The sequence below is a fragment of the Giraffa tippelskirchi genome, chromosome 4 (genome assembly GCF_054371585.1).
Source record: "Giraffa tippelskirchi isolate mGirTip1 chromosome 4, T2T-mGirTip1v1.2.pri, whole genome shotgun sequence".
NCBI classification, from domain to species: Eukaryota; Metazoa; Chordata; class Mammalia; order Artiodactyla; family Giraffidae; genus Giraffa; species Giraffa tippelskirchi.
The window spans coordinates 44166179-44281256 of NC_137278.1; the positions used below are offsets into that span (position 1 = coordinate 44166179).

Here is a 115078-nt window from a genome sequence, read left to right on the forward strand (position 1 = left end):
TTAAAAATGTCACGGTTTGGAGGCTAAAAGTTTCAGTCACCCTAGAGATGAAGCACAGTCATATGAAGAGGACTTAGAAATCCAGAGTGGAAATACCATCAAGTGTTGGGTAAAGAGTTGTCATAGTTTCTCAGAAGGGAAACTGAGGCTCCGGGTGTTTAAGTGGCTCCCCAGGACCATGAGGCCTTTGGGCATCACTAGAACCATTATCTGAGGTTCCTTCCCTTACCAGCCCCATCACACATCTCTCCCCATGGGGAAAATGAGGCTTCCAGAGAGGGAGAGAGATACCCAGCAGTAGACACAGCACATCCCAAGAAAGTCTGCTTTCATTGCTCATAAAGACAAACAAAAGGTTCAAAAACATTTTAAGGGGGCACTAGGGAGAGTTATGGATTTTAGACTTGTGAAAACTACTTGGCATTTACACACACCACAGTTTCTGAATGCTGAATGGAAAAGAGTTCAGGGTCTGTGCGTGTGTGCTGCACAGGTGGAGGGGGCAAGAATGTGTCTAGCTGACTGCACTTTAGAGGCCCAAGTATATCATTAGAGGTTTTGTCTGGGGCCCTGGCTCTGCACTGGCCCTGCATTTCACACACAGGCTCATTCCCAGGCTTGCCAAGCTCCTCCTGTACCCACATTCCTGATTCTCCTTGTCGAGGAGGAAAAAGTGAAGGCTCTCTTATCATCAATGTCTTTTGCCTTTGTCTGAAGAAAGGAGCTAATTGAGGGACATCTGGCTTGGGTGCCCATGTTTGGTTTAATTTTTTACCCTTTGTGTAGTTAACCCCACCACCCACACCTGGAAATGTCCCAAAGCACCCTGCTGACTGGGGAGTTTTCTTCTGTTGAGTTTAAGTGCAGCCTGCAAGGGAGGGCAAAGTAGTGAGGCAAGCAGAACAGAGACCACTCTGAAACCCCAAGTCTTCCCCCAGGCTTGACAGAGGGGGCAGAGAGGGAATCCCCAAGACCTGGGGGAATTGACAAAGACAAGTCAGCAACATCCCAGTCACTGACATCTTTCTGCATCTTGTCAAAGAATAATTTTCAAAACATCAAAAACATGGTTCAACACAGATGACCCTTGACGACATTATGCTAAGTGAAATAAGTGAAGTCGTTCAGTCGTGTCCGACTCTTTGTGACCCAATGGACTGTAGCCTACCAGGATCCTCAGTCCATGGTATTTTCCAGGCAAGAATACTGGAGTGGGTTGCCATTTCCTTCTCCAGGGGATCTTCCCGACCCAGGGATCAAACCTGGGTCTCCTGCATTGTAGGCAGACGCTTTACCGTCTGAGCAAGGACAAACACTGCAATGATTCCATTTAAGTGATGTGTCTGAAATAGTCAGATTCACAGATCTAGAAAGTAGAATGATGGTTGCCAGAGGCTGCTGGCAGATGGCAGAGAGAAGTTGTTGTTTAAGGGGCTGCTGGGAGGGAGCAGAGAGAAGTCACTGTTTAAGGGGTATAAACTTTCAGTTCTGCAAGATGAAGGGGTTCCAGAGATCTGTTTTACAATGTAGATATCCTTAACGCTACTGAACTGTACACTTAAAAATGCTTGAATTTGATGATTTTTTTTTTCCTTTTTAACGATCAACACAAACACACACAAAGTCAAAAACATGACTGTAGGGATGGCACAGAGAATGTCTCAGGGAGGATGAAACTGTTCTGTATCCTGATTGTGGTAGTGGTTTCACTCTTTAAATGGGTTAAAGTACATAGAACTGCATATGAAAAAATTACCATATACCATTTTCCTATATGGTAATTTTTTCATTAAAAATTTTAAAACATAGCTTTTATACAAATGTAGCATGAACCTATAACAAAAATGTATTTCATTAATTAATGAGAGAACCAGAAGGTGGGTTCAAAATATGACAGGAGATACTGAAATATTTATAATAACTGAAAGGAAGAGTATTGAAATGATTGCTAAATTATGGTATATAAGATAAAACCTTGGTCATTTGATTAAAATGTTATCTGCATCACTGTATAACAGTCCTGCATTGCTATTAGTTTTCTACACTTTCCTTATAAAGTTGTAAAATACCCTAATCAATAGTAAACACAAATTAGACAAAGGTCCGTGGTGGTGATTTAGTCACTAAAATCGTGTCCTCTTTGCAACCCCATAGACTGTAGCCCACCAGGCTCCTCTGCCCATGGGATTTTGCAGGCAAGAATAAAGGTCTACTCCTGCAGACAACCTTGTAACTCAGATGGTAAAGTATCTGACTGCAATGTAGAAGACCCATGTTTGACCCCTGAGTAGAGGAGATCCCCTGGAGTAGGAAATGGCAACCCACTCCAGTATTTTTGCCTGGGAAGTCCCATGGACAGAGGAGTCTGGTGGGCTACTGTCCATTGGGTCGCAAAGAGTCGGACATGACTGAGCGACTGATACTCTCACTTTGTTTCCCGTAGACAACCAGATAACCCGCCTAGGGCAGCCCTGCTGGGTGACTCCCACATCCAGCGTGACTCCAGGGCTTCCAGGAACCCCTCTGGTCCCATCCGCTAGTCTTGAACAATTTTTCCTAACTGTCTATATGAAGGGAAGCAGGGGGCTATCAGGCCCAGAGCTGAGCCAGGGAGGAAAGAGTGAATGGTGCTATCAGAGAAGTGAGGGCCAGAGATATCCTGCCGCCCCAGCTGTCCCCGTCTTAGTAGAATATCAGTTTTCAGGAATATGGGCATTGAGAGGAAGGACTATAGGAAAGAAAATCAGGAAGTGGTTGTTGGCTCCCAGAACCACCAGATCACCCTCAGGCCCACTAGACACATTCTTGCCCAGGATTCTAGACCCAAGACAGAGTGGCTTCTGATCGGGCCCAGCCTCTCTCCCTCCAGGTTTCACAGGCACCATCTGATCTTGACTTCGGGTGGATCCCTCTGCCTCCTTCCCCAGGCACTGGAAGTGGGACTGTTATGGGGCTTCCGTAACCCTAGCTGCTCAGAGGGCAATGCCAGAGTAAGCCCATAGCAGACCTGGGAGGATCTGGCCTCCCTGCTACACCTCCGGCCGAATGAGGGTCAAGATGGGAGGGGTGATCTTGCCAGTCAGCCCCAAGCTGACACCCGAGTGCAGGTGGACCCGGGAGACTCCATGGCCCCCCGGTGGCTGCAGGGCCTTCCTTTGAAGGGAAGGGCAACGTGGAAAATGCGTGTGGCAGAGGTGAACTGGAGCCCGTAAACAAAAGGCTTCGAGAAACCTGGGGCCTGGTGACAGGAACCACCTGGGCCAGGGTCCCTCCAAGGCCAGCCAAGTGCCCTTTTACAACTCTGGTCACAGCGGGGCAGCCGGCCCTGCAAGCAGCTGAATTCTTCACCTCCCAGCGACAGTGAATAGAGGTGATAAGTTCCCCTCAGCACTAGTGCCAGCAGCCTTTCTCCCAGGGCTTAATAATTCAGGCCTCTCAACCTAGCGGGCCCCGCCCACACCAAGGCTGTGAGCTGAGGCCGTGGTGTCCATTTCTCCGGATCTTCCTGCACAAGATCCCAAAGCCGGCTTCCCTCACCTGTGAGGGTATGGGGGCAGGGGGAGGGGGCGGGGAGGTCTTAGGCCAACTCTGTCACTGATAAGACCCTCCTTAGCCCCATCCGCCAGCCCTAGTCATCCTGACCGACCTTCAGCCTTGGTCTCAGCTGCTGCCCGCCGGGCCCTGAGGTCTGGTTACTGTTCTCAGGCAGCCACTCAACCCCTCCCCTGGGAGGCTGGAATCACACCTCACTGGACACAGTTCAAAGAAGGGACATTCTCAATACTCTCCTTCCCTGCCCTTCTCCTCGGCTCCCCACCCTGTCCTACTCCATCCCCCACCCCCCCCACAAACCCCACGCCCCCATCCCACCCCCACCTCATCCCAGTCCCTCCCTCAATCCCAGCCCCTCTGTTATTTCCAGACCTGAGCTCACTGCTGTGGAGGAGGGCCTGCATAACCGCAGGTCTCCGGCCCTCCCCTCACTTGAGCCCCCAGACTCTGTTCTGCAGCTGTGAAGAAAACCCCAGACCACGGAGAGAGAGTGGGGGTGGGGTGACAGCTCTGTGGCCTGAATGTGGGCGAGCAGGGAGGGATCCTGTGGACGTCAATCCCTCGGGGTGGATAGAGGGAAGGGGTAGGTTCCTGGCATTCCTGTCAGGGGCCTGAGGCAGGAAAAGTGGTCACTGAAAGAGCGTCCACCCCAGATACAGGCTGGTGGGGGGGAGGGTCCATCACTGATCTGGGTGCTGGGTCTCCCCCCCCACCCCACCCCCAAGCAGGGGTGTGAACAGATCAGAGGGAGAGGATTCCTGAGGGGTGGAACTTTTCACAGGGAGCTGAAGGAGGTGTTGCTGTAGCAGGAACAAAAAACAGTCAGCTCACTCACGTGGACCAGGTAAGAAGCCTTCTGCCTTGGCACGTGCAGCTGCCAGTAGAGGTCCTGGCAGGGTCAGTTCAGGGCTTGTAGAGAGATTGGGAGGGACCTGGGTGGCAGCCAGGAGAAATCTGGGAATGCAGAGAGGGGACGGGGTCCTTAGAGGACCCCCAGGGAGCCTCCTCTCTCTGGGAGAGCAGGAGCCGTCTGGGCGGGGCGGGGCTGAAAGTTGCTGTGCCTCTTCGGTGAGAAAGAGCAGAGCGCTGCTTTGCTGAGTTTGGCACCCAGACAGGGCCTGCTGGATGAGAGGCAGAGGAAACACCTCTTACACAACCTTAGTTCACAGTTGAACTTTGGGAATGCCACAGCATGCCACCAATTCATAATAAGATCACTTTGATCTGAGGCTGCTCCACAGTTGATCTTATCACTAAGCCTCCTTTTCACTACAGAGAGCCCCCACCCCTGACCAGCGGGGGTGCCAGGCCTGGCTGGCCCTTCACATTCTCACCGCTGCCTTGTGATGGGGAATTAGCACCCTGAGACAAGGGAGGCCCCAAGGTCAAGTTACAATTCATATAATCTGTGCCCATCTTGAGTTTCTGCCAAGCATGTTTTGGACCCAGATATAGGTTGTCACATTTCCATTCCATTCATATGAAATGTCCAGAATAGGCAAATCTATAGAGACAGGAAGCAGATTAGTGGTTGCCTGGGGCTAAGGGAGGAATGAAAGGATGGGGCCCTAAAAGGCCCAGGATTTCTTTTTCGGATGAAAATGGTGTAAAGTAGATTGTGAAAATGGTTGCACAACTCTGTGACTATCATAAAAGCCATGAATTGTATAGTTTAGATGGGTGAGTTGGATGGTATGTGAATGATATCTCAATAAGCTAGTTAGAAAAACAAATAATCTTGGCAGATTTTGACTCAAAAGATGATCTGCCATTTGGCAATGGTACAAAGGGCTATTGTCACTCACCCTCACCCTCCTCCCTGTATTCATGACCCTCACAGGAGCCAAGCCTTGGCTGCAGCAGGGCCCCACGGAGCCCCATCTATGCTGCCATGTTTACTCAGGTGGAGAAGGTTACAAAGGCCCAACGGGCTTCCAACCTGCCTGCACTGCCTGTGAGTGTGGAAGAAAAGTGAGCTGTTTGGGTTAAGAACGTGATAGGAAGAGAGGATGAGAGGCTCCAGTTGGAGGGAGGACAAAACTATGGAAGATGCCCTTGTACCACCCCAGACTCGGCACTCAGAGCTCTGGGCTTGCACTAGGCTGGTGGTAAACAAGGCCTTCCTTCATTTCCAAAGAGAAGTCAACAGAGGATCAGAGTTGTAGGTGCTTCTGTCTCAGGGTGGGTGCAAGGCCTTTGCAGGGTCTCCTTAGAGGATAATGAGCCTTAAGATACTGATTCCCTGGATTTCCTTGGTGGTACAGTGGGTAAGAATTCACCTGCCAATAAAGAGGACACGGGTTTGATTTCTAGTCTCAGAAGATTCCACATTCCTCAGGGCAACTAAACCGGTGCGCCACAACTCTTGAAGCCTGCAAGCTGCAACTACTGAAGCCCTTGCACCCTAGAGCCCATGCTCTGCAACAAGAAGCCACCACACTGAGAAGCCTTCATTCATGGCCACTAGAGAAAGCTTGCATGCAGCAAGGAAAACCCAGCTCAACCAAAAATAAAAAATTAAATTAAGAAAATTTTTTTTAAAGATTGGCTGTGGCCTGGGATGGCCACAGCTCCTGGGCAGGTAACCTCAGGCTCTCAACACCCTGGGCCAGGGCTTCAAATTTCCTGCAGTTCACCCGAGTGACTGAACCAGGTTGTGCCAAGAGGTAAAAATGGTTGGGTGAAATGGTTGCCTGGCCCAGGGGTTCTCATAGGGTTATTCCAGGACCAGCAGCATCAGCATCACCTGGGGACTGAGGAATGCAAATTCTCAGGCCATCCCAGACCTATCAAATTGGAAACTCCAGGGACAGGGCCTGGCGATCTGTGTTCTAACAAGCCATCTGGGGGAAGTCTGATGTGCATTAAAGTTTGAGAACCGTGACATAGGTTCCAAGGTCCATGAGGCAAAGCGACATGTGCCTTGTTCTGGTGTGTATCCTCAGCTCCTCACTAGGTCTGTTAGGGGAAGCACACTGATTGAAACCGCCCACTCTGGCCAGGCACCATAGTAACTATTTGCATGAGTTGTTTTACAACAGGAGGTCCTATACAACAGCAGGTTCCTCCTAAGGAACACGGAACTAATAAGCCACCACCAACCAGAAGAGTTTGGGAAAGGTCAAAAGGAGACACCACATGTCTGACCACCTCCCAGAACCCTTCTCTCTGGCATCCATCTTGGCTGAACAAGGCGTGCACCACCAGGAAGGACTCTGAGTCAGAATGATTGGCTAAAGACAATCCGGAAACTAATCCCATCACCATAAAATCTGAGACTGCAAGCCATGTGGCAGAGCTGTTCTCCTGGGTTCCCTTACCCTACTGCTCTCCACTCGGGTGCCCTTTCCCAATAAAATCTCTTGCTTTGTCAGCACATGTATCTCCTCTGACAATTCATTTCCGAGTGTTAGACAAGAGACCAATTTCAAGCCCTGGAAGGGGTCCCCCTTCCTGAAACAAGTCTGCTGGCATAGAGTTAACAGTCATGGATATTTTTACTGAATGAATGAATGGTTTTAGCTCCACTTGTCACTAACTGCTTCTCTCCAACCATGTGCCAACCAGGACATTTGCAAGCTGATAAAAAGAGAAGGGTGTGGGTATATCTGATAATTCACTCTACCTTCTTGTTATTTCAGTTTGGTCTTTGAATTATTAAGGAGGACTCAAAGCCCATTTCACATTTTCTTTTTACAGATGAGGCCTTGGCTCTTTGACAGGTTTTTTTTTTCCCCCCTAATATCCAGAAACAAAAGCACTTTCCATTTGATTTCAGAACCAAGCTCTCCCCCTACATTATCCTGACTCTGAAGGAAAAGGAGGATATAGCCGGAAGGATGTTTTTACCTTTTCAAGTTAAAATGTACCCACATTATTATACATCTGGTCCCAGGAGAACCAAGAAATAGAAACCAAGTATTTCTTAGAAATCCTGGCGTGGGCAGGTTGCACACAAGGAACCTATCTGCTTCTCTTAAGTGCTCAGTAGGTGGTCAGAGGCTGGGTGGGGTTCTGTGCCTTCTTTCATCTGATTCTGAATCACCAGCCAACTTCCAAATTCTCTGCTACTGCAGAGAACCTCTTTCTATGGCCTCAAGGCCCGGATTTCTCTGGGCTCAGACCTCCTGAAACCACCTACTTTGTCACCCAACCCAGTTCCCTTTCACCTGTAACCACACATATTTCAACTAAGCAAGACGCTGACCTCAGACCGGGCAGGCACAGTGCCAGGACGCTGAGATGCTGTCTGTTTCCAGAGCTATGGCTATCTGCCACTGGCCCTCCCCTTACCAGGTTACACCACACTTAACTGACATGCCCTGACCACTGTCTGGGCCATCCACTGGACATCCAGCACCTTCTCTGTTTTGTAAACAAGACCTCTGCAGCAGTGTGTAACAGCCGACCATGTTGAGAAACTAACTGGCCCTTGTTTTTGGCCTGCTCTAGGCTCTCAAGAAAAAAAATCAAGTACCCCCCCTTCCTCCTAATGGATAACCCGTGCTTAAGTCCTGGGCTCTGAGTTTCCCTTGCCCAGAGAGGTGAGTCTTTGCTCTTATCAAGTGGCTAACGAGCTGGTGGGAGGACTTGCAAGGTAGCTGGGGAGGAGAACGGCCCATAGAGCAGAAGGGAAGAGGGGCCTGAGTCATCATCAGGTGCTCCTGACACGTAGGCAGCAGCACCCCAGGAGAGGTGGTGCCTTGAGGATGAGAGAGGGTGGCGCCAGGGGCAGTGGCCAGAGATCCCCCAACAAGCTGCGTCCTCACTTAGTCCAAAAGAGGGGAAGCCAAGAGCCCAGAGATCGTGAGGGCTGTGGAAAGAGGGCACTAGGAGAAGCTGCCAATGTCAGCCTGAGACAGGGACTCTTCTCAGGCCTGTGCAAGCCTGTGGGTCCTCTGCACTCCCACAGGCTGGGTGGAGAGTTGAGGGTAGGGAGATGGGGTGGGAGAGAAAGGAGGGAACCCCAACAAAAGACAGAGACTGTCTTTCCTACCAAGCCTAGTGGGTGGGGCCAGGTGAGATATTTATCATTTCTCATTCTGGAGTGGGGGGATCTTGAAGAAAATTTCACCTCTCCAATAGACGATGAGCTCCTAGAGACAGGGGTCACTTAACACCACCCCAGTACTTAACAGTGACAGGAACCCATATTATCCAGCAATCCCACTCCTGGGCATATACCCTGACAAAACTATAATTCAAAAAGATATGCGTACCCTTATGTTCACAGCAGCACTATTTACAATAGCCAAGACATGGAAGCAACCTAAATGTCCACTGAATATGAATGGATAAAGAAGATATAGTGTGTGTGTACACACACACACACACACACACACACACACACATATAGATACAATGAAATATTACTCAGCCATCAAAAAGAATGAAATAATATCATTTGCAGCAACATGGATGAACCTAGAGATTATCATACTAAGTGAAGTAAGTCAGAAAAAGAAAAACAAATATTATATATATTACTTATATGTGGACTCTAAAATACAACACAAAAAGAATCTTTTTTTAAAAAGTGGATATATGTATATGTATAATTGATACTTTGCTGTACACCTGAGACTAACACAACATTGTAAATCAACTATACTCCAAAAAAAATTTTTTTTAAATGCACATATCTATAAAACAGAAACAAACTCATGGACATAGAGAGCAGACTTATGGTTCCCAAGGGGGTGGGATATAGGGGAGGGAAGGAATGGGAGTTTGAGATTAGCAGAGGCAAAGCCTTATATATAGAATGGATAAACAACAAGGTCCTACTGTATAGCACAGGGAACTATATTCAATATCCTGTGACAAACCATAATGGAAAAGAGTATGAAACAGAATATATATATATATATATATATATAATATGTATAACTGAGTTACTGTGCTGTACAGAAGACATTAACACAACATTGTAAATTAACTATACTTCAAAAAAAAAAAAAACAGTGACAGGCACAAGGTAGGGGATGAGAGAGCTGGGAGTATGATCATGTCCATGTGCTAGTTTTCTTCCTCCTCCCTCCTCCTCCTCCTTTCCTCCCTCCCCCTCCTCCCCTTCTTTCCTTCCTCCTCTTCTTCATTCTCCCTCTCTTCCTTTTGGTCCTCCTTTTTTCCTTTTCCTTCTTTTTGCTATTCCAAAGATCTCTCCTTTTCTTCCACTTCTCTTCAAAGCGACTTGTTAGGTATATAACTTACACACATGGAAATGTACCCTTTTTAGTGTACTATTCTATTGGGGTTTTTGGCTTATAACTATTTATTAAAATTGAAAGCTGAATTCCCTGGCAGTCCAGTGGTTAGAGCTCTGCGCTTCCACTGCTGGGGGATTCGATCCCTGGTTGTGGAACTAAGATCCTATATGGTGCATGCTGTGGCCAAAAAATAAAATAGACCTCTATTGATTTTTATAGACCCATCACAATCAAGTTACAGAACATTCCCATCATCCCCAAAGGTTCCCTTATGCCCCTTCCCAAACATGCAGTATCACTGTTTTTCTGACAGTTTATTGGAAAACATGTGGGTATGTGGTGGACTTTGGTTTCAGACCTGTTTCCAGCATTGGTGTAAACTATGAAGGATCCCAAAGTAACCAAAAGAACCTGAGACTTGCTGAATGGTCACATCAGTTTCTGTACATCCCCACAGGAAGGAAAAGAAAGGAACCATTCCAGGCAAACTATACAGAATTATTGTGTGGATGTCTCCAAATGAGAATTCTAACTGAAGGAAAGATGCCTTCTCTGTTTTGGAGGGCACGACCCACATCAGGCCCCAGGGTAGGCTTGAGCTCTGAGTAGACTCAGGGATGAGGACCATTAGTCTCAGAACTTCTACTCCATGGCAGCACCTGGCCCCACTGCTGAGACTCTCCCAGACCTGCCTCTGTTCTACCTGTCACCAGGAACCCTACCTTAGACTTGAATTTTCCCTCTATAATCAGGACCCACCTCTGATTCTTTTCCTTCTGATAATGTGCCCCTTAGCCAGGGCCAGAGGGATCTCTGCCACTCCAGGAGAGTCACACCTGGCCAAGCGGGTGAATCCTGCCAAGGATTCACCTGCCAAGGAGCCAACACCCACGATAATGGCTCTGCCTTCAAAGGGCTCAAAAGAGGCCTCTGTGCAGCCACATCCAGCCTTTATCCTGATTCTTTCATTCATTATTGCGCAAGCAACCCTTGTCATTAAAAATAAATCGGAAATGTGGAAAAACAAAAAGAAAGCAAACAAAATCCCATCAAGTGGCAAAGGACATGAACAGACATTTCTCCAAAGAAGATACATAAATGAACAAGTACATGAAAAGATTGTTCAACATCATTAGTCATTCAGGAAATGAAATTCAAAGCCACAATGAGGCATCGTTTCACACCCATTAGTATGGTTATTACCAAAAAACAGAAATTAACAAGTGTTGGGACTTTCCTGGTGGTCCAGTGGTTAAGACTCCATGCTTCCACTGCAGGGGGCATGGGTTTGATCCCTGGTTGGGGAAGATCCCCCATACCTCATGGAGTGGCCAAAAAAAACAAGAAAGGAAGAAAAAGAAAGAAAGAAATTACAAGTATTAGTGAGGATGTGGAGAAATGGAAACCTCATATATTGCTGGTGTAAATGTAAAATGGCACAACTGCTGTATAAAATAGTTTGATAGTTATTCCAAAAGTTAAATATAGAATTACCATTAAAAAAAGTGAAAGTGTTAGCCGCTCAGTCGTGTCTGACTCTTTGTGACCCCATGGACTGTAGCCCGCCAGGGTCCTCTGTCCATGGAATTCTCCAGGCAAGAATACTTGTGGGTTGCCATGCCCTCCTCCAAGGGATCTTCCTGACCCAGGGATTAAACCCACGTCTCCTGCAGCTTTTGCATCGCAGGTGGATTCTTTACCACTGAGCCACTGGGGAAGCCCCAAGGAAGCCCAGCAATTCCACTCCTTAGTACATAACCAAAAAAATTGAAAATAAGTGTACACAGAATAATTTCACTGAAATAGTCATAGCAACATTATTCATGATGGTCAAAAGGTAAAAACAACCCAAATTTCCATCAATTGTCCAATAAACAAAATTTGGCATATCTGCGCAACATAATCTTATTTGACAATAGAAAGGAATGAAGTATTGACACACACTACATCATGGCCAAACCTTGAAGATATTATGCTAAGAAGTCAGACACAAAAGGTCACCTATTGTTTGATTTCCATTTATAGAAAATGTCCAGAATAGGCAAATCCATAGAAATGGATAAGATTATTTGTTGCCAAGGGCTGGGGAGAGGAGTAACTACTAATGGCTATAGGATTTCTTTTTCAGGTAATGAAAATGTTTTGGGATTAGACACTGGTGATGCACAACTCTGTGAATATACTAAAAACTACTGACACTTTAAAATGGTGAAGTTTTAAAGTGAATATTGAAGTTTATAGTATGTGAATTATATATCAATCAAAAGCACATCCTATCAAGTAACCATAAGCATTAAATACTTAGATAGCTTTCCAGGTCTATATTACATACATATGTACTTTTCACAAAGAGGTTATAATATTTACATTATTTGTTACCTTGCTTTTATCACATAACATTTTTGGAATATCTGTCAATAAACTGTCTACTTTTATGGCAACATATATACTGTCATACGATTAAAACAATTATTTAGCCAATATCTTATTGTGAGATATTTAGGCTGTTTCCAGTTTTTAACTATGTATCAACAGCATCCTTGAATATACCTCTTGATTTATATTTCTAATTATTTTCTTAAGATAAATTTCCAGAGGGAGGACCACTGGAATTTCAAGATGTTGAGAGAGTAACTTGCCACCCAGAATTTTGTGTGATTTGTGGGCCGATTCAGAAAGCCTTCAGGTCTTCTTCAATGCTAGGTACTTTTATTCACTCATCTTTGCTTATTCGTAGGTGGGAAAGTGGTACCACATTCCTATTGGATTTCTAACCACTTTTGCTGCCTGCCCTTTTCTTTTGCACCAAGACAATTTGATGCTAAGTTGTCACATTTCATTTTCTAGACCCCCAGCCCTCCTAAGCCATCTTCTCTTTGGTGGGATATCTGTATTTATCAAATATCTATATATTTATTGAATACCTTTTTTATTGGATTTGTATTCACTTTATTTTCTTATTTACTGGATATCTTTATACTCACTTCATTTTTTTAATATTTATATTTATTTATTTGGCTGCTGAGCATGCACATATTTGCCAAGTCTTGGTCACAACAGGCTGGATCTATTTTATTTTTTTTTAGTTACTTCATGCAAACTCTTAGTTATGGCATGTGGGATCTAGTTCCCAGATCAGGAATCAAACCTGGTCCTCCTGCATTGGGAGCCTGGAGTTTTAGCCATGGGACCACCAAGGAAGTCTCTGTTCACTTTGTTGTTGTTCAGTCAACAAGTCATGTCCGACTATTTGTGACCCCTTGAACTGCAAGATGCCAGGCTCCCCTGTCCTTCACTATCTCCCTGAGTTTGCTTAAACTCATGTCCATTGAGTCAGTGATGCCATCCAACCATCTCATCCTCTGTTGCCCCCTTCTCCTCCTGCTCTCCATCTTTCCCAGCATCAGGGTCAGCTCTTCACATCAGGTGGCCAAAGTATTGGAGCTTCAGCTTCAGCATCAGTCCTTCCAATGAATATTCAGGGTTGATTTCCTTTAGAATTGACTGGTTTGATCTCCTTGCTGTCCAACGGACTCTTCTCCAGCACCACAATTTGAAAGCATCAATTCTTCAATGCTCAGCCTTCCTTATTCACTTTAATATTGATCAAGGGTCTCTTTTGTTGTGTCCTACTTTACTCTTTAGAACACCCTCGGATGTAGGTAGTACATCTCCTTCACAGACGACTGAGGCTCAGAAATCATTGACCCTACAAGTGACAGAGCCAAGATTCAAACCCACCACTGTCTCATTCATCCATGACTGTCTCATCCGCAACTCAGGACATGGGATCATGCCCACCCTTCTCTGAACTTCTTTGAAATCTCTCTTCTTAAGACTTCGAGTGCATTGACTGTACACATGTCACATGCTCTTCCTGAGGTTTCAAACATTCCCAGCAACAATTCCCTTGGTGTCCCCACATCTGAGAGGACAGGAGACCCCACCCTCAGATGCCCAGGCCCTGAAACAAGGCCTTATACCCTAAGTCCACCTGGATGATCATCATTGGAAGTCAACTTCCTCAAAGTATACAGCTCAGAGTTCAAAGCCCCACAGAAACTGAGCCCCAGGATACCCACAAAAACAAGGAGCGTTTTTGTAAGAATGAGGTTTCATCTAAACTGTGCCCAAAATGTTGATACTTCTGGTACAGTGGGCAGTTTTCCACAGTAACTCAATTCAAGACCAGTGTGTATTTTATAAAAACTTGGCTCCTAAGACACAGAGTTCCTGTAAGTGAAACAGGAGTCACTGTAGTCAGTTTGCAAAGCTCTACAGAGCAGGTAGATGAGGAATCCATCTCAGGGTGAGGAGCAAACCATATGCCTAATTAGATCTGATCTTCTGACAACATGCTAAGTCAACTGGGGTCAGTCACTGCAGTCCCACTGTATAGACTAAGAAATCAAGGCTCCCAAATTAAATGTGACTTGGGATATCAAGTAGAGCCTGGACAGTGGCAGGGCTTCAGCTCCCAGGTCCCAGACCTTCCCGGGACACCAGGAACTGAAGGATGCTATTAAACTACAGATCACTGATCCCTCGCCCAGTTCCTGGGCCTTGGCTACCATCCCTGGGCTATTATATTCATCAGTTTATTTCTGGGCCCTGACCTTTGGGTTTAGAAACCTCCTCTAGCCCCTTCTTGGCATATTTCAAATCCTTCTGATTACTTTTTGCTGCATAACAAATCACCCCAACCTAGCAACATAAAAACAACTTTTTTATTATGCTTCCAGATTCTGTGGGTTAGCATTCAGGTGTGGTTAGGGCACTGTTCGGCTGTCTTTTCTCTGCACCATAATACCTGGAGTCTTAGCTAGGAAGACTCAAACAGGTAGGGGCAACTCCAAGGGCTGGTTACTGAAATCATTTGGAACTTCAGAGTCCAATAGTAGCCACAAGTGACTACTCAAATGTACATTTACGTTAAAATCCAATAAAACTTAAAATTCAGTTGCTCAGCAGCACTAGCCACATTTTAAGGCTCAAAAGCTGCCTTTGGCTAGCGGCTACCATATTGGATAGTATAGACATAGAACACTTCCATCATCTTAGAAAGTTCTGTTGGAAGCCTGCTCTGGAGGCACCTTCCCTTACATGCTTGGCGCCTGGGCTGGGATCTTTGAGTGGAGCATCTTCCTACATGAGGCTTGGGCTTCTCACAGCATGGCTACTGGCTTCCTTGAGGGGCAGCATCTGTAGAACAAATATTCTAAGAGATCAAGGCAGAGGCTGCAAAGCTTCTTTCAGCCTAGCCTTGGAAGTCACATGCATCTTTCTGTCACATTCTATTGGTCCCATGAGAGGAGAGTTGCCAGATAAAATACAAGTATGCATGGGACATACTTATATTTTTAAAAAATCATTATTTATCTTAAATTCAAATTTAACTGGGCATCTTGCACTTCTATGTGCTAAATCTGACAATCTTACATAGGAGTCACTGGGGTCAGCCAGATTCAAGATGAGGAGAGTGAGATCCACTTCTTGATGAGGGAGTGGTTAGGTCACATTACAGAGGGCATGTGGGTTGGGAGATGTTATCGTGGTCATCTTCAGAAAATTCAGTCTGCCACGTGCTTCCAGGTAGGTCCTCACAGTTCAGTTATGAGATTTTCATGGCTCTCCATCACCTAAAACATGATATTTAAGTTTCGCGGCCTGGGTTGATAGAATTGGGAGAAGGGATCCTCTTTCACCTGTTTTCCCTTTCACTCTGAGCTTTGAGGACAGCTATCCTCAGATAGTAGCTCCAAGTCTATTGACAACAGGCATTGGTCTCTGCTGACATCATGATCAAAGTTACAAATAATGCTAACAGATACTCCACAGCACCACTGTAGACAATGTTTTTGCTAAAGCAAGGCCCCCTGAGGTGACAAAGTGCTGTGGACACACTGAGTAATCAGGCAACTTTGTTAGGGACAAATGGATTTTCATTTGGAGCTCACAAAGGTTCAGCTCAGCAGAAGACAGTTTTCTGCCCTCACTTGCCTGTGGTCAACATAATGACACATTTGGTGAAGGTATGAGCAAAGCTCTGTGGAGATGGAGATTACCCCTCTCACCAACACCAGCTCTGCCTGTTCCCTGCACAACCGTTGGTGCTATCGGGTCATACAGAAATACAGGTGTCCTGTGGAGGCCTGCAAGGATGAGGCCAGGACTTTCTAAAACAGGAAGGGCACTCCCAGTGTTGAGCCCAAGTTTGTCTGAAGACTGTGCTCTTGCTCTTTTTTTTCCCCTCTCTCTCTCTTTTTCTTTCTCTCTCCATAAGTGTCCTGATGTCCTGGGAGTCTGAGTGGGACCCCCATGTGGAGAACAGTTAGGAGCTAGGAAGGCAGGACCTTCCCAAATTAAAGGTGACTTTTATCTCATTAATCACTTTATGGAGACTCAATATGTATCCTGTGCCTCTTTGCCTTTTACTTGGACTTGTGTGGAGAGAGGCTGGGACCAAGAGAGGAACAGCAAGTTCATCATAAAAATATTAAGTATTAAAAAACTGGAAATAGAACTGTCATACAACCCAGCAATCCCACTGCTGAGCATACACACTGAGGAAAACAGAATTGGAAGAGACACATGTATCCCAATGGTCATCACAGCACTAAGGAGGTAGATGAAACTGGAGCCTATTTACAGAGTGAAGTGAGTCAGACAGAAAAACACCAATACAGTATATTAACGCATATATATGAAATTGAGAAAGATGGTAACGATGACCCTATATGCGAGATAGCAAAAGAGACATAGAGATAAAGAACAGACTTTTGGACTCTGTGGGAGAAGGCGAAGTTAGGATGATTTGAGAGAATAGCATTGAAACATGTATATTACCATATGTGAAATAGATGACCAGTCCAAGTTCAATGCATGAAACAGGGCACTCAAAGCCAGTGCACTGGGACAACCCAGAGGGATGGGATGGGGAGGGAGGTGGGAGGAGGGTTCAGAATGGGGGACACATGTACACCAAGGCTGATTCATGTCAATGTATGGCAAAAACCACCACAATACTGTAAAGTAATTAGCCTCCAATTAAAATTAATTAATTAATTAAAAAATGCTAAGTGTAAATAGGTAGGATTGTAAACTAAATTATATACAATACAGTCTCAATTTTGTGTTTATATATATATATATATACTCATACATATATACATTTATTGATTTTTATTTTCTTCTACGTATTCTATATTTTCCTCAATGTGCAATCAGCATATAGTATTTTTATAATAAGAAACACACAGACGTTATTTTTAAAAAAGAAGAACAGACTGTTGGCAGAATTCCAATTTTAAAAAAACACTAACAAAAGAGCTATGAGTGGCAGTCAGAGATGATTGCTTACTCAGCTGCCCTTTCCTCTCCTTTCCTATTAACAAAAACCTCTTTTGATTCAGGGTAGGTATGCTCAATTGAAGAATATTAATTATAATTGGTCCAAAACTCTTCCTCTTTGTTAGTAATTGGCCTAAGGGTGACTGGTACATAACCCAGTTCTGGTCAACCAAACATAAGTGGAAGTCTGTTGGTAGCTGTTAAGGAAGATTTTACTCTTTGGTTAAAAATAATAGAATCACAGGAGGGAAAAAAAACTCTATTTCTCCTTCTTAACCTTCCTGTTAAGATGCTGTCATACGAAGACAATAGTTGGTGCTGTGGCAGCTATGCTGTGACCAAGAGGGGAGACACTGACCACATGTTGAGATGGCAGAAAGAAAAGAGAAGACTCTAGGTCTTAGATGACATCATTGAACCACCAAATTCACCCTGAAACTACTGACTATCAGACTCATTATGTAAAATCACTGTCTGTATTGTTGAAGCAATTTTATTTTTTTATTTTATTTATTATTGTTATTTTTAATTTATTTATTTTAGTTGGAGGCGAATTACTTTACAATATTGTAGTGGTTTTTGCCATACATTGATATGAATCAGTCATGGGTGTACATGTGTTCCCCATTCTGAACCCCCTTCCCACCTCCCTCCCCATCCTATCCCTCTGGGTCATCCCAGTGCACCAGCCCTGAGCACTTGTCTCATGCATCAAACCTGGACTGGTGATCTGTTTCACATATGATAATATACATGTTTCAATGCTATTCTCTCCGATCATCCCACACTCGCCTTCTCCCACAGAGTCCATAAGACTGTTCTATGCATCTGTGTCTCTTTTTCTGTCTCGCATATAGGGTTATCGTTACCATCTTTCTAAATTCCATATATACGTGTTAGTATACTGTATTGGTGTTTTTCTTTCTGGCTTACTTTACTCTGTAGAATGGGCTCTAGTTTTATCCACCTCATTAGAACTGATTCAAATGTATTCTTTTTGATGGCTGAGTAATATTCCATTGTGTATATGTACCATAGCTTTCTTATCCATTCATCTGCTGATGGACATCTAAGTTGTGTTGAAGCAATTTTAGTTGATATTCTACTATCTGCTACCAAATAAATCCTAAAAAATATTTACTATCAGGAGATAAACTTAGAAACCAGGAGTTAAGGGTATATTCAGATGGTTAAAACTACTAGAAGACCTAGGGAAAGGCCATGTTGAGTGGGACAGGTCAGAGATGATATTCAAAATATTTAATTAAAATAATTAAATATTAATATTTAATAAATATTTAATTATTTAATAATAATTAAATAAAAGTATTTAATAACAGTTAATAACTGTTTTGTTTATGGACACAAAACAATCTGAAAGAAACTGGCCCAATCAGAATGGACACCAGCCATGAACAATAGATACAGACAGGCCAACGTGTCCCAGGTGAATATCAGTCCCAGGATAGTTACAAAAGGCAAATCAGGGGACTCAATCGGATCTATGTGTAGTGATGAATTTGCTTGGACCAGACTCTGTCCACAATGTGCCTCTTTTGAAGCTCCTGGCTCTACCTTCCGAAGCTAAGCCCTCAATCAGCTCAAAATGAATCAATGGCTAGTTCAGGTCCAAAGACAGTGCCCAGAAGTTGTCAACTCATACACTGAAGTGCTATTAATGTTGCTGTGGTGATGGTGGTTTTGAACTCTTGGCTTTTTGGTAGTTGTTTGTTTTTAGTTGAAAAAGTAACACATGATCTTGGTATAAAAGAATACAAACTCATAATAATAATAAAAAGTGAGTTTCCTTTCTATCCTGGCACCTTCAGAGAGACATTATTAACAAATTGCGGCATACGTTTGTATAAATCATACAAATATATATGTATGTATATGTTTATGTCCATTTTTTTTTAGCCCAGACTACACTTGCACTGTTATTCCCATTTCTCTTAGAGCTCGTTCCATATCTGCATATAAATCTATTTCCTTTTCACAACTGTGTAGAATCCATTGTATGGATGTTTCATAACTTATTTAATGAATGCTCAATTGATTAACATTTAGGGTGCTTGCCATTACAAACAGTACTGCAATAAACACTGTGTCAGCGTGGTTCAGGATGAAAGGAACAGAATACAGAACTAAAAGTAGCTTAAACCATAAGGATTTATTATTTTACATCACAAGAGATCTAGAGCTAAGTGGTCCCAGTATGGGTTAAGTCAGTGGCCCAACAATGCCATTAAGACACCAAGTACCTTCCCTATTTCTCTTGCCATGCTTAGGGTGTGGCCTTTTGCCCCCCAGGTTTGGGAATAAGAAGGCTGCCACTGGCCCAGACAGCCTAGCATCATCCAACTCTGTTCAAAGCGAAGAAGTTAATTTCTCCTTATACATCTCATTTTCTCCAGGAGAAAAACATGTCCCAGAAGCCCTTCTGCAGACTCCCCCTCACACATCATTGGCTAGAACATGCCCGTCCATAAACAGTCACTGGCAGGGACTTCCCTGGCAGTCCATTGCTTAAGACTCTGCACTCCCAATACAGCGGGGCATGAGCTCAATCCCTGGTCAAGGACCTATAATCCCACATACCACAGAGCATGGTCTAAAAAGCACAGCAAAAAACAATCATGGGTCCTTCCCTGGTGGTCCAGGTAAAGAATTCACCTGCTAACATAGGGGATATGGTTCGATCTCTGCTCCAGGAAGATCCCACATGCCCTGGGGCAACTAAACCCATGTACCACAACTACTGAGCTAGCATTCTAGAGCCAGAGATCTGCAGCTACTGAAGCCTGTGTGCCCTACAGCCTGTGCTTTGCAACAACAGAAGTCACCCGGGAGCAACAGTGAAGACCCAGTACAGCCATAAATAAATAAATAAATACAAAAATAAAATATTAATAAAAATAATTGCTGGAAAAGGGGAATAGAATTATTGGCTCATATCAATTGAGATTTATCCCCCAGTGCCACAGAAGGACATGCTTTCCCTGAGCACAATGTGGCCTGGAATCTGAACCAACTCAAGGTCCTACTAGCAAGAAAAAAGGCTGAAATATTTACTGTGTGGCAAGCCAGAGGGTCCTCCACTAACACTCTGGTATATCCATCTATGTGTATATATGCAAGTATATTCATGGGTCAAAGTATTTGCACTAAACTTGTTGGATCAAAAAAGTTTGTTCATTGAAAATGTGGGTAGACATTCATAGATAAGTAGATAGACAAAATGCGGCATATATACAAAATGGAGTATTATTCAGCCTTGAAAGGGAGTGAAATTCTGAAACATACTATGACACAAACAGACCTTAAAGACATTATGTGACATGAAATAGACCAGATACAAAAAGACAACTATTGTAGTCCCCTTCATGAGGTACCTAAAATAGCCAAATTTACAGAGAAAGAAGGGCTTCCCAGGTGGCACTAGCAGTAAAGAACCTGCCTGCCAATGCAGGAAAAGTGAAAGATAAGGGTTCAATCCCTAAGTTGGGAAGATCCCCTGGAGGAGGGCATGGCAACCCACTCTAGTATTCTTGTCTGAAGAACCCCACGGACAGAGGAGCCTGGTGGGCTACAGTCCATACGGTTGCAAAGAATCAGACACAACTGAAGCGACTTAACACACACACAGAGACAGAAAGGAGAATGCTGGACTTGCCCAATGGTCTAGTGGTTAAGAATCCTCCTGTCAGTGTAAGAGACACAGGTTGGATCCCTGGTCCAGGAAGACCTCACATGCCACTGAGCAACTAAGACCCTGTGCCACAACTACTGAAGCCCTAGCGCCTGGAGCCCATGCTCAGCAACAAGAAAAACCACCACAATAAAAAGCCCGCATAGCAATGTAAGAGTAGACCCTGCTCGTCCCGCCAGAAAAAGCCCGTGGGCAGCAATGAAGATCTAGCACAGCCAAAATTAAATATTTTTTAAAAAGAAAGGAGAATGGTGATTACCAGGGTGTGGGGGAAGGGGGAATGGGAAGTTATTGTTGAAATTTCAGTGTTGAAAGAGTAAAAGAATGCTGGAGAAGGATAGTGGTGATGGTTGTACAATCATGTGAATGGACTTAATAGCATTGAACTGTACACTTAAAATGGTTACGATGGTAAATTTTATATTTTATTACAATTTTTAAAAAATGCTAGATACTATCAAATTGTCTTCAAAGTGGCTTTAGCATTTAACTCCCCCACCCCTCATACATAGGGCAGTGCTGGGGTTGCCCATAATGGGTTGAGACCAGTGCTAGGTCAAGGGTTCCCAAGTGGTGGCACAGAAGGTCTTGGTGGGTATATACAGACCGGCAGTACCTTTATAGGATCCGTAACAGAAAGTTCTGGTTTTAGAAATAGCAGAAGAATCCCCAGGAGGGACGGCTAAATAGCCATTTCCTCATCTTCCTGGAGTTTCAGCCACCTTGGGGCTTCCTGTCCTGTGTCAGTCACTTCAACTTCATCATCACGCCTCAGGACCCTGCTGCTCCTCTCCAGTTGTCTGATCTAAGTGAGGACAAAGGTCTAGGGCCCTGCTTCCCCTTAAGATGATCCAAAAGTTGGAAATTTAGCAGAAAGTTTACTGTATGACCTTTCAAAACCACATGATTCTGTGTAACCACCTGCTTGTGAGTCATCTGATTTTTCTAAGGGATGTAACTTGTTTGACCTTCAATTTACAACTGATTAGGCCAGGCTCTGTGAAGTTATACTTAGTGTGTAAAAGAGTGATATGTTTTGCAAATAACCCTTTCCAGTAAAGATGTAAATGACGTCTGTGTGGTAGAAAAGATAGGCCCAAAGCTTACAGTTTGACTACACTATAGGACATTAACCTGCTTTGCATCTAACTCAGCCATCTTATTTTAGCATTCTTCTTTTCACTGGCTGTATATACTTCAGTTTATCCTCCTTTGAACTAGCTTTGCCATCACGCTGGTTTCCTCCTTCATGAGTTAGATAAATATTTGACAAGGGCTCACTGTATGCTTGATGAAGAGCTATGTTTCTAACTTTTTAAAAATCATACTTTGACATTCTTAGCCCAGCTGTAGCAGGCTTCCATGATGACTTTGCCAAACATGAAAGAAAGAAAATAAACAAGAAATTTAAGTATAATATCAAAACAGCCTGGCTTCTGGTCTTACATCTGCTTCATGATTTGCCTTGCCCCCAAAGATAACAAGCGGTTGCTGCAACAGGCCACACTGACCCACCTGGGATTCCATCCCAGTTCCTCACCATCTGTATAGACAGGAACATTCTGACCAGTTGCCAACTTCAGCCCCTTTGGTACCTCCAACATTAGACCACAAAGAGTGTCAAAGTCTACCACTCAGGTTGGGACTCCATTTTGAGATTTGGGGTTCAACTCTTTCTCAGATGATGAGCAGGACTGTGAAGACTGATCCTGGCTGGGTCCTCCCTCCTCTGAACTCTGGCTGGGACTGTCCCAGCACCCAGCAGTAAAACCACATCCTCATACACCTGACTTACACACGGGCTAGGACATCCTCCACCTCAGGGAGTGGCCTCGTCCTTAACCTTTGCATCTCGGTGATTCACCCTGTGCCTTCCCAGAGTTTTATTCCCTCTCCTGGCCTCATTCCAGTTTCCTATTTTCACTGAACACCTTATGTCATGCACCACAGTTGTCTCATTCTCTGGGTTCTACCCCTGGAACCCAGCTCCCTGTTGATTTCGAAGAGGTATCACTTGCCCAAGGCAGCTGTATGCACCCGCATGCATGCTAAGTCACTTCAGTTATGTCTGACTCTTTGTGACCCTATGGATCATAGCCCACCAGGGTCCTCTGTCCATGGGATCCTCCAGGCAAGAATACTGCAACCCAATACATGGGCTGACATGTCCTCCTCCAGGGGATCTTCCCCACTCAAGGAATGAACCCACGTTTCTTACATCTCCTGCATTAGCAGGTGGGTTCTTTACCTCTAGTGCCACCAGGGAAGCTGTATGCACAGACTTTTATAAAGGCTGGGGAGGTGTTACTACGTTCACATCTGCTAGTCGAATTGGCGAGTATTTCTGCACTTTTGAGTGTTTTGCTGACTTCCGCTTCCCAGGCCTCACTCTGTGCTCTCTGGACATTAAGTCCTCCATTCTCCTTTCTCTAAAACTCTCTGCCTTTCCTTCCTTCTCTTCCCTGCCCCTCAGCCCCTCCTCCAAGGCTGCCTCTAGGGATTCAAAGTCCTTCCTACCCCACTGGGGAAGGCGTGGCCCCACGCATTTGGCCTGGACCTGAGTGAATGCCCACCATGAACACCGAGGCCATCCAAGGACTCACCCAGACTGAGAATCAATTCCCCCTCAGACAATAAGAGATGTTTCTCAAGAATAAGAAGGTGGTAGCAGTTGGTTCTTGTTCTAAAAAGCAAAATTTTTGTCTCCCACCAAACAAACAGAAAAATGGAAGAAGGGAAGAAGAAATTTTTTCTGTCACCTGGCTCTCAGGGAAATTACTCTTTAATTTGCCATATTTAGATATGCCGAGGAAATCCTAGGTCATTCGCATCCTACCCCAGGCACATGGACTATAGTCTTTAGCTGAACCAGGGGACCCTTATTCTGAGAAGCTGCTGAAGCAGTCAGTACCCACATAGCAGAGTGAAACCTGCTGAAACAGCAAAATATCCTGCCCTGGGTATGGCCTCATCATCTCCATCTTTTAGCCAGCGAACATATCAAGGAACAATCAAGCAGCATGTTGCAATTTCTTAAAACTAATTCTGCATTTCATCAAGGCTTCATTTGCAATACAGGCATACCTCATTTTATTGTGTTTTACTTTATTGTACTTTGCAGATATTGTGTTGTTTACAAATTGAAGGTTTGTAGCAATCCTACCTTAGGCAAGACTGTCTGATCCATGTTTCCAACAGTATTTTCTCACTTCCGTTCTCTATGTCACATTTTGGTAATTCTCCCAATCTTTCAAACTTTTTCACTGTTATTATGCTTGTTGTAGTGATCTGTGATCAGCGACCTTTGATGTTATTACTGTCACTCCCTGAAGGCTCGGGTCATAGTTAGCATTTATTACTAATTAAGAATCTCTAAAACAACAAAACTCTGTAAAGCAATTATCCTTCAATTAAAAAATAAATAAATAAAAAATAATTTCTAAATTAAGTTATGTACTTTTTAAAACACATAATGCTATAGCACACTTAATAGACTATAGCATATTTAAATATAATTTTATATGTGCTGGGAAATAAGAAAAATTCATGTGACTCTCTTTATTGTGGTGATTTGGAAACCAACCTAGAATATCTCCAAGATATGCCTATATTACACATATATTCTTTACCACTTACATTGTCAGATCTTTCAAAAAGGAGACTTACTTCCCTTGCATGGAGAGGCTGGCCTAAGAAAGCTCCATGTTAACCTTCCTGCTGCTTTTAAATATGGGAGGAACCAGACCATATTACTTTACTTGGGCTCCATAACAGAATACCATAGGCTGGGTGACTTAAACAGAAATTTTTTTTCTCAGTATTCTGGAGGCTGGAAAGCTCAAGACCAAGGTGCTGGCAAGGTAGGGTTCATTCTGAGCTCCTTCTCTTGGCCTGTCACTGGCCAAGATGTTCTCTCTTCTTTTTGAATTTCTACCACTATGTTCTCTCTTCTTTTTGTGCACATAGGGGGAAAGAGTTCTCTGGTTTCTCTTACAAGGGCACTAATCCCATCATGAGGGCCCCACGCTCATGACATCATCTAACCACAACCACCTCCTGAGGGCCCCATCTCTAAATATCATCAGGCTAGGGGAAAGGGCTTTACCCTATGAATTTGGTGGGGGCACAATTCAGTCTATAGTAGGGTCTCAGCCTTTAAGGCAGTCTCTTCAATTCTCAGTCACATGATATGAAATGACAACCAAGACCATGGGTTGCATTTTAAATTACATGACTAGAAATGGTACAGCATCTTAAATATTATTACCCTACTTTCCAAAGGTTTTTTTTTTTATAGTCCTCTTAAGGTACTTCATTAGAATAATAGGTAGTAGTATTCCTTTGAATTTCAAAAGGTCTGCCAAACGGCCTTCTTCTGAGAAAAAGAAATTTATGCTAGCAACAGGAAGATGACAGTAAGTTCCTCTCTATGATGATCTAAAAATATCACATAATGCTACATGTTAACATGCACTAAAAAAGTGCAATGACTTTCTTTTCACTGTTTTATATCTCCATTTATAGAGTGTGATTCATAAGAATGCTCTGTCACTAGAAAAGTGTAAAAATCAAATTTCAGTGTGACATTTTTTATGATCTTTACCAGGAAACTAGGTAAAGGTAAGACAGTGGGTGATTCTTTATCTTTGGTCTGTTTTTTCTTTGGTTTGTGGTTACATTGTTGACTGTACAAATCATTTATAGAATGAGTGAGTGAGTCGCTCAGTTGTGTCTGACTCTTTGTGACCCCATGGACTATACAGTCCATGGCATTCTCTAGGCCAGAATACTTGAGTGGGTAGGCTTTCCCTTCTTCAGGAGATCTTCCCAACCCAGGGACTGAACCCAGGTCTCCCACACTGCAAGCAGATTCTTTACCAGCTGAGCCACAAGGGAAGCCCAAGAATACTGGAGTGGGTAGCCTCCAGTGGATAGCCTCCTTCTCCAGTGGATCTTCCCGACCTAGGAATCAAACCGGGGTCTCCTGCATTGCATTGCAAGTGGATTCTTTACCAATTGAGCTATCAGGGAAGCCCATTTATAATAAGAGTAAATAATGATAGCTGACATTGATTGAATTATTAATAGCAACTTACCAAGTGTTTACATTCCCTATCTCTTCTAATCCTCACAAAGCCTCCTGAGGAAGAGGGTATTATTACCTATTAAACCACACAAAAAAATTAAGTGTTAAGTATTCATAATTGCCTCCTTGCTCCTCGCCTTCTAAGAAGGTACATTATTTGGGTGCTGTTTGGGACAGGAAATAGAGAAGCCAAGAGAGAGGGCTAAATTGGAATAAAAATATGGAGACTCTGAGAGGCTGTAGAGAGCTGAAGATTAAGGGGGGAAGGAGAAATTGAGAGCAGCGATTAGGGGCTAGAAGAAGCCTGGCAGGGGCTGGTAGGCGGGAGAGATGGCTAGAGATAAAAGAAGAAAATGTCAGGTCACTACCTACCAAGGGGAGGAGAATTTGGGGAAAGAATGGGATATTTGGATTTCTCGAAGTTCTAGTACATGAAGTATAACCTAGTCCTTTTTCTATAGCTCCAGGAAAATCTCAGAACACAGAATCTGCCAGATTTCATCTAATCTAAGACACCACTGACTATCATATGTAATCAATGACAAGATATATCACTCATGTGCTAGGAAGGAAGGAAGGAGAGCTATCAATTACAAGTTCCCATGTGTTGAAAACATGTCCCAATTTCTAAGAAACAGGGTAAATTATTCTCTAATCCTTTTACAGTCAGATTTACGTGGTTTTTTCCCTTCTTATTCTAATGTGCCATTATTTGATGAGGCCAGATCTGAGCTTCCTGGGAAGGCTTGGTTATATTTTAGTTAGATCCATTTCTCAGATGAGAAAATTGAGCCTCAGAAAAGCTGAATTTACATACCCCCAAGTTCATGACTCACAAATGGAGAGCCAAGATTACAACACAAGTCAGCTTGGCTCTGAAAACTGTGCTCTCTGTTTTTCAAGAAACAGTCAATAGTTGGCCAGTATTTTATTAAGTCTGTAGTTATTGTTCAGTCACTCAGTTGTGTCTAGTTCTTTGCAACCCCATGGACTGCAGCACGCCAGGCTTCCCTGTTCTTCACCATCTCCCAGAGCTTGCTCAAACTCATGTCCGTTGAGTTGGTGATGTTGACTCATATCTGTAGTTAGTAACAAAAATGACTTTTTAATGAAAAAATAACAACTTTATATAACATCTTTTACATGTTGCTGTGATCCATAACCTCCTGCCCCATCTGGAGCAAATTTGAGAAACCATGATTTGGATTTTGTGGCTCAAGTATGCCTTCTCTTCTTTTCAAATTGTTGTTGTTTAGTCATTAAGTCATGTCCAACTTTTTTGTCACCCCATGGACTGTAGCCTGCCAGGCTCCTCTGCCTATGGGATTTTCCCAGGCAAGAATACTGGAGTAGGTTGCCCTGCCCTCTTCCAAGGGATCTTCCTGACCCAGGGATCGAACCCGCGTCTCCTGCACTGGCAGGTGGATTCTTTACCACTGAGTCACCAAGGAAGCCCCTCTTTTCAAATCATCTTGAATCAAATAAGAGTAGGATGGTCAAATGTCCACATAGCCATCAGGAGGTTCTAAAATCAAAGCAGATTCTGTACCTCTACTATGCAAGCATTTTCTTTCCAAGACAATGAAAGGAAAGCCTTTGTGTGATTCACAGAAATGGAAGAACATCAAGCTCTAGGGCTAAGATCTAAGGACGAGTTCTAAGTCTAAGACCAAACATATAAAATGTCAATAGATGAACAGACCATGAATGTGGGGAAAACTGTTCAACCACACCAATAATCACAAAAATCTTGGCCTCTCCACTTCCAAAGCAGGCACCTGACAACATGGTTTTCCAACACTAACTGGTGCTTTTAGTAATCCGTGGATCTTTGCTCACCTTCGTCTTCTATCCAAGCATGCAATACATCCTGCTTATCAAAATCCTTCAAAGAGGAATCAAAAGCTGTCTTTTTTGTGAATGCCTCCCAAATTCTCCAACAAGATTGATGGCTCCTTTTAGAAACTCTTGTTGTGATTCCGATACTCTCTTTTTCTTTGTTTTACAGGGAGTTGATGAAAGACCTATCTCTTAAGTAGATTATTAACTCTCTGAAGGCAGGTCTGAGGCACCATTTGCCTGTTTGTTGGCATGTTTTTAATAATTTCATGTTTATAAAGCTTGAACACAGTGACTAGTGAGTCATAGGGGAGCTGACTGAGGTACAGAGCAAGGGCCAGTGTAAGAGACTACAACATGCCACCCCAAATTATGCCTCTGTGGTTTAAGGATTATTTTGAGAAAAAGCAGACAGAAGAGAAGCACTGAAAACAGAGTAGAAGTTACCCTTTCATAAGAGAAATTAATGTCTATAAAGGAACTCTCTCCATTCGTACAGCTGTCTTCCTCTCCATAAAGAGGGAGAGGGTGCCCTCCATGAAAGAGGGTAGACATAGATCACAGTACACTTATCTGTGAAGAAGGCACAGACTTAAATCTGCATGAAAAACCTTACCCTTATTTACTTACCTTTCCTGGCCTCTTCCCCATAACTTGCTTCCTCTATGGTTTTATTCCTCTGTTTTAGCTCAAGATGGTATTTAAGCTCAAGTTCTAGCCACCTCTTTGAGTTACTCTTTCCTGACTTACTCTTCCTATATATATAAGATGCAGGTTAAGAAACTTGTTTCTCTTGTTAATCTGTCTTTTGTAGCAGAGGCCCAGCTCAAAACCTAGAAGAGTAGAAGAAAAAGGTGTCCTTCCCTCCCACACCACCTAGTTAATGGTAAAATCAGCCAGAGCAGAGAACTGTTACCCCAGTCTCCCATGGAGCACCGACTCCAGATGCTGCCCCCTTGGGTGCTCCAATAACTATTCTTGCTAGCAGTCACGACAACAAATACATAAAACACCCCAAAACTTAGTACGTGAGGAATAAGAGGAAACATTGAGAGGAGGAATACTCTAGTTCCTTTTTATTCAAAAATTTTTATTGAAATTATCAACCTATTGGTTGAAATGGATAATAGAATGAAATCAGTTGCTAACATTTTGGCCCTTTTTTGGAGGGGCCAAACAATTTGAAAATAAATTGCACATCAAAACACTCTACCACTAATTATTTCATCATGCGCCAAATGTCCTAAAAATAAGGACATTTGTCTGTATAACCATAATAATATTATCAATAATAATAGGGAGGGGATACACATATAATTATGACTGATTCCCATTGTTGTATGCCAGAAACCAACACACTATAAAGTAATTATACTCCAATTTAAAAAATTTTAAAGAAAATTTCATAATAATAAAAATAAATAATAATGATTTCCTAACATCATCTAACATCCAGTTCAAATTCAAATTTCCCCCAACTGTCCCTCAACCTCTCTTTCACGGTTAGGTTTTGTTTCATTTTTTTCCAACTAGGATCTAACCAAGGTTTATACCTTGCATTCGGTTCTTTAGCTTCTTTTAATATAGAATGATCTCCATTGTTTTATTATATGTGACACTGACTTTTTGAAAGGTCATATGTCCTACAGAATACCCCCACTGTCTCTGTGTGAATGAGGCAGTTTAACCTGTTCCTTTATCACCTCTGTTTCCTATTAAATACGAGTGACTTGGTTAAGCCATTTTTTGGTAAAATTGTCTCACAGGTGCTGCTTTTGATTTCATAGAATCCATCAGAATGCAAATGTCAGGTGTCCCAATCTTGGTGACTAGTTCGGAATGCAAGGCTGAGTGCTGATCAGCAGATACCTACCTCGCTTTGCAATGAATAAGTATCTCGTGGAGTGACACCTTGTTCTGCCTTGTTCATCTCCTAGTTCCTTGTTCATTTCCAGTGGTTCTCAGTTCCTAGAACAGGCCACACCCAGCAGATGGATGAGTTCTACCTTGGTCCTACAAACTATGGTTGAGCACAAGCACCCAGATCTCATCAAAGGCATCTCCTTAAAGGATTATTCTGGAGTAAAGGAGACCCTGCAGCCCTGAGAGAAGGCAGGAGAGAACTCTGGAGCAGGTGATGAGGGCTAACAAAGTTTCTTCTGCCAAGGCCTCAGGCTGGGTTCCCAGATCCAGCTAAGAGCGTGGGAGGAGCTGCCTTCTTTCAGAGACTGCTGGGGGAGGCCACCCAGAGCTTGGGAGAAGATGGAAAAACAAAGATCTAAAAGCTGTGATTTCAAAGCTGGGAACAGTTTTCTATCCACAACAAGTCAACTTGGAATCTCCCTTTTTTCTTGGAAAACCACCTGCCTCAATCATTATTGTTATGCAAACGTTAAGCAGGAAATGTTGGTGATAAATTGCTTATCATAATGTAAAAGGATGTCTCTGCTTTTGCAGAGTCACATTTCTTCGGAGCTTGTTCCCTTAGGAGAAACACCCTTTTGCTGTTGTTCTGGGGTGTGGATGTGTGTGCCTCTGTGCTGTTGCCTAAGCATGGGCTGAAAATCTTCTGCACCTTAGAGTGAATCTTTCACTGTGGTGAACACATTATCCAAAAGTTTCTTGGTCCCTGGAATTCCTAAATACCTTAAACCTCTTAGCAATAAGGATGGGGAACAGACCACCAGTCTCTACTTATCACAAACAACCATAAGTCCCTCCCCAAGTTCCCAGGGACAAACCATGCATGCTAAGGATTTGCCCTGTGTGGAGTCTGGGGAAGCACTGGGACTGATTCTGCATGGAAAGGTGTGGTTATAACCCAGGACCCTAGACCTCAAAGTTTTGTCTCTCTTGTCATCTTTATTAAATATTTTTGCCTTGAAAGATTATCTATTGAGAACTAAAATATTGCCTGCCATATCAGTAAACAAAGGATGGTGGATTTGTTTACTGCCATATCAGTAAACAATGGTGGTTTGCAGCCATTAAGCCACTACAGTACAGCTGCACTTATGCTGAGCCCTAAAGGAACTCAGGTAGAAACCAGATGCCCACCATCCAGAGTCAACTGCTGCAGCCACCCCCCTATCCCACCTGATGGCGCACCTGAGGAGACTCAGGATGAGAAAGCACAGGATACTGGCCCCAGATAGCTAAGGTGAATATCAAAGGGATGATTTCAGTGAGTCCAGATGCTTGCATCTTTCCATACATAGAAAAGCACTAAATTCCTTGAGATATCTGGTTTTGGGGGTTTTTTCCTTCTTTTTTAGCCTCACTCCAGGGCCTGTGGGATCATAGTTCTCCTGACCGGGGACTGAACCCACACCCTCTGCAGTAGAAACTTGGAGTTCTAACCACTGGACTACTAGGGAAGTCCCTCTGGTTTTCTTTAATTAACAATAATATTTTGATGTTCCAATTATCTGGTCTTCTGTTGCAAAAAATCCAATATATCCTGGCTCTCCCAATCGCCTCTTTGGAGCAATCTCTCTGAATTATCTGAGATGCTGTGTCCTAGACTTAAGTCCTCAATTTTGTCCACCAAATAAAACATAACTCTTAATTTCTAGGTTGTGCATTTTTTTCAGTCAACACTATTAAGATAATCATATAGCTTTTTTGCTTGAATTTGTTAATATGGTGACTTAAATTGACTCATTTTTCAAATGGTGAATCAATCTTGCAATGCTAGGATAAACCCTACCTGGTTGTAATTATCCTTTTCAGATACTGTTGGATTTCAATTTGTTAAAATTTTGTTTAGGATTTTTGTACCAATGATTATGATAAATAGTGGTCTGTGGTTTTCTTGCAGTGTCTGCCCAGTTTTGATATTAGAACAATGCTGATCTTAAAAACTAAAATGGAAAATGCACCTTCCTCTTCAATTTCCTTGAAGAGTTTATGTGGAACCAGTATTATTTCTTCCTTAAATGTTTGGTAGAATTTACCAGTAAAGCCATTCAGCCCTGAATCTTTCTTTGTGGGAAGGGTTTTTAACTACAAGTGCCATTTCTTTAATAGAGAGCTTTTAGGGTCATCTATTTTTTTCTTGAGAGAGCTTTTGTAGTTTGTGTCTTTCAGGGAATTTGTCCTTTTCATCTGAGTTGTCAAACTTGTTGGCATAAACCTGTTCATAATGTTTTCTATGTTCCTGCTAATCTCTGTGGAATCTAGTGATGTTATCTCTTTCATTTCTGATTGGTAATTTATGTTTTCTTTTATTTTCCTTATGGCCTAGTAGGATGTTTATCAATTTTATTGATCTTCTCAAATAACCAGGTTTTGGCTCATTAATTTTCTCCATTATTTTCTGTTTCATTAATTTTTGCATTGATCTTCATCACTTCCTTTCTGTTAGTTATTCTGGCTTAGTCTCCCTTTTCCAGTTTCTTACTGTGGAAGCTGGGGTCATTGACCTGAGATTTTTTTTTCTGAAATGAGCATTTAGTGCTACAGATACTGTCTTCCCAAAGTGCTGCTTTCACAATAGCCCACACGTTCTGACAGGCCACGTTTTCTTTTTCATCCAGTTCAAAGACTTTCTAATGTCCCTTTTGATTTCTTCTATTACCTATGTCTTATTTAGAAGTGTGCTATTAAGTATTGGGGGATTTTCCAGAGGTCTGATATTGATTTCCAATTTAATACTATTATGGCCAGTGAAGATACCTAGTATTTTTAAAAAATATTTATTTGGCTGCACCAGGTCTTAGTTGCTGCATGTGTGATCTTCGATCTTCTTTGTGACATGCAGGATCCTTTTTTAGTTGTGGCACGTGGAATCTTTATTTGCAGCATGTGAACTCTTAGTTGTGACATGTGGGATCTAGTTCCCCGACCAGGGATTGAACCCAGGTCCCCTGCCTTGGGAATTCGGAGTCTTAGTCACTGGACCACCAAGGAAATCTCGCTACCTAGTATGATTTTAATCTTGTAAAATCCGAGACTAGTTTCATGGCCTAGAATATGGTCTATGTTGGTAAATATGACATTATCACTTGAAAATGTATGTTGTGCTGTTGTTGAGCAGAATGTTTTACGTAAAATTTGTTGATAATGTTGTTCAAATCATCTACATCCTTAATAATGTTCTATCTTCATGTGTGTGCTTAGTCGCTCAGTTGTATCTGACTCTTTGTGACCTCATGGACTGTAGCCCACTAGCCTCCTCTGTCCATGGGATTTTTCAGGCAAGAATACTGGAGTGGATTGGATCTTCTTGTCCTATCAATTACTGAAGGGAGAGTACTGAAACTTCCAACCATAATTGTAGATTTGTCTGTCTCTCTTTGCTATTTTACCTGCTTTTGCTTCATGTATTTTAAAGATCTGTTAAGTACATAAATATTTAGAATTTTTATATCTTCTTGATGAATTGACCCCTTTGTCATCATGAAGTGACTTTATTTCTATGAAATCAACTTTGTCTAATGTTAATATAGCCACTCCAGCTTTCTTTTGACTAGTGCATGCATATATATCTTTTTCCATTCATTTTTACTTTTACCTTATTACCTAGATATTTAAGTGTGTTTCATACAAGGCAGCATATGATAAATATGCTGATAATCTGTTAAGATTGAACTGATAAAGTTTAATCTTTGAAAATCAATCTGACATCCTGTATCTTTCAATTGGGTGTGTTTAGACAATTTTCTCCTAAAGGAAATCAGTCCTGCATATTCATTGCAAGGACTGATGTTGAAGCTGAAACTCCAATACTTTGGCCGCCTTATGCAAAGAGCTGACTCATTTGAAAAGACCCTGATGCTGGGAAAGATTGAAGGCGGGAGGAGAAGGGGACGAGAGAGCATGAGATGGTTGGATGGCATCACTGACTCAATGGACATGAGTTTGAGTAAACTCTGGGAGTTGGTGATGGACAGGGAGACCTGGTGTGCTGCAGTCCATGGGGTCGCAGAGAGTTGGACACAACTGAGCGACTGAACTGAACTGAGACCATTTTCATTTAAAGTGATTATTGACTTAATTAGGCTTTAAGTCTGTCATCTTGCTATTTGTTTTCTACTGTTTCCTTTTTCTTCTTTTTCTGCCTACCTGTAAATTAATTGAGCATATTTTATTATTCCATTTTGTCTTCTTTATTGGCTTATTAGCTATAATTCTGTTTCTTTAATGGTTACTTTAGGGTTTATAGTACATGAGTACATGCTCAGTTGCTCAGTCATGTCTAACTCTGTGCAATTCTATGAACTGTAGCCTGCCAGGCTCTTCTAACCATGAAATTCTCAGGCAAGAACATTGGAGTGGGTTGTCATTTCCTTGTTGTTGATCAGTCGCGCAGTCGTGTCTGACTCTTTGCAACCCCATGGACTTCAGCATGCCAGTTTTCCCTGGCCTTTTCTATCTCCTGGAGTTTGCTCAAACTCAAGTCCATTGAGTCGATGATGCCATCCAACCATCTCATCCTCTTTCGCCCTCTTCTCCTCCTGCCCTCCATCTTCCCCAGTATCAGGGTCCTTTCCAATGAGTCCGCTCTTCATATCAAGTGGCCAAAGTATTCCAGGTTCAGCATCAGTCCTTCCAATGAATATTCAGGGTTGATTTCCTTTAGGACAGACTGGTCTGATCTCCTTGCTGTCCAAAGGACTCTCAAGAGTCTTCTCCAGCACCACAATTTGAAAGCATCAATTCTTCGGCACTCAACCTTCTTTATGGTCCAACTCTCACATTCGTATATGATTACTGGAAAAACCATAGCTTTGACTATATGGACCTTTGTCAGCAAAGTAATGTCTCTGCTTTTTAATACACTGTCTTGGTTTATCACAGCTTTTCTTCCAAGGAGCAAGTGTCTTTTAATTTCATAGTTGCCATCTCCTACTCCAGGGGATCTTCCTGACCCAGGGTTTATAGTATATATCTTTAACTTATCACAAGCTACCTTCAAGTGATATTATATCATGTCACATATCATATAAGAACTTAACAATAGTATACTCCTATTTCTCTGTTTCCAGGCTTTATGCAATGTTTTTCATGCATTTTACTCTTACATATGTATAAACCTACAACAGATTGATACTGTTTTTGTTTAGTGGATCATCTTTTGAGATGTTAAGGAATACAGTCCTGCTAAAAGAGACTTTCTCAGCCTGTGATCTGCAATCAATATTGGGACTGACAGTCAGGAAATGACTGAGGCCCCAAGCCTTTCTCAAGAGCTTCCTTTTGATATTCTCAAACAACAGGAAAAGCTTGAATCATCACAAAGATCAGATTAAGGACACTACCTTTCTCTTCAGTCTGTTGTTTCTGATGGTCTCAAGTAGCTGCCTTTATGTTAAGAAAGAGAGAACTGCAGAGAACATCAACTGGTAAATGAGATTTCAGAATTTTTAGCTGTATCTAAATGAAGTGAGATATTTCACTGTGGTTACTTGCTCATATAGCTGACTTGAATTGCCAACAAGACCACAAGTCAGGCCTGTAAGCTGGTCTTGAACCAGGGGATTCCATCCGATTCTCCCAGAGTCTGGCATTTGACCTTGTTTCCTTCAGCACTATCCCCTCCCCAAGGCTGGGCTTCTGATTTGCTTAGAGCCCAACATCCGTCATACCAACCTGCTCAGCCCTCCTCCTCACCAGACTCCTATTCCAAAGCTCCAAATATCCCTCCAGCATTCCTAACAAGGTCTTCTTGACACCATTCATGGGCCCAGAGGTCTACCTGCTGGACTAGACTTACAATAGGATCTATGCCCCAGAGTCCACTCTGCCCCAAGGCCAAGTCCAGTCTCCAGGTACCAGCTTCTCTAGTCAGGCCTGAACTGCCACCCTCAGCATCCAGGTGTTGAAAGAGGAGACTTCAGGTGTCATGGAGTCCATCTTGCCTGCCCAGGTAGGGTCCTCAATATATGGTTGACTAAGCAGAGACATTACTTTGCCAACAAAAGTCTGTCTAGTCAAGGCTATGGTTTTTCCAGTGGTCATGTATGGATGTGAGAGTTGGACGGTGAAGAAAGCTGAGCGCCGCAGAATTGATGCTTTTGAACTGTGGTGTTGGAGAAGATTCTTGAGAGTCCCTTGGACTGCAAGGAGGGCCAATAAATCCATCCTAAAGGAGATCAGTCCTTGGTGTTCATTGGAAGGTCTGATGTTGAAGCTGAAACTCCAATACTTTGGCCACCTCATGCGAAGGGTTGACTCATTGGAAAAGACCCTGATGCTGGGTGGGATTGGGGGCAGGAGGAGAAGGGGACGACAGAGGATGAGATGGTTGGATGGCATCACTGACTCGATGGACATGGGTTTGGGTAGACTCTGGAAGTTGGTGATGGACAGAGAGGCCTGGCGTGCTGCAATTCATGGGGTCTCAAAGAGTTGGACACGACTGAGCGACTGAACTGAACTGAATTAGAAAGGTACTTCTCACAATTAACTGAAGTGTCTCTGAGTACAACTTCCACCTGAGATTCTGATTCTGCCATCTTCTCCGTTTAAAGAGAACTTCCCTATTTCCTGCTCTACCTGACCAATTTACAGACAGAAGATCCCTTTCATCACCCGTTCCTTTTGCCTGCTCTTCTCAAAACCAAAGCACTTTTAGTTGAGTTAAATTTAGAAAAAAAAATATTGCCCTTCTAAGGATATGTAAGATAGAGTTGGACTCAGAGTGGGGAGAGTAGAAAGAAAGAATTCCAATCTTTGCATCAAGAAATTCTCTCTCCTACTTGATGGGAACAGGAATAGATCCAAACTTTCTAAACCCAAACTTTCTAAAATTTCCTAAATAAGAAAATTTCAACAAATTTAAAAATTGTATATAGCTTAGAAATAAAAGGATCATAACATCCCCCCAAATTACATACTTTTATAAACTGCTTGAGACACCTCTATCATACTTTTTCCCTGTATTTTTTGGTCTGTACACTCTGATCATACTTCACAGAATAATAATTTTGTGAAATGATTTTTTATAGAGAGAAAAGAAGGATAACTCAGTCTTTTTTAGCATGTTTGATGAAAACTTGCTTTACACTGATTGTTTACAAAAGTTTCTTTCAGCTTCACAGTTCATTATTTGTAATGCTATGTATATTGTTTGAATTTTTCCCAAATGTGGGGAAAATTATCAAGTTCCTTTTATACAGGAACTAAACTATTTCCAGGGACTTTCAAGTTTTCTTGTTCAGTGACTCATTTTATGCTTGGAATTGACTACATTCATCACCCATTTTGCCATCAATATCCTCATAGATCCAAAATACGAGTTTCATGTTAATGTCAGTTTTTCATAGCAAGACAGCCAAAACTTAGAAGACTATATAGGTGTGTTTGGGAGAGGTCAGTTCAGGCCGAGGGATAAGTCTGAGCACAGGCAGGCCCAGCAGAGAGAAGCTCCATGGATCAAGCAAAGGGTCCAGGGATGATGTCAACCAGTGATAAGACCAGGGTGTTAGACCAGGTTGGAAGGTAGAAAATAGTGTCAAATACAGCAAGTATCTGAAGGCAGATTCTCATGCCATTAAGTTAAGAAGTCAAGTCATTAATGAATCACTGAGAATATGAAAATCAACCTAGTCTAGCATTAAATCCATGAGATGAATCTCCAATTGAATCCGAACTCTGCCAAGCACCAGCCTGTGAATCCTTGCCAGCAACATGATTCGACACAGAAGGGACTGCAAGTCACACGCATGGACATCCCCAAGTCTCATGAGATGTATCTCCAAATCAAATTTCCCTTAGTCAAATCCTCAAAATGTCCTCACTTATAGCCACACAGCCAGACTCAAGAGGAAGGCTGAAGTAGGAAGAAGCCCCAGCCCTTACTGATTGCTGTTAAAATACTTCCTAAACTTTAAAAAAACATGACTGTGTGAACACATGGCTAGCAGCAATCCCGGGGCTGCGCAAGTGAGAGGCCCACAAACTTAAATTTCACTAGCTTCCTAGTAAATTTATCTCTTGGTAGAGAGCATAAAGCAAAACACAAACACAACGTATTATCTCCTGTAGAATAACAAATTACACCAAAACTTAGTGCTTTCACTACACTTATTATCTTACAGTTACTGAGGGAGAGGAATCAAGGCTGCAACCAAAATATGTTGGCCTGGGGTCTGTATTCTTACATGGAGTCTCAACTGGAGAAGGAGCCAGTTCTAAGTCCATGCATGTGGTTGTTGGCAGGATTCACTTCCTTGAGGGTTATTAGACTAATGGCTCCATTTCCCAGTTGGCAGATAGGCCACTCTCAGTTTCTTGGCACACAGGCCTTTCCAACACGACAACTTGTTCCATTAAAACTACCAAAAGGAGGACATTCCTAGTGGTCCAGTGGTTAAGAATCTACCTGCCAATGCAGGGGACATGGGTTTGATCCCTGGTCCTGGAAGATCCTACATGCCAAGGGGCAACTAAGCCTGAGGGCCACAACTACTCAGCCCACTTGCTGCAGCTCCTGAACCCATGTGCCCTAGAGGCCATGCTCTGCAACAAGAGAAACCCACAGACTGCAACTAGACTTGCTGCAACTAGAGAAAGCTTGAGTGTGGCCACAAAAGACCCAGTGCAGCCAAAAATTAATAAATAATTTTAAAATAGATCTTTCCTTAAAAAAAAAAAAAAAAAGCTACTGAAAGGAGGGTTTGCTAACAGGAAATCACTTATAATCTAATCATGAAAGTGACATCTCCATATCTTTGTCTATTAGTTAGAAGCAAGTCACTAAGTTCAGACACTTGGAGGTGCCAAGAAGCTAGCTGGTCTCTAGAATAATTTTCTATCTCCCTCCACTGGCAGGGACACTGGACAGGACACAACATGGCTGGTTGTCCACAGGGTGGGGCAAAAATTAGGAGTGTCTCATCCACTGTGACCATAGGCAGGGTTGGAGACTGAATGCCAGACTCCAGTCAAATGCCTCAGGCTAAGATTCAGGTCTCAAAATGAGTCATTAAATGCAGGACTGGGACAGATATCAAAGCTAAAAGCAGAGGCAAATGGGAGCTGGAGGACTGGACAAGAAATGATCCAGGTAGTCGAGGTAAGTGACTGGCACCTATGGCCAGTTATTTATAATCTTCAGGTTATCCTTGTGCAGGCAGTTTGAGTCCATGTAAGGGACCAGGATGGGCTTCCTTGGTGGCTCAGATGGGATGGTAAAGAATCTGATTGCAATGTAGGAGACCTGGGTTCGATCCTTGGGTCAGGAAGATCCCCTGGAGAAAGGAATGGCAACCCACTCCAGTATTTTTGCTTGGAGAATTCCATGGACAGAGGAGCCTGGTGGGCTAAAGTTCATGCAGTCACAAAGACTCAGACAGGATTGAACAACTAACACTTCACTTTCAAGGGGCCAAGACAGGACAGACAGAAAGGACACAATAAAGAGTTAGCCAGAGGAGAAAGGAGTGGGGGAATGAGTGAAATAGGTGAGACAGATAGACAGATAAGAAGTACAAACTTTGAGTTAAAAAAAAAAGAGTCATGAGGATGAAATGTATAATGTGGGAATATAGGTCATATGATGATGTAATATCTTTATATGGTGAAAGATGGTAACTAGATTTATGTAATGTATAGAAACAGCAAATTACTATGTTGTGCAGGAACAAATATAGTGTTATAGTTCAATTATACTTCAAAAAACAAACACACAAATAAACTCAGAAAAAGGGATCAAATTTGTGGTTACCAGAGGTAGGGGGTGAGGAAAGAGGGAGCTGGATGAGGTGATCAAAAGATATAAACTTCCAGTTATAAGATAAATAAGTATGAGGGGTATAATGTACAACATAATGTTTATAATTAACTGCTGTATGTTATATATGAAAATTTTTAAGAGAGTAAATTCTAAGAGTTTTCGTCACAAGGAAAAATATTTTTTTCTCTTTATTTTTTATATATATGAGGTGATGAATATTCAGTAAACTTACTGTAGTCATCATTTCATGATGTATGTAAATCAAATCATTATGCTGTACACCTTAAATTTATATGGTGCTGTATGTCAGTTATGGGGCTTCCCTGATAGCTCAGTTGGTAAAGAATCTGCCTGCAAGGCAGGAGCTGCTGCTGCTGCTAAGTCACTTCAGTCGGGTCCGACTCTGTGCAACCCCACAGACGGGAGCCCACCAGGCTCCCTCATCCCTGGGATTCTCCAGGCAAGAACACTAAAGTAGGTTGCCATTTCCTTCTCCAATGCATGAAGTGAAAAGTGAAAGTGAAGTCGCTCAGTCGTGTCCGACTCTTAGTGACCCCATGGACTGCAGCCTACCAGGCTCCTCCATCCATGGGATTTTCCAGGCAAGAGTACTGGAGTGGTGCAAGGCAGGAGACTCCGGTTCAATTCCTGGATCAGGAAGACCTACTGGAGAAGGGATAGGCTACCCACTCCAGTATTCTTGGGCTTCCCTTGTGGCTCAGCTGGTAAAGAATCTGCCTGCAATGTGGGAGACCTGGGTTTGATCCCTGCGTTGGGAGGATCTCCTGGAGAAGGGAAAGGTACCCACTCCAGTATTCTGGCCTGGAGAATTCTATGGACTGTATAGACCACGGGGTCACAAAGAGTCAGACACTACTGAGTGACTTTCACTCTGTCAATTATATCTTAACAAAACTGGGGAAAAATCAAGTGCCACCCCCTCCCAAATAAAATAAAAAATGAAGAGTTAGCAACTGTGTGGAAAGAGAAAGGCAAATACCACAAGACAGCACTTATAATGTGGAATTTCAAATTCACTGCAAATAAACTTTTTGGTAAAACAGTAACAGACTCACAGAGACAGAAAACAAATTTATAATTACCAAAGGGGAAAGAGGGTGGGGGTGATAAATTAGGAATTTAGGATTGGCAGATACAAACTCCTATACATTAAATAAACAACAAAGTCCTACTTACAGTACAGGGAACTATATTCAGTATTGTGTAATAATCCATAATGGAAAAGAATATGAAAAAGAATAAAAGTATATATATATGTGTGTATATTATGTATGTATATGTGCTGTGTGTGGTTAGTCACTCAGTTATGTCCACTCCTTGTGACCCCATGGACTGTAGCCTACCAGGTTCCTCCATCCACGGGGATTCTCCAGACAAGAATACTGGAGTGGGTTGTCATGCCCTCCTCCAGGGGATCTTCCCAACCCAGGGATCAAACCCAGGTCTCCCACATTGCAGGCAGATATTTTACTGTCTGAGCCACCAGGGAAGCCCAATATGTGTGTGTGTGTGTGTGTGTGTGTGTGTGTGTGTGTATAACTGAATCATCACTTTGCTGTGGAAAACTAATACAACATTGGAAATCAACTATTTTTCAATTTTAAAAAATTAAAAAAAAAAGTTAGCAACTGTGTGGAATAAACACTTCCATATTCTTTCTTCCTTTCCTCTCTGGAGACTTTGCTTGCCTCACTACCTTTTCCTCCTTCAACAAATATTACCTGTTCATCTGTTCATTCATTCGACAACTCTCTATTAAGCTCCTATTATGGACAAGATACACAGGTAAACACAACAGAGATCTGCCTCATAGAACTTTGTACCTACTTTCCCTTGAAAACTGAGGGGAAGAGAACAAAGATTGAACTCAAATTAAATCAATCTGGTTAGTAAAAAAAAAAAAAAAACTTAGGAAAAACACTTGGGAAATCTGAAACTATTACCTATTCACTCACATACGTCTTCCTTCGACAAATATTACTTCGCCTATTCATTCATTCAACATCCACTTCCTGAACTCCAGCCCTGTGCAGGTTCGGAGGCGATTAGGATGGACACACCTCTATCCTGTGGGTGTGGATGAGAGACAACGTGCAGACAAAGAAACTAGTTCTCTGAAGTCAGTAAAGAGGAGGAACAGGATGGTAGGCACCTGAGACTCAACGACAAACAAGACAGGACCAGCCTCATCCTGGGTGAGCACCTAGTCTAACGGGAGGAAAGATGCGAGGTCAGCAAAGTGACTGAGCCCAGAGGCCAACAGCCTTTGCCCCTACTGCACCCGATTCCAAGCAACCAGCTCATGGAAAGACAGGGATCTCATGGCCTCATGAAATCAGAACTATGGAATTTCAGCATCAGAAAAAGTCTTAGGCCTTTGTCTACAGAATTGGGAAGGAGTGTTTAGACAACTGGGGTGCGTTTACATGCTTAAGGCACTCAGTCATGTATGATTCTTTGAGACCCATTGGACCGTAGCCCACCAGACTCCTCTGTCTATGGCATTTTTCAGGCAAGAATACTGGAGTGGGTTGCCATTTCCTTCTCCCCAGTGGCTCAGTGGTAAAGAACCCGCCTGCAGTTTAGGAGCAGTGGGAAACATGGGTCCAATCCCTGGATCAGGAAGATCCCTTGGAGGAGGAAGTGGCAACCCAGTCCAGTATTCTTGCCTAGAGTCGCGAAGAGTTTAGATGCGACTAAGCAAGCATAGGTGTTAAGAGCCCAGTGGACAAGTGAGAAGGAAGCATTAAAAAGACATGCCTAGAAGGCAGTAACTATCATCGAGTCTAATGTGTCCGATACTGGTATTGGGGGGAACAGTCTGAATCAACTGATTTGTTCTGTTTTTGTGCAAGGTTGGGAACTGAAGCCCTGCCTTACCTTTTTTTCCCCCTTAGATTTGGTGAAATTTAATTTTTTTAGCAGCAACGCTATTTAGATATAACTCACATGTCACACAATTCACCTTTCTGAAGTGCACAATTCAGTGGTTTTAGTATATTCACTGACTTGTGCAACCATCACCACAATGAATTCGACGGTTTTCATCTAAAGAAATTGTATAGTCTTAATATCACTTTCACTTTTCCCTTTCATGCACTGGAGAAGGAAATGGCAACCCACTCCAGTATTCTTGCCTGGAGAATCCTAGGGATGGCGGAGCCTGGTGGGCTGCCGTCTATGGGATCGCACAGAGTCGGACACGACTGAAGCGACTTAGCAGCAGCAGCAGGAGCAGCAGCAGCAGCAATAGTCACTGCCCGGTTCCCCTCTCCATCACCTCTAAGCCCCAGGCAGTCACTAACCTGTGTGACCTTTAACCACCTATTTGAAATGAAAAGGTCACATGCTCTATCAATCTCAGTTTTCTCATCAACTAACACATCTTCATCAACAAACATCGAGGGTCTTCGAGTAGAGCCCCAGTATCTGCACAATGGGACACCAGGGTGGGCTGTGTCAGATCCTCAAATGACAAAACCTGAGCACGGAGGCTGATGGAGGGGAAAAAAAAATCTCTGGACAGAGGTGTTAAAGTTCAAAGGGCAAATAGAAGCTCCTCCAGGCTGGGGACCTAGACAGGGATGTCACAGCGCTGGTCGCATTTGCTGGGGACAGTGATGGTCTTACACATCCTCCTCTGGAAGGCCCAGGGAGACAGTCTCACAGCACAGTAAAGCCCTTACACTTTGAAGTCAGATACCCCAGGTATAAATTCTGGGTCCCGAACTTGGGTTGACATAACTTCTTAAGCCTCTCTTTCCTCATCTGTAAAATGAAGGAGGAAACCAGGACTCAATGGAGGATCAATGGATCCATGGCTCAATGGATTACATCCCACTCAATGGGCTCAATGGATCACATCCCACAGACGCACCAAACTTCCCTCCCTGCAGCCAGAATGCTCCCCACAAAACCAGACTCCTAACACTCCCTCCAGCAAGACCTGGAGGTCTCACTTCCCCACATCTGCCAATACCAAGCACTCTTTCAAGAATGATCACGTCAGTTGGAACAATCTATTATTCCAACCTCAGCAGCTGAGACTCTGCTCACTCGGGTCCCGGAAAGCCCCATGCAGCTTGGAGCACAGAACTTCCTAACGAGCGCCCACCCACCTTCTCCTCCCAGCCGGACCCAGATGCTTGCTAACCCCTATGGAGTTGCCAGGGTTTCCCTCCATTGACTGAGATCCCGACAGGGGACCTGCATCCCACAACCTGGTTGTAGAGGCAGTAAGCACCTTCCCCTCCTCAATCTTCTCCCAGCCCTCCAGCATCTCACAAGGAACTCGATTTTACACATGCAAACACACATGCTTGCTCACACACATCTCTTCCTTTTATTTTTCTGGCTCTTCACATGTCACCAGACCTCTCACTTAAAAACTGAGCTGTTAAACTTGACCCTGAAAGAAAAGTTATAAACTGCCTCATCCAGGGATTTCCAGACTGATGCTGAACACATCCTGGGAGAAAAGAAAGATTACTTCCTATTCCCCACTGCCTGATTCCTAAATTTTTTCACCCGGATTCTTTGGCCTAAGACAAGTACATCAACTCCCACCCCCAGCTGCCTCCTGGGAGCCATCGACTTGCAACTGGGAGGCATGAACTTGCCTTAGAGTAGGCACCTGGAGGCATCCACAGCTGGACTCAACCTAGAACTCTGGGAAGGAACTAGGCTTCATCATTATCAATCTTGACCATGAAACCCAACTCCAGTGAGCTTGAGAGGAAAGGGAACGCCCTGGCTCACAGAGCCAGGGAGGCCAGTGGTGGATGCGCACCCACGGCTCCAAGTCTCCCGTGTGTCACCATCACTCCCTCCACACATCTTCGTGCTTCACACAAGTCACCCTTATCCTTTTCCTCTACTGATGGAAAGATTCCAGGGGAGTCAGGGAGCCAGCCAGGCAACTCCACTAGCCATGAAGAAGAGCACCCTTTTCCCAAGTCCAGGGAGGACGCCCATGGGCCCTGATTGGCCATGTATTCAACACTCCAGTCCTGGGGCTCAGTCTGCCTCCAGAAAGAGGAGAATGGAGGAAAGCGTGCTACAGACAAAAACAGTAGCTATGAGGTCCTCCACATGGCAGCTATTCTCAAACATGGAAACTTCATCTCTGCATCAAAATAGAGTTCAAGTGCTCTAAAGCAGGGGAGGAGTCTGGGAGGTCCAGAAGACTGCCAAGGAAAGCCATTTTGTAAACAAAGCTGTGTGTGCTAGAAGGACAAGGAACTTCTGGGACAGCACTTCGTAGCAGGCGACCTTGAGCGCACTGGCATCTCCTAACCTTGGCCAAGGACTCCCTGCTCTCATCCAGTGGGAACCAGCATTGCTTTACTTGGGCATCCTTGTCTCAAGCAGGAAGGGAGGGTGGTTCAGGGCTCCCTCCACCCTTGACCAGACCGTCTACTCTGGGATGATCCCTGAAGATGGCTCAGTGAAGCAACTCACTGCCTTAGTGGAGTAAACTTCACCAACTTCTATAGAAGGAATTTGCTTCTAGCTCACTCCTACTTCAAGCCTCTGCCAGGTGGGCCCTCCATCATCCTGTCCCTCCAGGTCCATGAGGAGTATGACCGTGGGTCCTTGGGTTCTGGCCCAGACCTCTACCACGAGGGATATGGGCCAGCTGAGCACCCCCCAGCTAAGGCCACTTCTATAAGAACATCTTATAGAATATTCTATAAGCACTTCTGTAAGCACATCCCATAAAGAGAGATACGCCCTCCTGTTAGCAAGGCTTTCCCCTTGTCCTGGAGTAACAAGAGGCTCTTGCATCACCCCAGCCCCATGAGCTGAGAGGCCGCCAGCTCTTCTCTGCCACAGATATTTTGAGAGCCAGCCCCAGTGTGAGGAAGTAACCAGTGCGAGTTGGATCGGCAGGGGATGCAGAGGATAATGAAGGGAACAGTAAAGGTAGCCAAGATCAGAGGAAAAACAGGGATGGACCTGGGACAGAGGCAGCAATAGCAATGATGAGAAAACCAACAGCTATCTTCACTGAGCACTTACTACACACCAGGCTTTAAGTGCTTTACATGCATTAACTCAGATATTTGTTAGTTTTAAATGTACAAACTTTTCAATGTACAAATGTCCTCCAAGGCATTTCTTAACTACAAAGAGAAAGAACCTTACAGAGAAGAAATCCAGTGAACAAGGTTAAAATTGCCAGGAATGGGACATCTTGACACCAGGAGCCCCAACAGGATGCACTGAGGACAAAACATCGCTTCTGTGGTGTTACTGCCAAAAATGCAAAACCTCATGCTAATCGTGAATAAACAATCGTGAGACAAGTCCAAGCTGAAGGTCACTGTACAAATATCAAGTACTCTTCAAAAGTATTTAAGTCAGGAAAGGCAAGGAGAGGTTTAGAAACTAACAGATTGGAGGTCAAAGAAAAATAACAAAATGTAATGTGGGACCCTGAATAGGACCCCAGTGGACATTAGTGGAAACAACTGAACTGGTAAAATTCCCATAAGGTCTGTAGTGTAGGAAATAGAATCAGAGCAGTGTGGATTTCCTGTTGTTGGCTAGCTTGATGTTCATTTTGATCACTCTGATGTGGTCATGTAAGATGCTGGGCTTCCCTGGTGGCTCAGACAGTAAAGAATCTGCCTACAACAGGGGAGATCTGGGTTTGATCCCTGGGTTGGGAAGAACTCCTAGAGAAGGGAATGGCTACCCACTCCAGTATTCTTGCCCGGAGATTCCCCAAGAACAGAGGAGCCTGGCAGGCTGCAGTCTGTGGGGTCCCAAAGAGTCGGACACAACCGAGTAACTAACACACACACACACACACACACACACACACACACACACACACACGTAAGATGTTAACATTATGGAAAGTTGGGTGGAAATATACGAGTACTCTCTGCTCTACATTTCTGAAAATAAAAAATTATTTCAAATTTCAAATTTTAAATTTTAAAATTATTTTTGAATTTCAAGTTTTCTAAGTGCAAGATTCTCCAAACAAATCAATCCCATCTCAGAAGAGTAAATTATGGGGTTGGTCTAGCAGCAATGAAAAATGCCCAGACTTTGAATAAAGCAGACAATATTTTGTTTGCAATACTATTAAAAATCTGCCACAGCTGGGGTTTTTAGTGGCTCTAATAGGCCCTCTTTGTTGAACAGGTACTCAGTTGCATGGACCATGCCAGCTCATTCCCAAGTTTCTGGAGGTGTGACCAGCAAGACAGAATATGAAGTGCCCCTCCCTGACTCACGGGCCAATGGTCTCTCCATGGGGTTGTTCTGCATCTTCTGTTCATCTTGTTCTTCAAATCTAGTAGGACTCAGTGAGAGAGAAGTTTCTCCAGCTTTTCTGACTGTGCATCACACCCCCTTCTTCATTCCTTCCACAGTGACTCACTCTGGGAAGCTTTTGCAATCAAATAAATAAAGGCATTTCCCACCAACTTTAAACGCAACAACTCTACCTCTCAACACTCATGTCTCACATCCCACAAGAGGAAAGACACACGTGAGATCACTGCTATTTAAGAAGTTCGGGTTTGTCCAGGTTTGATCAGTTTCTTGATTCTTTTCTCTTTGTGCCTCTTGGGGGTTCTCCCATCTCACTGGCCAGGAGGATGAGAGCAGATCTGAGGCCGGGGAATCTGGGACTCTGGCTTCTGGCTTCTGGCTGCTCCAGGTATGCTGGGCCTCAAGGTTTCAACAGGCTCTGGACCTCGGTACCTGTCGTCTGACCCTGCGTTTCTGCACGGTGCAGTTTCTGCCAGGCCCCTCCGAGGCTCCCCAAGGTTAACTCTTCCATGTGCCAACAAAGTTCTGTGTTTCCATTCTCTTCTCTACCCACAGACTGGAAATATATCACCCAATGATTAGTTCACATCTCATGACTGTATCCCATTTTGCAATGAGGTAGGACAAGTGGGAAAAGGCATTCTGAACCCAAGACCTTGAACCCTTGAACAAGAGGAAGAGTCCAGAGTGCCACTGATGCAGAGGGGGTGAGGGCCAGGCCTTTGTCCAAGAAGATCTCAATTAGGGCCAGACCAAGGTAGGGAAGGCCTAGCCACTTCTCCCCTACCCAGGAATTTCTGGCAGCTGAGAGGGTGCTGTCCGGGCAGGATCGGGTGTCTGTGAACAAGCCCCCTTTCCCAGGCTACCCCAACCCTCAGCAGCTTTAAGAGACAGCGTGGAGGACAGGGCAGGGGGAGACAGCTCTGTCCCAGGCCCTCTCGGGCCAGTTCCAGTTGTGACCCTCAGGAGAATACAGAAAAACAAGGGAGGGAAGGTGAGGCCTGACATGAAGGCAGTTGGGGGTGCTTTGAAGGGAGCACAGGGCAGATATCGACAAAGACAGGGCAAGGTAGCAAGTGCTCTGACCCCAACAACAAAGGAACTGACCTTCCATACTAATCTTCTTGATCCCAGGGGCATTCACAAGTCCACCACACTTGTGGGCAACTGAAGGTCTCTGCACCCCATCCTACCTGCACCCCATCCTGCTGCCCCTAACAGCATTCAGAGAGACCAGATGCCAAGGCATAGTCCTTTTAAATCTGGGGGATATTCACCTTAGAAAACATAAAATGGAACACTTTCCATTTCATAAGGCCTCTTCCAGACCTGAGAACCCAGAGACCCCTTTCCCTAGCATGGCGGTGGGTGCCAGGAGGACATTTGTGGGTCAACAAGTGTGACCCTGAGAGTCTGTGCCAGGTCTCAAGGCAGATCTATCCCTACAGGGAGAAACAAGCCATGCAGGTTCTGCAGAGGAGGAAGGAGAGAAGGAGAGGAGGATGGGAGAGGAGGGTAGCAGAGGAGAGGTGGGTGAGAAATGAACTTGGAAAGGTTTCCCACTGGTTTCTTCACTAGACTGAAGAGTGGGGCTCGGTGATGGAAATACTGAGGAGGGGAACAGAAGGGAGGAGGCTGTGGGGGCAGTGTGGGAAGCTCAGAACCAGGGAGCTGCAGGACTAAGGGGCAGGAGGATTTCATGATGGCACACATGGGTGAGGAGCGCCTGTCGCACAGGGTGGGCGGGACAGCGTGGAGTGAGATGCTGCAAAGGTCGGGGAGGGGAGGGACAGTCAGGGGACTCTGGTTCAGAATAGCGCACAGGCAGAAGTGTTGGCTTCCTCCCACTACTAAAATCACCTTGAAATGACAATAAGGGAGACAAAAGGGAAGAAAGAAACCCCAGCAGTGAAGAAGAGAAAGTTTTCGTCTCTGAAAAATAGAAAATATACAGAATTGTATTAGTGAGCAAACCAGGAAAGCAGAGTCCAGAACATAAATGACAAAAGGCCACAGGGGATGTGTGGCCGGCCTTCCCAAGGGAGCCCCGCAGAAGCTCTCAGCATGGAGGAGGGAATGGGGGTGATCTGACTGAGGGCCTGGCTATACAACAGCTGGATCAACATCGCCCCACAACCACAACCATAACTACACACACATAAGTGCGGTGAGCATGAGCTCAGCTTACAGGCTAGGAAATGTTCCCTAAACTGAGCAGAGATGCAGGAAAGGCAGCTTCATTCAGCATCTGGGGTCAAATCTTCCTGCTTCCCACCTGCTCAGTCCCTGAAAGGACATCAGCCTAAACCAGGACACATACTCATTATAGACCCTCACTCCAAATGCAGGGAAGTAGCCTTTTGGATGAACAGCCCTCAAAAAGACATCCTTCTAAGGAACTTATACAAGTCAGTTCAGTTCTTCATTCATAAAAACAGCAAGTAATCACTTTACTATTCTCTTCATAATCAAGCCCTGAGAAAATCCATGCATTACCAAAATAAAAGTCTATTTTCTTATAAGAAGTCATTGCATCCATAAAGAGCAGGTGGCTACAGAAAGACAAGTAATTAGAGAACAAGATACTGTTTTGGAAATTTAAGGAAAAGAAAAAATACAGAGCCAAAATTTAAAAATTCTATAAAGGGCTAACTAATACAATGGTTACCACTGAAAACCTAATTGTTTCCATCACGGACCATGCTGATAGTTACAGCACAACCCTACTCAAAATCATTGTACACTTGAATGTCTCAACAGAGCTGTCACCAAAAACTAGCTGAAACCCCTCAAGCCTGAGAAGCGATCCTTCAGAGGCAAGCTTTCTGGACTATTCTTTAGAGATGCCCCAGGGACTGAATTCCAGTTCTGTGATGCCAGTTGGCTTAACACACACTACTATTGGCTGTCTGCCTTCCCAACATCACTTCACCATGAACCATGCACCTACACTTCCCTAAACAACTTGAGGTAGAATCCTCATAAGATCTGTTTCTGGAGGAGCCTCAACCAAGAGTAGGATAATACTTTTTTCATTTTGATAAAATTATTTTAAAAGAAGAGGTGGTTGAAGTTGGTACCAGGATCAGGGTTACTGATGACCTTTCAACAGAGTGGTCAGGGAAGCCATCCTGGGGGAGGACTTAGATGATGAGATGGAAAGTGTCAGTTGAAGACAGGCTAGGGATGGGCTCTATACAAGATGGTAGGATTCGAGAGTCATGAGCAAGGCCACTCTGACACTGAGGATGCAAGCTCCTGGTGCAGTCTGCTATTACTGCTTGTGTAAGATGAAAGAGCATTTCCCTGATACAGGGCAGCTGTTGGGAAGCTGCAAGCAGCATTGTTCAACCGCCTGGCCCCTGACTTCGAAATAAGCCCTTGGATTACAATCAAATTAAAAACTCTACTTCTGCTGCTTCAGCACATCAATACATCCCCTTTCACAATGCACAATGGACAGGAAGAAAACAACTGCCAAAGCTCAGAAGCTGCTACTATGATTGCTTGGGTGAAAATTCCTAAACACAGATCAAAGTGAGAGAAGCAAGAAATAAACCCAAATGGGCTCCACCTTTCAAATAAACCTAAACAAGGCTCCATCTTTCAATTTAAGGGCACACACACACACTAATGAGGTACGTCAGTTATCTAAAATGTAGTATTTCACATGTTAACACCTCCCACAGAGGCATATCATACAATTGATACAAATCATATTGAGTTTTTTAGTGGTGTATAAATAGTACTGCACCTTATAATTAATATAGGGAATTTCATATGTAATGTGAACAAATAAGATTTTAGGGACTCCTTAAAGACAAAAGGGCCTAATTTTTGGCCTCTACCTTCTGAGATAATATTAAGGGGGAAAAAACGTTCCTTGCAAATTACTTTGAGACCTTAATACATCATGATAAATATTTTAATTTTTCAGATTTATTGTTAATGCTAATTAGGTAAAGTTCAGTTTCAAAGTTATTTGGCAGATGACCCAGGCATCAGAAAAGTAAAGCCAATATAGAATTAACATAAAGGAAAAATCAATGTGTCCTATACTCTACACAGTCCAGCACATGAACTATATATTTTCCTGGTCTAAACAAGAATTTTTACTTCATTCGACATTTTTCTTAAGGCAAATCACAGAGAAGTTAACTTTTGGCTCAAATAAAGACTTCATTTCAGCTTTCCTGAAAGTGAAAATAAACCATCCTTTACTTTAGTAAGGGCAGCCTTCCTTTCTGCATCTGAGAGAAAACAAGATAACCCAGTACATATCAGACATTCCAGACCATACCAATCAGGGGTAGAAAAGTAGGAGGTAGTCACACTTTGGGTGCCTTTATTTCTGGATTCAACTTCAAGCGTGACTCAAACTTCCTGCCCTTCTTTTCCATTCTCCCCTCAACCAACTCAAGACAGGAAACAGGGTCAGGGATGGAAACGAGCCATTCTGGTCTCCTTCATCCTTTTCCTCTTAAAGCCTGGTTGGGTTGATGAAAAGTTCAAACTCTGGCAATGCTCATTTAGCCTTTTTGACCTTCAAACTCAAAACCATCATGACTTGTGAATAACCATGAAAAAGGTTCAAATACCAGTTTCCATTGAGGCCTCAGTTACTGAATGTTTCTCTAAAAATGAATTAGATCTGACACTTACATCTGAGATGGACACTCAGGTAAGAATCTATCTCAAGGGCACCAAAAGGGCTTCCTGGGTTTAGGATCAGCCAGTACCAATGGTGAGCCCAACATCTAGCATCCCTCTGCTGAAAAAGGGTCATCCCATGAGGTCAATGACCTGTGTTGTGGGTTCAGGTAACGACTGCATGAGAACCTCGGCCAAATAAAGATCTGGAGAGCATCTCACCCGCCAAATGTCATCAGCACCAAGGACTGATATTCAAACGAAGCTATATATGATGAGGAGGCTCACCAAAGGCCCTCTGTGGTTTTCAAAACATGTTTCAAAACCTGCTGCATCTCTTCTTTCTCTGCAGACTTGAAATCTCAGCGAAGGAGAATTCCTAAAAGAAAAAAAAAATTAAGACATCTTCCTCAGGAGAGAAATCTGCTACTTGAGAACATATGGTCAAGGAAGCACATACTTATATATGGACACAAGCAATTTGTGAACCAACTGCATATGAATGTTCTGAGAGCTTCATTCTTCTTCTCTAAACCTGACGTGGTGGTGTTGGCCACCACCCTTTACTCACAAGCACTGGAGCAGAGAGGTCAAATGCCAGCATGTGAGCCCTTGAGAAGGACCAAACTTACAAGTCTTCAAACCCCACACTGAGTGAGTATCTGTGTCCTCATATCCACTCACATGTATGGCCTCAACATCCCCAGTAGGAGTGGACAGTGTGCTATGCGTTCTCACAATAAGCCTTCTGTTTTTTGAGTTTCATCCAATGCCTACTTGTTTTTAATTGAACATTAGCAGTTTCTTCTCAACACAAGTCCAGGAAAATAACGAGCGGTCAAGGCTGCTCTGTTTCATCAGAAATGAAACATACATCTCTGTTTCACAGAAACACACAAACCCCAAAATGGATATGGCTTAGGATGATACAATCTTTAAGATGCTGCTCCATTTCCTAGTTAAATTCTTCATACTATCAGGAAGTGGAAGCATAAATAAGTACTCATACTCCTCTCTAAAGATGATACACGGGGAAGCACTTTTAAAAATTTTAAATGCAAAGACAAATGACCCACGGAGACAAGACAAAAAGGTATAGTTCAATATTATTACTGCAATCAATAGTTTGTGGGGGAAAAAAGTGGCCTTTTTGGGAAAGGCCTTTTGGGGAAAAATGTAATTAAATACAGGAAACAGAGATTATAGATGACATGTTACACATGACAATTAAAAATATGGTGACTTTATTTTCATCTCTTTACATTTCCCACTATCACATCTGTAAGAATCTTCACCTCTATAACACAAAAATATCTCAAGAAAGCATGTTACAAGATAGTATATATAAGCAACAGTTTGGCAGAATTCTAGTTTATATTCCCCCCTAAAAGAACAGATTTTAAAATTCAAAAATAACCATTAGTTTTATTTAACATGTTACTTTACTATTTAAAATACCATGCTCTAAAATTAAATAAGTCATCAACACTGTATACAAATAAAATATTACACAAAATATATTTAAGAAAATGTTTGGTATTTGATCTGAACAATAAATAAAAACACAGGCACTTCTACACCGAAATAGGAAAGCAGTCACTACTTAGGATAATAATTTTGTATAAGTAACATGTAACCATATGGCAAGAATTAAATCCTGCAGTTTTAAACTGACAAACCATTCATGAAAAGGTCTGCAATTTCAATCTTTTCACTTAAAGTTCAAAAGTTACATATGCTTTCCTGGCCCACAATGAAAAATTATAGATACAATATGGTTGCCAGGGACAATTTAATCTTCAGTTTGAAGATTATGGAATCATACTCATTATTTTCAAATACTAAAAAAGAGAACTATCATGATACCACCCAGGAGACCAAATGCAAGATAGTTAAGCTTTCTCATGATGATCATAAGACCATAACATGATAAACTGGATAAATGTCACCCAGCGATGCCCATTTTGCAAAACTGATTGATTAGGTTAACACAAGGAAATACTGTTGGGGTGGCAGGGCAATTCTGACAAAAGTCATTTTTTTCTAGATGATTTTAAAACTTCATCTGCTGCTGCTGCTAAATCACTTCAGTCGTGTCCGACTCTGTGCGACCCCATAGACGGCAGCCCACCAGGCTCCCCCATCCCTGGGATTCTCCAGGCAAGAACACTGGAATGGGTTGCCATTTCCTTCTCCAATGTATGAAAGTGAAAAGGGAAAGTGAAGTTGCTCAGTCGTGTCCAACTCTTAGCGACCCCATGGACTGCAGTCTACTAGGCCCCTCCGTCCACGGGATTTTCCAGGCAAGAGTACTGCAGTGGGGTGCCATTGCCTTCTCCTAAAACTTCATCTAAATTTCATGAAAACAAATGTAATTGCATTTCACTAAAACCACTGAGTCATATAGAACAATTTCCCTGTAGCCAATAGGTTTATGAATACCTAAACTGATAATTTACTCATTATAATGGGAAATAGGATCATCGTATGAGGGCAAAACAAAAATATGGTCAAATTCTAGAAACATGATTTCAGATGATGAGGGGGACAGTTAGAAAATAATGACCACTGGCTAACAGGAAGGGTGGGAATCATTCATTTTGTCATATTCTACATAAAAAATTAGCATCTTCTGCTTTCCCTCTTCAGGAAGTACCACACTGAAGGGTTTAGAGGCCGTCAAATGGATATGACCTATAAAGGCAATTTTGATGGTTTTACATAGAAATGACCTCTAATGGAAGTGAACACAAGTGGGAACTATTTGAGATACATTTCTATGTAAAATGTGGTTTGCACATAATTCAGCATTTTAAATGAGCACTCTGCAATCGAGACCAAATATCAATCATCTCTTGAGGTTTTCTACTATGTACCAACATCAAATCTACATAGGAACAAATGTTACTCCTGCTTTTCTCTTCTATATCAAATGTCCTGAAGCCTTTGTGTCTCTCTGGAGCGAGGCCGAGTTTCTGAAGGCACATTCCAGTATAAACATCATCGATGGGGTAGAGAAGGACCCGGTCAGTTACATTGTACAGTCTCAGGGCCAGGTGGCCGGAGTAGAGGAATCCACCTCCTCCTGCATAAGGCGGGTAGACGCCAGTGTAAACAACTTCCGGGATGTAGTACTTCAGTTTCTTATCCCGATGAGGTCCAGCATTATGAATCACATCACCAATAAACAAATCTTTGGCTTTGTTCCCGGATAAGTTATTCAAGTAATTCAGGAGGTGATGGGTGTTCACAAAAACATCATCATCGCCCTTGAACACGAACTCGGCATTTGGGCAGGAAGTGCTCACCCACCTGAGAAACAGTACTTCTTTCAGAGACAAGTTGAAGAATGTATCTCTGTAGTTCCACAAAAGAATGTCTTGGTGCTTCTCACTCTCAAATTTCAACATATCTGAAAGGTCAGGATGGTTGTCCTCTGCAGGGGTCTGGCCCAGTAAGAAGACTCGCACCACCGTTTGGTTCCCCACATTGGTTTCTTTGCCCCAAGATTCCCGAATCGCTTGCCTTCTATCGAAATGTGAAGTTAGCGACTTAATTGCCAGCAATAAGAAGGGCTTCCTTGCACACTTTTCTGGTTGGTCTATAAGCAGTGAATAATTTCGACATCTCAAATACAGCAGAAAATCTTTAAATCTGTCTGGCAAACTGTCGAAACCTGAAACTACTGACATGACCCTCAGGTCAGGTTCACAGTAATTCAGATGGCTTATATTGGAGAATCCGTATGCTTCTCCCGTCTGGTTGGTTAACGTGTTCAAAATGGGATTGAACCTCCTGTTCAGCTTTTCTTGTTCCTTGTTCCAATATGCCCGAGGAGGCTCAGATATCTTCCAGAACCTTTCTTTAGGTATTATTACTTCCCCCTTTCCATTTTTTTCTTGGCTACTGCTTTTGGAGACTTCCACGATCAAATAAATGAAGACATTTACCATCATCAGGATTCCCAACAACTTTATTCTTCGACGTCCAACACTCATTTCTCATATCTGAAATAAAAGAGAGGACCAAAGTACTGATTAGATTATTATTCACTGTATTTGCTCACATGTCACTTGCCTCTTTCAGGTCCCCCAGAACAGTGGTTTAGAGCACAGATTCAAGACTTGCAGTACCTGGGTTCAAATCATGGCTCTACCATCCTCAATTTGAGCTCTGTGACCTCAGGCAAGTTGTATAACAATTGATGTCTCAGCGGCTTCTCCATTTATAAAATGGTGATAATAATCCACTTAACTCAGGAAGCAAAAGTTAGAACGGGACATGGAACAACAGACTGGTTCCAAATAGAAAAAGGAGTACGTCAAGGCTGTATATTGTCACCCTGCTTATTTAACTTATATGCAGAGTATATCATGAGAAATGCTGGGCTGGAGGAAGCACAAGCTGGAATCAAGATTGCCAGGAGAAATATCAATAACCTCAGATATGCACATGACACCACCCTTATGGCAGAAAGTGAAGAAGAACTAAAGAGCCTCTTGATGAACGTGAAAGAGGAGAGTGAAAAAATTGGCTTAAAGCTCAACATTCAGAAAACTAAGATCATGGCATCTGGTCCCATCACTTCATGGCAAATAGATGGAGAAACAGTGGCTGACTTTATTTTTCTGGGTTCCAAAATCACTGCAGATGGTGACTGCAGCCATGAAATTAAAAGACGCTTACTCCTTGGAAGGAAAGTTATGAGCAACCTAGACAGCATATTAAAAAGGAGAGACATTACTTTGTCAGCAAAGGTCCGTCTAGTCAAGGCTATGGTTTTTCCAGTGGTCATGTATGGATGTGAGAGTTGGACTATAAAGAAAGCTGAGCACCGAAGAATTGATGCTTTTGAACTGTGGTGTTGGAGAAGACTCTTGAGAGTCCCTTGGACTACAAGGAGATCCAACCAGTCCACCCTAAAGGAGATGAGTTCTGGGTGTTCATTGGAAGGACTGATGTTGAAGCTGAAACTCCAATACTTTGGCCACCTCATGCGAAGAGCTGACTCATTTGAAAAGACCCTGATGCTGGGAAAGATTGAGGGCAGAAGGAGAAGGGGACAACAGAGGAGGAGATGGTTGGATGGCATCACTGACTCAATGGACACGGGTTTGGGTGGACTCCGGGAGTTGGTGATGGACAGGGAGGCTTGGCGTGCTGCAGTTCAAGGGGTCGCAAAGAGTCAGACACGACTGAGCGACTGAACTGAACTTAACTGAATAGGAAAGTTTCGAGGGCTATAAGCTTTTATTCGTAAGCTTTTAAAGTACTGGCTGGTCCACAGTGAGGTGTGAGTAAGTGACCCTTAACACTGTGGCTGTTTTAGACACCTGAAGGCAGAGATAACACATTAACTAGACAACTCACACGTGCTTCAATTCCTTGCTTATACAAGGACATATACAAACTAGTGTGCTGCAAACGGATGTGCTCACAATTCAAAATAACAAATACAATTTGTATGTTATTATGTACACACCTGTACACACATAACTTTATATGTGGGCTGCAGCATGTGCAGTTCCATGTCATTCACCATAGTCACCTATTTTATTCTATTTCCTTTTTTTTTAATAAAAAATGGTGGCCACAACTTTGAACTATTTCCCAACCTACCATTTCACAGATGAAGAAACCAAGGCAGAAAGATTAAGACACTTGCCCAAGGCTGCAGGGCTAAGAGGAGACACTAACCACACCGAGTGTTCAGGGAGATAAAAAGACACACACCAGCTTCATCCGAATCGCCCACAACTGAGACCAACCCAAATGCCATCAAGAGAAGAATGGATTATGAAACTGTGGTACATTCATACACTGCAACAACCCCCAGCTATAAAAAGGAAAACTACTGCTAGAGCAAAAATAGTATAGTGAGGGAGAAGACAGGTCTCAAACTCCCTTTATGTTAGTTCAAGAAGGCAAATTAATTTAGGCCCTACAAAGCCGAAAGTGATAGGGGTGGGGGTTTTGAATGGACAGGGTCAGGAGGGGCTTTCTGGGGTACAGATATGTACTTTGTATATCTTAATCTAGATGATGGTTTCATGCATGTATACATTTGTCAAAACTCAAACTGTATCCTTGAGAACTCTGGTATTTATACCAAGAAGGAAAAGAGAAGTGAAAATGACGTTTTGGTGAAACATCAAAGGCCAAGAACAGATTTCAGGCTGTGAGCAACACAACAAAGAATGGGTAATGAGACAGTCTGCCGGTGCCGTAACTGCAGAATTAACACTGCTGAGACGGGTGACCTACCCAAGGACAACCAGTTAGGTAAGTCTGACATTAAAGACAATCCTCAAAAGTGGAATGGCAACACCGGGTAAAGAATTTTCTTATCAGGTTAGTTAATTCTACAGCTGAGAACTCATCCTTGAAAAGAATCCTGAAGAAGGATTGCTTCTCAGGTGCCAGTGCATTATCCTGTTACAATGAACCTCTGAAGTAGATACTGTTACTTTTATTCCCATTTTATACTTGAGGAAACAGATTAAAAGAAGTAACTGTGTTAAGGGCAGAGCTGGAACCCTAACCAAGGTGATGGGGTTTCAAGACCACCATGTCAAATGGTAGCCACGCTTCTCTGACCTCTAGAACAAAGCGGGTTTCGGGGGGGGGGGGCACGGGCGGGTTGCAATTAATAAACACTGATTCTTCTAAAATTTCAATACGAAATGTCGAAGTTCAAAAAGAATGACATAGGACTTCCCTGATGGTCCAGTGGTTGGGAGGCTGCCTGCCAATGAGAGGAAACACAGATTTGATCCCTGGCCCGGGAGGATTCCATAAGTCATGGGGCAACTAAGCCCACATGCCACAACTACTGGGCCCATGGTCTACAGTCCATGTTCCGCAACAAGAGAACCCACCACAATGAGAAGCCCACACGCCACACTGGAGAGTAGCCCCCACTTAGCACAGCAAGAGAAAAGCCCGTGTACAGCAACAAAGACCCAGCACAACCAAAACCAAAAACTTAAAAACTAAACTAGTAAAAAAAAAAAAAAAAAGAAAAGAATGGTGTAAAGGAAACAAGTTTGGTATTATTGGAGGAGCACCGGATTTTGTTTGTTTTTTTTTTAACTGAAGCATAGTTGACTTATAACGTATTGGTTTCAGATATACAGCATAGAGATTTGATGTTTTTATAGATCATACTACATACAAAGTTATAATAAAATATTGACTATATTCCCTGTGCTGTCCATTACATCTTTGTAACTTATTTATTATTTATTATATATTCTAATCAAGAGTAGTATTTACTTTTTACTGTAAGATTTAAAAATTCCCTCGTTCTAACAAATAGCCCCACGGTAGAAGAGGTATCTGTCATGCTGAGAATTCCGTGAAGTTATCACTATATTGAACATCCCAGAAGAGATCAATGGGGATTCACAAACTTTTTGTACCTCTTAAAATCTGTCCAGTAAAATCTAGTTGTTTGTATTTATTACTGCTGGATAGTTTTGGCTAAGGACATATAAGTGAAAGATGTTTTTATAAAGCCAGTCCCTATGTCATACGTTCACTCCCCCAGAGCTTTTACACATCTAAAGAACATGGCAGATATAAAGGTATGTGTGTGGTCTCAGCTCACCTGGTAAGCAGTGTCCCATCACCTCATTCTTCCCTCCCTTCTCAACCACTACCCACCCTCCACCCCTCAAGAATCCCACTACTGAGCTACCAAGGGCCTTCTTAAACTTCCTCCAAAGAAAGTGGTTTAAAAAAAAAAACCCCACAAGGTGTTTCCTACTCCTTAATTATAGTTTCAAAGGGCCCCAAGTCATATACAACCTGAATAATTCAAAATGTCCACACTAAGTCTAGGGTCCATGCCCTCCTTCTTAGGTCAGCTCCTTTCAAAGAGCATTTGAACACACCTACGAGCAAACTGAAGGTATTAGTCCAGCACATCTTTGGCAACCTAAACCTCTTTGCTATGGGACTGACTTGCAAGGACAGGAGAGCATGAATGTGTCTGTGTGGGTACCTGATACAGTTAAAGAATCAGTCATCCTATTAGTAAATAAATCATGGATAGTTTTAAGTTGGTCTCATTCTGTCTTTTTTTTTTCATCTCCAGATTCCAGACAATACGCTTTCTAAAAACAAACCATTCCTCTAAATCAGGATAATTCTCCTAAAGTTAAAGTAGCACTTGACCCAGTATCACTGATCTGGAGGTCTTGCCCTTCACGTGGACAGGCTGAAAGGAGGACAAGGAAAAGTATGAGGGGGAACAGAGAAAGACTACAATGAGGAAGATCTGGAAGGAAAAACAGCACATGCTATGAACAGCTAACGGCTTGGCAGAAATTTTCATCTCAGAAAAGGAATATGGATATTCCTGAAGTTTCTAGAGTAGAAGAGGACAGCTTAAGGAAGGAAGACAAGCACAGTACTTTTTGCACAGACTGTGAACCTCTAAGTTAATTTTCCTAGGAAAAGATTCAGGGTGAATAATATGACTCCAGATACATAAGCCAGTTATGCATCCCAACCTACGGATACCTGCAATTCAACCAGAACCATATGAAGTGGTGATGTGGAGTTTCTTATCACAGAAAGTACCAATACTTCTTTGGGGAATACTCTGAGGAATACTGATCCTGGCCAAGGTTTCCAGCTTCACTGATGCAATTCAGGCTCTTCCATCTGTGACCAAGAATCAGGCAGGCAGGACACCCTATCCCCTCAGCCAAGACAGGGCTTCGTGGCTCTCAAAGGAACACCATCCTCCCCTTGTTTCAAGGATTCCAGTCCTTGATTCAAGGATTCCAGAGCATTTTCCTGTCCATTTCTCATTTGTGCTCCCTAAGGGAAGCTGAGAGGATACCACTTTACCAGGGAGTAAAATGGAAGCTCAGAGAGGGTTAACTGGGCAAATGAGGGCTTCCCAGGTGGTGCAGTAGTAAAGAATTCGCCTGCAAGGCAGGAGATGTGGATTTGATCCCTGGGTCGGGAAGATTCCCTGGAGAAGGAAATGGCAGAACACTTTATTCTTACCTGAAAAATTCCATGAACAGAGGAGCCTGGCAGGCTGTACCTGGGGTCATAGAGTCATTCACAACTGAACACACAAATGTTACAGAGTTAGGTGATAAGGCTGAGATGAAACAGTCTTCTGGCTCCCAGCCAGGGCTCTTTGGAGCTCCTCCTTTTTCTATAAGGCATGGCCACAGTATTGTAACCTGGTCCAGCTCAACAGTGAAGTCTCAAGGGCTGGCTCATGACTGAAAAGACCCAAGGTACTGGATCATGGTACATTTGGTGGTTACCAAGGCTTTCCAAAGAAAGGGAAATGGGAGCCTAGAAATGCCTGGGCCCGCTTCTGACAAGGGGTCAGTCTTCCTTTCCTAAATTCCCCAAAGTGGAGCTTGGGCCAACTCTTACCACTATTTCTAAAGGGCATTTATTCCAAACCAACCTGAGAAGGAAGGGTGGGAAAACCACCCAGATTTCCAATTTGACATTTCTATCAAGTTTAAATGTCATCATCTTTCATTTGTGACCAAGGCACAGTCCCTTGCATGAGAACTAGACTGTTACAACAAACCAAAGTTCATGGAAAGGAGGAAAAAGCAGTGACCTCCATAAAAATATCTGTGGGAAAAAGCTCTCTGAATATCTGACTAAATATTCCCGTTATAGACATAAAACCAATTCCACGTCCTTTTTTGAGCAGGAAGTTACACTGCTCAAAAAGAATTTGAGTAAGAAAATCTACCCTGCAGCTAGGGAAGATACACAGAATTTCTACTGTGAGTAACAGAAACAGAAAATCCCATGTGCAAACAAAGAACAACCTTAGCTTTCACCTTGTACTTGGGAGTAAATCCTCCCCAACAAAGACTGAACAGTCTTGAAATGTCTAAAACACTACAGTTGATTTTGTTTGGCAACAACTTCCTTTTTTGCTTCCCTCGTGGCTCAGCTGGTAAAGAATCTGCCTGCAATGTGGGAGATCTGGGTTCGATCCCTGGGTTGGGAAGATCCCCTGGAGAAGGGAAGGCTACCCAATCCAGTATTCTGGCCTGGAGAATTCCATAGACTGTATATAGTCCATGGGGTCACAAAGAGTCAAACACGACCGAGAGACTTTCACTTCCACTTTCCTTTATTTTGCAATTAACATATTTAGAAAGGTAGAGACACACACACAAATTTATGTTAGCTGAAGATGGATTACAAAATAGTACAGATGCCATGCTTAAACTATGTGAAAATCCAGATAAAACACCACATAAAAACAAAACCAGTGTAATCAGGGTGGCAGGATTATAGGTTATTTAATTCTTTAATGCTGCCGCACCATCTTTTCCCTTCAACATCCTCTACTGCACATATCCAGACTGCTGGGGTGGGGGTGGGGAACACGTCACACACAAATCCTAATGCGAGGTCCCCATTTCTGCAGCCCACATCACTAGCGTGGGCCATGGTCCCACCGTTCCAGACACTCCAACCCTGTACTGGACCCTGCAGTGTTCAGCACAAGCTCTGTCACTACATCCACCCCTAGATCATTGCACATCTTTCCCTGGGTCCGTGCTCTCTGCCTGAAGCCATGTATTAGAGAGGACTCTTAAAAATAATAGTAAAATATGAACACATCAGCTTTATTTTAATAAATACTTAGGTACCACTGGCTATATGGCAGGTACCAGTGATGTTATGAGGCAGATACTCAGAGAGGTGATTGAACTTGTCCAAGGTCACACAGCTGGCAGATGGCAGAACCAGGATTCAAACCTAAGCAGTTCAGCTCCATTATTTGAGCTTTAAACCATGATACAGGCGAACACTGCAGCACAGGCTTATGACAAAAGGGACTAAAAAGATGATGGTCTGGTTTTCAATGGTTTATCTTCTTAAAAAATTATTTTAAAATGTTTAAGTTTTATATGTATACATTTGAACCCTCAAAACTACCATCAGACAAAGTCAGATACGGGAGGTAGGGTGGGATCGTAAGTAACCCTTACTGAATGATTATGCTATAGTCATTTTATTCCCCTATATGCAGTTTAAATAATCCCAATGTTTCATTCCTGGATGCCAGACTAGCACCACAAAAGAGGATGATTCTAAAAGGTTCCCTCCAGTTCTGAAAGCAAAGCGCTGGCCAAAAGACATTTTAATGTGGCCATCGCCAGCCACAAGGACTTATTCTCAGAAAACTCTAAGTCAGGGACTCACTCACCCATCCCAAGGGGCTCAGGTATGTTAGGCAGATGGTCACCAATAGCTGGTCAGGGACAGAGCCAGCAACCACACTGAGACCAAATCCAAAACCTGGGCCTATGCTCCCCCATCCCTAGAACCAAAGTTAAGGATAAAAGAAAGGCAGGACTTTCTTGTAATCATGAAATGAAATGACCAGCCACCCAATCCAGTCAGACTGAGGCTTGGAGGCTAGAAATCCAAGATTCAGTCACGAGAGTTTGAGCTAGCCGCCTACATGTCTCGGGAGGATCCTGCTTCCTGCTCATTCTCCTGCCCAAACAGGACACACAAATCCTTCAAGGATCAAGAGCCCAAGCCTGCTGCCATATCACACAGAGACAGGGGACTTGGATGTCAATCAGCCTGCCCAACCTCCTCCGTCCTCACTCCAGAAGCCGGGCAGAGTGGCTTTCCTAAATCCTTACCTCCCAGGCTGCTAACATCTGTTGCTTGGTCCTCGTCAGACCTTTCCAGGTTCTGCTCAGATAGAGAGAAGGATAGCTTGCTGCTAAGTGGTTCTGGGGGAGACAGAATACCTTCCAGTGCTCAGGGGAGATGGCTGAGTGATAACAGTGTGAGTGCAGCAGCTTGGTGGGACCGGAAGAGGGGGACCGTACCTAGAGCTTGTTCCTTAATGGGAGCAAGAAGCCTGGCTGCAGTCCTTGTCAGGACTGAAGTTGGGGAGTCCCAAGATGCCCTCAACAACCTCACCTAAAGAGAACATATGTCTAACATTTTCTGGTAAGTCAGAACAACGATCAACTGAATTCAAGGAATTTGGTTCACAAGTCAGCAGCAGTACCTTCATGTTCAAAATTTAAAGGGAAAAGTATGTATGATGAATCTATTCACCTGTATGTCCCCACAGGTGACATTATACATCTAAGTGTCTGCAGGACATGCTCTGATCCCCACTGATTACAGTTCCCCCAAAGCCCAACGTGGCTGATTTTCTCAAATGGTGTGTATTTAGCCACTCAGTCTTGTCCGACTCTGTGACCCCACAGACCATAGCCCATCAGGCTCTACTGCCCATGGAATTTTCCAGGCAAAAGAACTGGAGTGGATAGCCATGCTCTTCTCCAGGGGATTTTCCCAACCCAGGGATCGAACCCAGGTCTTCCACATTACAGGCAGATTCTTTACCGTCTGAGCCACCAGGGAAGCTCCAGGGAAGTCTCAAATGGTACTTATCATTTAAAATAAAATCAATCACTAAGATCATTCTTCACATAAACATGTTCAGATTTTCAGAAAAGGAGAAAGAAGAAAATTTAATAAACAATGATGTGGATTAACCTTCCCAGAGGCCATCATGCCCCTGCCTCTACTAAAACTGGTAAGGGTTCGAGATCTTCAGTGTATAAGATTGTGTCATTATAAAACATAGCTGGTAGATGTTTGAGGACAGGTATGTTCCAGACCCACCTGCACTTTGGAAAATTAGTCTGGAACCTGGAGCCAGACAACCCAGAGTTAAATTCTGGTGATGCTACCTACTACTCCAGAATCACTGCTGATGGTGACTGCAGCCATGAAATTAAAAGATGCTTACTCCTTGGAAGGAAGGTTATGGCCAACCTAGATAGCATATTTAAAAGCAGAGACATTACTTTGCCAACAAAAGTCCGTCTAGTCAAGGCTATGGTTTTTCCAGTGGTCATGTATGGATGTGAGAGTTGGACGGTGAAGAAAGCTGAGCGCCGCAGAATTGATGCTTTTGAACTGTGGTGTTGGAGAGGACTCTTGAGAGTCCCTTGGACTGCAAGGAGATCCAATCAGTCCATCCTAAAAGAGATCAATCCTGGGTGTTCATTGGAAGGTCTGATGTTGAAGCTGAAACTCCAATACTTTGGCCACCTCATGCGAAGGGTTGACTCATTGGAAAAGACCCTGATGCTGGGTAGGATTGGGGGCGGGAGGAGAAGGGGACGACAGAGGATGAGATGGTTGGATGGTATCACTGACTCGATGGACATGGGTTTTGGTAGACTCCGGGAGTTGGTGATGGACAGGGAGGCCTGGCGTGCTGCAATTCATGGGGTCGCAAAGAGTCGGACACGACTGAGCGACTGAACTGAACTGAACTGAACTAGCTGTGTGACCTAGAAGTTACTTGACTTGTCTGAGCCTCAGTTTCCTCACCTGTGAAGTGATGATATAACCTGCCACACCAGGGTGTTGCCTAGTGTACAATAGGCATTCAATACTTTTCTTTCATGGATTTGGTTCCTCCACCAAACACTAAGCACAATTCTCAAGTTCTGTCATTCACTGCCTCTTTATAAATATTCTCCCTCTAGAAACCCTTCTATTCATCACCTTAAATGTTACTTCAAAAGGAGGACCCCCTCCCAAAAAAACGCAAACAAACAGGGCTTCCCTGGTGGCTCAGTGGTAAAGAATCCATCAGCCAATGCAGGATAGACACAGGTTCGACCCCTGATCCAGGAAGATCCCACTTTCCATGGAGTGCTCAAGCTTGTGTGCCACAACTACTGAAGCCTGTGCACCCTAGAGCCTGTGCTCCGCAACAAGAGGCCACTGCAGTGAGAAGCCCACACACTGCAACTGCAACTGCTACTGCAACTGTAGCCCCACTTGCCACAACCAGAGACAAGCTCACACAGCAACGAAGACCCAGCACAGCCAAAAATAAATAAATAACAACAGCAGCAAAACAAGAAACCGAGGATCACAAGTTGAGCCAGCTAAGTCCAGATATCCAATGTGTGTGGGGTCTCTCTTCCTGGGTCCCGCATCCACCATGGATCGACTGCCCACATGCACTCCCCAACAGCAGTGAGCTGCTTCTTCCTTTGCTCTCCACATCTGTGTTCCCACCTCCACAACGTCACCGGCACCTCCTCCTCCTCAGCTCTCCTCTACCCCAATCAGGCTCTGCGGCTGGCGACTGCATGAGCCCAAGGCCTTATTTCCGGCAGCTCCCAAATATCCCTGTTCCCCAACGGCTCAGTCTTCAGCCCTTGTACACACATCCCTGCTCTTGTTGCTCCCGGTGTGGTCACCACCACCACCACGGCACTGCTTCCCCACAGCCTAAGTGTAACCGTGTTGTCTTCTGAAACACCTCTCCTCCATTCCCAGAGCTCAGGGCCTCATGGCCTCTGCCCCTCTTCTGTGAGACCTTTTTCCCAAGGATATGCCCCAGCCTAAACACCAGCTTTACCCCTCCATCTTCTCACTCACATGCCCTCTAGTCCGTTTATGATGCTCTGTGCTTCCTCCGCAGCCCCTCCTGCCAGCATCCCCCACTGCCACACTATCGACACTTTCCCCTCCGACCACAGCAAACAGTCTCTTCCAAACAGTCCCAGTTTCCCTCTGCCGTCCGCAGAGGGCCCTCGGTCTGCCAAGCCTTCCTGAAGAGTTTCTTCTACTCCTCAATTCGGTCAAGTGTCACTCCTGAAGCACCCAGGAATGAGGGCACCCTCTGTGGTCAAGGTCTTCACCCTGTAACACCACTACCCCAGGCTGTAGCATCTGAGAGTTATTCTGCATTTGTTGAACAAACAGGTATTTTGGTCATCTGGTTGAGTTCACTGAATATAGCTGTTTCAGTAGAAATTAGATTAAATAAATATACATGCCCCTTCTCCAAAGAGATGATCCTGGGGAAATACATGTGTGCTCCTCAATGACTCATGTATTTAGAGAAACCTTTCTCACTTTTTTAAGTAGTAGAGTAGAAAAACTGTAAATGCTTTTCTAGAGTTATAGGCAATAAGACTATTAGTAGTGAGTCCATATTAGACCTGGGAGGGTAGGGGCTAGATCTGAAGAGGTAAACTGTGGTGAAAGCCCCACCCAGGCCCACAGGCAGCCCTGCACCCACCTGAGCGGGAATGCAGGCATGTGGGATCCAGCAGAGCATCTATGAAGGCTTCATCCCTCCCCTAGCAGAGCATCCAGGCAATCTCCTCCATTCCAGCCCCAAAGAAAGGGGCCTCCACACTCCTTTCTGATAGGGGGTGGACCTCCAGCAGTTGCTAGTTCCACCAAGGCCATGAGAGCTGAGGGACAAAGTGAACGTGTCTAAATAAAGGCCCCTGGGTATAATAGCCAAGATATGGAAATAACCTAAGTGTCCAAGAACAGATGAGTGGATAAAGATGTGGTACATACACATACATACATACATACAATGGAATGTTATTCAGCCATAAAAAAGAATGAGATCTTGACATCTGCAACAACCTGGATGGACCAGAGGACATTGTGCTTAAGTGAAGTAAGTCAGACAAAGACACGGTATGATCTTACTTATATGTGGAATCTAAAAACAAAACCTAAAACAAACAAATGTCCTGAGCTCAGAGATACAGATTGGTGGTTCTCAGAGGCAGGGGTTGGGCAAGCAAGGGAGGGGGTGTGAAATGGGTGAGTGAAGGGGCTCAAAAGGTACAAACTTGCAGTTATACAGTAAATGTCACAGGGATATGCTACAATATGGTCACTATAGTTAGTTCTGTATGGCATATTTGAAAATTCGTAAGAGAATAAATCTCAAAAGTTCTCATCACAAGAAATAAAATTCTGTAACTATGCATAGTGGAAAAAAAATAAATAAATAAAGGCCCCTGGTACAGACTGAAAGCTTGGGGGCACCTATTTACCCAGGCAGGAAACCATTAGAAAAGAAATGTTGCAATGCAGGCAGTCACTTCCTGGGGAGCTTAATATGTTTTGGAAGTCCTTGTTAAGAGCCTGTACATGGGTATGGCTTGAGAAGTTTTTCCACGTCAAGCTCTAGAACCTATGTACAAACCAGCATAGTCTGGCAGGCTCTCAACAAGTCCTCAGAGAAATTCATAGACTTCTCTCTGGCTCATCCGTCTGTTTGCTGAGTTGGGTTACATGGGATGTATTTCAGTCTGGGTCCAACCAGGAGGCAGAAACCACATCATAATTCAAGCAGGGGAAGTTTAAAAATATGATAATTGAGGAACTATAAAGACAGAACTATAAAATATTATAATTGAGAACTATAAAGGGCTTCCCTAGTGGCTCAATGGTAACGAATCTCCTGCCAAAGCAGGAGACGCAGAAGATGAGGATTCAATCCCCGGGATGGGAAGATCCCCTGGAAAAGGGCATGGCAATCTACTCCAGTATTCTTGCCTGGAGAATCCCATGGACAGAGAAGCCTGATGGGCTATAGTCCATAAGGTTTCAAAAAAGTCTGACATGATTTAGTGATTAAACAACAAAGATGGAATAGAACTCTAAAGGGTACCCTATACTAGATGAAAGGTACCCCAAACAGGACAAACATGGAAGCAAGGTTTGGATCTTGTTGAAGAAGGTACAGGAGGCAGTTCCTGGGTGCCCAGGATAGTCCAGTCACCAGAAAAGCAGGAATAACCCTCTAGGGTGCCGGCACAAAGCCTGGAATACAAGAGTCCCCATGCGGAGGGAGACAGGAAGCAAACTTTGGAGACTGCTGGGAGGGTGGGCGGAGAGGAGAAGGGTGCAGAGGGAGTCATGTCCACACAGGAAGTCCAGCTACCACTGGACCCAGGAGCTGCAGAGACCTTCCTCTGCAGGAGCTTAGCACGACAATGCATGGCCTGGACAGGAAGTGCTCAGGGCCACGGCTCAGGACAAACATCACGTGGCCAGCTCTCTAGATGGTCAGGACCACCGGGCTCCCAGCGTATATGCATGTGGGGACTGAGGAGAAGCAGCAACCTGGGTTGAGCTCAGGCTCCCCAGTCTATCACAGCCACGAGAGCTGCAGACAGAACAAGGCGGGCACACATTGGGGAAAGCTGCAGCCTGCAAGCCCACGGGAAAACCAGCAGGCTCTGTAGGAGCCTGGTTCTAAACTCTGGAAAGCAGGAAGGAAAACCTCTTTCTCCTGCAACATCCTCTTCAGAGCCCTCAACTTGAGAGAAGGCAAAGGAAAAATATTTGAAGAGCTCTGATCCATTTTCAAAGATCAGACAACAAAGGGTGGACTAGGAGCTGACAGACAATAGTTAAAAACTGGAACAAGTTAGAGATCTCTGTATCACCAACCTGAAGTCATTTCCAACATGAACATCATTATTTGAGTCTAAGTTAGGTGGAAAGTGTATAAAACATGGGTCCTGTACAGCGAACTGATAAAACGTGACAATACATTTGTCAACAGCAGAGGATGAGGCAGGACCTGAATGGAGCTTCAAACAGGGTAGATTTCAGAGAAGTGAGGAGAAGCAGGGCAGGCAAGCGGCGGGATGGGGCTACAGAGTATCTGCTTGCAGAGCAGCAGTCAGTGTGGCCTGATAGGTTCTGAGGTGACTGGAGAAAGAAGATAAGCCCAAGGGCTCTCCATGGGATAGGCGTGTGCCATGCCTATATCTAAGTAACAAGTGCTGCTGCCAGAGAGATAGCCACAATGTGCTTTCACAGCCCCTCTATTTAAAAAAAAAACAACAAAACAAACCTGATTAAATCACACAGGAATATGAAATAAGGGAAAAATGAAGAACAGCTCCAAATTTGACCTCCAAGTTCATTACAAATACAACTGGCTATTGTGTTCAGAGATTTAATTTTTGTAAAGCAGACTTGGACAAGGGAACGCAGCATGATCTGAGTGACTCACCTTCTATCATGCATGCATGCTCAGTTGCTTCAGTCATGTCCGACTCTTTGTGACCCTATGGACTGTAGCCTGCCAGGCTCCTGTGTCCATGGGATTCTCCAGGCAAGAATACTTGAGTGGGTTGCCATGCCCTCCTTCAAGGGATCTTCCCAACCCAGGGATTGAAACTGCATCTCCTGCACTGCAGGCAGATTCTTTACCCACTAAGCCACCAACAGATCTCTAAAGTACCTCTGACAGAGTACAGGCATTTGGCCTGTCTTCCCTGTAGCTCAAACGGTAAAGAATCTGCCTGCAACACAGGAGATCCAGGTTCTATCCCTGGGTCAGGAAGATCCCCCGGAGGAGCACATGGCAACCCACTCCAGTCAGTATTCTTGCCTGGAGAATCCCATGGACAGAGGAGCCTGGCAGGCTACAGTCCATGGGATTGCAAAGAGGACACGACTGAGGGAGTAACACTACTACTACCCAATCACTAACCCATGAGTTGTTTCTGACTTTCCCTATAATTGGAAAAAATAAAAAACATCTGATGAACAACCTCATCTGTGTGTCTTTGTCCACTGTCTTATTATTTCCTTTGAAAAAATTACAAAGAGAACAATCAAATTATTCCATGTCCTTCCTCATCAAAAAAAAAAAAAAGCCAGACTGTACAACACCGGAGAGCACAGAGCTCTCCACATTGACTGTGGACCTTGTCCTTCTTTTAAATCTTCACACAAAAACAACCTCTGCATGTTTTAACTGACCCCTCGTCATTGCTCTACTTCTTCCGGACTTCCCAGTCTTCACACCCTTTGCCTGTTTTTTACGTCAGAATATCCTCAACTAACCGTCACAAACTCAAAAAGGTGAAGCCATTAGCCTAAGGTTACAAAGCTAATCTGAGTAGAACCAGGACTTGGACCCTGGACCCTGACCCCAAGTCTAAACTCTTACTCTTTCTACCACACAACCTTGTTGCTCAGAAGATTTCAAGAATCCTCAAATAAAGCTACAATTAAAAAAAAAAAAAGACTTAGGAAGTGAAGTCACTGCATTTGTGGATACCCGGGAATATGCAGGTAGTTCCAAAGAAAGCCAGGGGGTCAAGTTTTTTGAGAAGCATGAGAAAGGAATAATGTAGGCAAAATCTCCAGCTGGGAGCAGGTCCCTGGTTGAAGGTGCCCAGAGATCCTGGTCCGCTTGGGCAGGCACCGCCCCTGCTGCGGGTGGAGTCCCTGCCGCCTGTGTGCCAGGCGTTAGTTCACATTGAGGAATGAGAGGCTGGCAGTGCTTGCACTGGCCTAGTCTAACAAATCTGTTGGGCAAACCCTTTTCTCAAGAGCTTTTACAAAGAGAAAATGCTGGCTTTCCTCGCCCTTCCCTTCACTCTGGCACCACAGCCAGAGACAGCAGGGATTCCAGCCTGGTCCTCCCACCGGCCACCTGCCAGAGGTGAGCTCCCAGCCGGCTGGCAGCCCAGCTCCCCAGGCTCTGTGAGGAAGGGACACCAGCCTGCATCAAAAAAAAAAGGGGGGGGGGATGGTGGAAGAGCAATGTTGGCCACAAACTGTACCCTCTCTCCAGAACATGCACATGCATTCCGCACACAGACCCTGTCCTGAGTTTGTTGCCCACAGAAGCTATAAGGATTTCTTTTCCAGGGCCTTAAAGCTCAGGGACTCCAACCTTCTTCTGTAGAGAAGAGGAAACCAAGACACGGGAAGGCACAGAGCCTCGCCCAAGGTCAGCACAGGGAGGAGGCCAGCACTGACAGTCACCATCAGTGACAAAGTCTTCTTCTCACAGCTTTAATTCTGGGCTATCAACATAAAATACAAGGCCAGCACCACCTCCTGTGGCGCCTTCCCTGAACAGAAACACCCCTGCACCCTACACCCCTCCCGTCCACCCCCCCTCCACCTGTGGTTTTCTTACTTCCTCTTTGCGTCTTAACACTAAATACATATTTATCTGACTTATCACACCTCGTGGGGAAGGAGTCTCATACACCTCACAGGGCACATGGGTATTAAGAGCAGGAGCTGAGCCATTCCATTTCTGTCTCTCTAGTGTCTAACTGACGACAGTAAAACTTGAGGACAAGAAGGACATAACCAGGGAGGGGCAGTAAAGGAACAAGGACTAAATAAAAGTTTTATTCTTTAACCTTTTTGCTCCACACAAAGCATTGTTGAGTAATTTCACACACAGGCCCTATATCTCCAGGTCCCCCAGAGACCCTCCCTGGCCCCTGACTGTCTGTGTGTCAGGCCTGGCCACTTTTCTTCACAGCTATCATCCTCGGGTTTCCCCTCCGTGCTTCATCCATGAGGACAACATCACTGGGTGTCATCTCAATGCAGGACATCACCTAAAAATCCCAGGAGGACTTCCCTGGAGTGCCAGCCATTAGGAATCCACCTGCCAAGGCAGGGGACATGGGTTCGATCCCTAGTCCAGGAAGATTCCATGTGCGATGGAGCAACTAAGCCCAAGCGCCACAACTATTGAGCCCACAAGCCCTAGAGCTTGTGCTCTGCAACAAGAGAAGCCACCACAATGAGAAGCCCGTGCACGCAACTAGAGAGGAGCCCCAGCTCACCCCAGCTAGAGAAAGGCCACACGTAGCAACAATGACCCAATGTATTTTAAAATTATTTTTAATTAAAAAAAAAATCTCTGGAAACATTTGTCTCATACAAGTAAACAAATCTGTAAACAAACACAGGTCCAAGGGATGGAAGATGGGAAGAAGGTAATTAAAAATTAATAAAAATACTGGACTGGAAACTAAGTTATCATTACTTAATATAAAGTAGGTGGACAGAGATGGGGAGGGGAGGAGAGAATCTGGGCTCCTGTCTACAAGTATGTATAGAGAAAAGCTGGTGAAATCAACTGAGAAAGAATATTTTCACCTATCACTGAAAAGAGATTACTGTCATTTTATGCGGTAAAATACATGAAAAACTCAAAGGCTAATTTAACAAAATCAACAGTTGACTCTCCTCAAAGTTTCTGGACTGACTTTCAAAATCATATCATTCCTCACCACTTAATTTCATGGACTGTAATAAATGACCATAAAGTAAAACTTTTAGATTTTTAAGACAATCACTTTAATGTTAAGCATCTGAGCAGCCAAATTCAATCTACCACCATCACAGAGATTCACCTATATCACTTCAAAAGGTACTCTGTTCTGTGCTGTGCTTAGTCGCTCAGTCATGTCTGACTTTTTGCAACCCCACAGACTGCAGCCCACCAGGCTCTTTGGTCCACTGGGATTCTCTAGGCAAGAATACTGGAATGGGTTGCCATGCTCTCCTCCAGGCAAAAGCTACTCTACAAACTTTCAAATCAACCAATTCTCTTCCCAATTCTATTAAATTTGGTAATTCTTGCCCCCATGAATTGTAGGGTTTGCATGCATCTCTATCAACTCTTGCAAAACCAGTTTACATCTGTTTACATTTATCTCCAAAATAAAAATATAATCTCCCAAAATAAATATTGTTTGAACATGCTGCAAGTTGGGACTGCATTAATACTAGTGACATTCACTGTGTTTAAATTAAGTAATTTAATAAATTGCCTTGGGAAGTCTCAATTTCTTGGCTGTTTGTATGAAGGTTTCCCAGTGACGAATTTCCTTAAAGAGTATTTCCCCTTGGATACAATGAAGGGGACACCAATGAGCATAAAGTACCATGCTTCAGGCTCCAGGACTCCCTACTTAAACATTTGGAGTCTCTTAAAGAAGCAGCTTTGAGATAACTGCCTGAATCACTCAGAATTGTGATTGTCATGTAGTGAACAGTACGAGCTTGGACTCAGTAACACTGGTCCATTTGCCTGGAAGTGTGCCCAAGGCCCAAGAGTAAGACACAACTTTGCAACTAAACCACAACAAAAAGAATGTTGCCTATAGCCTGAAATATACAAGACAGCCCATTCTCAAAGCTCTGACCCTTAAAGGTATAACACTTTCTATTCATACAAAGATCAAAAGTTGCAGAACAGAATACATGTGTCTTGCTGAAGGTTTACAGGCGCATCATGAACTTTAAGACACCTATGTGGACAGCTGCAAGAACAAAGGATTGTGACACCAAGAAGTCTGCAATAACCTACTACACGCCCTCCCCTTTTACTATGAAAGAAGCCCAAATTCTAACTTGAGTAAGATGATTCTCTGGGACACTAGTCCACCAACTTCTCTGTCTGCTGGCTTTCCATATAAAGTCACTACCCTTTGCCTCAGCATCTTGTCTCTCAATTGACTGCCCTGTCATGTAGTGAACAGTACAAGCTTGGACTCAGTAACACTGGTCCACGTGCCTGGAAGCGTGCCAAAGACCCAAGGGGATATACAATGGTTACTGAGGTATCCTTATTTTACAGATAAATGATCTGCTTCCAGAAACTTATTCAAGGTTCCCAAGATAGAGTGGAGGGTGGGGGCATGAACAGGGAACCCAGATGGGCTGCTCCCAGCCTGCAAGGCCATCTAAGCTACTGCCAAACTTGAATTCAGGCACAGAGCTGCAGAGTTGGCACAGCCAGGATGGAGGAGCGTGACGCACCCCTTCCTCCTTAAGAACTCTCACAAAGACCCTATCCGAGATCCAAGCATGCCATCCTCAAAACCTCCTGGGACACAGCACCCCTTAAACACAATTGTGGTCCTCACCCACACCACGGCTCATGCTGGCTTCTCCCAGCCTGAAACATCCATTCTCTTACTTCTCAATACTGCCCCCAGGCTTAAAGGTACAGGTTCAAATCCCACCTCCTCCTCCATGAGGACAGGCTCAGTTCCCCCGGTGCACTGTATTTAATCTACTCTCCTTCTAGCATTTGGGATTCCCCCAAAACTGAAGCCCCTCAAACGGAGTACCAAGAGCTCATTATCCAGAACCACCCCACCTCCAGCAATGTGTCCCAACCTGAACAGTGCCAGGTGAGCTGAGAGCCACCCTCCTCAACCCTGAGGGAGGCATGAACAAGAGGCTCCCAACCTACAGGCTGTAACTGTGAGGCCAAAGCACCGCAAATGGTGAATGCCAGGCTCTGCCGCTTGCACACAGCGTATACAAAATGCAAGCCCCCTGAGATCCCACTTCTCCTGACTCAGGGGCAGTCTCGTCCCAGAAGACAACTTTTCTAGTGATAGGTGGCTCTGGGGTGGCAACTTCAGGACAGAATACCAAACAAGCAGAGTGGTTCCCCTCTCTTCCAGCCTCCATCTCCCAGATTTCTTTCCTGCCTCTTCTCTGTTTCTCAAATGTTGGCTAACTGTCAACAAGTTACTAACAGGTGCCTGAGGACTGTTTTTAAGTTTTTTTTAAATATCAAAATAAATCATATGGATTTAAAATATACATCCTCAAAACAGTGACATTTTGGCCTTTTGTCCAAATGTTCTATTAAAGGAAAAGCTGTTCAACCAAGACTTACTGTCTACATATTTAAAGAAGGGATGAAATAGTAACATCACTTTTTCTGGCCACCTGCCAAGAAAAATTTATGTTGCCAAAATAAAAGAGAACATGTTTGCTCAGTATATGAGCACACTGCTGAGCAGCTTAGAAATTGGGCCTCTTTAACCAAGCAGTTTAAATTACTCAATTTTATTGTATTTTTATTGGAATATAGTTGATTTACAACGTTGTGTTAATTTCAGGTGTACAGCAAGGAGAATCAGTTATACACATATCCACTCTTTTCTTATATTCTTTTCCCCTATAGGTCATCACAGAGGGTCAAATAGAGCTCCTGGTGCTATACACAGTAGGTCCTTATTAGTTATCTATTTTGTATATAGTAGTGTGTATATTATTTCCCTGTAGCTCAAACAGTAAAGAATCTGCTTGTGATGCAGGAGATGAGTGTTTGATCCCTGGGTCAGAAAGATCCTCTGGAGAAGGGCATAGCAACCCACTCCAGTATTCTTGCCTGAAGAAGTCCATGGACAGAGAAGCCTGGCGGGCTACGGTCCATGGGGTCACAAAGAGTCGGACACAACTGAGCAACTACATACACACAGTGTGTGTATATGTCAATTCTGATCTCTCAGTTTATCCCTCCACCCCCTTACCCCTTGGGAACCATACGTTTGTTTTCTTAAATCACCTAATCACCTAATTTTAAGTGTCTCTGTGAATGTCACCTTCATATACCATAGATTACCACCACCTCCTTGAAAACATCTTGGACACAGCAATCCAGGTGTTTCTCAGTGCCATATGTACCCTCTGCTCACTCCTTTCTCCCTCGAGGTGTCCAGTCCCTCCCAGAACATCCACCATCTTTACACCGATGACTCCCAATTCCACCATCTCTACCCTGATGACTCCCACACCCACACCTGGAGGTCCACATGAGCTTGCCCTCTCACCCTCAGTGGTGCCCACATAGTATCTCAGTCGCCTATGGGGGAGGGACCAAAAAAGGGCGACCATCTTGCTGAAACCAGTAATGGCTCCCTGGGGCTTCCTTATGTCACTCTCTGTATCTGCACTTGTTTAAAAATTTCTATTATAAAGAGGGTTGTTTTTTTTTTAAAGAGGATCCATCAGAACCTTGAAAAAATTCAAAAGAGAATCAGTCAGTTAAAAATAGGAGTATTCATGAGAGATATTTTAAGTTCATTCGAAGAAAAATAACTCCTTATGTCATGAAGGGAGAAGAAAAATATAAGGGATGCATCTCATTTACTTTGAAGAATAAAACCTACATTAAGTTCCTTATAAACAAGCATCAAATTTAGCCATAAAATAAAAAATGTAAAATACATGTCATTAGTTCCAAATATTAAATAATATAGAGAGGATGGTATTTGTAACAAACCCACTTTGACCCTTTCATTGTTAGGTACATATACTTGATCCTGAAAACAACACCAGGCTTCCCACTGAACAATCTACACCCAGACATGAAGCTGGTTTTTGTTTTGCCCTCTTTAAAAAACAACTGTGTTACTTCCTGATCAGGATTCAAAAATACAAGAAGCACTTTAAGAAGCATTTCGATGTTAAGTGCTTTTCAAAGAAAATAAACAACAACAGAATTCTGAAGCACAAATTATAAGCCTTAGCAAGTTTACGGTCATGGAAATAACCTTACTGGAGTGTTAACACTTTCATATTGGTGGCTGCATAGGATTCAAACAATCCACACATAAGCTAGGCTGCGCAGGTTTTCTCCCATTATGCAGGAGGTGGGGATGAGGAGGGAACCAGCTAAGTGGGTTGCCATGGATACAAAGATACTTAATATCAGCTCAGGGACCAAAACCTACTTCTAGTTCTCCACATGGACCAGTCTCCCTTTTCAGTAAGTCACTCCCCAACCCCCACAAGACCGCCCTCCCCTGCGGCGCCTGGGCTGCTGTATCAGTGACAATCTCCACTTCATCCCCCACCTCAACGCACTCCCTCTCCAGCGGCTCCAGGCACAGGCAGAGCTTTCCCTTCTCCATCAACTTCCAGAAAATGTTGTCTGCCTCGCCACACCCCTTTGTTGTGCCTTGACTTTCCCTTCCCCTTCACCCTCTAGAAACTTCAGAGTCCGTGGCCTCTCCTGACTTCCCAGAGCACCTAACTGCTGGCTACCACCCCTACCTCACCACAAGTTCAAGACCATCTCTTATCCCCAATTCTCTAGTGGTTCTTGTGCATCTTGGCAGCCTCTGCTCCTGGCCCATCGCCCCAAATGGGCACTCTCCACAGTTCTGGGCTCAAGCCTACGTTGCATCTTCCTTCACCTTACACTCCTGTCCTCCAGACCCTCTTCCACACACTACTGCCTCCGGTGTCCCGTTAAGAAATGTCCAGATGTACTCGGATGTGTAGCTCACTTCCTTCACACCTGCCTTCCAAATCTCCTGCCATCCACTATGAGAATCTTTTTCCCTCTCACTTTCAAATAAATCTCTCTCTCTCACACACACACACACACTTTAATACTGTACCATCCCTGACCTGGTTTGGGCCCTCAGTTTTCCCCCAGCAAGACTGATGAAGTGACCTAATTCAACACACATCAAGCACCTACTTAAACCAAGCAATGTTTCAAACAGACCAAGAAGAATGAAGTTATGTGGCTGATTATCACAAGGTTGATAGTGTTTAGACGAAATACAAGGCACAGTACAGGGGGAAAGGAAGGAAAGGGTTAGAGATAGCCTCTCTTTTCAGAGAGTAGGTTGTGGGGCGGGAGCGGGGGGAGGCAATTCCAAGAGCGGACAACCGATGTAAAGGCCAGAGACAGGCGAGCCCGAAGGCCAACACGGCTGCAGAGACTTGAGCAGGGGGAGAACTAATGTCACCGGGTCCAAGCTCGTTCTCCTCGCCACTACACAGGCCAATAAATCCAAGAGACGAGGTGCTGGGCCAAGGAACACGACTTTATTCGGAGAGCCGGCTGACCAAGAAGATGGCAGACTAAAGTCTCAAATAACCATCTTGTCAGGTTCGGATGCCAGGTTCTTTTATGGATCAGAGATGGGGGGAGAGAGGGGAGGAAACAAAGTAAAAAGGCAAATATCTTCTAGAATGGCAAGCCTCGGACAGGGGGATGTGTTGATTTATTTCTCCCTGCCATCTCCAGGCGGACAGGGTTCTGAACAAAGGCATTTTAGCTTAACAGTCAGGCAGAGGGGCAGGTTTCTCTGAGACAGGCCATCATGTATGATTATAATAACAAAAGCAACGGAAAGCAACTCAAAGAAACGTGGAGTCAGAATTGACTTCCAGCTGCAACACTAGGAGAGGCGGTGAACTGAACCGAAGGCTGACAGGTGACAGAGAATGTTGGCTTTACTCTGAAGGAGACTTGAGGCCACCGGAGGGTTCTGAGTAAAGAAGTTATGTAACGCAATTTCCGTTTTTAAAGATGCCCCCAGCTTCTTCCTGAGAACAGACTGTTGTGGGGCAAATGGGAAGCAGGGAGACCCATTAGGAGACCATGAAATGACCTAGGCCCACGATCACAACCCCCTCACACCCATCTCTCTGGCTCAAGCTCATCTTCCTGATAAACGCAAGCCTGACCATGACATGTCAACATGTCCTCTCTGCAAGGACTTTCCATGGCTCCCCATGACCTCCCTGACCAGGCACTGCTTCTTCCCACAGTCATCAAGGCTGCATGGTGTCCTATGACCTCTCCCTAAAGCACCCTGCCCTCCAAACCCACGGGATCACGCGCTGCTTCCCCGAAAAAGGGCCACAAGCCTGCGATCCCCACCGCCTCTGCCCTCCTTTCTCTGCCCCTAAGTTACTTATTCATCCATCAAGGCTAAGCCCAAACTCAACTTCCTCCGAAGCCGTTCTTGGCTGCCCCCAACTCTGCACTCTTCTTGCACCTCTCTCTATCAGAGTACTCCTTCAACAGTTTCTGGTTAGAGTTCTGACCAGATTGCTAACTCCTTGATGACAAGCACTGTGCCTGACCCATTGAGGAATTCACAAGGAGCCAAGCATCGTGCTAGACATCCACGAAGTGCTCACTCACTGCATGCTGGCTAAGTGAACAAAGTGACCCTTTTGTTATAAATCATCTTGAGATCTCAGGTGGTAGGTGGGTAGGATTGTCCAAGGACACATTTTCCCCCTTGGCCACTGTAATCTGGAGGCCAGGGATCCCCATGATGGAGCCTCTGGGGACTGCATGGTCCCAACACAAGTAGGGCCAGAGTGAGGATGGACCTGAATCCAGGCCTTCAAAACCTTCTGTCCCCTCAGCCAGGCACCACTAGCAAGGCCCATACAATCTGCTTTATATTTGCCTAAAGCATTGGCAACGGGCTTTTCCTAGTCTCATTCTGCAAGTATACAGATGTAGAAAAAAGCACCCAGAAGGATCTCAACCAATTAACCGCAATTACAGTATTAAGAGATGGAATTAACTTTATTCTCTTCACATGATCTTGATTGCTTCCCTAAATAAACATAAGAAAAAAAGTCTTTTAGAAAGAATGCCATAGTACCATCAAGATACACTTAAAAAATGGTTCCAAAAATCCAAAGTATATATATTTTTTAAAAAAGCACAAACACTGGCAACATGAGACCACTGAATATACAATACCACTTATAAAGGAAGACTATAAAACTTGAAACTGTTTTAAATGGGTTGTCTGAAGCATGCAATTAACAACTGGCCCTGCGCTTTCACTCTGAAATAATTATTTTACAAAACATAAGGCAGTAAAATATTGTTCTGGATACCCTGGGCACTTACTGATGTCTCTTATCTAAATCAAACTCTTCCACGGGTTTCACAGACATGTGTGAACCAGCTGTCATCACTGCACCTTAGCTCACATCACACAGGTGACTAATCGGCTCTAAAAGGGACATTTCAAAGACTGTTATTTTATGACTTACAGAGGAAATATCAAAAATGATAGGTGATCAACTATCAACAAATAATAGGTCCTATTTAAGCTGAATGCTACAACAGCAAAGTGTTGACTCAACAAAGATCTGCCTTCTAACTTTCAATAGAAGACCTACACAGCTTTTATTTAGTGAAACAGTATATTAAAACACAGAAGATATAGTTGCTTTAGTTACCATCTTTTTAAAGAAATAAAAGGAGGACAAAGAAAACTGTATGTCAGGCACAGTGCTAGGTATTTTAGGTGTATCATCAAATTAATTTTCTTAGCAAATCTGAGATAATCTCCCCTATTTCACTAATGAGGAAACTGAGGCTTAGAGTAATTATCACACAGTAATCACATCAGAGTAAGTGGCAAAAATGAAACTCAAATCCAGGTCTGTCTCACAAGACTACACACTGTATGAGTCTGAAAATTCCACTTAAATGGAGTTCAAGAACAGGCAAAACCAACATATGATGATATGCATCATATCTAAGATGATGTAAGTCAGAATAATGGTTCCCTCTAGGGGCTGGAGACTGACTAGAAAGTGGCACAGGGACCTTCTGGGGTACTGAAATCATTTTCTTGATTTAGCTGTGGACCCACATGAGCTGCACACTTAATATTAGAGCACTTTACATACTTTAAGGGTTTCCCAGGTGGCTCAGCAGTAAGGAATCCACCTGTCAATGCAGGAGACATGAGTTCGATCCCTGAGTAGGGAAGATCCCCTGGAGACAGAAATGGCAAGCCACTCCAGTATTCTTGTCTGGGAAATCCCATGGACAGAGGAGACTAGAAGGCTACAGTCCATGGAGTCCCAGAAAGTTGCACATGACTTAGCAACTAAACATCACCACCACCTCCAAGTTCATGCTCTTTAACCACTAAGTATCACACAACCACTTGACAGAACTGACCATACTCTAGAATTGACTCCCTTGGATAGTCAGTTTTTCAAAACATTCTGGTAAATGAAGTACATCCTAATTCCACCAGAGTGGAGGCATTAGAACAATAAATCTATTTTTAAATGTTACAGAATGAAAAGTAGAAAGTATCAATTTCCTTACTACTGGGAATTTCCCCTCTGTAGCCACATCAGAATGAAAATAATTTTAAACCTTGCTCTAAAGGAATGTTCATAGATGCAGAGAAAGTAATTTGTAACAAAATCCTTAGAGTTATCTATGGAAGTACCTAAATAAAACTACACAAAATATTTCAAGACATATGTTGTAACTTTATCAACGGTGCTGACCCCCAAGAGAAGTTTGGATTTTGTTACAAAAACTAAGACAAGGCAAGAAGACAAAAGTTGGTGGGCAAAGAGCATAAAACTCACAGTAGGGGCATTAAGGCAGTGAGTGTAAAATCTCAACGCAAGTTGTAACAGAAAACTCAAACAACTTTTCCCAGCAGTAAAGTCTTTGTGCTGCATATGTCCGATTAACAAACTCTCCATCAAGTAACAAGTTCTTCCCACCTAAGCTTTGTTCAGACTAGCAAAATCTCATCATCGGCTGGGGATGATGAAATTGTTACATCAATTTGCTCCAAGCCTTACCCCACACATCCATGTACCTCTTTAGTCAAGAGGTAATTGCCTCTCCTGAGAGAGGAATTTATTCACCCACAATTTGGAGACAGTTTGGCAAGCGTCTAGTTACAGTTATCCCATCTCTGGGGAAGTGAGGAGGGACAGCTGACTCCACACGTGTTGGGTGTATGTCTTCACTAGGTGCCGTGGATTATGCAAGCCAGGAAACCCAACCTTCGAATTCAGAGCCCAGTTTAATTCGTGTTTTAACAACCTGTACACACCAAAAAGGCCAAGCAATTGACTGAAATGATTTTAATTCCTCCTGAGTATTTGCAAATAAGACCAAAAGGACTTTATGAGAATTTTTCAGCATTGGTAACTCACGCACCACTGTTGGGCATGCTGCAAGATTACATAACCCAATATTATTCCAGATGCAAGAACTGCAAAATTTCTAAAAGTAACCATTTGCATTGATTAATTTTTAACGTCTTTAAGAACCTGCCTAATAAAACTGTTAAAAAAAAAAAAAAACTAAGTAGTGTCAAATATGGCCAATTAAGCCTGGGTTCGATGCCTGGGTTGGGAGGATCCCCTGGAAGAGGGCAAGGCAACCCACTCCAGTATTCTACCTGGAGAATTCCCAGAACAGAGGAGTCTGGTGGGCTGCAGTTCATGGGGTCGCATCGAGTTGGAAACGACTGAGCAACTAAGCACAGGACACAGGCCAGCTAGAATGAATGAAAACCACTGACCAGTATGTTAAGAACAGGGTGTGCCTCACTCAAGTACATTTACAGCTCTGGTTCAGCACTCCTAAACTATGGCTGGGGGGAAAAACCCAAAAAAAAAGCATTGTCAGAAAACATTAAAACTTTGAAGTTTTGAAGGGGAACAGAATATGCCACCCTTAAATATGGCAGTTTGACACAATGATTATTTTGAATTAAAGTTACTTGAGAGACCAGCCAGTATAAGGACACTCTCACCCTCTCTGTTCCCCTGAAAGCAGATCAATCTTTCGTAAGAAGGTACCCCCCCTGCACCAGGAGGGTAGAAGGCATCCTTATCACCAGAGATAGGGAATTCAGGGCTGAGAAGGTTGCACAAACAAACCTTGTTACTCCTTGGCTGATCAGTTACCCTAAACCCAAACCCCTTTGTTTTGTCAATTCTTCACAAATTTGTTTCCTTGTCGAAAAGGTAAGAAAGCTGCCTGCTGTGGTCACTTCTTTGGGTCGCATGTTTTTAATCCCCGTACATAGAAATGTTTTTCTCCGATTAATCTGAGATCAATTTAATTATCAGATCAGCCAAAGAACTTAGAAGGCAAAAAAAATTTTCCTCTCCTACAGTTTCAAAGTTTGAGAAACAAAGGATTCACTTTTTCGCTTAACCGTACATCAGCTGAAAAAGTCCCACACACTTCTACCCAGAACACCTTAGTTTTATACCAACAATGCATCAGGTTAAGATAAAGCAAAATGATTATTAACTTTTTTGGATTCTCATTCATTTCCTAGTGTAACCTTTAAAAAAAAAATAGCCACACATCCGAGTAAATTGTGCAATGAAAAATCAACCATGAATTATCAGTTTCACTTTCCTATTTTTAGCAAACCTTTAGCATATCAGAGAAATCTAAACTGTGGGCTTTAAAAAGCAAAAAACAAGGAAATCTTCAAAATTACAAGCCACCTATGTACACTCAGCTCTCCATCAGAAACCCAGAAAAAAATTTGTAACTTTTACAAGCATATTATGCTTATTTTCCTCAAAAGATTACCTCATTCCCTGGATTTCAAAAACTATCTGCCATCTGCCAAATTTGGCTGATTTCAGTCTCCAACAAATCTAAATGGTTACTGTTTTTGTTAAGGGGAAGTTGGCGTCTGGAGGAACTTGTGTACTGATTCAACAATGACCACCACTTACTAAGCATTTCTTAAAACCCCACCCCCCACCCCCATGATGGGTTTTCCAAGTGGCTCAGTGATAAAAGAATCTGCCTGCCAACGCAGGAGACATAGGTTCAATCCCTGGGTTGGGAGGATCACTTGGAGGAGGAAATGGCAACCCAATCCAGTATTCTTGCTGGGATAATCCCATGGACAGAGGAGCCTGGTGGGCTACATACAGTCCATGGCTTCCATCGACTCTCACAAAGAATCAGACACCACTGAGCAACTGAGAACGCACACAATCCCCCGTGATGTAGAGCGAGGAGTCTGGCAAACATTATCCTGCTCTTGTTTAGTTGCTAAATCGTGTAGGACTCTTCCCTGGTCTTAAAATCTAATCTGGTTTAAGAGCCCTGGGACTCTGTGTAACACTCTCCCAAATTCCACCAAGCTTATTAATAACTTCTATTCAAAAGAAGGTGGCTTCCCTGGTGGCTCAGACGGTAAAGAATCTGCCTGCAATTCAAAAGAAACAGAAGTGGGAACTAAGACTGAGGGAAGAAGTGTCGGCCCAGCCCTACTTTCCCTCTGGGTCAGCTGTCAGATCCACAGCGGAGAAACCATGAGACGCTCCGGTTGAGAGCCTCAGGGCTAAGCTGGACTGGGTCTCCGCCTTCCTAGTCCCAGTCCAGGCCCTGTTGGCCACCTCTTTAACTATCCCCTTACCTCCCGGGGCTACATTACACTGGAAGGATTTGTTATAACAAGTAGAAGCCCATATTCACCACCTGGCTTTGCAATCTGAAAATCTACAGCAAGGCTCCAACAAGGGAGCGGCAGAAGAATGTGGTAGAATTGTTCCAAACTACCGTTCTGCGAAGTTAGGGAGGTTCAGGAGGCCATGGATGGAGGGCAGGGGAGAAAAGACAAACAAATCACCCCTCTGTTTTAAGGAGAAGGAGCCTCCTCTTCAGTCCAGGTTTAAAATATATACATTATTTTCAGAGATCTGCTTTCACGCCGTGACACTCGTGCTGAGTATCTCGGCCGCTCCTCCTCACTTGATGGGGAGACAGTGGGTTCTGGGGATCCCCAGCCCTGAGTGGAAAATACCACGGCCTGGAAATTAAGGTGACTCGGTTTTACAGGCTCCGGAAGGGTCCGCCTGCCGTCGCGGGGCAGCTTCCAGGACCTGCGGTAGCGGCCTTCGCGGAGTCCGCACCCCTCCACGCCCACACCCCACCCCCGCCCCACGCAAGGTGGTTCGCAGAGGCCGGCTAGACCCGCTCCCGCAGCACCCACCCTTCCCCCCATCCCAGGTTTCAGTCAAGAAGCCTGGTTAATCATTCAACGCGGGCAGCGTGGAATATTTCTGTAGAGGTCAACGCGAAAGGTTTCTCGTAAGTTTCACAGAAACCAGCCTTTAGGGACCTAGAGGTTGGCAGCGGCGGGTGGATGGGGGTGGGGAGCGACTGCTCGCGGCTCTCGGAACACCTGATCGCCCCATGCGGCACGGGAGGCAGCGCAGTATGAGGGTGGGGTGCGGGGGTGCAGCGTAGATCAAGCACGGCCCCTTCCCCAAAACACCTGTGCAACCCAGATGAGAACGCCAGGGCCTCTGACGCCCCCCTTTCTCAACGCCTGCATCCCCCCGGCGCGGGCTCCCCCGGAAGTCGGGGTGCAGCGGGGAGGAGGGGGGGTTGTTCCCGAGTCCCAGGAGGGGAGGTATGGAATGGGGCAAGAGGCTCGAAAGACACGCTGCCGCGGGTTTCGTTAACCTCTTCCTCTAGGACCAGGAAGGTAGCGGAGGAGGTGGGGGCGAGCGGGAGGACCGGGACGCCAAGATGCGGCAGGAAGATACTAGAGTTTGATCCCTCCGCTGGGGCGCCGGTGCGAAGCCGGCACCCTCGAGGAAGCGGATGGTGGAGGGAGAGAGGAGGGTCTCGTGGCGGGGAAGCCGGGGACCACAGAGAGAGGAGGGCGCGGGGCCGGCCTGCGGAGGTGAGGCGTGCACACCCGCCCAGCCCTACCTTGTCCGGGAGCAGCTCCTACTCGGCGGGGCGGGGGCGGGAGATCGCGGCTGCATCCACGTCCCGGCCGCTCCGCGCGGCTCAGCCCGGCGACCACCGCCGCTCTCGCTCCATGCGTGGCGCCCGCGATGGGGCAGCCCGGCGGCGTCGGCGGCGGGGTGGCTCCGCCTTGGCTCGGCTCGGCCCCAGGCTCGGCTCAGCTCCGGCACTTGTTGCCGCCTCGGCCACTGCCTGGCTCCCAGCTCCGGCTCCCGGCTCCGTCGCCGCCGCAGCGGAGCTCTCCTGGCCCCGCCCCCATCCGACGTACCAATCAGGCTCGGCACCGCCCCTCACGTCGCCGCCCCGCCCGGCCAGAGGCCCGGCGCCCGGAGTTTGGGGACGGCTCAGCTCCAGCTTGCCTAGCTGTGCGCGCCCACGATCAGCCGGAGCTCCGCGTTCCTCCTGGTTTCCGGGGAACCTCGGCGCCCTCACCTGGAAAGCAGTCTTAAGCTGGGGGGGAAGGAGACTCCCCCCCAAGAACTAGACCCTCGGTGGGGAAAGGGCAGTTCTCAGTTCAAAAGAACTATTTTCCAACTCCAGTCTAACCCAAATCCCTGGTGTGGTCGCCCCTCTTGTAATACATCCGGTGTTGGGAAACTAAGCGCCTGAGCGAGGACTCCAGTGGCGTCTTCTGGCCGGAGTCAGTTCGTGACAGGTCCTAGACCGAACCCCGGCGGCCCAAACGCCTGGGCTGATCTTGGGGTTCCATTATGGAAGATGGGGGTAGGGAGAAACAAGGCCAAAAGGGGACTTGACAGTTGTTCTCTGCCCATCCAGTACTTGCCACCATCTCTTAGGTGCCCGAATGACGCCTACTTGGCACCGGCACCGGATCTTCGGTTTTATGAAAGCCGCCCAGGACGTGGGGAGAGGAGTTTTGGTGTTTCCTCCAGGTCCCATGCGAGACTCGGGAAGCCAGAAACACAAGATGTCCAGACCCTGGGCCTCGAACCCGCGCCGCGGCCCCAGGGGGCAGGGCGGACCCCTAGGTGCAGCCTTAATGGCTGAACACATCCCTCCGGCAAGATGGGGACTTGGCGCTAACCGCAAGCACCCGCCGGAATTCCGAGGACCTCTGACCCACCACCCTCCTTTACCAGTGCCCCCGCCGGCTTGCCAGCGCACTGCATTCTTAAGTGAGTCTAAGTCGCTATTGACACAAGTGTGAGGGCCCCAGGTAAGCCCGGCGCGACCGGATGGAGAGGTCGTGCTGGTTTGAAAGAGCCAGCGCAGGCAACTCGTCCCCTTGCACACCGCCGGGAGGTAAGGCTGGCCAGAGGCGCACCTGAAAGCGCCCTCCTCCCCCAGGTATTTATCTCTCAAGGAAGAAAGCAATCCCCCTTAGATAATCAGACTAAGAAATTAAGAACACCACACCCGCAATTATGTGCATTTTTCGGGAGGCCTTCTGAGGCTAAATTACCTGAAAGAGAAGGAATTGTGAAAGTAGTCATTTCAAGCACCTTTGAGCTCGGCCAGCTCAACTGTGGGCCCTTACTCTTAATCCAAACTCAGAGCAAAAGGGCAGCTGGTTGCTGCTGGATGCACTGAGGCTCACCTCACGGGTGCGGTCCTCCACAAACAGGAATTCTGAGTCAGATCTGGGAAAGCTTTGATTTGCAGCCTTCAGTCCTTTTTGCTTTTATGTTGATCACATGATTCTCCTAAGACTGGGACATAAAGTCCAGTCGGACTTTTGATAATTCATAGAAAAACATCTGGAAGCATGCAGATGAGCTGTCAACCACCATTACCCCAGATGTGAGGTTGAGGTGTCAGAAGGAAGGGAGATGAGTTCTATAACCTTACTGACTCTGAATTTTTTTTTCTTTCCAGTTATATTAACTTTCATGGGGCTTCCCTGGTGGTAAAGAATCTGCCTTCAGTGTGGAAGACCCGGGTTCATTCCCTGGGTTGGGAAGATCCCCTGGAGAAGGAAATGGCAACCCACTCCAGTTTTCTTATGTGGAGAATCTCGTGGACAGAGGAACCTGGTGGACTACAGTCCACGGGGTCGAAAAGAATCAGGTACGACTGAAGGACTAACACACATATTAACTTTCATAATTTAGAAAACTAATAAAACATTTTTAAAGAATTCAAGATATTAGAAAAAATTTTAAGAGCTCTACAGAGTATATAAATTAATAAACAAATGAGCCTGTGTCTTTCATTCTGTGTCAAAATACTTAATGTCAAGTCCATGTTCCTGGGAAAGGAGTATGTCAAGGCTGTCTATTGTCACCCTGCTTATTTAACTTCTATGCAGAGTACATCATGTGAAATGCTGGGCTGGATGACTCACAAGCTGGAATCAAAATAGCCCAGAGAAATATCAACTACCTCAGATATGCAGATACCACTTTAGTGGCAGAAACTGAATTGGAACTAAAGAGCCTCTTGATGAAAGTGAAAGAGGAGAGGGGAAAAGCTGGCTTAAAACTTAACATTCAAAAAACTAAGCTCTTAGCATCTGGTCCCATCACTTCATGCCAAATAGTTGGGGGGAAAGTTGAAACTGTGATAAATTTTATTTTCTTGGCCTCCAAAATCACTGCAGATGATGACTGCAACCATGAAATTAAAAGATGCTTGCTCCTTGGAAGAAAAGCTATGACAAACCTAGAGAGCATATTAAAAAGCAGAAACTTCACTTTGCTGACAAAGGCCTATAGTCAAAGCTCAAAGCTATGGTTTTTCCAGTAGTCATATATGGATGTGAGAGGTGGACCATAAAGAAGGCTGAGCACCAAAGAATTGATGCTTTTTGTGGTGCTGCAGAAGACTCCTGAGAGTCCCTTGGACAGCAAGGAGATCAAACCAGTCAATCCTAAAGGAAATCAACCCTGCATATTCATTGGAAGGACTGATGCTGAAGCTGAAGCTCCAATACTTTGGCCATCTGATGTGAAGAGCTGACTCATTGGAAGAGATCCTGATGCTGGGAAAGATTGAGGGCAGGAGAAGAGGGCAGCAGAGGATGAAATGGTTGGATGGTATCACTGACTGAATGGACATGAGTTTGAGCAAACTCCAGGAGATAGTGAAGGATAGGGAAGCCTGGTGTGCTGCAGTTCATGTGGTCGCAAAGAGTCAGACACAACTTAGCGACTGAACAACAACCATGTTTATTGGTTTATATAAAAATGTCTCTGTGCTGCTTTTCTGACCTTTAAAGGCTGTGATGGGACAAGAATGACATCTGAAGATTTTTTTTGCCATCAGATCATTATATTGTTTCTACACATATGCTTTCCCTTTAAATGCACTCTTAGTAGTCACAGACATATTTCCAGAGACTGCCAGCCAAGGGGTTTTAGTAAAGGAGCTACTACAATATCAGCTGGCAACCAACAGGAAATTAAGCAGTATCCTCTGCAGCTGCCAAAAGCTGCCCAGGGCTTGGAATTTAAAAAAAAAAGCACATTCTCTCCATAGTGCCATTAATTAACGCAGCTGGGAGTGTATCTGTAACTATTACACTGTGTCTTGGGGGGAATTACTCAATGCTGAATTCCACTCTTCCGCTAAATTACCCAATGCTAAATGCCCACTTGGCTGCAGTCTCTCCCCTAGGGTTGGGGCTTGGGTCCATCATAAGTAGGTAAATATGTATTATTCATTTATTTAACAAATATGAGTTGACCACCTACCAGGTGCATGACACAGGGCTAGTCACTGGAGTGGAACACAGACACACTCTTCCCTCTTGGAGCTCACAGTCTAGCAGGAGAGAGAGGAACTTAACAATTAAATGAACTATCAATTGTATGATTACAATGGTGATATTGGTCAAAGGGAGTGCAAGGTGGAGGGACCATTTGTCTGGGGAACCCAAAAGGAGGTAACATTTGAGTTGAGCTCTGAAGGGTGAGCCGGATTTACTCAGGCAAAGAGGAGAGGAGAGTGGAGAAGAGTTCCTGGCATGTTCAGGCTACATAAGGGGGTGTGGTTGAGGAGGAGGCTGGAGAAGTAGGCAGAGACTAGTAGATAGATCATCCAGGGCCTACTATACCATTTTCAGTGGGATTACTCTGACTTAGTGTGAAGAAGAAGCAGGGAAGTTGTGTGGAGGAACAGTTCAGGGGCGGCTGCTATAAAGCAAAGGGCTGTTTGTCTGAGCCAGAGAACATATAGAAAGAAGTAGATAACAGACAAGACCACAAGATGTGGCAACTGCTCAGCTAGGGAAGAAGCAAGAAGTTCCAGGTCTCTGCTTCTTCAACCAGATGGGTGGCGGTGCCATGTTCTGAGTTAGGGGACCTTTGGGAAAGGAGGATTGAGAAAACCTTTCAAAGGTTCACATTTGGTCAAGGTGGGTTTGAGGTGCCTGTAAGATGTCCAAGTGGAGATGGTGAGTAGGTGGTTGGCTGTAGGGTCTGGTTCTCTGTAGAGAGGCTGGGGTTGAAATGGCTGTTATAGAGATGGCAGTGAAGTCCCAAGAGTGAGATGGTATCCTGGAAATGTGTAGAGCCTACCAGAAGAGGACCTGCAACTGAGCCTGAGAAACTCTTATCTAAAGGCCGGTGAGCATGCTCAGTCGTTAACTCCTGTCCAACTCTTTGCAATTCTATAGACTGTAGCCTGTCAGGCTCCTCTGTCCATGGGATTCTCCATGCAAGAATACTGGAGTGGGTTGCCATTTCCTCCTCCAGGGGATCTTCCCAACCCAGGGATCAAACCCACATCTCCTGCATTGGTAGGTGGATTCTTTACCACTGAGCCACCAGGGCTTCCCTATCTAAAGGCTGGCCAGAGGCAAACTATCTGGCAGAGGTGGAGGAGCACCCAGAGAGGCAGGGGGAAAATAAAATAGGAGTTTTCGGAAGTGGGGCCATGGAGCCCAAGAATGTGTCATAAAGAGGCAGTAGACAGCAACACTCAAAATGGCTGAGAGACCCAAGGGAAGTGAAACCTGAATACATCCACTGGATTGAGTGTCCTTGGTGTCATTGGGACTTTTACAAGCAGTGACTTGTGGGGTGAAGGGATGAGAGATAAACTGGAGTGGACTGAGAAGTGAGTAAGAGATGAAGAAATGGAGAAAGGGACTGACTACAGGCAAATCTTGAAAGGTTTGACTGTGAAGGTTCAGAGATGGAAATAACTGGGGAAGAATGGTATGCCAGCAATGGGTTTATTTTAGTTTATTTTAGGGTAGAATAAATTGAATGTGTTTAAATGTCGATGGGAAAGACCTTATAGAGAAACAGAAGATGAAGGTACAGCAGAGAAAGGACAATGAATAAAGATGGTCCCTGTGACCATGGGAGAGGGTGAAACAGAGTCTGAGTGGCAAGGCTGGCCTCATGCGGGAGGCTGCCTCCTCTATTATAACAGGAGCTGGGAGGTTAGGAATCAACTGGACCAGCAGGTTTGGTATATGAAAATGACGATGCATCTTTCCACTGCATATCTTCCTCTCAGTCTGGGGAGGAGGTTGGGAGCAGGGCAAGGAGGGATCTGAAGAGAGTGGAGAACATTTGACACTGTCAGTGCAGAAGGTGGGAGGGCTGAGATGACCAGAGATACTGCTGGATGGCAAGGGAGCATGGCAACCCTCCTAAGGTTGGTGGTTTGAACTTGCAAGGCACCCTTTGGCCCTCCTCTGTGATTTCCTCCAGCAGAGCTCAGCTGTCTGCTCTGGTGCAGGCTCACGTGAAGGAACTGCTAGCACAGAGGAGCAAATTCTTTTTGCCAAGGAGTTGAGAACCTTGGCAAAAGTAGGGCTGACATGATGTGTGACCAGAGAGAAAGGACAGAAGTGAATGGGCTAGAAGGATCAAAATGGCCAAGGCTCAGTCATGCTGGAAGGAGAGGGGATGGAGTCAGAGTTTTGGATGCTTAGGTTTGTGGTTCAGAAGGTGGAGAGGTTTAGGATGATGACAAAGCCAGGATGTGATGGAGGAGAGTAGAGGAGAAAGTCACTGGAGAATATAAGGTCAAGAGATTGAGAGGCAGGGTATTGGGTGGGTCGTCTGGGCGGATAGTGAAGCCATCCAGGAAGCTGTGGGCAAGAACTGGGGTCAGGGTCATGGTGTGAAGGCCACGGAGCCAGGAGCTAAAAAGTCTTAAGAGCGTGAGGAAGGAGTGACTGGTTCAGAAGATGGGAAACTTCCAGAAAGGGGAGGGAACTGTGGGTTGATGGCAGCATAGAGGATCTGGGGGTAGGGTGGGGTGGCGTTGGGGGGGGTGGGGGAAGGTGGGGGGAGGTGGGGGGCATGAAAGCAAACACAATGGGTCCAGATGGCATTGCCCTAGTTGTCTCTATGAAGCCTGTCACAGGAGCCCTGCAAGCCAGGGCCACATCCCCTGACTTCTTTCTCCTCCCCGAGATTCCCATCAGGGAGAAAGGCCTGTGGAGGCCTCCCTTCTTCCCTCCCCCTCTTCTCCACTGGGGGCTTTTCTGTCCAGCAAAAGAACCCCTATGAGGCACTGAGTGTAAATCAGGAATCCCAGGCTTGCCTCACCTCTGCTACTTATGTTCTCTCTTCTTCAGGACAATTGTAAGGAATAGAGGAGACAACTTAAGTAAATAACTTTCTAAATTGCAAAGCGCTGTAGGAATGTGAGTGATTTCTCTCATTCATAAGCCCCTCACATGCACCCACACCTCTCCCAGGCACTCTCTCCCAAAGATTGTGAGTCCCTGACCCAGAGGAAGCTGTAATCTTGCCCCGGAGACAGGACAAACACACTCAAAACAATTAGAGAGGAATGCACAGCTGTGTCTGATTAAGTGCTAAACTGTAGGGTGCAGACAAGAGGAGCTCTGAGCTCAGACAAGGGAACAATTAACCAGAGTTGGGGGAAGTCTGGGAGCCTTCCTGGAGAAGGTGGGGTGGAAGGGGCTCAGACTGTTCATTTATCCTGAGGAGAATAGTTGCAAATATGTCCATTTCTTTGGGGCTGCAAAGTTGTCAGTCTGACATGGGTCTATAGAAAGTTTCCAGGTCGAGAGTTCTCTGTTGGTGCCCCTGCTTCTGTTTTCACCCTTGTCTTTCATAAGTCCCGGGCTCTCTCAAGCTGGCTGGGTAGCCTGGGGACTACACAGTGGATCCTATGCTTTGCCCCAGGCCTCTCATGTTTGAGTCTCTCATGTCACCCATTTACAGGTGAAGAAACAGTGGCAAGTTTCCCGTGCCCTTTGGTGCCAGCACACACGTGGTATTTTTGCCCAGCCAGACTGTAGGCTGACCATGGAGTCCTGGGTGCCCTTCCTTCTGCCATCTGCCTAGGACACCCGCATGTCCATAAACAAAAACCCTGAGCCCATTCCCACACCTGCCTCCTTTGCTCTCTCCTGCCCTTACCTATCATGCCCCAGAAGCACTCAGCCACCTGCTGTTCAGATACAGGCCCCATGAAACTGCCCAAGAACCCAAAACCTGCAGCCCCAGGGCTGGCTTCCACCCACTTGGTTATATGGAAGCCAACTCCTGCAGCTCTGTGGACACTGTTCAGAATGAGGGCCTGCCTTCTTGGCAGCTAGCCCCCACGGCCTGGTTGGTGCCTCTGTCCTGGGCCTCCCTCCTCCCTTCACTGCAGGCCTGAAAAAGATCCCTTCATGCCACAGAGCCAAGCACTCATGTGTAGCATCAGAAGCAGAAATCCCCAGATCTCATATATGCTCTGGACGAAGGTTTCTCCAGAAAGACAGCAGTGAGTTGCTAGCCTGTTAATCAGTTCCAGCTGGGGCCATGAAAACAATAGCCACCTCCTGTCAATAGCTAAAAATATGAATTCCTGATGGCAAGTGTGAAGTTCTTAGAATTCTAGTCCAAACTGCTTGAAACTTACAACTGAGAAAATGAAGGTCCCAGAAGTAGTTTTCTAGAGGCGAAACAGCTAATACTAGAGATAATATCTTGAATGTTGACAATTAAGTCACATGTTAAAAATCACCTGACTCCTAAAGCAGACCCTCTCTCCCAAGGTTACTTTGACTTTGCAACAGCAGAAAAACATAAAGCCTCTTTATCAGATTCAGATGCTAGAAACCAACGTCATGATTTCAGGGGATTTGTTCCATAGCCCACAAGAGCCCTGATGCTGGAAGAACTCTGTGAATTCCCAGGCGAGTAAGTCTAGTTTGTTCAGGACATTGTGGTGAGCTGTAAGGTCAGCAGTTTGGAAGGGCATGAACAATCATCTCTAGTAGGGTCATCATGTTGCTTTAGGTAATAGAACTCTTGTTACAGAGAAACGCAAAATCATACTCTCAATTATTATCAAACTCCAAAATTACATTCAAGAGGAGAGGCCCATAATTGCAGCATCAAGCATGAGACAGTGCCATTAATACGATTATCAGGGCATAAGCCTATTAGAGGACTTAATGCCTCTTTGCTGGTATCATCCTTTCTAAAGCTTCCCCGGCTCTGGAAACCATCTCAGTTGGAAACACAGCTGTTACACAACAGTGATTTCCAAGGGACACAACAAAGATCTGCTGGCCTTTACCAAAGGTCAGAGCTGCCTGGCTAAAGGCTGAGAACACTTTCAAAAAGGAAGACTCACCTGAGCATTCTAGTGGGCGTTACTGAGAAAGGAAGTGCATCCAGCCCTGAGTCCTCTCCAGCCCTACAGCAGACCAGTCATGGGTAAAACTGTCCCTGGTGATATGCACATGCCACCTTAAATGGACACAGGAACTTAAGTTTTGGCTGCTGCTGGTGAAAAATCATGATATGGAGTCCTGCAAACCCAGGTTCAAGACCTACATTCAGATTTAGCCCTGTGTGTCTCGTGAGTATAGTAAGACCTATCTCAAAGAGTTCCCAGGAAGGGAAGTTAAGATGACTTATGACCAAGTGCCTTTAGACACATGGTGCTTAATAAATGTTCGTTTTTCCTGTGGCCTTGGCAGTGATACTAAGTCCTCACCAGGTCGAAATTCAGGTAGTATCTTGGCATAGAATCCTGCGAATTATCAACCTTTGTCCTGGGAGCCCACAGAAAGAGTTGCTGTCTGTCCTCACTTCAAAGAGTTCAGACATCAGCTGTCATTATCTCCACGTAGCATGGAAAGATTAATTGACTGTCCCTGGAAGAAACCACCTGCTTGGTCTTCAGGAACCAGTGACTTACAAAACTCACTTGGCAAACTGTCTCACAATAAAACCGCCACCAGGACGGGTAGGATCTCCTCCTTAAACATGACAGAGAAATCCAAAAGCAGTGGATGCCATTTAAAAAGTGAAAGCATTAGTCACTCAGTCATGTCCAACTCTTTGTGACCCCATGGACTGTAGCCCACAAGGTTCCTCTGTCCATGGGATTCTCCAGGCAATAATATCAGAGTGGATTGCCATTCCTTTCTCCTGGGGATCTTCCCAAACCCAGGTGTCCCACATTGCAGGCAGATTCTTTACCATCTGAGCCACGAGGGAAGCCCCAATGGACCCCATGGATAGTCTCTAAAAGGGAAGCAGGATACATGCAACGATGTGGGTGAATCTCAAAACCACATCTTTCTTGTTGAATGAAAGAAGTCATACACCAAAGAATATACATGAAGTACAAGAAGACGTGAAGACTAATCTATAGTGATAGAAATCAGAATACTCATTGCCTTGGGGATAAGGAGACAATTAACTGGAAAGAGGCTTGAGGGAACTTTCTGAGATGAGAGAAATAGTCCATCTGTTGATTGGAATGATGATTACATACCATTGTCAAAACTCATCACACTGTATACTTTGCATTTATGCACTTCATTGGTTATAAATTAAACCTCAACCAGCAAAAAAAAAAAAAAAAGGAAGCGGCAGAGTTTAAGCAGAGGATTTCTTGCTGGCTCAGTTGGTAAAGAACCTGCCTGCAATGCAGAAGACCCAGGTTCAATCCCTGGGTGGAGAAGATCCCCTGGAGAAGCGAATGGCAATCCACTCTGGTATTCTTGCCTAGGAAATCCCATGGACAGAAGAACCTGGAGAGCTGCAGTTCATGGGGTCATAAAGAGTTAGACACAACTGAGCAACTAACACTTACTTTTTCAGAGTTTGGGCAGAGGGGAGCACAGGCAAGTGGGAAAAAGAAGGAGGTCCCCACCATCAGTCCCACTACTGTGCTGGGCAATTTCTCTAGCACCAAACTCTAGGGCAGCTATGAACTGACTTGTCAAAATAAACTACAGATCGGAGAGGATACACTTTTCTAAAAGTGAATACCCTATTCTGAGTCAAGGGTTCAAGCCATTAGGTTCAAGCCCTTGCTCCTCTACAATTTGAAAACCTTTCCATTACTATTTCCTACTTTTCTCATCAAAAGTCATCCCAGGACATAGTTTCCTAGACTCAGCTTCCTTTAGAGGTCACCCTCTCTCCACCCCTAGCTGCACATACACATTAATACGCATAACATTATAACATTAATTCTATAAACCCCAACCCCATAATGCCATAGATAAAAGAGGCAGAGTTTAATTAATCAACCAAAGTCAAATTGCTGATCACCAGAAGTCAGGAAAAAAGAGAGTTTGGGTTATCAAGAAACTTCCAAGAGAAAGAATCCTGACAAATATTTCAAAAAGCAGAATCCTCAAAGGGTGGGAAAATGGAATTGGACAACTGGAACTGGAACAAAAATCACAGATTGTAGAGCCAACTCCATCATTAAGTTCTTGTGTGACAAATCCCTCCTGTTCTGTCAACAGGGATTTATCACAGATGACAAACAGATCCTAAGCAGGGTGGCCTCTTCTTCAGTTTGATTTCCCTGTTATTTTATTGGCTCCACCTTCTTCCCAACTGTGTTCTTTTCTACAAGCATCTCATTCAGATAGTAAACGGTCTCTTCTCCTTGTCTCTTTTTATGACTCAGGAAGACTTTCCTAGGGGATTCCCCTTTCTGACTCCTTTACTGGGATGGAGTCACATGAACCTTCCTACGCCAATCACTGGCTAAATAAATGGAACCACCTTGACTAGTTTAGATTAATTATGGTTTACTGCTGAATCTTCACATGAAGAAGAACAGTCACTGCTACCAACCAGGACAAAGCAGATGTTACAGGTAGGGTTTCCCTGGCCTTGCATGTAGGAAGTTTATTGGGGAGTACTCTCAGCATCAACAACTGGGAGAAGTGAAGTTAGCAGGAATGCACAAAGGGAGAAGTTGAGCTACAATGAAATCACAATAAAAACCTTAGCTGATCTTTCAGGGGAAGGGATAGTTAGTTTGGGTTCAACATGTCCACACTGCTATATTTAAAATGGACGATCAACAAGCCTACTGTATAGCACAGGGAACTCTGCTCAATGTTATGTGACAGCCTGGATGGGAGGGGAGTTTGGAGAGAATGGTTACGTGTATATATATGGCTGAGTCCCCTTACTGTACACCTGAAACTATCACAAGATTATTAATCAGCCATACTCCAATATAAAACTCAAAGTTAAAAAAAAATGTTTCCGAAAATAAATAATTTACTAAAAAAAAAAAAAATCATTTGGAAAAAATAAAAACAAACCTTAGCTGATCTTTTAGAGAGCTCTGGGGCTGGGATGGCTCAGAGTTGTCTCAACTGAGGTAAGGGAGCTGGATCTTTTTACTCCTGCACAGATCAGACATTAGATGTGGGCTGCCTCTGGGAAGGGAGCACTACCATGGACAAAGTGACTCTTTTCAGCCTCGGCAAAATCTCAGCTGATAATTGCTGCTGTCATCCCTCCCGGGAGATGGGGAAATGAGTGCTTCAGTCTTGGAGTGGGGATCAGGGTGGCTCCATGTGTCACCCACTGTAGGAACGATGGATGTTACAACACCTCAGGCCTCCTAGAAACCAACAAGGAGTCCACACTCATGTCTAGAGAAAGCCTTATATATCAGCCTTTACCTGAATCATCTCTGGAACCCAATTACCTCATTACCCTTCCACTTCCTTAGGCAGAGGTGATAGAGGAGCCTCCAACTGTCAGCTACCATCCTGGTTTCAAGAGGAGGACAGCTGGGACATGGCTATGGGCACTGAGTCTGGGTGGGACCCAAGCCCTCAGACTTGAGGAGCTTGATGCCGACAAGAATGAAAATCCACAGGAACAGCCTTGAACAAGCTGGGAGCCTGCTAAGCCCTGGCATCCGCTGAACTTCCCAAATTACACACATTAAGCTGTTCTGCTCCACATTTCCATAGTGTGCTTCCTGCCAAGCTTCCTAGCACCGCCTACACAATGGGAAAATCAAAACGAACAGTTAGGCCAATTACGGATACGACAGGTCAAACAAATAAGCCTTTATCTAGGACTTAAGCAGACATAGTCAACAGGGGTCTAATCCAAAAATTGAGATTTGGATGAAGAAAGGCTTTATAAAACAAAGAGGGAGGTGTGGTGAGAGCAGAGATATTTGCATGAATTTTTCCTCTGTCTCAGTGAAAATACTAAAATAACATTTTATCCCGCCTTTCCATGCTGCCCTGTGCCCCCACCCCCATCCCTAGCCTCTTGAACATTCTCTGGGTCTGTTACTGATCTGGCTTTAGAGCCAACCCACAGAAAAGTTTTAAACTAGGGTGTGAAAACAGCTGTCATTGAAAGGAGCTGGAGAATTTACTTAGTTAATTATTATGTATCTAGTTAAATGCCCAAGAATTAAAGCCAATCATAGGTATGATTGTGTGTATGTGCAGAAAGTACAGAGACTGTGTATTACAGAAACCCCAAGCATTTCAGCTAAGTGAGAAACTCTAGGTGGAGTGAAGGACTTGCATCTGATAATGCCACTATTACAGTAGAGGGCCAGATATGATAGAACTTTATTATCTTATTACTTTTAACAAGAAAAACTGTTTACAAGTTTCTGGTCACTTTCATTCCAGCAGGAAAGACCTCAAGTCTTATGGATACTCATTGTTCTATGGAAAGGAAAATGCAGAATAGTTTTCTTTATCCTTTTTCCCCCTCTGGACTAACAAAGGCCATTCCTTTTCATACAGGCCCATAATCTTTGCAATTCCGAAATCCATAAAGCTTTGGAAAATGAAAAAAAATTTTTTTCATAGTGGTGTTACAACTAACTTGGTTAGTTTGGCAGCAAAACCTGACTGGAATTTATAGGCAGGGGTAGTTACAGTTTTCATTTATCCCATATTTCACCACAAATATGTTAATGTGTTTGATCACAGGTGCTGCCCCAGGCATATTAATATATCGGAATGAAGACACATATTTCAGGGAATTATCAGCATACAGATGGTATCTGAAGTCATGGGAATGGTTGAAACGGTCCAGGGAATGAAAATAAACTGAGAAGTGAAGAAGGCTGAAGACCAAATTTAGTGAATGGGCCTGAAGGAGGATCAGGAAGCCAGGAAGAAGTGAGAGAGGATGTGTAAGCAGCTCCTTTGCCCCCATTCTATTTGCCTATTTCTGTTTCCCTCAAACTGTAAAAACTCAGTACAGATGTGAGATTACTAGGCAATATTTAACCTAACCCCTATAGCATGTACTCCATGCCTCACTAATCAGATAGTTTTGCAATCCCTGATCACACAATGTCTTGCCTAAAACATGTAGATTCTTTTTCTTAAAGATGTAGAAATGAAGAATAAGTAATTAACAGATAACTAGATCTTTCCCCCAGCTCCCCCTGCAGTAATCCCATGAGCAAACTCTGTGAACAAGGTAGAGTCTAAAGAAAGATCACAAAAAGTCAACAAGTCTGCACACAGTGAACTATGATGAAGACAATGACCCCCTCCTCAAATGATTAACTGAGACTAGCTTCCTTTTTTGCCCTTTAAAAACTCGCATGACCAAGCAGAATGTTTGGAATTGGTTCTGGGACATGAGTCCACCTTCTCTTTAGGTTGCCAGCTTTCCAGATAAATAATCTTTCCTTTTCCAACCAATACTTGTCTCTTCAGTATTGGCTTTTGGGAGTAACCAGTTGAACTTGAGTTTGGAAACAGAAGGCAGAAAACAGGATGTGGAGATGCAGCAGCCCAGGGAAAAGAAGGTTTCAGCATGACAGGTGGCCATCATTGTTGGCTGCATGGAAGTCAGCAGCAGACCAGAACACAGCAAAGGGCTTTGCAGCCTCAGAGGTCTTGTCTCCTGGGAGGCTGAGGCTGAGACTATCTTAAACCTATTTTGTGTTTTTAAGAGTGCCAAACTCTGCTGCGTTCATTGTAGGTGTATATTAAAGACTTGTTAATTAACTGAATATGTCAATTAAAACCATTGATTAGAGGGGCAAGCCTGCTTTTGTGAGGTCTCATTTGGAATAAAAGGCTGAGAACACAACAGATGTATTGGGTGGGGGACAGTTTATTCTCTTTTCTAAATGGTATTTATTACTTTCATAATCAAAACACATTCCTTAAAAAAAACAACTTTTTTCAATGAGAGTGGACAGTTGGGGAGAAAGCATTAGGGTGAAAAAAGCTTTTTGCCAGTGTGACCAGCAATCTCTTAGAACCAAGTTGTGCCAGAAGAAAACAAAGCAGGGCTCAAGGGAAACAAATTTAATTTCTCTTCCCTCTTATTCTCTTTTGGTTTTATTTGCAGGTGAACCATGGTGCAAGTCAGCAACTTGCATAGGGAAGACTATGAATATATTTTCTTGACTTGGTGAGACAGGACATAAGTTACAGGAAGGAAAGGGGAAGAAAATGGACACCGGATAATGGAAAAAGCTGTGACTTTGGGGGAACCATTTCAGCGAAATAGTATGTGAACGTCTGTTATAAGCAAGACCAAGGAGGATGAAACATGGTCCTTGCCCTTAAAATGTGTGACTGTTTGCTGCTCTCTCCTTCAACCACCAGTACTGATGGTCCTGATGGACAAAGGGGGCTCAATCAACCTCCCATGAATGAGGGAATCAGATATCCACTTACGAAAAGATGTGGCACATCCTTCAGGTGGAGAAAAAAATTCCATTCCCTTTCCTTGATATTTTTTGAATCCACTAATCCCAACAGGTACCCTCTGCTTCAAGATGTCAGGAAAACCAGGCCGTAGGGTACTAAAGGGCCAACATTTCCCCCTCTCTTGGATTTCAACACTGCCTGGCTGGCTCTTCATTTTTTGCCAGCTGCCCCTTAGAGTTGCAGATATTTGAGAGAAGACCCTAGCAGAGTCTGCTCCAAGGCTGCCAAGTCCTCATGACATTCTGGCCCCAAGGAGACCCCAGAGATAGTTTTTCCCCATTTAGTGGCAAGATCCAGGCCTGGCTAATGTGCTGTGATATTGGGGTCCAAAAGCTGTTCCTATTTTGCTTCCAAAAGTCACTTTCAGATGCCAGAAAAAAGGGAAGTTTTAATCTCTAAAGCCTGGAACACAACATTCCAAAACAGCTGGAAAGGCCTTGGAAACTTCTCAGATAAAGTTAATTAAAACCTTCCTCTGCCCTAAGGGTCAAATTCTGTTGTTCATGGATAACCTTCAAGTTGTCCAGCTTAGTTTCCGGATGAGCAAGTCTCCTGAGGACTTGAAGATTTGGTCTGGAAAGCTGTGTCCTGTAGAAAGGGCCAGCTGTTTCTGCAAGGGAAACAGTTGTTTTCTGCCTCAGAAGTTCTCAGCCAGAAATGTAAGGAGAGCCCAAAGACGTTTCTGCCAGCAGTTTCTGCTATGGTTCATACCCCATTTTTCAGCCAAAAGAAATCTATCCCTCATATCCACCCAGGAAGAAAATATCCCCATGATACACAACATTGAGGCTGAGAAATGGAATATTCCCTACCATGTCAGTAAACAAGGATGTCACAGTCATCAGGAACTGCAGCCCTCCAACGTGAGCTGGTGAGCCCTAAGGGCACTCAGGAAGAAGAAGAATACTTGCTATCTAGCAGCCATCTGACTGCTGCAGTCACTCCCTCCCTACAGTGAGCCCCAAGGAAGCTCAGGATGTGAAAAACACAGGATACTAGCCCCATAGTTGAGATGCATATGAAAGGAATGATTTAAGTTAGCCCAAACTCTTGCAGCTCCCCATACATAGAAAAGTACTAAATTCCTTAACTTGGGATATCTAGTTTTCTTTCTTTTCTTAAAATTTATTTATTTGGCTGTGCCAGGTCTTAGTTGCAGCATGTGGGATCTAGTTCCCTGACCAAGGATCGAACCCAGGGCCCCTGCATTGGGAGCATGGACTCCTAACCACTGGATCACCAGGGAATCCCGGGATATCTGGTTTTCTTTAATTAGCAATAATCATTTGATGTTCAGACTACCTGCCCTTTGTTGCAAAATTTCTATAGAAACTGGTTCCTCCCCTTGCCTCCTTGGAGCAATTCTCTCAGGGCTATTTGAGATGCTGCCTCCCAGGCTTAAGTCCTAAAAATTTCCACTGAATAAAACGTAACTCTCAACTTTTGTGCTCAGTCGCTCAGTTGTGTCCAACTCTTTGTAACCCCATGGACTGCAGCCTGCCAGGCACCTCTGTCAATGGAATTTTCCAGGCAAGAATACTGGAGTGGGTTGCCATTTCCAACTCCAAGGGATCTTCCTCACTCAGGGATTGAACCCCCATCTCCTCTGTCTCCTGCCCTGGCAGGCGGATTCTTTACCACCAAGCCACCTGGAGACCCCTCTCAACTTTTAGGTTGTGACTATTTTTTAAGTCGACAAGGCCCATGCTCACCATCAGAAAGGCCATCTTTGCTCTGCAAAGAACTGATGGTGTCAGTCTCTCTGCACAAGGTTAATAACTTGTATCACTGAAACAAAATAAGAGGATTACCATAGCAGGAAGGGAGTGCCTCACCTTCTCTCCTGCTGCTGTGAGAAACTTAGTGCAAGAAACTGAGCCTAGCCCTGGCTTGGCCCCATACAGCTGGCAGGCATTTCAGGATTTCAGGAAAAAGGGAGCCATTGTCCGCAACAGGATACATGCTTTGCCAGCATGTCTTTTCATCAGCCCAACACAGGTCACCTTCTCTGCCTGTGGATCAACAAAGTCCTCAACAAATATCAAATGTCTTTGTGTGTTAAAAGATCTCCAAGAACAGATGTGGTTGAGGTATCCTATTGTAAATCAAGGGTTATTTTTTGCCCAGTCTGATTCAGTAAATATTGACTAGGAAGCTGACTTAAAAGAAACGATGCCATGGGCTACTGGAAAACAAATGTGAGACCCAGGTCCCTCACCTTTGACCTCCAGGAGCTTTTCATATGAGGCTTATCTGCTGTGGGCTCTACCACACTCAATATCTCCTATAGAGGGGGAGCCTCCCCTAGTCAGAGCCCCCCGCTCAGAAAAATAGCACCAACTGTTCTATGTCCAGTAATGGTCACTAATTGCCCAGGACCATGGCCTAGCCCAAGGGCCACGCTGATAGCAAGGCAGTGGCCTGGAGTGAACTGGCATGGAAAGACCACAAAATCTGTAGAAGCTGGTGTATATGGAAGAAGCAGAGTACACAACTGTAGGTAGAAGCTTGGTCCTTAAAGACCACGTCCTGGAGTGAAGCTCTTTTGACTCAGCTTTACCACTATTCCTCCCTTTCCTGATGCCCAACTATTTTCCTTTTTCTGGGCTCCTCTGTATATGTACCTTTCAATACCCACACCTTAGCACACACACCTACACATACATACTCCATTACCACCACTACTTATAGTAATGAGAGAATTTCTATTCCTGACCAAGAGGGAAGAGAAGAAAGAGAAGTTATGCGGTCACCATGGTAGGAATTGGAGGGCTTGTGTGACCTCAGACCTTTAGTAGTGGAGATGAGGTAGTTTGAAGCTTGCCCAGGCCTGACACAGCCACAGGGATCATAAGCTCCAGAAGGGCTGCCTTGTTTGCTGCTGTATCTCCTAGCTCTGTACCTGCACAAAGCTGGTGATCAGTAATGCTGGCTGAATGAATGATTGAAAAGACTGGGGACCAGAGAGATTAACGAAGGCTTAACTTTGGCTGTCTATCATGTCACAGTCTCTCTCCCCATGCTCCATACCTGGGAGGCTGACCAATACTGACTACATTCAAACACTTCCTTATCCCCTGACTTCCAGTGGGGTTCAGCCAAATGGGGAACCCTAGCCAGAAGGCAATGGCACCCCACTCCAGTACTCTTGCCTGGAAAATCCCATGGACGGAGGAGCCTGCTAGGCTGCAGTCCATGGGGTCGCTAAGAGTCGGACACAACTGAGCGACTTCACTTTCACTTTTCCCTTTCATGCACTGGAGAAGGAAATGGCAACCCACTCCAGTGTTCTTGCCTGGAGAATCCCAGGGAGGGGGGAGCCTGGTGGGCTGCCGTCTATGGGGTCGCACAGAGTCGGACACGACTGAAGCGACTTAGCAGCAGCAGCAGCAGCCAGAGATCAGAGACAAGAAGGCAAGTGATACCAGGGTATACATACCCCCACGAGGGCTACATTCTTATAAAGAGGCCCCCTTCTTACCATTGCTCTGCTTCCCAATTCTCTCTCCTCTTCAGGCCTTAGACCTGTAATGACTCCCAACCCAATGTTACCATCCCCAGGTAACACCAATCCTTTACGGTTCCCCCACCAACCCTTGTAAATAATGCCTTTATTAAACATTCCTCAAAGCACCCAGTTTGAATGTATCATCTATTTCCTGCTGAGACCACAAAGGATAGAGGCTCCAAAGATCAAGTGCACCCTTTTTGCTATCTTGTTTTCTCCACGTTCTAGTACATTCTGCTCAACTCTATCAGCAAACATTCATTGCTTTACAGAGGCAAGCTGTTTGGGAGGGTATTTGCTCAGAATGACCCAGTATGAGCTGAGGGGGTGGGTGGCAGAGGGAAAGCAAGAGAGGGTCCTGCCTCAAGGCTAGTAAATATACTGCATAAACACTTAGTGAGGAAGACACCTATCTTTGCAGCAGGAAGTTAGGGTCAGACCTTCCATTCAGGAATAAAGTTTTCCTTCTCTAATAACATTAGTTTCTTTGGCTAAAAATGTTTTGTTTTGAGATATATTTTATTGTACAACCATATAATAATAATACAAAAGGTTCTTTTGGGGAGAAGGATATTGCTCAGCTCTAACCACATAGTTAATTAACCCATATTAATGCAGTGGAAGCAGAGTGGGGGTGGAATCATCTCTTCTGTGTTATGTATGCCTTTTTAATATTGATAAGTTCTCAAAAAGCAAGGGTTACTGAGCATATCAAGCTGTGCCCCTCTTTCAGCCTTTAGAGTGGAGTTAGGGAGAGTGGGTGAAGGCAATAGGGATATTTTAATTTTATGATAATGTGCCCTCTCAGAACATACCAAGAGAGAAAAGTACATTTAAAATTTTCTGAGAAGGAGATTAACAGGGTCTCATGTGATCTGAAGCTTTCTCTCACCTCTAAAAAAGAATACCTTTCCATGGTTCTCTGATGTATATTATCTTGTCTACTTGGGATCTACTGTTAAAGCAGGTTTCCTACCAGGCAGATTCAACAGCAGTTTAAGATGCCCGATTTCCTACCTAAAATGAAAATGGAAAAACACAGCCTCTGAATTTACTTGTTCTGTTTTTTTCCCCCTCCTCCTCATCTCTTTTAAAAGAAGGATATATTGGTTTCTTCAGTTCGGTCTTTTGGCAGCAGCCATTTAAAAGAAAGAATCACGCGGTAATTATTAATTTTGCATGGAATCAACTCTGGCCTCAGCTTTCATTTGAGATGCAGTTACATGAAAAACAGACTGCGTTAATTTCATCCTCTCTGGGGTTGCTTAGCAACAAGGCCTTGTTCCAGATCATTTCTTCTTCTTGGCCCAGAGTGCTCTCTTTGGGGCATCGCTCATGCTAAGGCAATCATCGTCCTGTTGCTGTCCCTTCTGAATGTGTCCCTATGGTCCTGATGCCCCATGGGGTTGGCTTCGCTCCAGTCACACTGGCTGGGGTCTGTAAAAGCCCTGAGCTTGTCAGCACAGAGAATGAACTATGCTTGGGGAACTGGGGATTTAAACAATAGAAGTTAGACAGGAAAGTGAACGAGGAAGCAAGAAGTATGTCTAAAGTGATACTGGAAGACAGTGGGGCAAAGATGAGATAAATACTGAAGTCCTTTTCAATTAAAAAAAAAAATAGCATTACTATGTTCTAATTTGAAAATCTTTCTAAGCTATATTGTTAAATGATAAATGTGAGGTCCAGAACAGGATGCATAGAATACTGTTTTTGGATGGGAAAGAGAAGAAGAAGAGATATGAAAATATTTTGATGAGTTTTGCTCAAAGAAAAATACAGAAGGGAATTCTCTGGCAGTCCAGTGGCTAGCACTTCACAGTTTCACTGTCCAGGACCTGGGTTCAATCCCTGGTCAGGGAACTAAGATCCCATAAGCTGTGCAGCACAACCAAAAAAAAATAAAATAAAATACAGATGATTATGAGTGTCTGTGAGGGGTGAGAATGATGCAGTAGAAGGGCAGGGGCAAAAACGAGATTTTTCACCTATATACCTCTTTATATTGTTCTATTTTATAAACTAAAAGAATGTATTACCTAGTCCAAAAAATTTTCTTTTAATAAACATTGAAAGGAGTTAGCAATCCAATGTAAGTTGTTAACCTTTGGGACAGTTGGGAAAGTTGGGTGAAGGGTATCTGGAGCTCTATTAACTGTTTTTGCAACTTTTTTTGGTGAATCTGGAATTGTTTAAAAATTAAAGTTAAAAGAAATTAAAAAAAAAATATCAGCAACCCCAACAAATTTTCTAGTTTTTTCTTTCTGTTTAAATACTGTTATTGTTATCCTTTAAAGGCAGTCAGTCTGCCCATGCTGAACATTTTGAGTGACTTGGTAGGAGATGGGGATATCTTTGAGCATTCGGAGCTTCAGAGAAAAAGACCTCAGGTGGGAACATTAGCCTTAATCAGAGTGTGATTCCATCCCTGCCCCAAATGGCTTCAGCTGTGGTCCCTAAAGATTGACGAGAAATAAGTGCCAGCCTCCTTAGGAACTGGTCTCTCTGAGTATGAAACTCCCATGATAAAAGCATCACTCTCCAGTTCATATAAGCCCTCAATTGTGTCTACATGGTTTCCCTGGATATCCTTCAGTGTTTTTCATCTCTGCAGCCATCTCATCTTTTAAATTACTCTATACGTATCTTTCTCAACTAATCTTCTTGAGGCTATGTGCAATGACTGAGTCATCCTCACACACAACTCTTCTGGCAGAGCATACTTTTTTAATGTTTTTATTTAAAATAAAAACTTGAAATAATTATGGATTCACAGGAAACTGCAAAAGAATATACAAAGAAGTTATAAATGCCTCTCTTTAAAAACAAAAATCTTAAATCAATAACCTAACTTTTCACCCAAAGTAATAGAAAAAGAAGAGCAAACTAGATTCAAAACAAGTGAAGGAAGGGAGAAAAAAAGATTAGAAAGGAAATAAACAAAACAGACTAGAAAAACAATAGAGAAAATCAACAAAACCAAAAGTTGGTTCATTGTCAAGATCAATAAAATTGACAAACATTTAGCTACACTTAAAAAGATAAAAGAAGACTCAAAATGACTAAAATCAGCAATGAAAGAGTAAACATTATTATTAACCTTGCAAAAATAAAAAGGACTATGAGGGGAAATTATGAATAATTGTATGCCAACAAATTAGATAACATAGATGAAATAGACAAATTCCTAGGAAGACAAAGGCTACTGAAACTGAGTCAATAAGAAATAGAAAATCAAAACCACAATAAGATATCAGTTTACACCCACTTGAATGGTTATCATCAAAGAGACAGACAATAACATGTGTTAGTGAGGATGTGGAAAAATTGGAACTTTCATACACTGATGGTGGGAAAGTAAAATGGTACAGCATCTTGGAAACTGTTTCAGTCCTTCAAAAAGTTAAATATAGAGTTACCACATGATCCCAAAATTCCGCTTGTAGGTATGTCTTCAAGAAAATGAAAAATGTATGTTTTTAAAAAAAGGTTATACATAAATATTCATAGAAGCATTATTCATAATAGTCAAAAAGTAGAAACAATCTGTATGTTTATAAATGAATGAATAAATAAACAAAATGTGGCATGTCTACATAATGCAATATTATTCAGCCACAGAAAGGAATAAAGTACTGATACATGCTCCAAGATGGATGATTCTGGAAAACATGCTAGACAAAAGGAGATAGACACAAAAGAACACATATTGTATGATTCCACATATATGTAATATCAAGAATAAGCAAATCTATAGATGCAGAATGTAGATTAATAGTTTCTAGAGGATGGGGGTGGAGAATAGGAAGCAACTACTAATGGATATGGGGTTTTTTTTGGAGAAATGAAAGTGTTCTGGAATTAATGGTGATAGTTAACATATCTTAAGAACCATTGAATTGTAAGCTTTAAACGGTGAGTTTTCTGGTATAAAAATTATATGTCAATTTTTTTAAAAGGATGAGTAAAAACAATAGTTATTGCCTTTATAAAATGTAATGAGATGGACTTCCCTGGTAGTCAATTGGTTGAGAATCTGCCTTCCAATGCAGAGAAAGCAGGTTTGATCTCTGGTCTGGGAACAAGATCCCACATGCTGCAGAGCAACTAAGCCTGCACGCTGCAAACTACAGAATCCATGTGCTCCGGAGCCCATGCTCTGCAACGAAGAGCCCGCATCCTGCAACTAAGACGGGATGCAGCAAAAAATTAATAAACAAAAATAAATATAGTTTTGAAAATGTAATGTGAGATTCTATATACCCTTTACTCATTTACTCTTGACCCATTTACCTCAGTGGTAACATCTTGCATGACTTTAGTACCATATCACAACCAGGAAGATGACTTTAGAACAATCCACAAAGCTTATTCCAATTTCATTAGGTTAACATGAACTTGTGTGTATGTGGGTGCACACACATGGATGTATTATTAATTCTATGCAATTTTATCATATGTATGTTCATGTAACTACTACCACAGTCAAGACACAGAATTGTTTCATCATCACAACGACCATTCCAGCTCCCTGTTTGCACTCATGCTCTTCCTCTCTCTCCATCTCTAGAACCCCTAGCAAACATCAATTTATGCTCCATGTCTATAACTTTGTTATTAAAAATTTTTAATATAAATTGCTATATGTCATACAAAATGCTACATAAATGTAATATTTTGAGTTTGACTTTTTCCATTCAACATAATTTGAGATCCATCCAAGTTGTTGGGTATATCAATAGTTCATTCCTTTTACCTTTAATTTTATTTATTTTTTTATGTTCAAAATAACTAATATTTAAGAATCATTTACAATATTGATAAAATTTAATCTAAGAGAAGTTCAACTCACTTTTTCTACATATCAATACTGGGTATTAATAGGAGACAGAGTGAAAATAACTGTGGTCAAAATGACTATCTCAAAAACATAAATGCCTGGTGTTAGTATGCCTACATATAACTAAGTTTGGAGTATAAAGTTTTTTGGCTGCAAGAAAGAACACGTGTTTTACTTCACCAAGAGGGATATCTCTTAATACTGGGATGACTTCTCTTGGTATTTGTTCTGCTGTGATTTTTAGCATGTGAAAGTGAAGTTGCTCAGTCATGTCCAACTCTTTGCGACCCCATGGACTGTAGCCTACCAGGCTCCTCAGTCCATGGAATTTTCCAGACAAGAGTACTGGAGTGGGTTGCCATTTCCTTCTCCAGGGATCTTCCCGACCCAGGGATCGAACCTGGGTCTCCTGCATTGCAGGCAGATGCTTTACTGTCTGAGCCACCAGGGAATAGTTATCTGTAATTGTATGAGCTCCAGATAAGAGTACATAGCTGGTTACTGTAGCTACTTACTATAGAAAGAGGAAGTGGACAGATAATGTAACTGTCCAATGTTTTTGAGGCCAATAGCTTAAGCCTGAGGAGTTTAGCCAAGATTCAGAAATAAAAGCCCACAGGAGATAAGAGTGTGAAGCCAAATTGGGAACTTAAGAATAAAGCCATAAATTGCTTTTTCTGGCAACGATGATGGTGAATTTTCCACCATTTTCCCAGTGTCTTTATGCAGTCTCAGAACTGAATCCTCTGCACAAGCACCGCAGAGGGAAAGGGGGAAAGAGAAAAAACTGAAGCAGAGACCAAGAGGTGATGGTGCCCCCAGCCTGGGCACAGGTGCACTGGGACCCTCTCCAGGGTGGCATAACAGGAACCACACCAGTTCCTGTTATTTCAAAATAAGTTTTTATTTTTAGAACAGTTTTAAATGTACAGAATTATTATGAAAATAGTACAGAGAGTTCTCATATACTCCACGTCCTATTTCCCCTATTATTAGCATTTCACAATTAAGGGCCAATCTTGATACTTTCTTATTAACTAAAGCTCATATTTGGGATGTCCTCATTTTTCCCTGAATGTCCCTTTTGTGTATCAAGATCCCATCTGGGATACCCTGTGGCTCAGAAGGTAAAAGAATCTGCCTGCAATGCAGGAGACCCAGACTCTATCCCTGGGTCAGGAAGATCTCCTGCAGAAGGGAATGGAATGGCACTCCACTCCAGTATTCTTGCCTGGAGAATTCCATGGACAGAGGAGCCTGGCAGGTTACAGTCCATGGGGTTGCAAAGAGTTGGACCCAACTGAGTGGCTAACACTTTTACTCTATATTCACAGCATATCTCCTTAGACTCCTCTTGGCTGTGACTGTTTCTTGGACTTTTCTTTTTTTGCTGTTGTTATCATTCTTGTTTTCTGATGACCCGTAAGAGTTTTAAGGGGTCCTGTTCTAATATTTTGCAGTATATCTGTGGTTTGTCCCATGTTTTCCTCACAGTGAGACTGGTGTAATGCGTTTTGGGGAGGAAGACCACAGTGGTAAAGTGCTGCCCTCATCACATCTAGTATGGACTGGAATATACTAACAATATGATTTATCACTGCTGATGTTACCTTTGCTCACCTGGTTGAGACAGTGTTTGTCAGGTTTTTCTTCTATAAAGCTAGGGGCTTCCCTAGTGGCTCAGATGGTAAAGAATCCATCAGCAATGCAGGAGACCTGGGTTCAATCCTTGGGTTGGGAAGATCCCCTTGAGAAGGAAATGGCAATACACTCAAGTATTCTTGCCTGGAGAATCCCATGGACAGAGGCGCCTGGGGGGTTACAGTCCATGGGGTCGCAAAGAGTCAGACATGAATAACACTTTCACTCTCTACTGTAAAGCTATTCTTTTCTTCTCTCTCTATTTCCATACTATACTCTTTGGAAGAAAGTCACCACATACAAACCATACTTAAGGAGTGGAAAATTATGTTCCATCCTCTTAAGGGTAGAAAACCTACATCAGTTATTTGCACGGGAGATATATCTAGTTTCCCCAGTTTATTTATTCCATCATTTATTGATACCAGATGGAATCATGAATATTTATTTTATGCTATGGCTATAATATAATACTGCAATACGTTATTAATTTTGTTGCTCAAATTGCTCCAGCTTTGGCCATTAAGAGCTCTATTCCGTTGGCTCCAATATTCCTTTGACATATGACCATCACTGTGGGGTTTTTTGATTTTTGTTTTTGTGAGAGTGATGGATGTTCATATGCAAAAATATGAACCTAGACACAGACCTTACACCTTATATAAAAAGTAACTCAAAATGGACCACAGACCTAAATGTAAAATGCAAAACTACAAAACTTCTTGAAGAAAAAATAGGAGAAAATCTGCATGACCTTGGGTCTGATAATGAGTTTTTCAATATAAAATCAACAGCATGATGCAGGAAAGAAACATTAACAAGTATGATCTTATTAAAATTAAATTTCTTTTTAAAAGACATCATTAAAATATGAAAAGACAAGTCAAAGACTTGGAGCAAACATTTGTAGAACACGTATCTGACACAGTACTTGTATATAATATACAAAGTCTCAGAACTCAACAATAAGATAATAAACTACCCAATTAAAAAATGAACAAAAGATCTGAACACATACTTCACCAAAGAAGATCTGCAAATAGTTATTAAGCACATGAAAAGATGCACTGTATCATTTGTCATTAGGGAACTGCAAATTACAACAATGTGATACCACTACATACCTATGAGAATGACAAAAAAAAAAACCCTAAATACCAACTCCTGGGGAGGACAAGGGTGCTCTTTATCATTCTGAGGAAATTTCCCTCTATTCCCAGTTTGCTGAGTTTTGTTTTCTTTTTTTTTTAATATGAATGGCTGCTGAAATTTTGTTAAGTGTGGATTCATGTGTAGTTGTAAGAAAGAATATACAGAGATCTATATACTGTTCACCCAATTTTCCCAAATGCTGTGTGCTTGCTCAGTTGTGTCTGACTCTTTGCGACCCCGTGGACTGTAGCCCACCAGGCTCCTCTGTCCGTGGAATTTTCCAGGCAAGAAATACTGGAGCGGATTGCCATTTCCTACTCCAGGAGATCTTCCCAATCCAGGGATCAAACCCATGTCTTTTGCATCTCTGGCACTGGCAGATGGATTCTTTACCACTGGGCCACCTGGGAAGCCTCCCCTCCCAATGCTCCCTTATGCTAACAGTTCTCAAAACACTAAAACAGAGCTTCCCTGGTGGCTCAGGGGTAAAGAATTTGCCCACCAATGCAGGAAACTCAAGTTCGATCTCTGACCCAGGAAGATCCCACATGCCGCGGAGCAACTCAGCCTGCTGGCCACAACTGTTGAGCCTGTGCTCTAGAGCCTGGGAGCCACAACTACTGAGCCCATGTGCCGCAACTACTGAAGCTCAGTGCCCTTGAGCCTGTGCTCCACAACAAAAGAAGTCACTGAAATAAGAAGCCCGTGCAATGCAATGAAGAGTAGCCCTGGCCCACTGCAACTAGAGAAAAGCGTGCGCAGCAACAAAGACCCAGCATAGCCAAAAATAAATAAGTTAAAAAAAAAAAAAAAACACTAATACAACTAGAATACCGGCATTAGTATAATCCATCTATTCTATTTATATTTTAGTTTAATTTATACTCATGTATGTGTTTACACAATTTAATCACGATTAGGTTTGTATATCCACTATCCCAATCAAAATACAGAACAATTACATAACCACAGGATCTCTCTAGTTGCCTTTCATAACTGCATCCATCATCCTGCTCCTTCTCCTTACAATCCTAATCCCAGACAACCACTAATCTGTTCTCCATTTCTAAAATTTTGCTATTTTATGAATGTTCTATAAATGGAATCATACGATGTGTCTTTTTGAATGGGCTTTTTAAACAATCAATAGCTCATTCCTTTTAACTGCTGTATAGTATTCTATGGTATAGAAGTACCAAAGTTTGGGGAATTTCCTGGTGGTCCAGTGGTTAGGACTCTGGGCTTCCACTGCAGGGCACACAGGTTCAATCCTGGGCAGAGAAACTAAGATCCCACATGCCACACAGCGTGGCCAGTAAATAAGTAAATAAGTAGAAGTACCAAAGTTTAACCATTCACCTACTGTTGAAGAACATCTTGGTTATTTCTGCTTTTTGGCTATTATGAATAAAACTGCTATAAACATTCATAAATAGGTTTCTGTGTGAGCATAGGATTTTATTACTCTAGGATAAATATCCAAGGAATGAAACTGCTGGGGCATTTGGTAAGTGTGTGTTAGGTTTGTAAGAAACTGTCAAACTGTTTTCCAGAGTGGCTATACCATTTTACATTCTTATCAGCAATGTATGAGTGATCGTTCTTCTGCATCCTTGCTAGCATTTGGTATTGTTTCTAATTTTGCTTTAGCCATTCTAATAGATGTGTACATACTCTCTTTAAGAAAGCTTATAAACACCTTAAAACAATCGAGCCGATACTAACTAGTTACGTCTATATGCCTGGCTCCAAGTTAGGCTCTCTGAATGTGGAGGAGACTCAGCTCCTACAAATGAGGAAGTGTGGAAGCAAGATCAGAGCATGAGAAGAAGTCAGTTCCTCCAAAGTCAATCCTATGAGCCACCAGTAACAGGCTCACCAGTAATTATGTGTGAACCCAGAAACCCATGTCAGGGAAATCCCTGTTTTGTGCTCAGAGGGGAGAAAAACTCCACAACTCTGTGGAAGGGTTAGAGGAATTCACTGTCTGGATCCAGCAGAGGCTCAAAGTTGGCTGCTTGAAACTCTGGGTGAAAGAAATGGCATTCATTCTCTGGATCTCCAAAAAGGGCTTCAGATTCTGCCTGTGCTTTGCAAAGAAACAGGACAAAGTTAACAAAAATTCCCACCTGATTTTCAGCCTGAGAGAGCACCTTATCCTCTTCTAGTAGATTCTGTTAAGGAAGATTCCTGGATTATCACCCCAGTTCAAGTCTCTCATTTTCCTCAACTTCTGTCCATTGCATGGAGGTTGGGAACATGGGTAAAATTACATAGTAACATAGTTATTGTTACAGTTACTGGATCTCAGTTATCTAAGGAGTAGAGGGCCCTGATGTTCCAAAAATGTTTGGTTTTAAAAACTCTTTAAACAAAGGTCAGTTTTGTCTGGACTGACACAGAACACTGTGCTCAGGACCTCATAGAGGCATAATGCTATCAGGGGACTTTCTGTCCTTGCTGGCATACCTGTCTCCACCCTGCCCTTCCTGACTTTCATCCCAGGGGACATCTATTGTCCACACTCTGTTCTGAATTTTCAAAAAAGTATTTATTTATACCCCACCCTATGCCAAATAGGCTTTGAAGAAATTTTAAATTTAAAATATTTTATGTAAAACAGAATAACAAAAAGGAAAACAGAACTAAAATTAGTTAAAAGGAAAAATAGATGTGGCCAAATTAGTATTTTGGAGAAGGCAACGGCACCCCACTCCAGTACTCTTGCCTGGAAAATCCCATGAACGGAGGAGCCTGGCGGGCTGCAGTCCATGGGGTCACTGAGTCGGACACGACTGAGCGACTCCACTTTCACTTTTCACTTTCATCCCCTGGAGAAGGAAATGGCAACCCACTCCAGTACTCTTGCCTGGAGAATCCCAGGGACGGGAGAGCCTGGTGGGCTGCCGTCTATGGGGTTGCACAGAGTCGGACACGACTGACGCGACTTAGCAGCAGCAAATTAGTATTTATCATCCACAATGAGTATATCTTGCTTTAAAGAATGCTTTTAGCGTCTAAGACCCAAATGCAATAACATTCTTTTAGAAAGCCATCATTCAGCTTTTCCCATTTGTCTTCAAAAGTTTTAGGTTCACTTTATTCACCCATATTTTCCATTCCACTATTTTGCTCTTCAATGACTGAGCTTTTAGTGTCTTATCCACTTAAATAAATACTTTAAGAAGGATTTTCTCTATAGCCTCTGACTCCAGCTGATGGTTAGTAACCCTTCTACTAATAGAAAACCCAACAGACAGCCCCTTTGTGCTCTCATTGACTAGTATTATTCAACTTGAAAACTTTCTGATGATAACAAGCAAAGATGTGATAAAGCCAATTTCTCAACAGAGAAAAATCAGCTGTTGAATAAACATTATTGTTAATATATGATGTCTGAGATTAGAGGTCTAGTCTCTCTTGTCCACTAGCGTGCCTCATGCAGTGCCTGAGACAGTCGAGATTCAAATATTTACTGAAAACTGTTGCGTGCCCTTGCAGAGCAGGATACACTTTTCAGACATTCTGGGAAAATACAGAAATAAAGGATTCAGGGGTTCATGACCAGCACCTTCCCATGTACCCACCCTAGGTCCATCATGGTATATAGAAAGCAAAGAAGAACTAAAGAGCCTCTTGATGAAAATGAAAGAGGAGAGTGGAAAAGTTGGCTTAAAGCTCAACATTCAGAAAACTAAGATCATAGCATCCGGTCCCATCATTTCATGGCAAATAGACGGGGAAACAGTGGAAACAGTGGCTGACTTTATTTTTCTGGGCTCCAAAATCACTGCAGATGGTGATTGCAGCCATGAAATTAAAAGACGCTTACTCCTTGGAAGGAAAGTTATGACCAACCTAGACAGCATATTAAAAAGCAGAGACATTACTTTGTCAACAAAGGTCTGTCTAGTCAAGGCTA

At 43.8% G+C, this 115078-nt stretch overlaps 1 protein-coding gene across 2 annotated transcripts; it reads right to left on the minus strand.

Moving 5' to 3' along the window:
• Positions 1-52613: 52613 nt before the first annotated feature.
• Positions 52614-113429, minus strand: B3GNT2 (UDP-GlcNAc:betaGal beta-1,3-N-acetylglucosaminyltransferase 2). Of its 2 annotated transcripts, none has more exons than XM_081588437.1 (2): positions 113286-113429; positions 52614-55393 (listed from the first exon to the last, which is right to left on the minus strand). In XM_081588437.1, the coding sequence occupies exon 2, from the start codon at positions 55382-55384 to the stop codon at positions 54191-54193; it is 1194 nt and encodes a 397-aa protein (XP_081444563.1). In that variant the 5' UTR covers positions 55385-55393; positions 113286-113429; the 3' UTR covers positions 52614-54190. The 2 variants fall into 2 exon arrangements, with proteins under 2 accessions (XP_081444563.1, XP_081444564.1); XM_081588438.1 differs by lacking the exon at positions 113286-113429 and adding an exon at positions 85102-85192.
• Positions 113430-115078: the final 1649 nt, after the last annotated feature.

Coding starts and splice junctions, on each gene's coding strand:
- B3GNT2 (XM_081588437.1), bottom strand. CDS start 55,384: ATGAGTGTTGGACGTCGAAGAATAAAGTTGTTGGGAATCCTGATGATG.